General features: G+C 35.9%; 2 protein-coding genes across 2 annotated transcripts; both read left to right on the top strand.

The window, feature by feature from the left end:
* The first annotated feature begins 26,606 nt into the window (after positions 1 to 26,606).
* On the top strand, positions 26,607 to 71,372 carry UFL1 (UFM1 specific ligase 1). The gene is made up of 19 exons (XM_069489137.1): positions 26,607 to 26,756; positions 27,965 to 28,110; positions 29,211 to 29,239; positions 29,936 to 30,033; positions 30,598 to 30,712; positions 32,883 to 33,013; positions 37,225 to 37,283; positions 53,817 to 53,963; positions 55,301 to 55,476; positions 56,557 to 56,736; positions 58,471 to 58,591; positions 60,880 to 61,002; positions 63,981 to 64,098; positions 65,417 to 65,580; positions 65,658 to 65,788; positions 67,402 to 67,482; positions 67,909 to 67,994; positions 68,525 to 68,705; positions 69,368 to 71,372. The coding sequence occupies exons 1-19, from the start codon at positions 26,680 to 26,682 to the stop codon at positions 69,584 to 69,586; spliced, it is 2,382 nt and encodes a 793-aa protein (XP_069345238.1). The 5' UTR covers positions 26,607 to 26,679; the 3' UTR covers positions 69,587 to 71,372.
* Positions 71,373 to 77,287: 5,915 nt separating this feature from the next.
* On the top strand, positions 77,288 to 113,039 carry FHL5 (four and a half LIM domains 5). The gene is made up of 6 exons (XM_069488496.1): positions 77,288 to 77,330; positions 101,729 to 101,899; positions 102,674 to 102,848; positions 103,813 to 103,982; positions 107,758 to 107,944; positions 112,876 to 113,039. The coding sequence occupies exons 2-6, from the start codon at positions 101,741 to 101,743 to the stop codon at positions 113,037 to 113,039; spliced, it is 855 nt and encodes a 284-aa protein (XP_069344597.1). The 5' UTR covers positions 77,288 to 77,330; positions 101,729 to 101,740.
* The last annotated feature ends 31,140 nt before the right edge of the window (positions 113,040 to 144,179 follow it).

The raw sequence follows: 144,179 nt of genomic DNA on the forward strand, positions 1-144,179 counted from the left end.
CTCCTGGGCTCAAGTTATTCTCCTTCCTCAACCTCCTGAGTATCTAGCACTACAGGTGCATGTCACCAATGCCTGGCTAATTTTTTTTTTTATTTTATTTTTTTTTTTTGTAGAGATGGGATCTTGCTATATTTCCCAGGCTGGTCTCAAACTCCTGGGCTCAAGTGATTATCCCACCTCAGCCTCACAAAGTGCTGGGATTATAGGAGTAAGCCACCATACTCAGCCTCAAAATTCTGTAATATAAATTGACTATTTACCTATTTTATATAAAACAAATACTATCAAGCAAAAAAGTGAAAAGAATTCAAAGTAGAAATAAATAATTCTAATCATAATTAATATTTTTAAGCCAATGGTCTAATCACAGGCAGTGTACTACTGTAGTTTTAATGTGAAATAAATCCTCACTCAGAACAGAATGGGAATTTATGGAGCGGAGAACATTTTGCCTTCTGGCTCACCACTCACACCTAGGTGCTGGGGTCCCACCTGCTGAGCCCTGATAAATCACACACATATCTTCAGGAGAATAGAGAACAGATGGTGTGTGCATGGGTTATTTCTCAGAGACTAGTCTACAGGCTTTCTGTATCTCTATGTGAGTCTCTCTCTGTGTACACATTTTTGGGTAAACAATTTTTTGTGTTCGGGAGTTAAAATTACATGGTGAAGTTTGGGGCATAAATATCTAGTTAAGTTCTTTGGATACAATTAGAAATTTCATGAGAATTGGAAGAAAAGTTGAAGAAAATTGTTATTTCCACTTTATAAGAAAGAATGCTTTGCTATCACTACCCATTATTCAAAAAGAAAAATCCAACCATAAAATTTAGAAGTTTTCCACATTTTCCATTACTATATGACTAGTACATCCTTTCTAGCTTTCAAGTCTCTCTTGCTGAAATGTGGCTTTTGAAAATTATTACTGCCTTTGATTCTTGTTAAGCAATCTTAATCTTTGTTTTGGAATGTTTTCACTCATTAGTCTCTCCCTTTCCTCTGGTCCAATTTTCATTCATCTACTGACACAGAAGCACAATCATTCTACAGCCACCTATATTTGTCCAGTCTACAATGAGAATGGAATAAAACAGTCATGGAGATATTAGAAATATTTTAGGTCATTGAATAGAAAATGTCACATTTAGGAAAAACTATGAATAATTTTTCTCCCAAGCAATGATATATAGCTGCAGTCCAAAAAATACTTGAAAACTTATAAGGCTTTGGAGAATAAAAGTCAGCATGCCTTTCATTACAACACCCTGGGCCAACTGACAACTCAATTTCCCAATTATCCTCAAAAGATGTCATGGTTACTATAATGCCCCCTATTTAGCAGCTAGACTCTCATACAGTATATAATGCATTTAGAGATGAGATATAAACTTGAACCTCTATGTTCACAACAGGGTAGAATTTGATAACTCTAAAAGTCTAAATGCAACCATAATATGATTATAGATTTCAATTAGGAACAAGCATCACCAATAAGACAATATTGTGTCATATTTGTTTTGGAAGGATGGATCAAATATAGGAAAAATGCAAGTAATAAAAAATTTCTCTAATTTTTTTCTCATTATATTATCATGGTTTTCTTTTTTCCTGCTGCAGTCAAACTCAAGAATATTCCATTTTTTAAAAGAGAATAGAAATCGGGTTCTTGTTTCTCTGCAAACTCCATACCGAATTGAATATTTAAAGCTATTTTATAGTATCTTTTACTGGTAATGCTTTTGAATGCCTTTTAATCTTCTACTTCAAACAGGTAAAGAAAACATGTGAGAAAAGGATTCATAATCCATGTGAGGTTGCAAAACGGGAAAAAATAAGGCAGCACAACAAAGCATTTCTGAGATCAGAAACCCAGTCCCCACACACATGCACACACACACACACACACATAATATTATACAAGTGAAAATAATGATAGAGTCTTGCCAAAGCAAAACATCTCTAAACCACTAAAAGATGCAGACAAAAGTCAACATGTAAATAGTTGCAAATATATATACCTTCATAACATGTATAAGTGAGAAGATTTCATTTCATGGAAATTAAAAATTTGATTCATGTGAAACCTCAGAATAAGGGGAGAGGATAGCATAGAACCTGTTCTATCTCTGAATGGCCACCTTCTCCACACTCCCTAATGTTGAGTCTAGAATAATTATCCCAGAATTTATTTGTGGTGGAAATGGCCTGGTCAAGGATTTGTCCAGATTCTAGTAATGGGATAATTTTTGCAAGGGAACTTTCCTTCATTGTATTTTGTGAGTCTTCTAAAGCTATGTTCTATATAAGAGCAGGAAAATAATACAAAAGTTATGCCTTTAAAATTGCTGAACTTTATCCTGTATATACATAAAATTACTTTGTAGCCTTCAGTGACTCATTCATTTAATAGTCAGTAATTCTGAACATCTACAGCATATCCAAATTATATTGGGTTTGAATTCTGGATAATATTAAATTATCTCTTTTTTTTTTTTTTTTCATCTTATTGTTATGGCGGATACAGAATTGCAGGTTACATACGTTGCCCATGTACCGCCTTTCCCCCCAAGTTAGGGCTCCATGCATGTCTGTTCCCCAGATAGTGCGCCTTGCACCCATCATGTAGGTATGTATCCCTCCCTTCCCCACCTCCCCCTTCCCGAGTCAGTACCTTCAAGCATTACCATTCCCCAAACGGTGCGCAATGCACTCATTGTGTAGGCATACCCCCATCCCCTCCCCCACCCCCCACCTCAGTCTGATATCCGATTGGTGTCGTTCCCAGATGTGTATTTAGGTGATGATCAGGGAAACCAATTTTCTGGTGAGTACATGTGATGCTTGTTTTTCCATTCTTGGGATACTTCACTTAATATAATGGGTTCCAAATTCAGCAAAATCCTAATACAATATACAAATATGAAAAGTGAACTTAAATAAGAATTCAATGAATTGCTAGCATTTTCATCCACAATAGTACAATAAACCATACCCAGTTTAAGTATTATCAGAATTTCTCCAGAAATTTTCTAAAATGTAGTGCTGTTTTGACATAGATTGCAAAGTCATATTTCATATTGCTCCCACAAACTCCTTTGATAGATACAGCTTCCTTGATATACCAGGATGACATAGGCAAGACAGAGTTGCATTCATAGGAAATTTCATTGATTATCATGCCCACTAGCACCATGGGAACAGATTATACAATATCACCAGAAAACCTCAAAAGAATAAATTTTTCTCTAAAGCTCTTTTTCCACATTAAAATGTTTTCTCCAATTCCCCCCAATTCATCCTGCATCTCAATCCCCAGCATTTTATTTTTTAAAAAACCTGTTTTCAAGAAAAGTAGAAGGAAGAAACTTTTGATATTTCTTTTTAAGAGTTCCATCTGATGTGTTTATCTGGCAGTGTAGCATATTGCTAATTAACACTATAAAGTTTCCAGATTCCTGCAGGTGTTCTAGGTATTTTGGTACCTGAGTTACATAAATCTTTCCCAGGAATTAAGTAAAGATATTCCTCTGCTTTACCATGAAGAAGGCTGAAATAAGCTCAAAGCCAAAATGAAATGCAGAACTAAACCCTCTACCGAGGCATTATTAATTAATTTTTAATAATAAAGAAATTAGATTTTTATAGAAAGCTTCAATCTGCCTTGAACAAAGAAGAGCTAATAGAGTTGTCAATGACAGAATTTTAAATTCTGTGTGGCTTCTCCTGGGGACCCAGGGTAGTTCATTCCAAATTGACTGCTGGGCTATTAGAACTATATGACTAACTATATGACTAAAAGATCATAAGTAAGGTCACATAAATTTTCTTAAATATTCACAGATACTCAGTATGTAATTGTCTCATTGAAACAGCTCTATGATTCACAGTATAAGGATCACCTTATCTGATTTATAAAAGTGCACTACAGTAAATGTATTTGTTCTTCTATTCACATATAACTGCTTTATTCAAATCCTTCTGTGACTATACTAAAGAAAAAATAAAAGGAATTTCTTCCCTCCAACCCAAGCAATAATTTACAACCAGATTAATTTTCTTTTTTTTACTTTTTTAAATTTGTACAAATTTATGGGGTACACATAAAATGTTGTTAAATGTATATAATTTGTAGTGATTGAGTCAGGGTATTAGGGTGTCCATTACCTGAGTAAAATACATTCTTACTTATAGTCACCCTACTCTGCTATCAAGCATTGAATTATTCCTTCTATATAACTGTATGTTTGTACCCTTTAACCCAGTTCTCTTCATCCTACCCCCTCCCCGACCCTTACCTTTCCCAGTGTCTATTAGTTATCTTTCTACTACCTCCATGAGATCCAATTTTTCAGCTCTCACATATGATAGAGAACATGCAATATTTGTCTTTATCTACCTACCTTATTTCACTTAACATAATGACCTCCAATTCCATCCATGTTGCTGCAAATGACATGGGTTCATTTTTTATGGCCAAGTACTAATCCATTCAATAAACACAAGGGCTGTCCAAAAAGTAACCAGTCTCTTTATATTAACAATGGCTGGATACTTTGGAAGTACTCCAACTCCAAACTTTATCTTCCCTACCTTGAGAAGAATCTAAAGTCTCTATTCAGTTTTTCTATCCTTTCATAGCCATTACTTTATAATGGGTTTGTAGAGTATTTCCCATTCATGCATAATTCAGTGGTCAGCAAAGGATTTGAGGGAAGTTCATCCTCACATTTTGGGGCTCTCTCTGTAGATTTCTCTTTTATAGATGTCCTTAATTTTCAGTCGCTCTGGCATCCTTGAATTCTATCCTCTGATTCCTCAAGCCATTATGATTTTGGCTTTCTGTGTAAGTCTAGATGTTCTATGCCATGCAGATAGCAGAGTGGCTTGTATTTTTAAAAATCCATGTAAATATGACTCGGTATTTTTGAAAATCCATGTAAATTTAACACTTAGACTCTCAGTGATTATGGGTATTTTCTTTCAAAGGGTGAAATCTCCTTCAGCTTCTGCTTACTACTGGCCAATTTCCAGGGCCTTCAAATTATATATGCACACACACAAACAAACATACACACATGCATGTGTTATACATGTACAAACACAGATACACCCACACCCACACACATGTGTCTATATATTATACATATATACACATGTATGCATTACTCACTCACACAATACACCACACACGTGTGTATGTATTATGTACACACAAGTACACATACTGACACATGAATACACATACAAACATACACACATTAATGTATTATGCACACAGAGAAACACACCTGCACACACAAACACATATGTGTATGTGTATTATACACATACAAATACACACACACTAAAACAGAATTACAGACACACACACACGTATGTATGTGTTATAACTGTTATCTGTGAAGGGATCAGTCTAATTCTCTGCAATTTCATTCTCAGAATTCATTTTCAAGTCATTACTGAACTAAGCAGGAGCCTCTAACTAGTCCCCAAGAGCCTTTAACTCTTTTTTGACTCACAATTTTGCCCTGTTCAAATATTTTCTCCTGATAGCATCCAGGGTTATTTTATTAAAAACTCAATTTTGATCATGCCTCACTCCTTAAAACCTTTGTATGGCTCTTCATTACAACTAGAATCATATCCAGAATTCTTAATATGGCCTTGTTAAACTTGCATGGCCTTGTTAAATTTGCATAATCTGCTCCCGTCTATCTCTTCCGCTTCATCTTATCTGCTCTTTTATTTGCCCACGAGGCAACAGTCACACAAAATTCTTGAACTTAGCAAGCAACATGCCTGCTCAGGGTCTACACACATGCTCTTCCCTTACTAGACCACCACCCTTCTGTTCCTGATATGGAGCACCTGACTAACCTGCAGGTTTTAACCCAAATGTCACTTCCACAAAGACAACAGACCTGATTCCATAGATTATGTTAGTTAAGTGCTATAGTCAAGTGGTACATATGTATATCATTTAGTAAGACTCCAGTAGACTTCACAAAAATGAAGCCATTACTCTTTATGAGAGCAGATTCATTACAAGAGAAAATTATATTTATAAAATGTTGAGGGGTAAATAAGGCACTTCCATGTTCTTACACAGATATTTTATCTGAAACCCCACTAAAGAGACAGTAAATGGATAAAATTTTTATGAATTCACAAAGAAAATAAAGGAGAAAAGAAGATGACCATAACATTTTGGAACATGAAAAGCTTATGGATGAGTAGAAGATAATTTAACAGACCTGAGAAAATGGAAAAACAGCAACCTTCATTAGCAAACAATGTTTGCAGACTTGCCAAAAGGCTTAGGAGTTGGAGGGTCAAGTACCTCTTTTAGTGAAGGTATAGATGAAGTTATTCATAGGAAGACTGGATGAAAATCTGTGCAAGAAGAGTTACCCCCTTCCCACTGACCCCCATACACAGATTCCCTGAATGCTGTAGAAGACAGGGAGAATCAGGAGAGTCCAAAGTGTCTGAGCCAGAGAGGCTTGAGATTTGGGGATAACAACACAGCTGAGGGAAAGGGTAAGTGGCTGTACTTGAAACAGGAGAAACAGCAAAATTCTACACTATGAATGGTGAAACCCTAGTCCTCTTCTCCTTGGCTAAGAGAAAAGTGGCAACCTAGATCCCATACACCACCACCACACCTAAAAGCAGGAGATTGGAGGATTTCTCTCTTGGGGTTACCATCCCTAGATGAAAAACCTAACAAATCTCTTTTCACTAGTGTTCCACAGTGACACTGCCCAGCTGAATCACCCTACAGAGAAGTCCACCAGTGGACAGTCCAACCTACACATGCAGAGAGAGCTTTCAGTCAGCTTTCAGTGAGCAGATAGTCAAGGACCACCAGGCTGTTGAAGACAGGGTGTAGATGAAGAATGAAGGGCAGAGAACAATATACACTGCAAAAAGGAACTTGCAGGAAACAGAAATTCTGGATAAAAACCTTTTTTTATTAAATAGATCATTCATATCATCATAGAACTAAGCTATTGCTTTTATAACAGGGTACAATAGGAAATTTTAACTGAAACACCAAGATATGATGAATGTTAGATATTAAAATGAATTAAGGGGTAATACCTAGTAGAATTTAAACATTTTCAAAGTGGTATGATTGAGAACTAGTAGACAATCCTAAAACTTACACAAGAAAGTAGTAATGGGTTAACAGTAATGGGTTAACAGTGAGATTGGAGAAAAGATTTGGGAGGAGGATTTCTTTGGGGAGAATTGCTGGGATGCTGTGAGTTAAGGAGCAAAGAAAAAGAAGGTCTTCAATGAAAGCACCCAGATTGCTTGATAAGTGCCACAGACATAGGAGGACCCAGTGAACCTGTGTCTGACTCCTGCCCAGGATCTTGGGGAGTCAAGTGCAAGCTGGCAGGCTGCTTTGGTGGTGGTAAGAAAGAGAAATGCAGTAGCTTCCAGGGGTAAGGAGGATGTGACTAGTTGAATAGAGTATATTGGTCTAAGCCAAAAGAGCCACCCCAAGGGGGTTTGGTCTCTAAAGAATCCACTAAACTGCTAATGAAGGAGAAGAAATCAGCATTAAACTCCTTCCAGGCTCACTGAAGTGAAGTCATCTTGGGACAGGACCAGTAGTAAAATGATTGCCTAATTGCACAGAGAATGCAGACAAGGTATTCATGGAATTAATGTTGATATGGTTACTTACTGCTCTTCCTTGTCACCTAAGTTTCTCAAAAGAATGATTACAGTGGTATGTCACTTTGTGAGAAAGGATAGAAGACCAAATGCTATCTTTCACTTATTATATTCCAGATACTTTCAGTGAACTTCATATTAACTCATTTGACTTTCAGAACAACCTTTTTAAATAGGTAATGTTATAACTACCATTTCACAGATAAGAAATACGAACCCCAGGTTAAGTAATAGCTGGTAACTGGCATACGTTGGGTTTAAGCTCCTTAGTTTGACTTCAGAGTCTGTGCTCTTAACCAATGTATTTTATGATTAGTTCTCTCATTCTAGATTTTTAAATTATTCCCTAGTATATCTCTGATGATAGCAATTACTAATAACAATATTCTGGCATGTTTTAACCTCATTTTAAACCACTTTTTAATGAAATAGATCTTATTGCTTCAGTTGCTTTTATATTCGTTACCTTTCTTCAAAAATAGAAGCAAAAGAAATCTACACTACTGAAAGATTATTGCTATCATGAAATTAGCCTCCAGAGCTCTGAAACACCAGCTCCCTTGTGTCAAATTAAGCCAATAAATAGATTGTTACTTCAATCAAACTTTTTTGGTTAAGATAATATTTAGATTCAGATGCATCATAAATTAGACTTAAGTTTGATGAGGGTTGTGTTTTAAGCATGTAGGACACATTAAAAATAAGCCTGGTTTAAGAGACCAATAAAAGGATATCAATCTTCTACTTAAAGGTTACTGTTCTGAATACAGCTGAGTGTGGTTTTGATTTAGGTAGTTACCAATGTTCTCAGTTATAAATTTGACAGTTTAGGTCATTCAAGACAGAGCTGACAGATCTCAGGAAAAAAAATAGTTTCCACATATATTATCCCTAAAAGGAAACATTGTTAGCATTATGACTGATATTTTTCAGCCTTCAGAGGATATATCACACATCTGATTCATTAAGACAGATCTAGATTTCCTGATCACCCCTCATTGATTTTCATTCATATATTTGTTGAAATAAAAATATTTCTTGTGCAGCTACTATAGAGCAGGCATGTGCTGAGCACTGGAAAACCAAAATTGAATAAGATAAATATGGTATCTGCCCTCACAGAGTTTGCAGACAGGTGGATTTCTCAGGATTACCTAGATATACCTATTCCACATATAATCTGTAAGCTGGGTAAGTAGATAATCAGGCACGTAGAAATGTTCTGTAAAATACAGTAAGTAGCCTCTGGATGAGGACTTGAGTGGCTTTCCTGTAAAATGAAACCTATAGGATTAATGATGTGAAACTTAAACACTGACATGTTTATTTTCCTTTCTCTTCAGATTCTCCATTTTTATTTAATGCCACTATCATTTTGTAATAAACAGTAACTCTTGCCACATTTATAAATAAAAAAACTTCTTTTAACCACATTTAACTGAAATGCAAGAATTTCAGTTACTTACATTTTCAGTGAGTGTGTTTCTGTTGATCAGTTGCCCTGCATTAGGTGTTTCCTTTTCTAAGGCAGAAACCTAAGCAAGAGACACATGAATGCTGAAGCAGGTGCTATCAAGGGATTAGCAATTGAGTGGTTTGGATATAGTAGCTTCCTTGAGCTTCCGAAGGCTGAGTTTTGCTAATGAGTCTAAGAGACTTTTGGTAAGAAAAATCTCACCAAATTTCTTAGCCCTGATAACATTTTAATCAGGCCTAAAATATGCCTTACTCTAATTCTCACTGTCTCGAAACAAACACCATGATCATAAAATAACAGAAAGAAAATATTGGCAACCTATGAAATCCTCAGTACCAAAACTAAGTGCAGCAACTAAGTTGAACAAGCTTCTATATTATCTAATGTTGGTTTGTTTTTTTTTTTTAATAAACTTCCCCTGAGGGGTACTAAGCAGTTAGCAGCCTCCAGAGGAGTACTGCTTGCCAAAGAACTATGTGAGATGCCAAGAGCACTGGAACCAGATAAATTCCTACTTCCTTTGATTCTGGGCTCTTCTCAAGTTTAACTCCCTCACCAAACCATTTTTGGGAGATTCTCTTTCTTCTTATAGTCTCTGAATTTTACAATTTTTAAGAACTTTTTCTTATCTTGTTCACTTTTTCAACTCATTTAACTTTTTATTGTTTCAAATACTCATCATTTCTCCTTATTTTCTCTCTTATTTCAAGATCTCCTGAGCCAAAGCATTTTCTTTTTCATGCGGAACCTGCTGGGAGTGAAATCAACAAGGATCTCTCATCCATACTTAATTTTCTTCACAGCAGGGGCTGTTGGTGCAGCAGTGATTTTGGACAGAAACATAGTAAGGCTTTTGCTACAACTGCCATGCTAGTTACCAGAACATCAATAAATGATTAGAACTCCTAATACAGTGAATGATTCCAGTGGCATTGCAATGATGATAGAAGAAACCACTTAAAATTCACACATGCACTTGTTCTTTGGCTGTCCAGATTTCAAATTTAATATGCATCATATCTAACTAGTTTTTGAATATTTTGTTTAAAGTTGTTCTTTTATTGTTGCCATCCCTTACTGTGCTGTATAGATTTATAGAAGAGAAAAAATGGTGCAAACCTTTTGGCAACCAATTTAATCAGGTAAAAAGTAAGAAATTCAGTAAGAGTTCATTTGCTCAGTGTTTATCCATGTAAATGGATTTTCTGGACAGAGAATGTTTACTCTTTCTGGTATGAAAACCAAAATTTCTAATCATTTCAACTTCAACAAAAGCTTCCAAAATTCTTCTACACAATTCCATTCTTTCTTAAACTTTGAATATCAAATAAAATTTTACCTTTTTCTTAATGCAAGAATTTCAGTTACTTACTTGCTCTTGTTCTAAATGTGCCTTCAGCTGTAATTGTGGATTTTACAGCTTCTCCATCTTCCCATGGCTGGCAGAAATTGCCACAACCTCACAGAATGAACATTGTTCAAACTCTTGGGTGCATACTTGGGCTTTGAACATTGATCAGTCATCCTACTTTTTCTTGTTTATCTTCCTTAAATTTTCCACACAGAATCTAAGCTTTTACCCATGTTCTCAAGCTTCCAATCCAACTACCTATTCTCACTTTCTTCACACTTCCTCTTACATTGAGAAAATTGAGCCATTGAGTCTTTCAAGTTCTTGCCCATTCCCAATTTAACATCTCAACATCAGCTTCCCTTCCTCAGGGGATCAATGGGCCTTCTCCCTCAGTCTCTGATCCTGATCTTCCTCTCTCTTCTGGTCTGCTCCAGGATTCCCATCAACTATTCCCCCAAACTCTTCCTTAATCTGTTTTTCCTCTTTACCTATAAACATGCTAAAGTCTATTCCATTGTAAAAAACAGAACACAGTAAAACAAACAATGATGCAGTGTGGTATTTTTAATTCTACTGTTCGTTCTTGCTAATTCCCATGCATGATGGATTGTTTTATAATTGTGAATTTTGAGTTTAGTTAATCTAAATCTATGGAAATAATGAGGAGGTCTAAGATAAATGTGGATTTTTCTAAAGAGTAATTTTATTTGCTTCTGCCAGATACCTATAGTCACATTAAATTAATTTTTAGGTTTGGTAGTATACAAATCCAAATACCAATTCCATATGAGGTCAGGGTTATATTGAGGAGTTTTTAAGAAATACATTATTTTTGTCCTACCTAGAGCCAAAGCATTGTCATGTATCTTTCCTAGTAGGGAGGCTATATTTTTTCTTAATTTGTCTTTTCACTGAGAAGATATTCCTTTGAAGGAACTGACTAAATAAACCATCTTGCACAGGCACAAGATATTATTGAGCTATGAAAACACAAGTCTCCTAGTATCAGAAAACACCTTATACGTGTACATTTTGTAGTAGGTGATCTAGCCCTCCATCTTTCTGGAAACAGAAATCTCCAGGTTTCTCTATCAGTGAAGATTGTAGTCCTGTCTGTCAAGGTAATGTCAGAATGGATCACTGTGATTACAAAGAGCTCCAAAATACCAAGATTTCTGTACCTACAAAACAAGACATTTATATTTTAACTAATTTTCTGGTAGAAAAAAATTAATCCAAGGTTCTTTATCATTTACATTAAAAGAACAGGTAAAAAACACTGTTACACAGTTAACTGTGAAAATTATATTTAACACAATTTCTATTTCAAAAAGATAAGAGAAATTAAGCCCTTAAAATGTAAACAAATTGCCTACATAATAATTAAGGGATAAATCTAGCATATACACCTAAAGCTCCCTTTTTTAAAACCCACAGTAAACAATAGGATTATATCCCACGAGAATTTTTTAATAATATAATTATTGAGTAGACACTATGAAATAACTATCTTTAGAATAAAAATAGAAGACATATGAAACGACCCAAGACATAATAAAAGAAGACTGTACAGAAAGGATATGCAAATTTTAAAAAGAATAGAATAGAACTTAATAGCAATGAAAAATCTTACAATTGTTCCTGATTTCCATTTGTAGTAATTGCAAAGTAAATCAGATCAACCCTCGTACCAAGAATAACTATTAAAGCTGGTAAAATATCTTTTTAAATCTGTTTGATGCCATTTGAGGATTAAAGAGACAAGAGTGAATTACAAGACCAAAATCTTAGGGACAAAATGAGAAAGACAGAAGAGCTCTGCATTTGGTGCCATTTTTCTTCAATGTCTGTGTTCATACCAGAAGAGGCACCTGAGAGACTCAGGAGCCTAGCAGAACTCTGAACAGATGCATGTTGCCAAGGGAACAAAAATTGGAGTTCACTGCCTAGCACAGGGGTCGTGGCAAACACGTTGGGCCTTTATTTGAGACCACAAAGAAATAGACCCAAGGAATCAGTGTCTATCATTAAAAATATGGGTTTTTCTAAGAACTGAAGTCAAGATTTGATTGAATCAAAGTGATCTTGAATTTCTAGCCAACTATCAGAAAAAAATAAAAAGCCTCTCTGGTGGAAGATAATATCATCATACACCTAAATCATCTCTACTACTTTGCATAAAATGTGTGGTATACATTAAAAAATAAGCAAAATAACAAGGAAAAAGGACAATATGATCACAACCAAGAGAAAAAAGGTACAGAAACAGGCAACAGGAAATCTAAATAATAGAGTTATTAGAAACAGATTTTAATATATTCAAGGAAATAAAAGACAATTTAAAATATTGGCAGACAGCTAAAATTTGTAAAGAAGAATCAAATGAAAATTCTAGATAATAAAAAAATGCAATAAGTGAAATCAATAACTTGATATATATGTTTATAATAAATTAGTCACAGATGAAAAAAGAGTAAGTCACCTGGTATATGAGTCAGAAGAAAATATCCAGAATGAAGCATAGAGAGACAACAGGTAGGAAAAAATAGAGAAAATTACGTAGGAGAGACATAGGGGATACAGAGAAAAGTTCCAACAAATGTGTCATTGGAGTCCAAGTAGAAGAGGAGAGAAAAATGAGGCAGAAAAATAGTTGAAGAGAGTATGACAACGGATTTTCCAAAACTGACAAAAGAGATTAAGCCGCAGATTCAGGTGGCATTAGGAATCCCAAAAAGGATAAATATAAAGAAAGCTACACATAGTCATATTGTAGTGAAATCATGAAAAACAAACAAACAAAAAGAAAATCATAAAATCATTTATAGTGAAGGAAGGGAAAGTAGCTTGATGAGAATCATATTAAGAGTCATTGTTGCCTTTTCAATTAAAACAATAAGGCAGAAGACCCGGAACTGTGTTTTCACAGTACCAAAATAAAATAACTAGCAACCTAAAATTTTGTAATCAGTAAAAATGTCTTTGGGGAATAAAGTCAAATTAGGATGTTTGCAGACCCAAACAAGAGAATATGTTGTCAGTAGACCCAGACATTATTAGTAGATTCCACCAATGAAAATATTAAAAGAATAATGGTTACCTCTAGGTAGCAAGAAAGTCATAGTGAATGTGCGAGAGCATGAGGGAGCTTCTGAGTGCTAGCAAAATTTTATTTATTGACTTAGGTAGTGATTACAGGGTGTGTTTGCTTTGTAATAATTTGTCAAGATTTATCCTTGTGACTTGTGCACTTTGTGTGGATTTGTTTAAAAAAAGAGAGAATTAATGAACTGGTTATAATCTGAGCTAACTCTTCAGAGAGCAGCATAAGGAAATACACAGATGGACACGATGAATGAGAAGGTTAGGGACAGAGAGGCTAGAAATTCCAGGAACAGTTACAAAAGGAGAGAATTGAGAAAAGGGAGGAGGCACAGTGGTCCATGATAATGGCAGAGAAAATACTGGTTAAGAGAGAAGCCAGCACCCTCTCTAAAGTGCTGAAAGAAAATGACTGTCAATCTAGAATTATATGCCATGCCAATTTACTCATCAAAATAAGAGTGAAATAAATGCATTTGCATTCATTCATTCACACATTCTGTTGTGTTGTTCAACAATTATTATTGAGAACTTACATTGTCTAGACATACGGACATACCATTAATGAAAGCAAATAAAGTCCCCACTCACAGTTCTGGAAGTCAGAGTCTGAAATGAAGCTCATGAGGCTAAAATAAGTGTGTTTGCAGTGCTGGTTTCTTCTGGAGTCTCCAGGGGCAATTTGTTCCTTGACCCTTCCCACTTTTAGAGGCTGTTGCTGTTCATTGGCCTGTGGTCACATCACTCCTCACTCCACTTGCTTTCTCTCTGACTCACTCCTCCTGCATCCCTTTAAATAAACCTTTCAGATAATCAAGGATAATCTCCCCATCTCAATATTGTTAATTTAATCACACCTGCAAAATTCTTTCTTTCATATAAGGTAACATTCACAGGTTCTGAGGATTGAGACATGGACATCTTTGGGGAACAATTATTCAGCCTACCACAATATGTATGCATTTCTGTTAGATTTTACTTTGGAATGAAACTACTGGGGTATAAGATTTCATTATGTTCAGCATTAGTTGAGATACCATATAATGTTTCTAAATTGTTGTACCTGCTAGTACTTTCACCAGTAGTGTTTCACATACTTATCAATACTTGGTATTGTCAGTCTTCTTAATTTTAGCCATCCTAGTGGATTTAATGGTGGACAAATACTGTAATAGTTTTACTACCAATAGCCTTTTGCAGGAAGAACTACTAACAAGTCCAGCTCGTAATAAAGGAAACAGACCAAGAAATAGTAGATAAAAGATGAAAAGGAAAAAATATGTTAAATCTTTGATAAGGTTATGACCAATTTGGGGAATAAATATAGTAGAATGAAGTTTAAAACTCATGTAAGTGGAAAAGTTAAAGTTTTCTAAGGTTCTTATATTTTTCAAAAGGAAAGAAATGAAGGCTATTAGAGAAAAGAGGAGGGAGAAACTTACTTTGCCAGAGGTGAAAAGAGGGAAAGTGTATTTCAGAAAGGTGGACATCCTGTGCAAATATGCAGGACCCTGGAGCAATCTGGAACGTCTCTAAAGGGGCAACAATGTGACAATGTGGCGTGGGGCTGAATCCCGGCCTTCACAGGGGTGCTGAGGAAGATTAGGCTGCAGCTGAGGCATTAATCTGGGGATAAATTTGTTGGGCTATTTCAGGAGATTTTTAGGAGTGGGTACTTTTGTTTCTTCGACCAGTGAAGAGCCATTAACATTTGAAAACACACAAAACATTTTAAATGGTTTTAAAAGCACAACTGGCATCACTTAATTATGCTTTTACTACAATTATGTTTTTAATATAAATTCTTATACAAATGTAAACTGGAATCAGCAAAACACTTAAATAACTATTGCAACAATAGTTGTATAAAGTGGCAACTTAATATTTCATTTTAAGGCACTGCACTCTGTATATCTGTAAATATAAAAATTAACGACATTGTCCCTAAACCCAGGTAACTTAGAAGGCAGGTTGCTGGTGGTTGCAGAGAGAAGGGAAAGGCAGTGAAAAATGTCAGATGGTAGAGGCAAAGAATCTTTGGGGTTCAAGAATTGCTAGGAGATGCCCCTGGTGGTTTGTTCTGCATTACCTAGCCCCTCCCCAACACACACACACACACACACACACACACACACACACAATGTCCCTTTCCATTTTTTGGCATATATGTTGTTGAAAAAATATCATCAGGGAGAAAAAAATAGTTTTGGGTTTAGAACATAGTTTAATGCTGTTTGTTGAGATTATTTTTTTTTTGTTTAAAATGTCATGTCACTTCCGAAAACCAATCCCATAAATAATTAGTAATAGTTTAAGGACTTCTGAACATGTATTTTTATTTCACATTGTTTTTTCCTGCCAAATTACCCAAGAGAAAGCTATTTTAAACAGAAGTAAAATATGTCAAGCCCCAATATGGTTATTAAGACATTTCCTGGTATAATTATAGACTTCGATCTCAATCCTGCCTCTAGTGTTGGAATCACAGGCTTAAATAGAACCACCGAATATTTTTTTCTCCCATATTCCTATCTATTCTAGCGTGGATCATTTACTTGAAAAACGATTACTTCATATTGCAAGGAGCACAGATGTACCTCTCTTTCTCAGCTATAATGATGAAAAACTCCAGTAAGCAATTATTTTGTGAATGAATTTTATGAAACACCAATTCATGCTGCAAAACTAATTCGTCCTTCTGTTAAACAACAAACATCACCCAAATGTCCCCCCACCTGCCAGAATAAGTACAATGGCAAATACAAGATTTTAGAAAAACAGTGTATTTACCAAGTTCTGAAGAAGTATTCAATCACAGCAATACTACAGATTTTTATAAGGAAAGTCCATTAGACATTAATACGTTACAGTATATCACAATCTAGAATATTATGCTGTTACAGTATTTCAAAGAAGCAATCTTATAATGGAAGTTGCTTTGATCTCAAGAAAATAATTAGAAATTTCTAACTTATGAAGCATTATGAATACCTTGAGGAGCTCATTATACCATTACTGACCCTTTGTTTACTGTATGATTTGTTATTTATAACTAAACACTTAAAATGTAAAATAAGAAGGTGTACTATTTGTTGTTGTAAATGGACAAAAATTTTTTTAAAAAACTAAATGTTTTCTATTATATTTAGGATTTGGTCTGAACTCTGAGTTCTCCACCAAATAAAAAGCCATAAAAGTTCTTTGTTATTCATAAAACAAATAGTCTCTAATTACTTTAACAACTGTGTATTACCCACCACCTTCAAGATAATCAGTGTGTGAACATTCTTAGTTTTGTACCTCATATCTGAAGGGAAGAAATTCCCCTTCTGATATCTAAGTTTAGTCCATCTGCATTAGTTGTCTGTGGCTGCTGTCACAAACTACCACAAATGTGGTAGCTTAAAACAACAGAAGTTTATTCTCTCTTTATTTCTTCCAGCTTCTGGTGGCTCCAAGTGCCTTGGCTTGAGCTCACATCACATCAGCTTCCCCTCTTCAGTGTGTCTCTCCTCTGTGTTCTGTCTAAAAAACTCTACCTCTCTTGTATAAGGATACCTGTGATTGTGTTTAGGGCCCACCCAGATAATACAGGATAAACTTTTCCTCTAAAGAGCCTTAACTTTATCACATCTTTTATGGTATAAGGTAAGACTCACAGGCTCCAGGACTTTGACATGGATATCTTTGGTACTACTTTTTGGCCTACCACACCAACTCTCTGTGATTTCACCCCGTACTTTTCTGCCACCTCTGACATTTTTTCCTTCTGCTCCCTACCCCTCCCCTGCCTCCTTCTCCTTTCCCCTTGCATCTTGAATTGTCCCCCTTCAACAGCTCTTTCCCCTCATCACAGACTCATACTGTATGCATTTGCTAGGGCTGTCATAACAAAGTTCCACAGACTGGTTGGCTTGAAGAACAGAAATGTATTTTCTTATAATTCTGGAGACTAGAAGTCTGAGATCCAGGTGTTGGAAGGCTTAGTTTCTTCTGAGGCCTCTCTCCTTGGCTTGTAAATAGCCATCTTCTCTCTGTGTGTTCACGTGGTCTCCCTTCTGTGTCCTAGTCTCCTCTTTTTATAAGGGCTCCAGGCATATTAGATTATGGTCCACCCTAATGACCTAATTTTAACTTAACTACCTCTTTAAAGACTCTATCTTCCAGGGTCACATTCTGAGGTACAGAAAGTTAGGATTTCAACATAGAAATTTTAGAAAGACAGAATTCAGCCCATGATACATATAATTCTTGCTCATTCTAGAAAACACACACACACACATTTCATCTGAAGAATTACTACTTCAAAGTACCGCTGTATCAGACATTTGCTTCTCATCAAATGTCCTGTGCTCCTCCACATTTCTCAGCTCTCTTGCTACAAGTTAGAGCCTTGGGACTAACTTTCTAATGGACCAGTAGGGGATTGTACTATGAAAATTTGGATATAAAAAAAAGGAAGGTAATTTCATTTCAGAATCATATTCTCATAATATTGGCAACAAATGGATTATACTTTTCTTTTCACAAAAAAGCAGTTTATACAATATTCTCAGCTCCATTTTATTCTCATTCCCCCAACTTTCATGAATGGAGACTATAAGAAACAGCTTTACAAAGTCAATTATGGCATTTACTGTAGGAAAAGTATATCTCCAAAAATCTTTTCTTCCCCTATGGACTCTTTTAACCTTTTGGTCAATGGTAATCTTGTAATTGATATATTTGTTTAAATGGTTTTTGGTTTCATTTGTTTTGCCTAAAGCCATATTTAGGATACAAGTTTTACAACTGCAGTATAATGTAATCTCAACAAAGTTAACAACAGGGGCTATCTTAGTCATTCATATATTTCCTATGCCTAGAACAAGTGCTCAATAAATACTTACTAAAAATTGAATGAGCCAACTATGTGGGGCTATATGGCCTAAATATCTGCATTGGTTTTTTTCCCCCAAATCTTGGTTTTCTTTTCTTACTTGTATTTTTCTGCACCTGATTATTTTCTATTTGTCCTTGATGCAATAATTATTTCCATATCAATAATTTTGGGATGTATTTTCTCTAAATTATTAATTTATACATTGTCAAGAGTTCTGAAAATATCTTTAATAAATATCTAATTAGATGAAATTTCTCAGTTGATATATAGAGTTTCTGAAACTTTGTGAATGATATAATGCCAGGGACAGTCCTAACAAGAGACTTTTTGGCATTCATCTTACATCAAGTCAGCAGTCATCACAGAATGGGTTAAAGTAACAGTTTTCAAAATGTCAATCAGGAACCCCTGGTATCCTTAAAATCTTTCAGAGGGTCTATGAGATAAAATATTATTTATGTTAACAGGCATTTACTATTGTCATTTTCAATAACTATTTTAAATTTTTTCAATTTTAATTTTAACATGATAAATATTGCGTGATATATATAACCATATAAACAAAAGTTCTTTGGAAGGTCCTCAGAATGTTTAAGACTACAAATTTTCTGAGACCAAAAAGTAAGAACAAATGAATTAAAAGAAGAGGCTCCTTCCTGTTATGTTGTAGGAAAACAAAAACAAATACTTTGCCTTTCACTACTCTGTTGGATCACTAATTATAGGGAACACCCATGCCAGCACAATTAGCCACCACCTTGGAACACAAAAAAGCACTCAATAATAGAATGAGAGTAATCTGAGTGAGGGCTACCCAAATAGACAATCAATGTGTCTATGGACACAGCCCCAAAATATGTTTTCTACCATTTGATCCAGCAATCCCATTATTGAGCATATACCCAAAGGAAAAAAGGTCATTCTATAACAAAGACACATGTACCCGAATGTTTATAGCAGCACAATTCACAATTGCAAAGATGTGGAAACAACCCAAATGCCCATCAATACATGAATGGGTTAGTAAACTGTGGTATATGTATACCATGGAATATTACTCTTTTTTTGACTTTTATCCTACAACTACCCCAGGTCCAAACCAGAGTTATCCTCTCTCAATTCCTGGCTCCTGAGAAATTAGAATCTCTCTCTCTCTTTCTGATTTTCCTGGAACTATTCCCCATTCAGGAGATCCCTGACATATTTCAACAGCGACCGTTATATTTCTGATGCTACTGCCCATAGGTCTCTTTACACGAGGCTATTTCCAAGGGGTGTGGCCTTGCTCTGGAATGGCAAATGTATTTCATAGCAAGTGCCAACTCTGATATATTGTTAGTGGCTAGCTGGAATATTGTTTTAAGAAGGATTCTGAAGCTGTTTCCTGGCTTAGCAAGACAAATGCATAATTGATTAGTGGTCTACCCTGGGTACCAAAAGGAAGAGTGTTAGCTTATATGCGGTGTATTTGCTGACCCAGTGAAATCAATTGGAATCACTGTGGTCAAACAGATATAGAGCAAGGCAATAAATGTCTAGTCCATGTAAAAATTACACAGAAATTGAACTACTTTGATGTACAATAACAGGTATCAGCAATATCTCCCTTATAAACAAACTTGATCAGCTTAAATTGTAAGCATACATTTGTGCTACAAAGAAACAAATAAATGCATAAGAGCATAAAAATTGCCTTGAAAGTTTAATAATGTAGTCTGTGTATATACATATCTGAAGACACTTTAAACTTTCACATGAACTAGGACAGACACCAACTCACCTTATTTTTTTCACTTTTAGAAGCCTGGCCAGAAGTTTCTTTCAGAAACAATCTTCTCAGAATGGAATCTAGGAAGGTGAATTTTAGGGATGTCAACTGTGGCTCTTGACAGCTTCCAGATGTTGTCACTGCTGCTGCTATAGTGTGGCATCTGCTACAAGTACTTCATTTCTTCACAACATATCATCTTGTGGGCATAATTAATTATTAATGCATGGAGGAAAAAGAGGAGAAGATGGTGAAAGAGAAGGAGGAGGAGGAGGATGAAGAGGAGGAGATGGAGAACAGAGAAAGAATTAAGTGATAAAGAAGGACAACACAAGTTGTTACTGGAGATTTGAGCCAGTCTGGATTTTTCCTTGCTTGGCAGGAAGCATAGATATAACTATATATATATTTTTTAGAATATGTTCCAGTGACTAGTCTCTCTTCAGTGACACACCACTGCCTTAGCAGTGATACAAGCTGGTAATATATTCCTTTAAATCACATTTTGTTGATGAAATAGAAGAATTTTCAGCTCCTCTGAGAATGAGACCCAAGCACTGACAAGAACACTAATTCGTTCCTTTGCGAATTTGCTTTTTTGTCATTTTGCCTGAGAGTTATGCTGTAAAGAAGTATACACAGGAAAGCAAGTGATGCCTAGAGCTGATAAATCTAGCACTAAATACAGCGTTGGGAAGGAACTGAAGAAAACAGAACCAGAAAAGACTAATATAGAGTTCGTTCCCTTGGAAACAAAAGAATACTTGGTGCTTTTGGAAAAAAAAATAAATACATTTGCAGCACAATTTTCACAAAAATTTGACTCTAAAATGAAGTTCTGACAATACGTTATAACGTAATACTAATGAAGAACAATAAAAGTCTCTTTTTATATTTTTAGGTTTTGTTGGGGGGTAGGGAGCAAGATTCAGCTTATTGTGACCTTTACTTTCATCAGTAAATAACAAATAGCATTATTTCAGGTTCATATCATTTTATCATTTGTACATACTCTTTTTGTAGTCTGAGATATGGAGTCAAATGCATGTAAATACCTTGTAAACTGTAAATTTTCATATATATTTCACGGGTGGCTTTGTAGGGTTTAGATTAAGAAAACAGTGATTATTAGGAATCAGTATGAGTTTCTTAGGAGTAAGTATTGAAAAATTTACTAATTGTAAGACTGATACATTTGAATTCTGTAATTCCACAAACAAGGTGACATTTATGATCTTCTTCTTGAACAAAAGGAGAACTATGGTATTAACTCTCTTCTATGAAATAGATGAATAAGACTCTTAGAAGTCCTGTAGCTCCAAAATTTTGTAAATCTAGGATCCTAATCAATCTGGGTCCCCAGGTTATCACAGGAATATGTCCTTGATTTTCTCTTAATCAATCTTGTTATTAACTTGAATAAAGATATAATCATATTAATCAAAGTTATAGATGACATATGATGCAGAAATAAAAATGTTGAATGTCAGGTTTAATTTTTGAAATAATCTCAACTAGCTAGAAGAACTTGTTCTTTATGGTAACCCCAGGACATAGCAAAAAGATTGCCACACAGCAGACCTCAAAAGTATTTGTTGAAAGAATGAATGAAAAAAAATGGAATGAATGGTTCAAAACTATCAAGGTGAAATTTATCAAATAAAATTAATTTTTTCCGGTACAAAAGAGACTAAATCTAGTTTCATAGCAATTTAGACAAGCCAGATATAGTTCATTACTGGCTCAATTTAAACCAAGAGTCCAACTAAGAGATAAATATCTAGTAAAATTAATCTCACTGTCCCCTGCTTCAGTCAGACTATGTGTAAAATACTAAATTTCTTCTAGGCATCACTTTCTAAAACTGACTGGCAAACTAGAGCTCAACAACTTTATTCTGATTGGGTAACCAGAATATTAAAAGGTCTGGAAATCTTTTCATGAGATATAATTGAAGTATCTGGATGTTTATTTTGGAAAAAGAAAACAAGAAGGACATGCTTCAAATATTTGGAGAGCTGTCATGGGAAAGATACATTAGAGTCATTCTGTTTGCTACCCAAGAAAGCATATGGAAGCTACAGGGAAACAGATCTTGCTTTAGTAGTACAAGGAAGAGATTTTTAACAGTTAGATCTGTCCAAAAACACATTCATCTACCTTGCAAAGAAAAAAACACTTCATCACTTTAAGGGTTCAAGCAAAAACTAAATAATCTGCAGAGAAATTATTCCTGTGTTAGTAAGACATTAGAATGGACAATTTGAAGAGCCTTTCCTGACCTAATATTCTATGATTCTATGATCCCTGAGGATCTTGCCACCTTCCTCTTCAACACTATCATAATCTTTCTTTTCATTGATTTATCTTCTTCCAACTTAATACCTGATTAGGTCTACCTTTGTTCTAAGCTTCCATTATTCTTAGTTGTTCATGAGCTAGTCCTTCTGTGATGGTTTATTTTATGTGTCAGTTAGCCTGGAATAAAGGATGGCCAAATAGCTGGTAAAACATTATTTCTGGTTATGTTTGTGAAGGTGTTTCCAAAAGAGATTAGCATTTGAATTGTTAGGCTGAGTAAAGAAGATGCCCTCCCCAATGCAGGTGGACATCATCAATTCCTTAAGGCCTGAATGGAACAAAGAGGCAGAGAAAAGGTGAATTTGCTTCTGTTTGACCTGGGACACCATCTTCTGCCCTCAGACATCAGCACTCCTGGTTCTCGGGCTTTGGGACCCAGACTGGAATTTACACCATCAGCTCGCCTGGTTCTCCGGCATTCACACTCAGACTGAATTACACTACCAGCTTCTATGGTTCTTCAGCTTACAGATCATGGGTCTTTTTAGCCTCCATAATCACATGAGCCAATTACTATAAATAAGCACTCTCCCTTTCTCTCTCTCTGTGTATGCGTGTGTGTGTGTGTGTGTATGTGTGTGTATACGTGTGTGTGTGTGTGTGTGTGTATAAAATCTCCTATTCTGTTTCTCTAGAGAAGCCTGATTAATATATCTTCTTTATACTCCTACAATCTGACTTCTATGGCAACAATGACAGGAAAAAAAATCCCATCTTAAAATTCACAATCTCTTTGCTATAATAGCCAATGGTCCTACATTTATTTCATTCTCCTTGACTTTGTAGAGATATTGTTAAATATTTCTTCTTCTATACTTTCTTGCTTCTCCAATTACTTTTATCCTTTTCAATGGCCTTTTTGCTCTCTTTCCATCCCATGAATCATCATATTTTCCTAAGACAATGACATTTTGTAAGTATAGGTTTTTACTACCATTTTTGATGATGAGATTAGAGGAATTCTCAATCTTTAATTACAATAACATAATATCACTGATGGAATTAACGCTATGCCTTTGTAATTTCCCTATATAACAAATAGTAAATACTGATTTGTTTGGTAATACTCATTTTCAGTTGTTTCATATTTTCCTAGATAAGCTGGGAAAAGTACTTCAAATTCTACTAGTTTATTCTCCTAGTAGACAAGAGGAAAATGCTTCAAATTTTATTTTTTAAAAAGCTTATCTTGGAGGAACTTTACAGGATCACATTTGATATATCAGTGAAGCCATTGATACACATTACAGATGTTTAAATATTTTATTACCCTTCATATTTAAAAATGAGTCTGCAAATTGTGTCACAAATCATGTACATAGTACAGCTGAAGACACCATCAGTCCTTTTCACATCATCTACATATCAAAATTCAACTTAACTTTGTAGACACAACCATAGCTGTTAGGACATTTTGCAGAGAATGGAAGCTCTATTTCCCAAGTCTACACAAAGCTTATTCTTCAAAGGAATCTCCCATTTATTATTAAATAGACACTTGGGTTTTTTATTAATACCATTATTCTAGTCTCACACTATATTGCTTAAAGTTCCTCTACTATCTCAGATATTGGCTGACACGGGAATATCTCCCTCCCCCCAGATGCTTATTGGTCATTCAAAATAACTGAAAATGCAGTTGGAGTATGTGGTTGCTGGTGGCGATACTTAATTTAAGTCACATGATCTCAGAGTCTGAACAAATGTGCATCCTTATCAAAGGTCTAGACCAGAGCTGTACAATAAGATTTTTTGCAAAGATGAAAATATTTTTCAATACTATCCCATATGATAGCCACAAGCCACATGTGACTCTTGAGCACTTGAAATGTAGCTAGTGCAGCTGATGGACTAAATTTTCAATTTTATTTCATCTTAATTAATTTAAACTTAGCTTCATATGGCTAGTGACTACCATATTGAACAGAACAAGTCTATTCTCTAGAAAATATAACCATGAATTATTCTTACAATTTCTTTGTTTAGGAATAAATGTAAATGTTAATCACATTAGCATAGTGCTATCTTACCAAAGTATAATGCTCCACTAAGACATTTACACTGACTTATTCATATAACAAATATTCATAAAATATAGCAGGTACTATGTACCAGTTGTCACACTAAATGCTGAGGAGCTTTTAGAAACTCCTTTAGGAGCTCAGAGATTATTGACAGATGCAATAAATAACTAAATAAATTATAATTTTACTTGCTACTAGGGTCATCTGAATAAAAAATTGTGGGAATACAGCATACACAATAACTGTAGGAGTTAAAAAGGTGTATTGAATACTTCTATTCATTTCATGGGACACCATGAAAGAATAAGTTGCAAAATAATAATGAGGGAAAGGGAAGTAAGGAAGTGGACAGGCATTACAGAAAAGACACGGAGTCCTGAAAGCACTTAATGTGTCTAGGATACAGCAAACTATTCCACATGTGGTGGGCAGCAGCAGAGGACTTTCCAGGAAAGTAGGCTACAGGCTGACTGTGAGAGTCTTAAATGGTAAGCAAGAAATTTGGCTAAGTGGTCACAGAGTACCCCATACTTCCCTTATTGTTTTTGTAGTTTCCAGAAGAAAATTTGAACAAATTGTCTTTTTTTAAAAAAACCTAAATTTATTAATATTTGTTAAAATTATCCTTTTTATGATAATTAAAAAATAAACTGCCAGTGATCTTATACAACCAAAAAAATTTAAAAAAAAGAATTTTTACACTTTATTGTAAGTACTTTTATTTTTAATTCTGCTTCATTAGATTGATAAATTGCTATGCAAGACTATGTCTGCCTTATTCATGTACTCCATGGCATCTAATAGAGAATCAATAAATATTTGTTTTACAAATGAATGCTTCTGTTTGTTCTGAAGTTTGATACCCTTTGGAACACTACCTATCATCTTTCAAGTTAGCTCTAACCTTCTGGTGTTCCACCTCTTGGTCTGGTGTGAGCTTTCAGGTTGTCCTTTGGTGGCAGTCTTAGTAACAGGTTTTATGACTGAGTTCTCTGCATTTTAAATAAAACTGAGAACTTTAATAGGCAAACACATTTGTAGCATTGGATTTGAGTTACCTAGGATAATATTAATATAATTAGATGGGAAAGGAAATTAAATAACCCCCCTTTACCAACACTATCAATATGGCATATGATTATGAGGAATATTTTTTCAAAAAAGAGTGAAGTATAAAAGTAAAAGGGAAAGAAAAAGGTACTCCAGAGTAAATATCTGATTCTTCCCTGATCTCAACGCAGGGAAGAATCCGTGTTCCTCTTGCTTTCCCCACGTCATTTGTAGCCATATACACTTATTACCTTGTGTTTATATTTCATTATTTCATGGAGCTAATCTTCCCCGTAAGAGAAATAGGAAAGGCTCTCGAACACATGAAAGCAATTCCACAGCCTTTATAATGCCCGAATTTATTCATTTTGTAAAAAAGCGGGGGGGGGCGAGGGGGAAGTAATTACCTTCAGTAGTGTCCCCCACATGTCTCCCAAAAAGAACATCGTTCTGGGCCCATGTAAAAATTAACAAGATTCCCTATGGAAAAGGGACTACTCAAAGTTAATAATTGTTAGAGAAGAAAGGACGCTAGTTGCAGGCACAGGTGTATCTTGTCTCCGGCCCCGCCCCCGCCCCCAAAATAATTGACTAGAAAGTGGTTAATTTGATTATTACGCCTCGGAAACATTAGGGAATAATGCAAACAAAGGTCTGAAATAAGACTTTATTAACTCGGCACTCCCCGTCCTTCATCCTGCCCGCCCGCAGCCCCTCAAGAACCCCAGAGCCGCCCTCTCAGGAACCCCCACCCGGCTAGCCTCGCCGAGGACCAGCCCGCTGCACGAGTGGGCGGGGCTGCGGCACTTCCGGCCCGCCCCCGCCGCCTCGGGGCGCGCGCGTTTGGTATCTGTGTCGGGGGCGGAGTCTCTTGTCCCTCTGCGCTGCCCGTTCAGCCTCTCCTCTCGTCTCGCCGCCTTTGGGCTGACGTGTCTGCAGTTCCTCCGCGTCTCTGCGAATCGGGCCGTGATGGCGGACGCCTGGGAAGAGATTAGGCGGTTGGCTGCCGATTTCCAGCGGGCTCAGTTCGCCGAGGCCACGCAGAGGTGCCCAACCCGACCCTCCCTTTGTGGAGCCCAAATTAGGCCTTGGGCTGAGACGCTGGGATTCGGGACTTTAGATCCCTGGCCCTGGACTCCGGACCTTCTCGGTCCCTGTCACCGTTCCCACATCCTCCCTCTGCCCCGAACCTGGATCGCAATTCCGAGTCCAGGTCTTGGCGGGGAAGCCCGCAATCTGCGACACCCCAAAGCCCCCATCCCCGCCCCAGCTTTGTGCTGGCGCTCCCCACCCGAACCATGGTCATGCTGGTGACTCCCTCCAGGGTGTCTTAATTGATTGTATTGAGTGTTCCTGTGATCCTTCCTCACCCACCTGCCACGAAATCACTGTGGCATCTTGTCTGTTATACACTTTCTGACCTAGAATGAGCTTGAAAGGAGAAACTAACCCCGAAATACAGTACTTTGCAAATAGTATGTTGACCCTTTAAAATTTTTTGTCTTTTTATCTACCATAACAGAACCCCGTCTGTGATTTTTAGGCCTTCAGGTCACTGACATTTTTCACAAACCCACTAACCTTAGGGGGTTGTGTCTGGAGGATCCTAACTCGGCTTTTTAATATTACAGAACATATATATAATACTAATAGAAGCCTTTTTATCCGTTAACTATTTCTTACCTGCGATGTTTCATTCCTTTTGGGCCCGAAGACAGCAGTCCCTTGAGCTGTATTTTGTAGCACTGATAGCAAACTAGGGCATAGTAAGTGCGTGGGTAACTAACAGCAGCTGTTCTGATTTTACTAGGTCAGATCCCCTGCCTGCCTCCAGACTAAGTGTATGAGTGAGGCAATTATGCACTTAATTTAAAAGAAAATTCTGATTAATCTGGAAATTGAAGTAAAAGTAAAGCAGGTTTTTTTTTGTACCCAAATAATATGTCCTTAATTTTCTATTCGAATTGGAAGATTAGAAGCAGGCCTAGAAGAGACACCAAACTTGAAATTTGCAATAGAGTAATATATATATCAATTAAGTAAATGATTTAAGTGTATGCAAACCTGCTTACTCAAGATTTTTTAACTTAATAAATATTGTTATACTAATGAAAGATAAAGATTTCATAATGTAAAAGTTAGTAACTCTTTACACAAACTTTTTAAAAGTGTGTTTTCATAAGCTGTGTCAATTTTCTTGAGCACCAGTGTGTCAAGTACAGTTTTAAAACTTAACTCTTCTTCCTTCCCTCAGGTTGTCAGAGCGGAACTGCATTGAGATTGTGAATAAATTGATTGCTCAGAAACAGCTAGAAGTAGTTCACACACTTGATGGAAAGGAATATATTACTCCAGCCCAAATTAGTAAAGAAATGAGAGATGAACTACATGTCCGAGGTGGTAGGTGATGCTTTAGTATTTTTCTCTTGGATTTTTGGAAGGAGAAAAAAAAAAAAACAACACCTTAAAACCATAACTAATAAATTATTTGGAGGTTATAAGACATACTTTTAAATTGTTAATTTGATAATCAGCATTAACATTTTTACTAGGCTCATGCAAACATGGTCATATAATTAAATGAACTCAAATATTATCACTTTATAAAATAGCATTTTTATCACTTTGAGTTATGTGTGCTATATGTGAATTAATTGATTGTTTTCACAGTTTATTAATTTATTGCATGACTCAGTGAAGGGCACTCCACTGCCTGTAATCAGGTGGCAATTGTGGAGAGGGAAGAGAGATTTTAAAGGATTATAGATTTTTTGAAAATCAAGGTCGTGTAACCATGCTTTTTTAAAAGTACTTTTAAATATTTGCAAATTAGGTAATTCAATTCAATATGGTGTTACACCTATCATATTGTATGAAATACCATTACAAACAACCAAAAAAAGTTGTTTTCCTTTGCCTTTTTAAAATTTGAACAAATTGAACAAATTTGAACACTTACTCAAATACAAGCAACTATGAAAGCAACTCTTAATTAGATGTTATCAGAATATAACTTTGGTGTTTGTCTTATTTTTTTATCTTCTTGCATAGTACTAATAAAATATGAGCTATAATTTGAAATACATAACAGATTTTCTTTTGCTGATAGGTAGAAACTTACCTTTCAATTTCAAATAATTGAAAAAAGTTCATCTTAATTTTGTTGTCAATATTTGTGGTCACAATGGATAAATTCTGAGTTGTGAAGGGAAATGAATACCCTCCATAGATCTAGCCAACTTATGTGTCAGTTGATGCTCATGATTAGCCTGATGTGAGGATTGGGTGTGGGGGGAGACTTTGGAAATAAATTATTGCCGATGGCTTCAGCCATGAAGATTTACTCAGTTAATGGTTTGTATATGAAGACCTTAATTATTGTGGCTCTATATTCTTTGTAGAAGGACTTTGTCCAAAACTTAAATCTGTTAGAATTTACAGTTTTGTGTTTTTGTGCACATACAGGTTATTTAAAATAAATGAATATCTTTTCTTTAAAGGTCGAGTAAACATTGTTGATCTGCAACAGGTAAATTTTAAATTTACAAAATTTTTGTTATGATTTCTCAATTTTTTGATACTGTAAATTTGTTCAGTGCCTTAAAAGGTATACACTAATACTGGTATCATATTTTATATGATGTTTGTCAAGAAATAGTTATATCCTCACTGATACATTGAATCCATTTAATAAGCTCTGATATATTAAAATGATTTAATAAGTTCTTTCTCAGTTGACTTGCCTATTCTTTATTCCTTTCTAAATAAACACAGTTATCATTTTATATAATTGTGGGGTTTTTATAATTCAGGGAGAAAAATCATTAGGGTTTCATGTTTACATGATTTTAGTATGTGGAACAGAGAAATATAAAAAAGAGTAAAAGATATTTTCAAACAAATATAAGTGCACATGTCATTGCCAAGGTACACTGTATATAAGAAGCTGGCAAGTTTTTTGTGAAATGGTGTTCCTTATATGAATATGTAACTTATTGCTTAATATAAAGTTTCCTAGCAAGTGAAAGTGTTATTCTTCAGAACTGAAAGTAAATAAGCAATAAGCCTCTAATTTTTTATTTGACCAAGGCTTTTTACAATAGTTCTAATCAATTCAAAATTTAAGAATAAGTAATTTCTTAAATAATATAATCTTAAATGTATAATTTCAAGCTTAAGAAACAATACGAATCTATTGCTAATTGAATTTGTATGTATTTTCCAGGTAATTAATGTGGACCTGACTCATATTGAAAATAGAATTGGTGACATTGTTAAATCAGAAAAGCATGTTCAGCTAGTGTTGGGACAACTGATAGATGAGTAAGTACAATATTTAGGAGCACTTTGTTGTTGTTTTTTTAATAGTATTTAAATTTAAGCTAATATGTCCACTTAGGCATTTCATTTAGAAATTGTTTTCTATTTTTTTGTTTATTTTTTTTAATTTTTAGAGCTCTTACAGTGCTTATTTTCATTATAAGGATTATTCTACTTAAAAAGGAAGTGCTTAATTGTGAGGAATACTTAGAAAAAATATAAACTGTGATTTTTTTTCTCTGTTATCTTAAAGCAATACAAAACATTTATAATCTTTCCTATATGTTCTTAATTCTGAAAGCACATTTGTTCCAAAAATTTTAATGGAAAATTACTACAGCATTTCCACTGTTTAAAAAAAAAAATCCCAATATTTATCATTTGATTAACCTTACACTTAACTACATTGGTGGGGAAAAAATAATTTTTAGCATATGAGTAATGGTGTTTACTTACACATACCCTATTTATTTTTGGGGCCTACCTTATTTCAACAGAAATTAAACATAAAAGAGAAAAAAATTATTCCTAATTTTTTTTTTATTCTTTTCTTTTTTTCACTATTAGGAACTATTTGGATCGATTAGCAGAAGAGGTAAACGATAAATTGCAAGAAAGCGGTCAGGTAACCATATCAGAACTGTGTAAAACCTATGATCTTCCTGGAAACTTTCTGACACAGGTATTTTTTCTTAATAGTATCATTTGTCTTTTTAACAAGGAATTTTAAAAGGAGGGAAAAAAACTAGACTTTTTAATCATCAATTAATTTATTGCAAGTGTCTGACCTGATATATGTTATAGCAGTGTATTTTGGGGGTACTTCCTGTATACTGATGGTTCTGAGGAGACTGTTCAAAAATGACTATCTTCCTGAGCTGAGAGACATTCTAAAACCAATTAATAGACTAAGCTCTAGGGCTGTCTTGATGCAACAGCAAGTATACCATAAGTGCATTAATTTATTTAATGCTTTTTATTTTAGTTGTATAGAAACTAACCAGGATATCTACAGTTCTGATTGCTCAGTTATATTTTAAGAAATAACTGATAAAGATTAAAATTTAGAAGGAATACTGCTAGCTTCTTGTGGGTAAAGGTCAGGGATGCTGTTAAATATCCTCAATGCACAGGACATCCCCCTCAACAAAGAATTTTCTTGCCCAAAATGTTAGCAGTGCAAACATCTTTTGATGGAATCTTTTTTCCCTCCTTTAAACTAAAATATGATGGGGAGAAGAGCCAAGGGATCTCACATATTCTTTTAGCTTTAGATACTTATGTCAGTACTCAAGATATCTTGATTTACTGTATAATAACAATGCTGCCTGAAAATGGAGGCTATTTTCTTGTTTGGTTTTTTTTTTTTTTAAGTAGTTTTGACATTTTAGAATCATAGAGATCCATTTGGTACATTGGGAAGGGCATAAGTTTTAGAGTTAAACAGACCTGGATCTAAATCCTGTCTATACAACTTCTTATTTATTTGACATTAGGAAAATTATTTTATCTCTTCTGTGCTTCAAGTTGCATATCTGTAAAATGTATGTCTTTTCCATAGACTTCAATGAGGTATATCTGGTGAAATGTCTGACACAATGGAGGCACTCAAAAAATGATAGTTTTGTTTTTTATTTACTGAACCAAAGGAAAAACCAAATCTCTTTTTAGGTATACATCACTTTAAGAAAATACAGCTTACAAAACTTACCAAACCATAATTGTAGGAGATTCACTTATAACATGAGCAGATTAATTTACCCATATTAAGAGAATGAACCTCCCTAATTGTATTTAAAATACCATTTACAGTATAGATTTGTTTTATGTAGCTGAAATTTCAGGAGCCAATTTTATATGAACAAATACATGCTAATCACAGGTGAAAAATATATTTTTAAAAATACTTTTTAAAAATATCAGGCTCAGATCCAAATGATTTTTTATAAAACTATGTTTCTGAATATATTGTGGAAACATACACAGTTTCTTAATATTTTTCAGTTCTAGTTTTTCTGAATATCACAGGCTTTATTCTAAAAGTTCTTTAAGTTGTTTGAAAAACATATTTCTAGATCATAAAAGTATCAGCTGAGCTGGCTTAAGTAGATTTAACTTATCTTGGGATGTAAAATATGTCCAGATTTATTTCAGATGTGCCTGTCCCCAAGAATATTATAGCTATGGGGAAATACTCTCGGGTTTGAAAGCAGGTTGCCAAGAAACCAGATCATCTGCCTTTCTAGATCATCTGGACAGAGATAACTTATTAATATATGCATCAGAGAAGATAAAATTTCAGGTCTTAGGTTTCACTAGGTTGCAGAATCTTGAAAAAACATTTGTTCCTCTCCGTTAGTCTTAGATGCTCCAGATAAGGTCTTCTTTACTGTCTAGGAGATGGACACGTTTGAAGCTCTGACTCAGGGGGGTGGAGGGGCAAGGGCAATATATGTAACCTAAACTTTTGTGCCCCTACAATATGCTGAAATAAAAATAAATAAGTAAATAAATAAAGATCCATGTATATGTCTTGGTTATCCATGTGTTAGAAGCTGCCTGTATCTACAATATTAGTTAATCATTTTTATTTTACATTAGAAGTAGCTTTTATTAACAAGGGCTAATATGATAGCTAAGCCTTGTAACATATAAACAATTTGACTCATTTCTTGGCTGTTATGAGATAATGAAGTTTTCTAGGTACTGAATCTTCACTTTAAGTTTATATATCTTGTTGAAATTTTTGAATCACATAATTGATACCTCAGCATACAGCATGACTTCAATATGACTATGCAAATATATATGTATTATTTTATCCTTTCAAATTAATAAAAATTTACCCCCAGGCACTAACTCAGAGACTTGGTAGAATTATCAGTGGACATATTGATCTTGATAACAGAGGAGTAATTTTTACTGAAGCTTTTGTGGCTCGACATAAAGCACGCATCCGTGGACTGTTCAGTGCTATTACCCGGTAAGCATGTTTTAAAGTATATATGTTTATAAATGTGTTTAATCGTGATTTGCATTTTTTTCCTAGCAGCTGAATTATTTAAACAAAATCTCATTTAGGGCTCCAGTGTATTAAACAGATAAAAGGGGAGTTTCTGTGAAATAGGAGTGGGGATTTCAGAGTCCTAGAATGCAGCCTCTCTCTCTCCAACCCACATCTCCTTCCTCTCCCTGTCTTAACCACCTTCGTAACCCAGTGTACAGTTCTGCAGAATGCACTTTAAACACTGCTGCCCAGATCAGTTTATTGAAGTCACCCTGTAACCATAGAAAGAAGATTCAGTTTAAAGTCAGAAGAATGTGGGTCATGGCTTTATCACATAGTAAGCATGTGACCTTGAGCAAATAAGTCAGTCACCTAACTTCTTTGGGCCTCAGAGGGGCTAGATGATTTTATGATGAATACCAGTGTTACTTTCAAAATCACTAACTTTTCAAAATAAGAATTTCTGAAATGTTTTAGTCTGTGTGACTCCAGTATAGAATTTAGAAAAACCTACATTCTCAATTATCTGCTCTCCCCTGTGTCATCAACTTTATCTCAGTGGCTTTGTGTCCCACCAACTTTTAAATATGTCCAGATTGTTCCCATTTTAAAACAAACCTCTGAGCCCCATATTCCACTCCATCTACTATCCCGTTTGTTCTTTTTTTTAAAGTGAACTTTCTCAAGAGTTGATATCTATATTTACTGTCTCAATTTTCTTACCTCTGTCACCGCTTAACTTACCTATCCAGCTTCGACTACATATATATAGCACTAATGTCTCAATATCATTAAATATAATGGATACTGTCTATCCTTATTTGACTCAACTTTGTAGCAGCATTTGACTCCAGTTATGTCTTCCTTCTTAAAATATTCTCTGTTTTAAAAAAAATAATACTTTACTGACTTCTTTTTATGCCTTTTAACTATACCTTCTAAGTCACCTTTTCTGGCTCTTTCTCCTTTCCCTAGCCTTTAAAGTTTTGTTTCAGGCTCAGTGTTACCTATACAGCACTATAGCATCCCTACTGAAATGTTTTCCAAGTGCTTCAAATTCAACATATTTAAAATAACTGGTACTTAGGACATTAGGAAATTACTATTATTTTTGTTGGATGTTAAAATGATATTAGGGCTATTTAGGAGAATGTCCTTATACTGAAGATATACATAGACACGTGTATATACCCCTCTATATATCTATATTTCTGTATCTTTAGCTATATATATCAAAAACCATGAGTTTATACTGATAGCTCCAATTCTAGTCCAATACCATAAGTTTCGTTTTGTTCCAGTTTCCTCCTTTTTCATATTTGTAACTCCCTTCTCTAACCATGAGAAACTCAACTCCCATTATCCTTAATGTATTTACATATTTGATTAAGTAAATGTGACTGGTTTCCCATTGCTGCTCTAGCTCCTTTTCCCATATGGATACTCTCCTTACCCCATATGGGCTCTGACAGCCTGTGACAGGTCACCATCCTAACACAAGATACTGATGGTGGTTTCTGGGGAGAGGAACGGTGTAGCTGAGTGATAGGAATGGAGGAGGATTCAGTTTTGTAACTGTTTTGTACCCTTTGCATTTATTACTTTGCAAAAAAGTAAAAACTAAAAATATATTTTTCTACTAACAAATATTTACGTTTTTCTTTGACTAATTATTGTGATGATTGTAATTTTCATCAAGATTAACAACATTTTTCTCATTCATAGTAGCCCTGAGTTTCTCAATTTGGAGATACTATCAAACCATGAGAGGAAAACAAGTTCTGAGTCTCAGAAGATGTTGCTAACTATGTGGCTTCTAGACAGTTCCATTTAATGTACCATAGCTTCATATTTGCTTCTTAAAAATAAGAAACTACCCCACTTTTCTGAACTAATTTCAAATAAATCACCTGCATCTCTGGTTTTAAAAGTTTATATTTATTATTGTAGATAGCCAAAAAGAAGAACAAAAGCAATTAGTGAGAAGAACTACCTTGTATTCCAAATTGAAATAAAAATCCAGCTAAAGTTTCGTCATACCAAAAAGAGCTAGAAATTTTGTACAACTCAATTCAACATTTGTTAAGCACCCACAATAAGTTATGTACCCAAAAATTTTAAGATAAAATCCTTCAAAGAGCCCTCTATATTTTTGTAAGGTTGTGTTCAGGTAGAAAGGAATGGAAAATACAAAGAATAAAAAATGAGAAGATTGTAATAATTATTAGGTAAACAGGGGAAAACAAAATTCACAGAGAACTTGGACCTTGTTGGTTTAGAAGTTTGCTATGGTTTAGATGTGGTTTGTACCCACTAAAACTCATAATGAAATTTGATCCTTATTGTGGCAGTATGGGAAGTCAGGCCTAGTGGAAGGTATTTGAGTCATAGGGGCAGATCCCTCAATAATAGATTAATGCCCTCTTACCAGAGTGAGTTCTCACTCTAATGGGAATGAATTCCTCAGAGAGAGAGAGAGAGAGCGCGCGTGTGCGCGTGAAAGCAGATTATTATAGAGTCTGGTTTCCTTGGTTTCTTCCCCTTGCTTCCTGTCTTGCCATGTGATCTCTTTGCACATGCCCACTCCCTTTCTGCTTTCTACCATGATTTGAAGCAGCATGAGACCCTCACCAGATGTAGCTGCCCAATCTTGAACTTTCCAGCCACCAGAATCATGAGCTAAATAAACCTTTTTTCTTTAAAAATTTCTCAGCCTTGGGTATTCTGGTATAGCAGCACTAAAAGGGCTAAGGCAGGGTTCTAGATAATTTAGCCGACAATTTTGGGTAAAACAATTTAACAAAAAACAAATTGATCTACATAAGAATTTGATAAAACTAATAATTTAGTCAAAAATCCCCAAACACAAGGGTTTTAAATACTCAGCTCAACTTTAGACAACTGTTTCTGCTTTCCTAAGCTTGTTGTAGAAAGAATTTATATCATCCTAAATAATCAACAATAGAGGATTAAAAAGTTGAAATTACTTGATAGTCTTTTAATTATATGCATAGACTAACCTTAACTAGAGAGAACAGGCATACTGGCCTAAAATGAAGAGGAAAAAAATTTTGATCAGAATAAAAAGTCTATATCCTTTTTATCCTTTATTTAAAAAAAAAATTAGTTATTATAAAGGAAATATACTCATAGGAATCTACCCAAAAGAAATGGAAACATACGTTCACACAAAGACAAGAACATGAATGTTCACAGGAGCATTATTCATAATAGCCCCAAATTGGAAACAGTTCAAATGTCAGCTGATGAATGTATAAACAAATTGTTGTATATCTATACAATAGAATGCTGTTTAGCAATAAGAAGAAATAAACTCCTGATGCATGCTTCATCATGGATGAACCTCAAAAACATGCTAAGTGAAAGAAGACAGAAACGAGATCACATGTTGATTCTGTGTATTAAATGTCAAGGAAGGGAAATTTATAGGGGCAGAAAACAGATTGTTGGTCTAGGAGTTGCAGTAGGAATTAACTACAAATAGCTATCAAGGAACTTTGTGGGCGGTGGAAATGTTCTGAACTATATCGTAGTGATGAGTGTACAACTCTATAAATTCATTAAAATCATTGAATTGTACTCTTACGGTTGGGTAGATTTTATGTTACATAATTTATACCTTTTAAAAGCTGCCTAATAAAAAAAATGCATAGTCATTATAGAAAATAACTGGTAAGCAAAAAAAAGGGGGGCATTTTAAATGGATCCCTCCCAGTCACCCTAATCTAGGAGTATATCATTCTAAATTATTTTCAATGCACATAGAATCTCATTTTTCTTCAAAAATGGAGTCATATTACATTCACTTGAATATTCCCAACTTAAGGAAAGAGCCTCCCAGATAGAAATAACAGAATGAAGGAAAACAAATATACAGTAAAGGACAAGGCAAATAGTCAAGTATCAAAGAAATCTGAGGTGAAATTTGGTGGAATGGAAACATAAATTGATCAGGGATGGGAAGACAGATTGATTTTCCTGGTATTTCAGTAGCCTAATTCTGATTAAGGATCTAAGATTTGTATAATTTGGGGCATCATTTTTTTCTTTTAATTAACTGGTGTTTTTTATAAACTCTATACTAGTCATTTTATTAATTCATAAGTCTGTGTAACTCTATAATGAGTCAAAAGTTTTCTCTTTTTTTGTTTTAACTTTCTATAAAGGCCTACAGCAGTGAATTCTTTGATTTCAAAATATGGATTTCAGGAGCAGCTTCTTTATTGTAAGTTTGATTTAAACTATGTTCACTTAATTAGCTGCTGAATAGATTGTTAATGTAAAATTTATTAATTTTAATGTTTTTTCCTCTTTTAATATTAAAACTTAATGTAACTAAAATATTTCCTGGTTTGAAAAAGTTTCTATATGTCAGTTTTCATATACATATCTGTCTGTTATACCCAACAAACATTTACTATTGGTTAGCCCTAGAGGAGTAGAATGGGGAAAAAAAGTATGTATGTACAATGAAAACATACACACACACACATATATATATATACATATATACTGTTATACAATACATACAGAGAGAGATTTAAAATTGTAGGATTAAGAATAATTTTTACTTTGTTGCTTATGGTTTTTTGCTGCATTTTCTGATATGAAAGCAAATAGTATTTCACTAACAAAATTTTTACAAAGAGTTTATAGCTATAAAAATATATTCTTAGCATTCAAACATAACGTTATCTCCAAAATAACCTTGGTTCATTGTCTATTTTCTTTGTGTATTTCTGAAGCTCTTATGAGGTTTTGAGGGGTTTTTTTTATGCTCTCCTAGAATAATTTTTTGAAAACAATGACTTAATCTTTCAACTCAACATGTTCTGTGCAAATGTAAAAACTAAAATGAAGAATGGACAAGAAATTCAAATATAGAACCAAAAATTTTCATTCACTACATTTTAAAAAAAAAACAAACTTTAAATTCAAAATTTTTGTTTAAGACAGATTTAAAATTAAACTATGAGTTTTTTGGAATCTGCATAACCGGGGGTGGGTGTGATTTCATTATAATGTAAAGTTCTTTAATAATTGATAACTTCATAACTTTGGCTGGAATTTAGGATGGATTTGTGTAATACAGTCATTCCCAATTGAGAATCATGTGTTGTAGTCTATTGAGAAGTCTGGACTTTTCTGTTGTATTTTAATTTACTCAGCATTGAAATTCTGAAATTCATACACAAATTAATTTTTATTTCTGCTAAAGACTAATTTTCATTAATCTTTCTTTGTGCCAGGCATCTTTTGAATGTGTTTGCTTCTTAAAACAACAAAAATTGTTTAAATTTTATGATTTAAATAAAAAGCATAAATTTGGTATTAATGGCAGCACTATCCACTTTTTAAACTGGCATCAGTCTGATGATGGTGGTGATGGTGGTGGTGGTGGTGATAGTCATGATATTAATATTGAATTAATATTTATTGGGTGCTTATTGTATGCCAATTACTTTTCTTTTTTTTTTTTTTTTCGTTAAAGCAGGAGGTCTTTATTTTAATCATAATGTGCTATGCATAGAATAAACCTGTAGGACTAAAATAATTATAGTTAACATTTATCAAGTACTTACAATGTGGCAGTCATGGTGCTTTACATACACATTCATTTACTCTTCACTGTGAAGTAGATGCTATTATCATCCCCATTTTTACAGATAAAGAAACTGAAGACTAAAGAGGTTAAATATCTTGTCAGTTCTGGGATACTAAACTCAGCAATCTCACTTAAGAGCCAGCACACTTCCACTGTATTAGCTTCTACTTATCTCTGGGAAGCCCACAGCATTTTTATGAAAATGCTTCTTTACATAGTAGGTGTGCACATGAATGAATGCCTGAACAATGAATAAAGCTTAATGTTGTCATCAGAAATGTAGAAATAATTTTTTTGTTGTTGTTTTGTTTTTCAGCTCATTATGGGGGTACAAAAGTTCAGGTTATATATATTGCCCATGCCTCCCCATCCCCCTGAGTCTGAGCTTCAATTGTGTCCATTCCCTAGACAGTGCACATCGCACTCATCATGTAGGTATGCACCCATCCCCTCCCCCCACCCCATCCCCCCCAGTCAGAACTTCAAGCGTGTCCATTCCCCAGGCAGTGCGCATCGCACTCATCAAGTAGGTATACGTCCATCCCTTCCATGCAGCCCCGACCTCTGTCCAATACCCAATTGGTGTTATTCTCAAATGTGCACTCAGGGAAACCAGTTTGCTGGTGAGTACATGTGGTACTTATTTTTCCATTCTTGGAATACTTCACTTAATATAATGGGCTCCAACTCTATCCAGGAGAACCTTAGAGATGTCGTATCTTCGTTATTTCTTATAGCTGAGTAATATTCCATGGTATACATATACCCAGTTTACTAATCCAATCATGTATTGATGGGCATTTGAGTTGTTTCCACATCTTTGCAATTGTGAATTGTGCTGCTATAAACATTCGGGTACATGTGTCTTTGTTATAGAATGACCTTTTTTCCTTTGGGTATATGCCCAATAATGAGATTACTGGATCAAATGGTAGGTCTACTTGAATCTGTTTACGATATCTCCATAATGCTTTCCACAGGGGTTGCACTAGTTTGCAGTCCCACCAGCAGTGTATGAGTGTTCCTGTTTCTCCACATCCATGCCAACATGTGTTGTTTTGGGATTTTTTGATACAAGCGATTCTCACTGGGGTTAAGTGATATCTCATTGTGGTTTTGATTTGCATTTCCCTGATGATTAGGGATATTGAGCATTTTTTCATATGTTTGTTAGCCATTCTTATATCTTCTTTTGAGAAATTTCTATTCATGTCATTTGCCCACTTTTTGATAGGGTTGTTTGATTTTTTCTTGCTGATTTTCCTGAGTTCTAAAGAGATTCTTGTTATCAGTCCTTTATCTGATGTGTAGTATGCGAAAATTTTTTCCCATTCTGTAGGTTGTCTGTTTACTCTCGTGACTGTTTCTTTGGCTGTGCAGAAGCTTTTTAATTTGATCAGGTCCCATTTATTTATTTTTGTTGTTGCTGTGATTGCCTTAGGGGTCTTCTTCATAAATTCTTTGCCTAGGCCAATGTCTGTAAGAGTCTTTCCTACATTTTCTTCTAGAATTCTAATAGTTTCTGACCTAAGGTTTAAGTCTGTTATCCACCGTGATTTGATTTTTGTGAGAGGTGAAAGCTGTGGGTCCTGTTTCAGTCTTCTACATGTGGCTAACCAATTTTCCCAGCACCATTTATTGAATAGGGATTCTTGTCCCCAGTGTATGTTCTTTCCTGCTTTGTCAAAAATTAGGTGTCTATATAAGGATGGTTTTATATTTGGATTTTCTGTTGTGTTCCACTGGTCTGTGTCCCTGCACTTGTGCCAATACCAGGCAGTTTTAAGAACCACAGCCTTGTAGTATAGTTTGAAGTCTGGCAAATTAATACCTCCCATTTTGTTTTTGTTGCCTAAAATTGCTTTTGCTAAATGGGGTCTTCTCTGGTTCCATACAAAGCGTAAAATTATTTTTTCTATATCTGTGACAAATGAGGTTGGTAATTTAATAGGGATTGCATTGAATCTGTAGATAACTTTGGGCAGTGTAGACATTTTAACAATGTTGATTCTACCGATCCATGAGCATAGTATGGTTTTCCACCTATTTACATGTTCTGCGATTTCCTTCCTCAGTGTTTCATAGTTCTCCCTATAGAGGTCCTTTACCACCTTAGTTAAATATCTTCCTAGGTATTTTATTTTCTTTGTTGCTATTTTGTTTTTTTTTTTTTGTTTTTTTTTGTTTGTTTGTTTTTGGAAATAAATCAGGCATTTATTGATTCCAGGGAAAGCAAACAGGAAAAATGTATACGTACAACATTATAATCCTCAGGTGTGAATAGTATTTGCACAGTCATAATAATGTAATCACAGAACGTTGATTTAACCAAAAAAGCACAAAATAGTGGGAAATCTATGGTTCTGGGACATTTTGACATACAATGCAAGAGACTCCACCCTGTGCAGCAGAGCTGTTCTCAAGGTGGGGGGCCTTGTCTTCCCCACTGTGCCACAGGCTTGGAGCTGAGCAAGTGGCTTTCTGTGGTCACTGAAGGGTTTTCTCAGTTCATTTGTGGTCAGTCGAGGGTAGTTTACTGTCTTTTTTTTTTTTTTTTACATTGCACTTAGTCAATCATTTCTCTTTATTTTTTTTTTTTTAATTTCATCTTATTATGGGGGATACAGAATTTCAGGTTAGATACGTTGCCCATGTACCACCTGTCCCCCCAAGTCAAAGCTCCAGGCATGTCCGTTCTCCAGACAGTGGGCGTTGCACCCATCATGTAGGTATATATCCCTCCCCTCCCCACCCCCCCATCCCCGAGTCAGCACCTTCAAGCCGGACCATTCCCCAAACAGTGGGCAATGCACTCATTATGTAGGCATACACCCATCCCCTCCCCCTACCCCCCACCTCAGTCTGATATCCGATTGGTATCGTTCCCAGATGTGTATTTAGGTGATGATCAGGGAAACCAATTTTCTGGTGAGTACATGTGATGCTTGTTTTTCCGTTCTTGGGATACTTCACTTAATATAATGGTTCCAACTCTCTCCAGGAGAACCTTAGAGATGTCGTATCTTCGTTATTTCTTATAGCTGAGTAATATTCCATGGTATACATATACCACAGTTTACTAATCCAATCATGTATTGATGGGCATTTGGGTTGTTTCCACATCTTTGAGATTGTGAATTGTGCTGCTATAAACATTCGGGTACATGTGTCTTTGTTATAGAATGACCTTTTTTCCTTTGGGTATATGCCCAATAATGGGATTGCTGGATCAAATGGTAGGTCTACTTGAATCTGTTTAAGATATCTCCATAATGCTTTCCACAGGGGTTGCACTAGTTTGCAGTCCCACCAGCAGTGTATGAGTGTTCCTGTCTCTCCACATCCACGCCAACATGTGTTGTTTTGGGATTTTTTGATACAGGCCATTCTCACTGGGGTTAAGTGATATCTCATTGTGGTTTTGATTTGCATTTCCCTGATGATTAGAGATATTGAGCATTTTTTCATATGTTTGTTAGCCATTCTTATATCTTCTTTTGAGAAATTTCTATTCATGTCATTTGCCCACTTTTTGATAGGGTTGTTTGATTTTTTCTTGCTGATTTTCCTGAGTTCTAAAGAGATTCTTGTTATCAGTCCTTTATCTGATGTGTAGTATGCGAAAATTTTTTCCCATTCTGTAGGTTGTCTGTTTACTCTCGTGACTGTTTCTTTGGCTGTGCAGAAGCTTTTTAATTTGATCAGGTCCCATTTATTTATTTTTGTTGTTGCTGTGATTGCCTTAGGGGTCTTCTTCATAAATTCTTTGCCTAGGCCAATGTCTGTAAGAGTCTTTCCTACATTTTCTTCTAGAATTCTAATAGTTTCTGACCTAAGGTTTAAGTCTGTTATCCACCGTGATTTGATTTTTGTGAGAGGTGAAAGCTGTGGGTCCTGTTTCAGTCTTCTACATGTGGCTAACCAATTTTCCCAGCACCATTTATTGAATAGGGATTTCTTGTCCCCAGTGTATGTTCTTTCCTGCTTTGTCAAAAATTAGGTGTCTATATAAGGATGGTTTTATATTTGGATTTTCTGTTGTGTTCCACTGGTCTGTGTCCCTGCACTTGTGCCAATACCAGGCAGTTTTAAGAACCACAGCCTTGTAGTATAGTTTGAAGTCTGGCAAATTAATACCTCCCATTTTGTTTTTGTTGCCTAAAATTGCTTTTGCTAAATGGGGTCTTCTCTGGTTCCATACAAAGCGTAAAATTATTTTTTCTATATCTGTGACAAATGAGGTTGGTAATTTAATAGGGATTGCATTGAATCTGTAGAGCACTTTGGTCAGTATAGACATTTTAACAATGTTGATTCTTCCGATCCACGAGCATGGTATATTTTTCCATCTATTTGCAAGTTCTGCTATTTCTTTTCTCAGTGTTTCATAGTTTTCCTTATAGAGGTCCTTTACCTCTTTAGTTAGGTATATTCCTAGATATTTTATTTTCTTTGTTGTTATTTTGAAGGGTATTGAGTCTTTAATTTGGTTTTCCGATTGACTGTTATTGGCATATATAAATGCCTCTGATTTGTGTATATTAATTTTGTAGCCTGAGACTTTGCTATATTCGTTAATCAATTCCAGGAGTCTCATGGTTGAATCCTGGGGGTTTTCCAGATATAACATCATATCATCAGCAAAGAGTGAGAGTTTGATCTCTTCTTTTCCTATTTGGATTCCCTTGATTTTGCTCTCTTGCCTGATAGCTCTCGCAAGGACTTCCAATACTATGTTGAAAAGTAATGGGGACAGTGGGCAGCCCTGTCTGGTTCCAGTTCTAAGTGGGAATGCTTTTAGTTTTTCCCCATTCAGAATGATGTTGGCTGTGGGTTTGTCATATATGGCTTGTATCATTTTTAGGTAGGTTCCATCTATGCCTATTTTGTTAACCGTTCTTATCATAAAAGGGTGTTGAATTTTGTCAAATGCTTTTTCTGCATCTATTGAGAGGATCATAATGGTTTTTGTTTTTGCTTCTGTTTATGTGGTGAATTACATTTATAGATTTACATATGTTGAACCACCCCTGCATCTCTGGGATGAAGCCCACTTGGTCATGGTGGATTATTTTTTTCATAAGCACTTGGATTCGATTTGCTAGTATTTTATTGAGAATTTTTGCATCTATATTCATGAGAGAAATTGGTCTGTAGTTCTCTATTTTTGTTGCATCCTTTCCTGGTTTTGGTATCAATGTTATATTGGCTTGGTAGAACGTGTTGGGGAGAATTCCATCCTTCTCAATATTGGAGAATAGTTTATGTAGGATGGGCACCAGTTCTTCTTTGTATGTATGGTAAAATTCGGGTATAAACCCATCTGGACCAGGAATTTTCTTTTTGGGAAGCTCTTTTATTGCTGTTTTGATTTCAGTTCTTGATATTGGTCTGTTCAGGTAGTCTATTTCTTCCTGGTTGAGCCTGGGAAGGCTATGTGTTTCTAAAAATTTGTCCATTTCCTCTGCATTCTCCAGTTTGTGTGCATAAAGATTTTTGTAGAATTCATAGATGATATCATGTATCTCTGTGGCATCGGTTGTGATTTCTCCTTTCATGTTCCTAATGGAGGTTATTAGAGTTTTTACTTTTGTGCTCTTGGTTAGTCTAGCCAGAGGTATGTCTATTTTGTTTATCTTTTCAAAGAACCAACTTTTTGTTTTATTAATTTCCCTTATAGTTTCTTTGTTGTCCTTTTCATTTAATTCTGATTTGATCTTAGTAATTTCTCACCTTCAGCTGGGTTTGGGATCATTATGTTCTTCTTTCTCCAGCTCTTTGTGTCTATTCATTAGGTTGTCTATTTGCAAGTTTTCTGTCTTTTTGATATAGGCATTTATGGATATGAATTTTCCTCTCAGGACTGCTTTAACTGTGTCCCATAGATTTTGACAAGTTGTATCTCCATTGTCATTTAATTCAAAGAAAGTTTTGATTTCCGTCTTGATTTCTTCCTTTATAGAATAATTGTTCAGGAGAAAGTTGTTTAGCTTCCATGACTTTGAGTAGGAATGATGGTTTCTCTTTGGGTTCATTGTTACTTTTATTCTGCTGTGATCTGAGAAGATGCATGGTATAATTTCTATTTTTTTGAATTTTAAGACATGCTTTATGTCCTAGGATATGGTCAATCTTAGAGAATGTCCCGTGAGCTGATGAGAAGAATGTATATTCTGTGGACTTTGGGTAGAATGTCCTGTAGATGTCAGTCATGCCCATTTGTTCTAGCATTCTATTTAAGTCCATTATGTCTTTGTTTATTTTCCATTTAGAGGATCTCTCCTGTACTGTCAGTGGGGTGTTATAGTCTCCAGCTAGTACAGTATTGTTATCTATCATTTGGTTCAGATCAAGTAGGGTTTGCTTTATGAATGTGGGTGCACTTAGGTTGGGTGCATATATATTGAGTATAGTTATGTCTTCTTGTTGAATTGTGCCTTTAACCAGTATATAGTAACCATCTTTGTCTTTTATTGCCTTTGTTGGTTTGAAAGCTAAGTTATTGGAAATTAAGACTGCCACACCAGCTTTCTTTTGGCTACCGTTTGCTTGAAATATCGATTTCCATCCTTTTATTTTCAGTCTAAATGCATCTTTGCAGGTTAGGTGAGTTTCTTGAAGACAGCAGATACTTGGATTGTGTTTTTTTATTCATTGGGCCAGTCTATGTCTCTTGAGCGGGGAATTCAAGCCATTGACATTTATTGAGAAAACTGATAAGTGGGACAGTTTTCTGTTCAGCTTGTTGGTTAGAACTTCATTGCTGTGTTTTCTCTCTTGAGCCATTGTGGTATCTGGGATTTGATCTTTAGCTCTTGAGTAGTTTTACATTCGTGGGTCTTTCTTGTGCTGATCCGTGTGTCACTTTCTTTTGAGTATTTCTTGGAGGGCTGGTTTTGTCTTGGTGAATTCCCTCAACCTTTGTTTATCTGAGAATGTCTTAATTTCTCCTTCGTATAGAAAACTTAGCTTAGCTGGGTACAAGATTCTAGGCTGGGCATTATTCTGTTTCAGAAGAGTGAAAATGGGGCCCCAACCTCTTCTTGCTTGTAAGGTTTCAGTTGCGAAATCTGGCGTAATTCTGATGGGCTTTCCTTTGTATGTTACTTGTTTCTTTCTCCTTACAGCTCGAAGAAGGGACTCTTTAGTGGATATTTTGGTCGGCCTGATGACTATGTGGCGTGGTGTTTTCCTATTTGGTATGAATCTCCCAGGGGTCCTTTGAGCTTCTTGAATCTGTATGTCTAGAGTTTTAGCAAGGCCTGGAAAATTTTCCTCAATTATGTCTTCAAATAGCTTGTCCAACCCTTGATTATTATCTTCTTCACCCTCAGGAATGCCAATAACTCTCACGTTAGGTTTCTTCACATAATCCCACATTTCTTGAAGACTCTGATCATTTCTCTTATTTTTTTGATCTATCTCTGTGACTGACTTATTTAGTTGGAAAGAGTTATCTTCAATCTCTGAGATTCTTTCCTCTGTTTGATCTACCCTGCTCTTGAGACTTTCCACATTGTTTTGTAGCTCTCTGAGTGAATTCTTCATTTCTAGGAGTTCAGTTTGGTTTTTCTTCAATATTTCAATTTCTTTAGTGAATTTTTCCTCCAAATCCTCTATTTTTTGTGTGGTTTCTTTGTGTTGGTTATCCATTGTTTCTTGTATATTATTCATCTAGTTTATAATCCATAATTGAAATTCATCCTAACATGTTGGTATTTTGAGTCTGGTTTGTGTCAAATGGTTGAGAGCTGGTATTTCTCTTTGGGGGTGAGATTTCCATTTGATTCTTTGTGCTCCCCGTGTTTTTTCGCTGGGCCCTTCCCATCTAGATTTATCCTTGGATCTTTTCTTACAGATTTAGTCTGGTTAACAGCACTCTTTGTACTCTGTTCTTAGGCTGTGAAGCAGTCTAGGTATGTTGCTTCCTTTGTCAAGAGGGCGAGACTGTTGTGTATTGTTTAGAGTTTTTTCTATTTTAGTTGGGGGGCTGCTTCTGGAGGGTCCAACCCTAGAGGAATGGAGTGATCCAAGACCACTTTGTCGAGTTAGGACACTGTGTTGTGGTCTTTCAGTAGGCAGGCAGGGTCCACACTGGTAACAGACCGAAATTCTCTTTGTTTGTTTGTTTGTTTCCCTTTGGTTCTTCCTCTGTAGGGGTGGATTCTGTCTCTTTCCGCAGGAAAGATACTAGCTATGGGGAGTGGATGGTGCCCTCGCTCACTCAGTGCCCCAGCTGCCGCAGCTCCCACGGGCAAAAGTCTGCCCTGGCCCAATGTCCCCAAGGACCAGGCTCCACACTCTCGCGTCTGGAGAAGTACTCAGCGTTTACATAAGGGCGGGGCCCCTATAGAATCCACGGACCAGGGGAGGGAGCCGCCCGGGGAGCCTCTTGGCACCCTATGGCTCCGCAGCGACTTGACTGTGGGCCCCAAGATGGCGATCACGCGCCCGCAGATCACCGACACTGGGGGTGACTGCTCAGGTTCCAGTAGGTACCAGAGCCAGGGGCCTGGTGAGTTCCGAAGCCCACTGTGGCTCCCCAGCTAGAAGACAAAAAGAGAGAAGAAAGAAAGAAAAAAAAAAAAAAAGCAGGGTAGGGTAGAGTAGGGCAGAGCAGGGCAAGGCAAGGCAAAAAAGAAAAAAAAAATATATCAAATCTGTAGTTCAGCGATCCTTTGTTTTTTTACACCTTAGCTCAGCTCCGCCCCTCCACGCCTAGCGCGGCCCTGGCTGAGATTCCCCCAGGGTCCAAGCTGTTTTCCCGGTAGTGTCTCTTGCCCACCGTGTTTATGTATATCCCGTGCTCTTGGCGTGGGTTCAGAGAATAGCAGAGGGAGCCCCCCAGGGAGCCGCCCGGCACCTTGTGGCTCCCCAGCAGTTCCGCTGTATATTTCAAGATGGCACCCGCGTGCCCGCAGAACTCCAGGATTGGAGGGGATTAACGTTCCAGGTTTGGCAACCACCGGAGCCGGGGGCCTGACGGGCAAAGATGCCTGCTGAGGCTGTCCGGCTAGTGAACCGCCGGAAAAAAAAAACAGAAAAATACACAAAAATAAAATACATAGTTCGGCGACCCTTTTTTTTTTTTTACGCCTTAGCGCAGCTCCACCCCTCCACACCGAGCGCAGCCCTGGCTGAGATTCCCCCAGGGTCCAAGCTGTTTTCCCGGTATTGTCTCTTGCCCACCGTGTTTATGTATATCTTGCACTCTTGGCGTGGGTTCAGAGAATAGCGGAGGGAGCTGCCCAGGGAGCCACTCGGCACCTTGTGGCTCCCCAGCGGTTTCGTTGTGGATTTCAAGATGGCACTCGCATGCCCGCAGAGCTCCGGGGCTGGAGGGGATTAACGTTCCACATTCGGCAAACACCGGAGCCGGGGACCTGGTGGGCAAAGACGCTCACTGGGGGCCACCGGCTGGAGAACCGCCAAAAAAAGAAGCAGGGAGATACAAAGAAATCCGTTGTTCGGGGACCCTTTGCAGTTTTCCGCCTTGGCGCAGTTCTGCAGTTCCGTCTCTCCTCGCTAAGCGCGGTCTCAGCTGAGATCCCCCAGGGTCTAAGCTGTTTTCCCAAAAAAGCCTCCTGTCTGCAAAGCCCCACATCTCCCTCGGTGATTCTGCACTGGCTTGAGGCAGGTCTCTAAATAAGTGAGTGTGGAGGTCAGTGGGGAGAACAAGCCGCTTTCCTAGGTGGCTGCCCCCGCCCAACTCGATGGTGGGGCGGGTGTAGCCGACCTGCGCTCCACTGTCTATTGTCCGTCCCGCGCGCTCTCCAGAATTTCGCAATCTTATTTCCCATTCACCTCAGACTTTTCTCGCTCTGTTTGTCCCACGTTGATTCTCCGTGGATTCACAGTGCTGTTCTTGTGGCGGAGTGGTCCTCTAGCGTTGTGGTAGGTCCGGATCCATGCCTTCCTCTCCGGGAGCATGAATCCAGGTAGTCACCACCACTCCGCCATCATGGAGTCTCCTCTTTGTTGCTATTTTGAAGGGTACTGAGTCCTTAATTTGGTTCTCCGTTTGACTGTTATTGGCATATATGAATGCCTCTGATTTGTGTATATTGATTTTGTATCCTGAGACTTTACTGCATTCATTGATCAATTCCAGGAGTCTCTTGGTTGAAACCTTGGGGTTTTCTAGATATAACATCATATCATCAGCAAAGAGTGAGAGTTTGATCTCTTCTGTCCCTATTTGGACTCCCTTGATTCTGCTCTCTTGCCTGATAGCTCTTGCAAGGACTTCCAATACTATGTTGAAAAGTAATGGGGACAGTGGGCAGCCTTGTCTGGTTCCAGTTCTAAGTGGGAATGCTTTCAGTTTTTCCCCATTCGGTATGATGTTGGCTGTGGGTTTGTCATATATGGCTTGTATCATTTTTAGATAGGCCTCGTCTATGCCTATTTTGTTAAGTGTTCTTATCATAAAAGGGTGTTGAATTTTGTCAAATGCTTTTTCTGCATCTGTTGAGAGGATCATATGATCTTTATTTTTGCTTCTATTTATGTGGTGAATTACATTTATAGATCTGCGTATGTTAAACCATCCCTGCATCTCTGGGATGAAGCCCACTTGGTCGTGATGGATTATTTTTTTGATAAGCACTTGGATTCAATTTGCTAGGATTTTATTGAGAATTTTTGCATCTATATTCATAAGAGAAATTGGTTTGTAGTTCTCTGTTTTTGTTGCATCCTTTCCTGGTTTTGGTATCAGGATTATGTTGGCTTGGTAAAAAGTGTTGGGGAGAATCCCATCCTTCTCGATATTGGAGAATAGTTTATGTAGGATGGGCACCAGTTCTTCTTTGTAGGTATGGTAAAATTCAGATGTGAACCCACCTGGTCCGGGGCTTTTCTTTTTGGGAAGGTTTTTTATTGCTGTTTCGATTTCAGATCTAGATATCGGTCTATTCAGAAATCCTATTTCTTCCTGGTTGAGCCTGGGAAGGCTGCGTGTTTCTAAGAATTTGTCCATTTCCTCTAGGTTTTCTAATTTGTGTGCATAAAGATTTTTGTAGAATTCATAGATGATATCATGTATCTCTGTGGCATCAGTTGTGATTTCTCCTTTCATGTTCCTGATGGAGGTTATAAGAGTTTTTTCTTTTCTGCTCTTGGTTAGTCTAGCCAGAGGTGTGTCAATTTTGTTTATTTTTTCAAAGAACCAACTTTTTGTTTTATTAATCTCCCTTATGGTTTGATTGTTGTCCTTTTCATTTAGTTCTAATTTAATCTTAATTATTTCTCTCCTTCTGCTGGGTTTGGGGTCGGTCTGTTCTTCCTTCTCCAGCTCTTTGAGTCTATTCATTAGATTGTCTATTTGTAAGTTTTCTGTCTTTTTGGTATAGGCATTTATGGAAATAAATTTTCCTCTCAGGACTGCTTTAGCTGTGTCCCACAGATTTTGATAAGTTGTATCTCCTTTGTCGTTGAATCCAAAGAATCTTTTGATTTCTGACTTGATTTCTTCATTTATAAAATGATTGTTCAAGAGAAGGTTATTTAGCTTCCATGACTTTGAGTAGAAATGAGAATTTCTGTTAGGGTTCATTGTTACTTTTATTCCACTGTGATCTGAGAAGATGCATGGTATAATTTCTATATTTTTAAATTTTTTAAGACATGCTTTATGTCCTAGGATATGGTCAATCTTGGAGAATGTCCCATGAGCTGATGAAAGAAAGTATATTCAGTGGTTTTTGGGTAGAATGTCCTGTAGATGTTAGTCAGACCCATTTGTTCTTGCATTCTATTTAAGTCCATTATTTCTTTGTTTATTTTTTGTTTGGAGGATCTGTCCTGAACTGTCAGCGGCGTGTTAAAATCTCCGGCTACTAAAGTGTTGTTATCTATCATTTGGTTCAGGTCAAGTAGGGTTTGCTTTATGAATCTGGGTGCACCTAGGTTGGGTGCATATATATTAAGTATAGTTATGTCTTCTTGTTGTATTGTACCCTTCACCAGTATATAGTAACCATCTTTGTCTTTCATTACTTTTGTTGATTTAAAAACTAAGTTATCAGAGATTAAAACTGCCACACCAGCTTTCTTTTGGGTTCCATTTGCTTGAAATATTGATTTCCACCCTTTTATTTTCAGTCTAAATGCATCCTTGCAGGTTAGATGAGTTTCCTGAAGACAGCAGATACTTGGCTTATATTTTTTTATCCATTGGGCTAGTCTGTGTCTCTTGAGTGGGGAATTCAATCCATTCACATTTAATGAGATAACTGATAAGTGAGACAGATTGCTGTTCCTCATGTTGAGTTGAATTTCATTGATATGTTTTCTCTCTTGAGCCACTGTGATAACTGGGTTTTTATCTTTATCTCTTGATTAGTTTTACATTCATGGGTCTTTCTTGTGCTGGACCACATGTAACTCTGTTTTGAGTACTTCTTGGAGAGCTGGTCTTGTCTTGGTGAATTCTCTGAGTTTTTGTTTATCTGAGAATGTCTTAATTTCACCTTCATATATAAAACTGAGCTTAGCTGGGTACAGTATTCTAGGCTGGACATTATTCTGTTTCAGAAGAGTGAGAATGGGGCCCCAATCTCTTCTTGCTTGTAAGGTTTCAGTTGAGAAATCTGGCGTGATTCAGATGGACTTTCCTTTGTATGTTACTTGTTTCTTTCTCCTTACAGCTCGAAGAAGGGCCTCTTTAGTGGATATTTTGGTCAGTCTGATAACTGCATGACATGGTGTCTTCCTATTTGCTATGAATCTCCCAGGGGTTCTTTGAGCTTCTTGAACCTGTATATCTAGACTATATCTAGGCAAGGCCTGGGAAATTTTCCTCAGTTATATCTTCGTATAGTTTATCCAACCCTTGCTTATTATCTTCTTCACCCTCAGGAATGCCGATAACTCTCACGTTAGGCTTCTTCACATAATCCCACATTTCTTGTAGACTCTGGTCTTTTCTCTTGTTTCTTTGCTCTGTCTCTGTGTCTGACTTATTTAGTTGGAATGTGTTATCTTCGATCTCTGAGATTCTTTCTTCTGTTTGATCTATCCTGCTCTTGAGATTTTCCACTGTGTTTTGTAGCTCCCTGAATAAATTCTTCATTTCCAGGAGTTCAGTTTGATTTTTCTTCAATATTTCAATTTCTTTGGTGAATTTTTCTTCCAAGTCCTGGATCTTTTTTGTGGTTTCTTTGTGTTGGTTATCCATTTTTTCTTGCATGATGTTCAGCTTATTTATGATCCATGTTTGAAATTCTTCCTGTGACATGTTGCTATTTTGAATCTGGTTTGTGTCAATTGGTGGAGAACTAGTAATCCTCTTTAAGGGCAAGGTTTCAGCTTGATTCTTTATACTCTCAGAGTTCTTTAGCTGAGCCCTTCCCATCTGGATGAATCCTTAAGATCCTTTCTTTCAGCTTTAGTCTGGATAGAGGCAGGCAGTGTGCACCAGGTAAGCTGCCTCCTCTGTCACTAGGGGGAGCCCTTCGCGTGTTGTTCAGGATTTTGGTACCTCCGCTGGGGGGAGCTGCTCCTCTTCCTCTCCCAAGGTGGTTTCCGCCTCTCTCTGCGCAAAAGACAGTGGCTAAGGGGAGGGGGGCGGCGCCCTTGTTTGCCCAGTGCCCAGCTGCTGCAGCTCCCGTGGGTGATGGTCCGCCCCGCCCCAATGTCCGCAAGGTCCCGCTCCACTGTCTCGGGACTGGGGAAGCACTCAGTGTTCACACAAAGGCGGAGCTCCTAGTGGGGGTCCACGGACTAGGAGAGGGAGCCAATCACTCCGCAGCGTTTAGGCTGTGGACCCCGACAATGGCAGCCACCTGTCTGCAGATCACTGGCGCTGGGGTTGAATGCTCTGGGTCCGGCAGGGGCCGGAGGAGCCAGGAGGAGAGAGTCCAGCCGCCCGCGTATAGGAGACAGTTTGGTGTGTGCTAGAGCCGGGACCGAGGCAGCCCCACCACCCGCATAAGGGAGACAGTTGGGCGTCTGCTAGGCACCTGTCTCTGCGGTCTTTCGCAGGCCGCGCACAGCGCTCCAGGGTCCAAAATGCCTCCTGCTAATGTCTCCTCTCCGCAGAGCCCCACGTCTCCCAGGGTGATTCTGCACGACTTCAGGCAGATCCCCAATTGAGTGGGTGTGGAGGTCAGTGGGGGAACAAGCCGCTTTCCTGTGGGGCTGAACCCACCCCACTCTCTGGTGAGGTGGATACAGCCGTCCCATGCTCCCCTCTCTATTGTCCATCTCGCACTCTCCAGATTTTCGCGATTTATTTCCTGATCACCTCAGTCTTTTCTTGCTCTCTGTGTCCCACGCTGATTCTCCGTGGATTCACATCGCCGTTCTTGTGGGGGAGCGAACCTCTAGCGTTGTGGTAGGCCGAGATCCATGCCTTCCTCTCCGGGAGCACGAATCCAGGAGGTCACCACCACTCTGCCATCTTTTTTCTCCCGCCAGTTACTTTTCTAAGCACTTTACTTGAATACAACAACCCTGTGAGATAGGTATTATTATTATCCCCATTTCACAGGTAAGAAAATGAAGGGATAAGGAAAATTACTTGCCCAGTGTTTCCTAGCTAGTAGGTAGCAGTTGAGATTTAAACTTAAGCAGTCTGGCTCCAGACTCCATCCTCTTAACCACAGCATTATACTTCTCTTATAGATAGGGTTGAAATAAATTGCTTCAGTTTAAACAGTGGAAATGCAGTAACTTATGAAAATGTTCATAGTTTTATTTCACACTACTGATTCTAATATGGTTCAGGTGTCTTGATTTTTCTAAATATTAGAAAATTGAACTTGTTAACGCTATTGATTGCATATTATCTATTCTCAAAGTGTTTTATCATCCACTTTTAAACAAATCATGAGATAAATAATGGCATGCTGGATTTTTTTTTCCAAAATTACCAAACTAAAAAATTCAATTTGTTAATATTAACTAGTTTGAGTTACAAGTTCAACACCTTCAGCTGGTTGCTAAATTTCCCTGAACTTACGACCTGAGTATTCTCATAAATGGCAGGAAAGTTGTATTTAAAATATAATACCTTCCTTTATGCTATTTAAACTTTAAATTGGTTTTTAACAGGATAAGAATAGATAAATTATGAAATAATAAAGTATTTTACTCTTTAAGATTTGTATCTGCTCTGATTTATTTGTATTTGTATGGGTTTGTTTTAAGCTGTACTTGAGGAACTTGTTAATAGTGGACGCTTACGAGGCACTGTGGTTGGTGGGAGACAGGATAAAGCAGTGTTTGTCCCTGACATCTACTCCAGGACACAGAGCACTTGGGTTGATTCCTTTTTCAGACAGAATGGCTACCTAGGTAACTATTTTTTTCTCTTGAAACTAAAATTTCTTTCTAATACTAAACACATTCTTAAAAAGTATTGTACTAACCCTGGAGTCCATGTGTACTTTCCTATTGTTAATCAGGAGATTATAAAGGTTCTCTTTGAGTATAAAAGTAATCACAGTGCATCTTGGGACTGGAACTGAGTTTAATTCCATAGTTACTGAACAATTTTAATGTAGAAAGACCAAAATCTGTTATTTTTAACAATCTTCCAGTTATATTAAGGTGATACTACTAAACTTCAAGTATTTTTAATTTATAAAAGTAATTACATTTATTATATCTTGTATTTTATGAAGTTGCCCAGTTTTTTGGATACATCATCTTAGAAATTTTTGTTTGCTATCAGCTTTACAGTGCTTATTTCTATTAGTTATCTAGTACTTCAGAAACATTAAAATTATTCTTAATTCTGTTTCTGATGTTCTACTGTCATTTGGATAAAGTAGATTGACTGAATTCAGTTATTAAAACAATTAGCAAATATTTATATAGTTCAGTTATATATAGTAGTGTGTATATATATATATATATAGCTCACTTAGTTTGAGCAATTTTATAATCCAAGTTAAACCATTAAAAGATTACTTAGTAATAATCCTATAAATTATTGGTATTTAAATAATTTAAATATTTACTAGGACATTGGGTTTTGCTTGTGTTTTCTTGACTTCTTATGATGCACTTTTCAATTTCTTGAACCATAGGCTTGGATTACAAATTTGTCATAACTAGTTTCCTTAAGTATGATTATTTGGTGTAGGGGCAGGGGAGTTAGGAAGATCTCTCCAATAACTTTATTGGCTATAAATTTAAGTTTTTATTTCTTACTTTTGTTTTATACTCTAAATCTTTTTCTAGTTTAAATTAGAGAATTACTTTGTTCTATATTGTCTGATGAAACATTTTAAAAAATAAGTTTCATTCTTTTAATTAACTATAATCAAAATAAATTCCAGGTTTTGCTTCTTGAACCATGACCTTCTCCTTCATCCCCATTTCTGATTATATTACTCTGTACTCCTCATGTTTCCCTTTGGCCCTTCAATTGGAGAGGGAGTGACATAGCTGATATTGAGGAAGTACTTGAACTACTTTTTCTATAAATATCTTTAGTAATACAAATTTGGAAAGGTAAGATAACCAGAAAATAGGCTGGGATACATTCCTATGCTTTATTCCTAAAATATATTACAATACAGCGTGTTCACAATCAAATAGGTTTTGGTAGCACTTAAGTTTTTCTAAGATTTCTAAAAGGTGTGAATGATTGATAATTCTATTCCAACTTTGTGATGTCTTTCTAGAATTTGATTCTTTGTCCAGACTTGGAATACCAGATGCTGTAAGCTACGTAAAGAAGAGATTTAAGACTACACAACTCTTGTTTCTGAAAGCAGCTTGTGTTGGTCAAGGACTTGTAGATCAGGTGGAAGCATCGGTAGAGGAAGCCATCAGCTCTGGAACATGGGTTGATATTGCAGTATGTTTTATCACTTTCTTCTCAACTTTTCTTTAAACCAGTGACCATTGATATATTACTAATATAAGGCCATTTAAACAATTACATAAAGGCAATGTTGGCTATAGAAATTCCAGTAGTCATTGTTATAATAAAAATCTTTATTTTATTCATAAAATCTTTCTGGCTTTTGAAGTACAGAGTGACCTTCTACATGTGGATAGTTCAACATCAAGAATTCTATAAATCTCAAACAAGCAAACAATATAACACCCATATCAGTCCTGATACAGAAATTGATGAGAATTCTCACTGTCTTGTATTTACAACTGTACTGGCATCAGGCATCGGGTAGCATTTGTTTATCCCCTATCCTTTAATCTCTGCTAATGTATTAACACAAGCTGCTTTGGCACTGATAGTGTTTTACTTCAGTGTTCAATGCTGACCTGCCCTTCATTATGCCACAGAGGTAAGTGTACGTAAAGAAAAATAAACAAGAAGACAATCCATTATTTTTTAATCAGGGCTCAAATGCTCTTTATAAAGCAGAAAATTCCCTATTTTGGATACACAAGTTCCCAAAGATTCCAGATTTAAGTGTTTTTTAATTCATTTACAAATTTTATTAAATACCTTCTCTGTGCACCATTCTACTTGTTGGGGATGTGGCAGCCAGACAAGTTTCCTTCACTCAAGAAGGGCACTTTCACTGTGGAGAGAGAGTTTATGAAAATAAGATAATTTCAGAGTAGAAAGAGCCAAGACAAAATAGATTTTGGAGTTGGTTATCAGGACGTGCTGGTGGATTGTTTGAGGGTTTGTGAGAGAAAGGGTCTGAGTGTGCATGTAGGTTTCAGTGTTGTCTTGCAGAATTAAAGATGCCTATTAGGCATACAAGTGGGGAAAGGATATACAATTTCAGAGCTGAGAGTGGTAATGAAATAAGAAATACAATTTGGGAAGTTAACATAATTCCATGATTCCAAAAGCCAATGGACTGAATGAGATCACTTAGGGAAAGCATATATATAGATAACAAATGGTTTATCTGTATTATATTGCATTTATACTTCATTTTCTCTTTGTTTGTAATTCTAGCCTCTGCTGCCCAGTTCTTTATCGGTTGAAGATGCTGCCATATTGCTTCAACAGGTGATGAGAGCGTTCAGCAAACAGGCTTCAGCTGTAGTCTTTAGTGACACTGTTGTAGTCAGTGAAAAATTTATAAATGACTGTACAGAACTCTTCAATGAACTGATGCACCAGAAAGCTGAAAAGGTATGCCAGATTTCCTTTCATCTGCTATGCAGTATTCTCACATTAGAATCATCTGATGTGTTTTGGAAAATGGGGTAAGCAGTCTACCCAAAAATGAATACTTTGTATCACATATCATTTTCCTTTAATGTAGCATTCCTTTTTATTTCCTCTCCCAGATTTGTTTTTTCTCTTATTCCCATCAGAACATATAAACTAGAACTTGGGGAACTGATTTCATAAATTGAAATCACATAAATGAAATCATACATTTCACAGTCAAGTTGCCTGAGGATATTGGTCCAACTGTAAAACATTAGAATGTACACAAACATCATTTGTATGAATGTATATTAGGAATAAATATATGATATGAATAAATACACAGTTTATTTTTCAATCAGTATACAATATATTTACTAAATCTAGCAGAGCCTCACCAATTTTACCTTTTTGGGGTACACAAACATGATTAACTTACTGAGAAAGGAAATTTTGTTACCCCTCACAATTGATTAGTTCCTCAGAGCAACTGCTCTCAAAGTATTTTGAAATAGAGGTGAAGCTAGGTCTTTAACAACTATTCTGTTCATGTTTCTAGTTAGCAGTACCATCTCCTTATAAAGCCTGCTCTCAAATAGGTAAAACAAGTCTGTTTTTCTTAAACTATTAACAAATACATGAGAGCTTATTAAATATGTAAATAATTTGTATTTAGCTATACTCCTTTTAAGCTCTTTGATAGTCTAAAAATGAGATAATTTTCTGCATTTAGCCTGATAAGCAGCAGAGGAGATTAAAAAGTATATAGATTTGATACCAGTAAACCTGAGTTTAAACTTGCTTACTCTCTGTGTGACTTTAGACAAACAAACCTCCAGTTTCCTTATCTTCAAAGAAAGGATGATGATATCTACTCTGGAAAAGATGATAAATAAGGGATATGTATAAAATGTCTGGTACATGTTAACTACTGGTTACTAAATGACTACTATTTGTATTTGTGGTCTTTTGCTAAAGTAAAATTTAACATAGTCATTACTTGTCTTTTTTCCTTGGGCTCTAACCTTCTAACTGCAAAAATAAGTTCAGAAAAAGATGATTCTATTACTTGAACTATCAACATTCTAAGCATTTTTCTTCAGAAAATCAAAAAAGAAACAATAGCACTTTTACCATGAAAATGTACTTTTATCACTAGAGATAGCAGGACCCTTTCCCATGAGAAAGAACCTATAACTGAACATAGAAGTAGTTCATTGTTGTTAACATAAACTGTTAAAAAACAAAGATCATCAAGAATGGGCCCGGGAAAAAAATTGTATATATGACTAAGTATGCAACTTACATATGGTCATTTGGGTGGGGGATGGAGGGTTCTTTATCTTTCCAGTAACCTCAAGTATCCAGGTGGCATTGCACTTGGGAATCTCAAAAAGGGAAACATGGGACATCTATTCAGCAGTGGTAAAACTGGTCAATAACAGCTGAAGAGGATTGCATCTGATGCTGTGTGATAAGTTGTTTAGTGACCAGATACAATTTCTCATTACCTAGAGAAAAGCCACGAACAGCAAGGAGAAAGACTGATTTTTGGCAAGGAAAAACTTCCTTAGAGTGGCTGCTCTGAGGCAAAGCTCTATAGTCCTTAACAATCAAACCAAACAAGAATAATTAGTATATAAACCACTTTTATTTTATGCTTTTTGAAATGCTGTATATTTTTCCTAACAGAAAAAGCATGTTTTATTTCAGGAAATGAAAAATAATCCTGTGCATTTAGTCACTGAAGAAGATCTGAAACAAGTCTCCATTTTAGAAAGCATTAGTACAAGTAAAAAGGATAAAAAAGATGAGCGAAGAAGGAAAGCAACAGGTAACAAATTAACAAAAAATGTTTAAAGATGAGTTTTGTATTTGTTGTAGTGAACTTTGTATTTGTTACATTTATTAGGCCCATTGAAAGGTCTTTTAGTTGATTCATCTTTAATTTTAATCACTAGTATTAACCAAATCTTTTGCTAATGAATTAAATTTTAATTATGAAAATGGAAATATTGGTAATTATTCTATGTTTTCTTTTGTGAAAACTAACTTTGATTTCATGATGTTTCATGATCATGCTCATCTCCTGTTTTCCCCAGCCCAGTAGCCTTTTTATTATTAGTAGATTATCAAATTTACCAAGTTCGTGTTTACCTCGGAGCTTTTGCACACACTATTCTCTCTACCTGGAATGTCCTCTCTTGAACATCAAATAACTGGTTCCTTCTTTTCATTCAGAGCTCACCTTCAAATGTCACTTCCTTAGAGAGATTTCCATAACCCCTCGGAATAGTAACCACAGTCTCTATCACCTTATCTTGCCAGTTTTTTTGTTGCATTACTTTATTACTATAATGTATTTTATTGTAGAAGAACCTCGTCTATCTCGTTTATTGTTGTACTTCTAGTACATACCCAGAACACTACTTTTGTTATATTTTAGGTGCTCTATATATATTTAGTGAATGAATTTCCCAATAAAATATTATTTTTTAATTTCTTTTAATCACTGGAAATTATTCTAGATATCACTGGTATATTCATAACTTGCACTGGAAAAGTAGCATCTATATTCCATACTTTTTATAGTAGGAATAATGTTATCAGTGCTTTATCAGGGTTAAAGAAATTTAATATAGTCACCATTTTTCATTAATAAATATAGCTACATTGAACATATATATAAAAACTTAATTTTTGCTATGGGAATTTACTTTTATTTCTTTAAGATAATTTCTTTCCTCTTCCAAGATCTTTGTCTGCAAAATCTATCAATTGTATTTTGAAACTTTTTTCTATTCTTCTAGGAAAACCATAGTAAATTACTCCAATAAGTCAGAGTAATATTCACAAGCCATGCATATTTTATCACATTATATGAAGCTATAATTATAAATTTGCCTTAATCAATTGGTTTCTTATGTCAGTATAACTAGTCTATTTTATTTCTTGTTAAAAGTTAAAGATCATCTGATATTTTGTTCTCAGTGATACTGCTATTTTATTGAAATAGTTTAATTACAGTGTGTGGATCATATCAAGCATGAATGTCCTCCCTATAAGAAACTTACTACCAAATTGTATAAAATACATTCACTTTAGACTTGTGCTTTTGAAAATAGTATTTTTCCATTGTAAAAGCAAGAGAAAAAGAAATTATCAGAAGCTTTAATTCTAGGATATAATGAAATCTAAGGGTCATACTTAGAATTTAAAAAAATATCTTTAGTTTATATAAACCACTTTATTGGAAAAGTCTTTTATGAAGAAATATAGTTGCAATATTTTCCAGTGTTTTCAGTATTTTTCAGTTGCAATATTTTTCACCTATTGTAAGTAAGTGTTCTATTTTGTAGAATAAATATTTTAAATACCTCAATATTTTTTACTTTTATTTACAATTTGAGTTTGTTCATAATTTGTATTTTTTAGTCTATATTTAGCCAATAGTTGATTGATAATGGCTTTTTTTTACTTAGCCAATTTAATGTTCATGATCAACATTTATTGAGCCCCTGTTAAATTTCAAGCATTGCAATAACCCCTGAAATACAAACATTATTGAGATATGCTCCTTGCTCTCAAGATGTCTGTAATCTGATTGGGTGGTGGGTGAGTCAAGATTTCTCCTCTAAACATGGATAATCTTTCAACCAAGAAGGCAAAACCAAGTATAATTAAATTTGTGAAGTATTATAATAGAGGGTTATTGGTGAGGCTGTGGTAACAGAGATGCGTAAATGAGGGCACATTTCTTCTGAGGAAGGTAGAAGAGATAAAGGAATGGGTTTGGCCAAGAAAAGATTCAGAGCTACAGAAAAGTGGTGACATTAGAGAAGGAGGAAGAGACTGCATTTAGAGCAGGGAGGCCATCAAAATAGGTTGCTTAAATTCAAGAGATTCCCTATTTTATTCTTTATTGATTTTTTTTTATTGATTGGATTTACTAGGCTTTTATTTCAATAAGGAAACTCCAAGTTTAAAAAGAGTCTAAAAGTTTCTTTATTTTGCCTTTTTCTGCTGTACAGTTAAATATGACAATTAGTGTCATCATTTCTAAAAATAGTGATTTAGTTAGATAATACTAACTAATACTAACTAATGTTGTTTTCCCACCAGAGGGCAGTGGAAGTGTGAGGGGAGGAGGTGGGGGCAATGCCAGAGAGTACAAGATTAAAAAAGTCAAGAAGAAAGGAAGAAAAGATGATGATAGTGATGATGAATCTCAGTTATCTCATGCCGGTATGTGACTTTATTTTACTTTTCTTTTGTCTATGCATGGTTTTTTAAACATTTTTTTAAGATGTATGTAATTAGGCACAGGAAGTCCGTGTTTTGCACAAATTTCAGTTACCACAGTTTAGTTAAATGGCATCAGTCTACCAACAACACAGTTTAAATATCAGTTACCAAGATACCTTGGTATATTAATTGAATAATTGCATGAAGTGCAGACTTTACTGCCAGTTCTTCAGTCTACAAATCAGTATATAAATAACAGATGAATATCATGATCCATGACAATTATGTCACTTATTTTCTAGTTTGCCAGTGATTGATCACTGTACATCTGTTACTCTTTGTTCACAAATAACAAAGCATGTAGCTGTGTTGCCTCATTGTCTCCCAGTGGTAAACCCAGTGACATTTTACAAAAATGAATAGTCAAAAGGGGAATTGGCCAACAAAAATAAAAGTGCAGCAAAGAAATGAAAAGTGATAACACTGGAAATAAAATTGGAATCAAGCATAAATGGAGTTATAGAAGGAATGGCTGACTGTGGGAATGTTGACACTGCCATTGTTCAAGAGACTCTAGCTCACAGAAGGACTTCGTAAAGGCACACTTATTGACATAAATGAGAAAAGTAGCTGTGACAAAAAGGATGAAAACATCTTAAAGGATGTGAAGTTGGCAAAAAAACTTCACATTAAAGGAACTCTTGGAGATATTCCAAGACATTGAAAGGGCAAAGAATAAAATGTTGGAAGCTGATCCAGAGTTAGAAAGTGGTATGACAATTTGTAAGGCATAGTAAAGATACTTGCTCCACACTGCAAGTTATATAATAATAAGAAAGCAAGCACTGTTCAAACAATTATCGATTAAGTTTTTGTACAAAGAAATAAAAAACTTTTATTCTCCATGTTTCTAATATATTACAGTACACTGTACGGAATTATAAATATTTTATTTTTCATTTCTCTATACCAATGTTTTCACAAAAGTTTTTAAAAGGCCACAAAATAGTTGTGATTCATCCTATTGATTATTAAGAACACTTTGCAGAGTTTCAGCTTGGATGGTCATTTTTATGATCTTCCACTGCCATGCAAAACAAGTATTAGCAAATGTGTGAAAGGTAGGCCTCTGCAAATTTAAGTGGGAAACATTAATTTTATGCATGTTTAATTTTTGTAATAATATCTTAACTATTCAGTTATGTATATCTAAGGGGGAGAATTAATTATATGTATCTTTCTTTTCTTAGACTTGTTAGTGGTTGGCAAGGTTAAGTCTGCAAGAGACATCTTATTTTATTTTTCTAAATAAGACTATGATTTTTTAATTTTTCTGTTTAAAAAAAGTTAATAAAACCATGATATTGTGCTCATCCTTATCCCCAGCAAAAAGAAAATAGAAAAACAAACTTCAAATGATAATAATTTGAGATTTATATTTCCCCTGTTTCATGGAGTTCATTACATATTGGCTACAGCTGGAAGATGCAAATATCAAGTGACATGGCCCTAGCTATTAATGTGCTGCTTACTGTTTGTAATAGCACAGTTGCTTAAGATCTATCTTTAAAGTGTTCTAAGATAGCTTAGAAATAGCTACTGTCCTTGATGTGTGTAAAACAATGTTCATTAAAGGAAAGGTATCTTTGTAGAAACTACTAGCTCTACTCTTATTTTAAATATTTGATAGTATTAAGACTATCTATGTGGATTTAAATTTTTCACTGGTAAGTGAATTTCCCTATTTCCCAGATGTACTACAGATGGAGGTAAAGAGGCCTTTAAAAAAAAAATACTTTTTTAATTTCTGTAATCTTAAATAATTGTTAAATGAGGCGTGTGATATTCCTTTTGTGCGTAGATTATTGAGAGGAACTATAAAAGTAGTAAAACCATTCTACCTAAAAAAATGTAATTTCAGTGTTTTTGAAAAAGGGTCGTGTTATAATCTCTGAAGTGGAGGATGAAATTAGGTTCTCAGCTAAAATGTAGAACCATACTCAGTATGAAAGATTACTAGAGGGAAATATAATTTAATGACTTGTAAAATGCATGCAGGAAGGAAACAGGGAAATCACAGACCATTTAGTGTGAACATCAGGAAAGGACAGCAGATCTCAGAGAAGAAGAATAGTACTTGGCTGTCTACTCTAAATTTGTGATTTCAACAACTTAGATCTTCATTCATAGTGAAAATTGATTTTTTGAGCTATTTTATTTTTATTTCTAAAGTTTTGCTTGTAGAATCAATAACCTAATTTAGGTAGAGATAATCATTTTTATACCTTTACAATTTGGAATGGAAATATTGTTAGCTTTCTTTGTCTACAACCCATACTTTTCCAAGTAAGTGGGTAGACATGACATTTCCACAGTTAACAATTATTTCCATTACAGTAGCTGCATACAAATTTTACTCAATATAGAGTTATTTTTGTAAGAGCAGAAATAAATTATAGGTATAAAGTTATGACATATTTTTGCATCTATGTCTTTCCAAAAAGAAAATTTTAAACAGCTCTACTGAATTGTGGTTCACAGGATTATAAAGACTTTCCAAAGATCTTACTGCCCAGTAGCCATTGTTCAACAAAGAGAAATTATCCTTCCCTAAAGGATTTTTTTGATCTACTTGATTGTTTTAACATATAGCTGTTTGTATCATCCAACTTTGATAAGGGGGGAAATCATCTTTATTGTTTTCTGATTAACTTACAGAAAATAGTTATTTATAAATTAAGTTAGCAAATGATCACTTAAAGGAAATTTCCCTGTATATCCTAATTTTAAAAGTGTTTTCATTAGTTATTGCTATTTGACATTAATAATTTTATTGATATAGAAATTAATATCAGAGTCTCAATGGTAGGCAGTGAATGAATTGCTATCATGTTAAGTATGTTAATGACACCTTATTTGCTATTTGATTGCTTGTTTGTTGTTGTGGTTTTTTTTTCCATTATTCATGTCTGCTATAGGAAAGAAGAAGCCAGAGATCACTTTTATGTTCCAGGATGAGATTGAAGATTTTTTAAGAAAACACATACAAGATGCCCCTGAAGAGTTTATTTCTGAACTTGCTGAATACTTAATAAAGCAAGTATAAGACTTTTTTGTTTTATGATAGAAATTCAATGGGTTATCATATAAAATTTTTACCAAGATCATAGAAAAATATTTATTTTAGGTGTTTTCTTTTCAAAGCTTAGAATTTAATTTAGCCACCAAATTCAGATTTTATTTGCCTGTAGAGGCAGTTTAATTCAACAAATATCTGTTAAGTGCTTTGGGGAGGGTGGTATGGAAAATACAAGGCAAGAACTTGAAAGTGTCCTCATACACTGATCTTACAGTTTTAAGTCTCAGCTGAGGAGAAAAACACTGCATTGAGGAGAAAATTAACCAGTGTTAATCACTGGCTGGTCTCTTTCATAGCATGAAAAATAACATCCAAAAAAAAGAAGCTTTCATTTTCTATTTTGATTTGACAGAAAGTAAACAGTGTGTACTTATCGGAAGAAAATAAAGTAACAAACTGACCTCAAAAAGAATAAATTTAGACACTACTACCTTATGAATGAACCAGGCTCAATTTTTTTTCTTTTTTTTTCTTTTTTTTTTTTTTTTTTGGTAGAGACAGAGTCTCGCTGTTGCTCAGGCTGGTCTCAAGCTATCCTACTTGCCTTGGCCTCCCATATTGCTAGGATTATAGGCGTGGAGCCACAGCACCCAGCCAAGCCAGGCTAAACTTATTTTTATACGAAAATAAAGGAAAGTGTGTATAACTTGACCGTTACTAACTAACCTAGCCATCCCTTAAGTTAGTCCCAATATGTAAGCTTCCATAAATATAATCCAGGAATTCAGCGCATCTAACTTTGATAAAATCAAAGTGCACCTTTTGTAGTGAGAATTTTTAACAATGTAAGTAAATTTTTTGTAAATATATTACAGAACCATGTTTTTCACCTGTAAAAAAAATGGTTACTAGTAATCATTTACCATTGCTTTTTTAAATAATCTATTTTAACTTGAGCATAAAAAAGTTTTTTTTGAATGCATTACCTTTTAGTACTTTAGAAATTGAGAATTTAAGTTTTAATTCCTGTGGATGGACAACAGGTTTAGAGTCTACTGTTCTCCAGATTAACTTTATAAAGCTATGTAGATTTGTGGAGTGTTTGTTATTGTTGTCTGTAGTGCAAAACCTTGAGTACTTTAAAACTGAAAAAATAATCCACTTAAATTATCATTCCTGGCATTGAGGGACAAATTCTTAGTTAATTATTCTCCAAATTAATTTAGTTTGAAAAACAGATCTTTTTTAAGCCTGATTTCCATAGAAGTAAAATTTCTTATCTACATAAATCCTCAGTACATGCTAATAATCTAAATATATTTGTCTTGTCCACAGACCTCTTAATAAAACTTACCTCGAGGTGGTCCGTTCAGTATTCATGTCTTCAACTTCTGCTTCTGGAACTGGCAGAAAACGCACAATCAAGGACTTGCAAGAAGAGGTTTCAAACCTCTACAGTAATATTAGATTATTTGAAAGAGGGATGAAGTTTTTTGCAGGTATAATTACTACTTTTTTTATTGATTCTTAAAAGTTAAGGGAGAAGGTATTTCTAATAAGCACCTTTGTTTTCCAGATGATACACAGGCTGCTCTCACCAAGCACTTGCTGAAGACAGTGTGTACTGATATCACTAACCTCATTTTCAACTTCTTAGCTTCGGATTTAATGATGGCAGTGGATGATCCTGCAGCCATTACAAGTGAAGTATGTTAGTGATTTGCTTGCTACTCTTGAAGTGTTTTGTTTTGAATCTGAGTACATTTTATTTTCTTTTATTTGAAATAGTTTAAAAAAGAAAATAAAATACAATAAAATGAGAGTTGTTAGGGGAAAAAAAGATTTTTCATTCAAGTTTAGTATAATGTATATGCAGTTGCTAGTTGGATTGGTAATAAAACCAGTCTATTAAAAGTGACAATGCTTAATTACTTTAGAATAAACAAAGTTTTTTTTTTTCTAATTATTATATCACATCCCTTTTTCCTGATGATTTGTAAGTCCCTTAACTTTCTGGCCAGTTTTCATAACTTTTGCAGTCAGTTTTCATTTAATGACATCATCTCATTTCAATATTTAGACTAATTGCAGTTCACTTTTTAAAAATTCTAATCTCAAACTAAATTCAAAAGCTTGTCTCTTCCCTTCTTGCCATATAAGGTAGAGCAGTGGCTCCCAGTTGCCTAGAGGAGGAAAGGTGTGGTCTGTCCCTAAGGTAATGATGATGACAACTCCTCTCCCTCCTCCCCATTCTCTTCTCCTCCTCCTCGTTGTCCTTCTAGGTCCACTTAAGATTAGAGATTTAGGAAAAAAGAGGGAGGTAAAAGTGTGTTCATGTGACTGACTACATATCACTACTTTGATCTAGGTCAAACCAAATCAGTCTGATGTGGCTTCTGGTCATGGTGGTCATTGCCACATGGGTAACATAGGTTGTTTTCTTGGAATGTTGTTTAGTTTTATGTGACTTCCTCTCATTGTAAGAAAAAAAACCCAAACAGAGGTTTATTATTTCTTCTTCCTACCCCAGCAAGATCCTGGCCCCTGGCCTATCCCTTCTTCAGCTTGGCAGTAAATACCCATCTGTCTACATAGTTCCATGTCTTCTGTTCTTGTACCAGTCTTGGCTGCGGGAAATAGAGGAGGTCTTGTTCTATGCCCTTCAAGGGACACAGAAGGATTGGGGTGGGGTGGGGGCAGAGAGGCAGTAAGTGGTCCCTGTCTTCCCAGATAGGCTGTGCCCTTCAGAACCTGCTGTCTACTCATTCCAGCAAACCTCCTTCCTAAATTTTACACTGGAAGAAACTAAAAGACTATGGTCAAGAATGCCACCAACCTTCACTGGACACATATATTTGGAGAGAGGTGTTTGAAAAGGTTCTTCACACCAAACAGCATAACAAGTATCCAGCCATGAAACAAGATTGCAGTCCCCCATCTTATAGGCATTCCTAGTTGTTATGAGTGGGGCCTTCACAGCTGGCACTGGGGAGGGAAAAACACTCTTCCTCCTTTAGTGGAAAAGAGAGAATAAACTCTTACCCTAAATAATCTACTTCACACAAAGTCAGAGACTCTCTCTTTCTAGTCTTCCTCTTATATTGCTGGAGCAGGTGGGAGGAGTAAGGCTGTATCTACCTAGCCTCTTTGGCTGACTGGTGTTTGACTAGCTCTGTGTTTTTACCATATTTTTATCCCTAGTTTAAAATCTAAAATTCACTCAGCAATTTGTTATAATAATAAATATACTTTTTTTTCCCCACTTGATCCACTGTATGTCAAAACCACAATGCTGAAAGAATTTTTATTTTCCCCTACAGGTAAGAAAAAAAATTTTAAGTAAACTGTCAGAAGAAACCAAAGTAGCTCTCACAAAACTCCATAACTCTCTGAATGAAAAAGTAAGTAAAGTTTGATTCTATTTAGATATCAGGGCTATAAGTTTGTGTTATAAAGATCTTTGAGTATATTTTTATCAGAATAATCATAAACCCAATCTTAAACTAGTGTATTGCTCTCAGTTACCTCTTTAGGTGGTAAAAAGGGGAACCATGCTGGGGGCATTTTACCCTTTTTAGTCCTAAAGCACAATTTCTAGTTTAATGACAAAGAGACCCTTTTAAAAATTGTATTGTGTGTGTAAATTACAAAACAGTATTAAATGGCCATATTTCTCCCATTCAAGTGCTAACCAGAGCTGACCCTGATTGTCTTCCGAGATCAGACGAGATCGGATACCTTCAGGGTGGTATGACCGTAGACAAATGGCTATATTTCTTTAGGCATCTGTATATAAAAGTAAATTATGGTGTTAAATACCTTTTCAGAGCGTAGAAGATTTTCTTTCTTGTCTGGATTCTGCAGCAGAAGCTTGTGATATTATGGTGAAAAGGGGAGACAAAAAAAGGGAAAGGTAACATTAAATTAATCTATATTATTAATATTCTTAAATGTGGGACTTTCCATATCTGAAATTTGAATTTGACTCCTACATAGAGAACTGTATCTAAATGGCTGTAGATCTCAAGCATATTCAACGTCTTTATATAGTTAGATATTCCTCTCTGACCCTTTTGATAAGGTAGCAGAGTTCCTTATCCCATAGTTAATCAAACCCAGGAACTTTCTATTAGCTTTGGGACCTTCCTTATAGGAAACCTCATCCAAATCAGTGTACTTTTGTTTGATCTCCAACAACTCAAAACAAAAAGCATACTTTGAGTATCCCTGCTATTTAGCTTTTTCATTAATTTTCTAGATGCTAGTCTATCCATGCCATTTAGGGCTGTCTGTGTATATATCCCATATTTAAAAGTTATCTTGCTCATGGAATTAGATAATTTAAACTAGAGAAGCTAAAAATGAATACAGACGAATGGACTGAAATGGGCGAGAACTTGTTAAATTATGTTAATGCATTTGTGTGATTTTATTTTTGTTTAGGCAGATACTGTTTCAACATCGACAAGCACTAGCTGAACAGCTAAAAGTCACAGAAGACCCTGCTCTTATTCTGCACCTCACATCAGTGCTGTTGTTTCAGTTCACAACCCACAGCATGCTCCATGCACCTGGAAGATGTGTCCCGCAGATCATTGCTTTTCTTAATACTAAAATACCAGAGGTATTACATTTTGAATGCACTTGAAACTTTTCAAGATTTTAGTTTCTGAATATTTTGAGTGAATAGATATGAATCATTGTCAATACTCAGGCACAAAACATTTTAACATCATTTGTCCACTCCCAAGAATGTGAACAGTGAATCAGGGGGTTGATTTTAAAAATTCAGCATAGCTCAAGAATCTTTCAGGATCCTATAAGATCCATAGTACAGAATATTCTGAATTTGGAAATTAAACTTTCAGAAGAGATACAAGAATGTCAAATCTGACATTTCGACTTCTCTAGGTTTAACTTGTCCTTCAGGGACCAGCTCAAAAGTCTTATCCTGTATAACTTCTTTTGAAAACCTCCTCAGCTAAAAGTAATTTGGCTTCTTTGAACTTCCCTATCATTTTGAATATATATGTATGTGTGTCTATGTATGTATATACATGGTATAACCCAGCAAAGTCAACTTATAGTAAAGTGATCTGCATCCATATTTTATTTCCCCTAAACTGTAAACTCCTCAAGAGCAGGGACCCTGCTGAATTTGGCTTTCTACTTACATGACCAGTGTTGTATAAAGATGAGAACCTTCAATATGTACTAGTTGAATATACTCTATCTGTTCCACAGAAAATTAAATTATGTTGTTAACTTTCCTTTCCCTTTTCACAGGATCAGCATGCTCTTTTGGTAAAGTATCAAGGTTTGGTTGTAAAGCAGTTAGTCAGTCAAAATAAGAAGACTGGGCAGGGAGGTGATTCCTTGAGTGATGAATTAGACAAAGAACAAGAAAATGTCACCAATACTACTCGTAAAGAGCTTCAAGAACTTTCTTCATCCATTAAAGACCTCGTTCTCAAATCCAGGAAATCATCTGTGACAGAAGAGTAATGATCTTAATTTACATTTGTCATATCATAAGCACTTTCCCCAAAAGTTATAGGTGAATGGTCACAAAAAAAAAATAGTCACGTCACAGTTCCCCACTCCCTGCTAAAACCCTCTCCTACACACACAATTCAGTTAAAATGGTAGTGTTGTATTAAATGTAAATTTTATAAAGATGAGAATTTTTGTAAATTGGGTTCTTCATGGAAATTTTCTTTTTCACATTATTTTCACATAAATTCTATGTGAAATTTTTCACATAAATATTATTTTCATGTAATTATAAAAATTATACATTTCAGGTTTATATTCTTTCCAGATGCTGAATGAAAAATAAATTTTCTGATATCTTTCATCTCTAGGAAAGAACTCATTTGTTTTGCTATTAGATTTCAAGTGACATTGTATTTATACACATTTAAGCAGAAATTTGAAATGTGGTCATGTTTTTAAAAAAGAAAGAAACACCTCTGGTGTCAGAAATGAAAATAAGTCACGTGTTTTATTTTAAAATAGAGAATGTGTCAAAACTAAAATACAGAAATTTTCATAATATACATATTTTTTATTATTAAGCCCTTGCTCTTATTTCTGGCAGAATAAACTTTTATGTGGTTGGGGCTACAGGACTTCCTTTACAGGAGCACAAGAAGACTAGAGGAGCCCATGCATTGCTGTGCTCTGTTCCAAAACAAGCCATTAAAAAGAGTGAGAGAAAACATGCAATTTATTGCTAGTATGTATAAGTCACAGTTAACATTGGAATAAATAAAAATTTAATACAAAGATTTTTCTTTGACCCAGTTTGCATTTCTAAATTTCATTTCTTTATTTCAGTAATTGCTCTATCATCTAATACTATAAATACCAATGTGACAAATAGGCTGCTTTTTCCAGTAGAAGGGTCTATAAGTACATTTAAATAATTGGAAACTTTTTTCTATAAATGGAAGCCCTTATAAAAAAAATAAGGTATTTTTGTTTTCTAAAGATCAGTTAAAAATGACTAAAATAGTTCCTTGGGGTAATCATTTCAACCAAATGAATTTCAAGCAACAGTTTATTATTTATCAAAAAGGCATTTAATTATTTTGAATATAATAGTAATTGAAATCTCAAATATTTAAAAAATACTATTTTATATAATTCCTTACATGGCATTTAAAACTTTATATTTTGAAATGTTTGAATACAAAAATCAGTCTACCTCTACTCCATTCTAGGCAAAATATTAATCCTAAGTGAAGATAATTAATATAATTACTGACTAAGCATTATTATTAAAGTTGAGAGGAATAGAACATTAAATTTAAAAATGTTTTCCCATGGGTAATTTTCTATTATATATTTTCATATGAGCAAAGGAAGAAAAATGACAAATCTTCTATGATCACAAATTCCAATTTAGTTTTACTTGTTTATTCAGCTTCCAAAATTTTGAACACCCAATCTATTAATATTTTTTATTAAATCTTTAAGAACCTTATCACTTACGTTTCAGCAGTTACCAAAGTAACCCATGTTTGTGTCAAACTAGATCATAGAAAATAAATAGAAGAGACAATGGAGCAAAAAAAAGAAAACCATTGTCTTTGTTTGCATGTTTTTTTCATTTACCAAAACAATTCTGATTTTTCCACAGTAAATAGAGTTTTTATTGTTTTTGTTAATAAAATTACATAGCTGATTTTGTATGTAAAGGTCTAATTTCATTAATAAAATAAAAATTGTTAAATGTTTACTGTAATCTTAATCAGCGGGGTTAAAAATGTTATTTAAAATAAAGTTATGTATCAGATTTTATGCTACTTTGAAACTTCCATTATTTTAATTAATGCTAAAATTAATTGTTGTGTATGTTATATGTAATGTATTTATATTTGAATTCTTATTCTGAACATTATTAAAGTATTTTTTTTACACAAAAATAGTTCTCAGTGTCTTTCATTCCTTGAAAGTTTGCCATTTATGAACCATTTCATCTTAGTAATTTCCCAATTAGCTAGATTCCAGCAAACGTGTAGCTATATTTTTGTATCTGTTAATTCCTATTGTTGCAGTTACAATAGAGATAATTGGAAAACGTACTCAGGTATTCATGTTCAGGTGTTCCATCTCCAGACTCTTATGTTTTTTTTTTTTTTTTTTTGAGACAGAGTCTCACTCTGTTGCCCAGGCTAGAGTGAGTGCCGTGGCGTCAGCCTAGCTCACAGCAACCTCAAACTCCTGAGCTCAAGCGATCCTCCTGTCTCAGCCTCCCGAGTAGCTGGGACTACAGGCATGCGCCACCATGCCCGGCTAATTTTTTCTATATATATTTTTAGCTGTCCATATAATTTCTTTCTATTTTTAGTAGAGATGGGGTCTCGCTCTTGCTCAGGCTGGTCTCGAACTCCTGAGCTCAAACGATCCGCCCACCTCGGCCTCCCAGAGTGCTAGGATTACAGGCGTGAGCCACCACGCCCGGCCCAGACTCTTATGTTTTTAAAAAGTCAAAGAAAACTCACTTCTAGCCATCAGAAAGATCCAGAGAAGAGTGGCATAATATCAAATCACAGTATATTTTGAGAAAAGACCTTAATGCTAAGAACAATGAATGTAGCAGTTGCTTAACCTGAATGTAGAGCCATCCTGAACTTTTTAGAGAATATGTTTTAGTCAGAAAAAAAGCACCAAGGATGAGGTCAAGGTGCCGCAGTGATCTGGAGTATAGTACAGCCTATAGATTGAGAAGGAACAGTTTCTTCGTTCCTCAGAAATGCCTCTTGACCCAGGGCCAAATGGGATTTTTTTTTCTATCAAGAAGGTGCTTACTCGGGAAGGGGGGGTGGGGAAGGGAGGGATACATACCTACATGATGGGTGCAACGCGCACTATCTGGGGAACAGACACGCCTGGAGCTCTGACTTGGGGGGAAAGGTACATGGGCAACGTATGTAACCTGCAATTCTGTATCCCCCATAACAATAAGATGAAAAAACAAAAACAAAAACAAATAAAATAAATAAATAAAAAATAAAAAAAATAAAGAAGTAACTTGTGGGAGTTTGAGAATGGGAGGTTTGCTTTCTTTCACTAAGACCCAGTGAAGCCTTCACCTCAGTGTACATGGGAGACGAGATAAAAAACACATAAAACTCTCTGGGATGTACATTTTCCACATAAATCTGGGAGCACTATTGAGGTGGCTATTAAAATGACCTACAGATTCACAGGTTGATTTACCTTGAGGACCACACTAAGCAAACAGACTAAATAGAAGCCAGAAGAGATTTCTTCCAAGCCATCTAAGAAAGAAATCCTGACTTTGAGGCTTTCAGAAAAAGGTACTCCATTTACATCACAAAAAGAAGAAATAACTACTTTAAACATGTACTAAATGTTTGTAGGTTCCCGGTGTTGTATTATTTGTTTCACCACACTTGCCCCTAATTGCTCTGTCCCTTAAAGTGATTAATAGTAAGGCAACCTGGGTGTTTGTTTTGAGGAACAAGAAGAACAGAATTACATTGATAGTGTGATGGAAGAAAGGGAAGACGATGAATTTACAGTGTTGGCCCAATTATTTCCTGTATCTTGTTTGACAGCTAAAGACTAGGAATGCAAATGCAAATTTTTAAAATATGCCTTACTTTCAAGGAAATGACAAGAATCAACAATTATAGTTCAAGATAGTGTTTTGATAGAAGTAAACAGGTCCTATGATAGAAGAAATGAAATTTAGACAGTCTTGCACAGCAGGGAGGCTGGACATAACCACGCCTGAACTGAGTCCTAAAAGAAAAAGTAAGATTAGCCTTAGTGGAAGTGGGAGATGGGAAGGAGGGCATTTCTGGTCGGAGAAAAAGAGGTGCAGAACTATGAATTAGTAAGACATTTGGGAAGCTGTAACATATGCAAAATATGAAAAGTAATCTGGGGAAGTAGTATAAAATGAAATAGACCAGAGGGGGATGATGAAATGCCTTATGCACTAAGCTAAAAAGTTTAACCACTGTCCTGAAAACACAAAGAGGCTTTAAAAGATTAAATTAACCAGGGAAATAAACTGATAGATTTGTCTCTCAGAAAGACCATTTTCATTCTGGAAAGCAATTTGACAATTTACCAAAATCCTATAAAATGTACATATTATTTGTGAAATTAATGTCTTCCTTTTCTGAGAAGTAAAACATGGACTAAAACATGTTTACCAGTCCTTTTTCCCAGCCTCTAGTAGAAAGGAACATGGACAACATCTTGCACAGAAAGAAGGCAATCTTCTTGGCTCTGTAATACTTCGTTTATTCAGAAACTAGTCTGTAAGGCTGGTGGCAGGCACCCCTCCCCTCCCTAATGGAAAAAAAAGAAGCCCAGGAGACCTGTCAAGGACAGTGCCTGCAAGGCTCAGCTAAGTTAAAGGACGACCACATCTGGATGGTTACCCTGATAAGAGTCTTGGTTCCTGGAGTCCACACATACCACCGGCCCCTCCTATTTCTCAATACCCCCCTAAAACTGCAACAAAGAAATTCCTCACTCTTCATGCCAAAATCTTCCCGCCGAAGAAACCCCCATCCCCCAGCCCTAAAAACATATATAAGCCCACTCAAAACTTCTGGGTGATGCGACTTCCCGGGTCTCTCTCTCAGGGCCCGTGAACCTTGCCTGGGAGCACCCCAATAAAGCCTTGTTGCTTACCCCTTTCAACTCTGCTCATCTTTCTCTGGCGCCGGCCAATCCAAAAAACTTACATAGTCCACCAAAGAAAAACCCTTTATCTAGCTAGTCAGGCTAAGACAAAAATCCCAAAGATTGTCTCTTAAGTTTCTTGTTATTCAATTTACATTGAGTAAAAGTGCTTTGTCAAATGGTTTTCTACTGAGCCTATCTTTAACTCATCTAAAATATAGTCTTAATCCTAACTTTATTATATAGACTTCAAGATTAGAAAAGTGTTTGAAGGCATCAAAAATGATTAGTACAGAAAATACAGTTGTTTAAATAGTACCTAATAAATGTAAAGGAACTTAAAGTGAGTGTTCTAGATTTTTCTCCTTCCCTTTTCCCAAACTAAACTTAGTCCTTGTAATTCATGTTATAAATGCTCAGTGTATCTTTTGGTGTTGAGGAAAGAGAGCGAGAAAAAGAGAACTATTCCATTATAAATTTAATTATATTGCAACCATTATTGACAACTACTTTAAAAATATTTTATTTATTTGGAAAATCACAATATATTAAGTGAAAAAAGAATACAGAAGTATACTAGGGTTTGTAGAACAGGAAGGAGAGCAGGAGTGACTCCATGACAGGCTGAACCTCCCGGAATAGGCCTCAGTTTCGGTTTCCCGATGGGGGTCCTCCCCTTCCCCGAAATACCACTGATAACAACTAAAGGTCCCGGGACTTGGAACCAACCAATCAGAAGCCAACATGACCTTGGAGCCAACCAATCAGTAGCCAACACGATCAGCCACTTTTGAAGGAGCAAATGAACTAAGGGAGGGAGGGGGATGGTGTGCCCAGTGCATGAAACCTACTGAAAAGTATAAAAGCTTAGTTTTTACCCTAGGGCGGGGTCCTAGTTCATGGAGAGACCACTGCGTTGGTGCTCTGGGACTTGGACCCTAGCTCGAGCTAGCCAATAAACTCCTTTGTCTTTTGCAGCTTTGGTGACTCTGCCTCTCTGTTCCTGGGGCCGAGGGGGAACCGGTTCTAACAGGTTCAGGACATGCTACACCAAAATATGGCACCTTGACATTTGAGAAAACCACAGAAGCAGGAAGGTCACTCTCACCTTCCCTTTGCCCTTCGCCCCTTCATTCAAGAGGTGAACTCCCTATACTTGGAGGAAAGGAAGACAGAGAAAAATCGGGACAAACAGGCTTTGCTAAGTTCACCCAGTTTATTATCATTAGATTAACTCACTTTATCCAATCATACTTCTCCATGACTATCCACTCTTCATCAAACTGAAGCATAAAAATACACAAGTTTATCTGTTTCTTTGGATCTTCATTTCTGAAGGCTCACATGTCATGGAGCACATTAAAAACATTTGTATGGCTTATAAGGAAACTCAATGGAATTGAAGAGAAAATAGAAACCCAACACAAAGAAACCACGAGAACAATACAGGAAATGAATGAAAAATTCTCTAAAGAAATTGAAACATTATGCAAAAACCAAACAGAAATCCTGGAAATGAAGGAGGCATTCAAGGAACTTCAAAACACAGTGGAAAGACTTAAAAATAGAATGGATCATGCACAGGAGAGAATCTCAGAGCTTGAAGATAATGCCTGTGTGTAGATTACCCTCTCGGGAAGCACAGGTGTGACAAAGAGGGTGACACCCATAACTGGATGAGGACTCAGATGCTCTCACATCTCCAAGAGGCTGCTTTTTGCCTATGAAAGGAGGAAAATACACGTAATGCCTATTTAGTAGTGGTGTCATGAGGTTTAAAATCTAGTACTAATGAAATGTACTTGTGTCGTTTCACTGAATCAAAATTTGTTTTTGCTAATCACCATGTTTTCATTTTCATGATGTCTTCATCATTCAAGTCAGGCGAATAACAAAAGCATAGAATTGACTATGTATTTCTCTCGATCAAGTTCTTTGATTGTATATACCTGAGTTTGACCTTAGAAAATACTAACTTATCATTCCTTTAGCACTTAGAACAAGGACAGTTTAAGTTTGGTCTGGGAATAAATGGAGTTAAGGCAGAATATTTCTTCTCTCACCCCACCTTCCAAACTGAAGGAATGGCCTCAAATGGAGATTCTAGGAGAAAATGTCACTTGCTTTATGGATCAGTGTGACCCACTGAGAATTCCTGCTGTAGATTAGTTCAATACCCAAACATTACTTCCGATACAACTCTTGACATCTCCAGCTATTTTCATGCTTTGAATTGAAGATTTCAAAAGACCTGGTGAGTCTGTGCTTACACGAAGTCCTCCACCGTGGGTGTGACATAACAATGGTTGCCAGCTCACAAAGAAGTAGGCAGCAGCAGGAAAGGCTGAGTTCACACTGCAGGTGCAGAAAGCAGGGAACTACCTTGAGTTATTCTAGTCAAATCCAAGGCTCAAAGTTCCCAAATTTCCCAAGAAGGTATGATAGAGGCCACAACCCAAGAACTCCTCAGGTGAGAACATGGGGCTTTATCTCTTTCCAGATAGTTCAACAGAAAAAAGCTCAGCAGTTCAGCCACTTCTAACCTCAAAGGAGGGTTCTAATAACCACCATGAAACAAAGAAAACCAAAAACAGATTAATCGTGGAAACAGAAAATACATCATCCTTTTAGGAAATTGTTTTTCTAAATATGCCCTTAATTTAGCCTAGTCAGTGGAAATTTCTCAAGTGTATGTCTGTATGAATGCTGTGTATTTTAAACTTTTTGGATCTTATCCAGATATTTCAAATACTAACCCTGGTAGAATTTCCCTTTAAGGATGTCCTGCGGAGAATTTATTACTCATAATTTTAAGTAAAAATTGACAAGGACTGCTTTCTCAGCCCAGTAGGAGGCAGCTATGTGCACGTCACAAGACTTGGAGGAAACACAGGGACCCTCTTATTTTCTCCTACAAAGTTGAAAAAGCTGCAGTTGGGAGGAATCCTCAGATAGCACTGCTGACCCATTCTGTTCCTTTTGCAGTTGATACACGTATGTATCGGAGGAAAACTAGCCATCACGTGTTCTCCTTTCATACTGTTTAAATCACAGGAAGAAGCAGCTTTAAGAAAAAGTGAGTTCTCTCCCCTTAATGTTTCCTTTGTGTTTTGTTTATGTGGTATTTTGGCTTCTTTAATTTTTCGTTTTAAGGATGAGAGTTTTTATAAACTTTCCAGTAAGTGCTTAAAAGAAAACTTTTGCTTGGCAAAAGTATATACCTTGAAGATTCTTGGCCATTTGAGCCAACGGTTTTATGTTCGTGGAGGCAACATAACCAGATAACTCTTTGGAATTGGCTCCTGAGTTTTCTTAATAGTCTTAATACGTGGGGCATAGCTTCATCATTGTAAAAAGGGGGAGAAGAGGAAGGATTCTGGAATTTTATTTGGCTTAATTTATTTAAATGAATTACATTGTCATCAGGGATATTTTGTGACTCGAGTTATATTTCCAGAACACATTTTGAAGTCACTTACAGATTTTAAGTAAAAGGAGTTAATGAGATTCCTGCTATTTTCAAGAAAAATCTGCCTACTTTCCAGAAACAGACATACAAAAATTCATAATCTTAGATTTCCTAAGATTGAATTAAAATGTCTGTATGTCCAGCCCATACAGATATCTAATACACTACATCAATCTAAAGTGCTACTTCTTAAAACTGAGATAGTGTTTCTTAGGCAAAAAGCGTGCATACCATAGGCGTTAATGCTTTCTCTCTCACTAGTTTAGTCATACACTCTTTGGTGTCTGTCATCCATTTGAAACCCCAATGCAGCTCCTTAGTTTGGAACTTTAGAAATGTGAGAACTAAACAGAATTATTAATAAAATGTGTAGCTCTTATACATATAATGTAAAAAAATCCTTGAGCCATTTTAGCTATTATTTTGTAGCCACGGTATTGTTGTATAAATTCCAGTGTTAGCAAAGCATATGGGTTAAAATTTCACACAAATATTGCAAACATAGGTATCATACAAAATATTTCTTAACATATGTGTTATATATGTAAAGCCCTAATCCAAATTGCCTGTGGGGAAGGTAAACTCTGATGTCTGTTTTCTATACTCGTTCTGTTTATTCCCACATTATCATTAGTTGCCAATTCTGGGACTGTTCCACCTAAACAAGAGTAGCAGATTTGTGTTTTAACATCATATCACCTCACTGACAAATTTACCTTTAATTTTGTTATACTTGCTAACAACATTTTGAGTAAAGCTGGATTAATTTGGGTTTATTAGGCAAGGCTAGAAACTTTTCTACTATATTAAAAATAGGTGTTTAGGATATTTTAGAAAAGATTTAATTTGTTTTTTTGTTTGTTTGTTTTTATGCTTTCAATCTGGCAAACATGATTTCTTTGGAAATAAAAACTGAATACTTGTATTCACAAGGGAAGTTCTGAAATCAGATGTCAATTAAACAAGCTTGCATTTCCATGTTCTTATAATTATCTTTTTCCTCTCTGATTGTCATCATTTTTCTTGGTTACCTTTTGGTACCCTGGAAACTCTTGGGGGATGAGAAGGAGGTGAAGGAGGAGGAGGAGAACTGCTTCTCATCAAAACACCTCAAATCAGTGCAAAATAATCAGCTTGAGTGTTTATCTATCTCCTACATCAGACTAGTTTTGAGATCACAGATCTCCTTAAGAATCTAATAGGATCGATAGGCCCTCTTCTCAGAAAAAATTAAAAACGCCAGTAAATACAATGGGGTGTGGGGAGAATGACGAAGGCAAGCCAATTAAAAAACAAATTTGACATAGAATCTGCCCTGGAATTCCTTTTTAAATGCCCAAGTGATTGATTTATATGGTTTCTCTGCCCCGTCAGTTTGGCCCTGGCTAAACAGCTGTCTTTGGCTGTCCCACAGTCATCTCAAACCTCGTCATTTCCCTCTCCTGTTCCCCACCTTACTTCTGCCAGGTACACTCTCAGGCAGTAAATGGCACCATCATCCAACCGGCTGCTCAAGCGAGAAACTGGCGATGAACTACCTCCTCCACCTCTCTCAGTTCACATACTCAAAGAAACTCCAAGTTCTGCCAATGCTACCTCTGAAGATCACCCACTTCCTTCCTTTGTCACTGCCACTGCCCCATTTCATGCTGCCATTTTCTTTCCCTTGGTTAGCAGTGGCCCTTGAACTGGTCTTCCTGCCTCTAAGATTTGTCCTCTTCCACTGTACTCTCCCTACTGAAGCAAGAGTGATTAGCCTGAAATAGTTGGCTGAAAAACAAATTTAACTTTGCCTATCCCTTACTTCAAACCTTTCCCTGACTCTCCGCTCATCTTACGATAATGTCCAGATTTCTTCTCAGGGAATTTCTTCTCAGAGAAGCAGTTGAGTATAGTGGATTAGAGCAAGTCTCAAACCTCAAGGTGCTCAGAACCACTTTGGTGTTGTTGTTAAAATGTCGATTCTGGTTCTGTAGGTCTGGGTTGGTGCCCGAGTTTTTATGTTTCTAACAAGCTCCCAGGTGATTCTAATACTGCTGGTCCATGGACCACACCGAGGAGCAAGGATTGGAATGTGCTTTCTCGTGCCAGACCGGCTGGAGCTCAAATCCCAGTGTGCCACTCACTAATTCTGTGAATTTAGAAAGTCATTCAGCCTCTGTCTCATTTTCTTTGTCTATAAAATGAAGATCATAATGGCACATCTTTTTCTTAGTTTTGATGTGAGAAATAAATGCGTTGCTATATTAAAATTACTTGCAGCAATGCCTGTCACAGAGTGCTATTTAAATGCTAGTTACTATTATTACAAGTTAAGACCCTGAATAATTTAGCCTCTGCATTCTTTTATAAATCAGCTTTTACTACTGCACTGATACACACACACACACACACACACACACACGCACGATTGCTCAGCCACACTGAATGATCTTCAACCAGTTAAGAACAGGACAAATTCCTCTTTTCTGTCAGGCCTCCTTAGGTACTTTTCTGCAAAGCACTCTGCCTACAGACCTAATCCACCTCAACCACCCTCATCTTTCAGGTCTCAGCTCTCGCGCTGCATTCCCTGGGAAGTACTGACCAACCATCCACCTCCCAAGTCCATATTTGGTTCCACTTTTGTGTTTCCTATGCTACCAATGTACCCTGTTGGGCACACATTATAATCTTACTTACTTATCTGTGTGTCCTAAAGACTAAATGCTCCATTAGAACAAGGAACTCTGGCGAATTTCTAGCATCCTGCATATTCCTTTGCAGGTGGCAGGTGACCAGTAAAGAATTAATGCATTTTATAGACACATTTCCAAAGACCTATAAGATGAGAAATAGAGATAGGGCAAAGAAAGCCTTTATCTGGTTAGAGAAAGGGAAAATATTGTTTATAATAGGGTGAGCTTCTCTCCAAATGTTGCCTCTAGGTTGGATTGTGAACCCACTGGAAAGAAACATATATATACATATATATTTTCATACTTGTTCTACCCTAACCTAGACATCATCATTTGTTCATTTAGCTAATACTAGGATAGTGAAAGAGACTGAAAACAATGTGTGTGGCACTTCAATGGCTATTCGCTGAATCTAAGTCGGGTCTCTTGTTCTAATCAGGATTTGTCTGCCTGTGTGAAAGTTTAGACAGATGGGGAGGATAAGGTGAATCCAAACCCATAAGAATTCCTTACTAGTTCACATAAGATACTGGGGTATCTCAACAACAAGACGTTTTAAATTCATTAAATAAATAAACGAAGCTAGGCTGTCTTTGTTGAGGGGATAAGCACTAGGGCTTCCAGTTGGCTGCCTTGCTGATGTCTCTCTGACCCCTGATACTTTTTGAAAGAGCATGAACTGTTCTCCTGATCAAGGTATCAAACTATCTACCATTTTTTTTTTGATGGAGCCAAAAAGTCATAGATATATGTAATCATCCATTCATATATTCATTCACTTATTCATCAATTGATCAAGCCACTATAGATCTACAGAAAAAAATCAGTCAAGGTGTTCAATTTTCTTTCTATCACAAAACTCTACATTGTGCTAATGGACCACCCATGAGGCCCCTTTGGACAAGGAGTTGTCTGGCATCAGTTTTGACCAAATGCCTCTCGGTATAGAATGAACACAATGCTTCCAGTTTTGTGTAAGATTTTTTCTTCACATAAAGATCAACACTTCTTTAGTCAATTCATGGGTGTAATTTGCATTTGGAAAAAAATAGCATCTGACACCAAACTGTCATGCTGTCTAAATTAAGATTTCATTTATAAAAATGATTTCCATTTTGTAATTATATTCAATCTATTCATTTGTTCCCTCGAACATTTTGATAGTTATACTATTACAGAAGATTCTAATCTGTGATCTATACTCTTCTCAAAAATTGAGCAATTATACTCTCCTTTGTTAAAATTTTTCTTACTTTTTCTTATTATCAAAGTGATACATTACAGTGTACAATTTGAAAAGTACTGAAGAGTAAAATTTTAAACACTCCTTAACCTTAGAGGCTTAACATTTAAGCATATTTTTTTCTAAGCTTGTTTTCTACTTTTTAAAAATATTTATGTAATTGACATCACAATGATTATTCTGTTTCATAGTTTTTTTACTTAAAGTAATAACATAAGCATTATTTTACCTTGCCATTAACTACTTTTCCAAACACCATGTTAATGACTTCTAGTATTCTTTTAAAAGTCATTTAGTAAATAATCATATATTATTTTAAGCAGTATGTAGAAAGTCCTTTTCAAATTCAAATTAAACTTAAGCATACTTTAACAATGCAGCAAAGTACAATTAAAAGCACAAAATATACTTTGAAACTTGAGAATCAGGGGTCAGCAAATGTTTTTTGTAAAGAGTCAGATAAATATTTTAGGCTTCAAAACTATTCAACTCTACTGTTGTAGCTGGAAAGCAGTCATAGACAGTATGTTAATGAATGAGTGTGTGGCTGTGTTCTAGTAAAACTTTATTTATGGACACTGAAATTTGAATTTCATATAGTTTCATGTGTTAAAAATATTATTGCTCTTTTGGTATTTTTTCGTCATTTAAAAATGTAAAAGCTGTGCTTAGGTCTCAAGACACACAAAAACAGGCAGTGGCTACGTTTGGTCCCTGAGTCCTACGTAGTTGCAAACCTCTGCATTAGAGACTGGTTCCAAGAAGCCTACCTTCCCAGGATTTTAGAAACTTCTGTGAGCCCATGCATATGTACATATTTTTAATAAGAGTTAAATAGCTTTTGTTAGATGCTAAGGAATTCTTAAACTAAAAATGATTAAGAATCATTATTCTAGATAATTACATAAAATTACTTTGTAAACCATAAATCCTTATTAAAATACATATTTATACTTCACTTATTATTCACTTAGATACAAAATGATCTGAAAAAGATTGATTAATAAAAATAAATGTATATCATTATCAGAATTCCATCTGGGAAACTGATACTTGAAACCCCAAATCTAATAAATTGTACTTTAAAGAGAAAACAGGTAACAAGTTAAATTTTCAAAAACATTTAAAATAAGAATCAATGATTATTTCCAATCGAGGTAATTGGAATATTTATGTTTTTGGCTTTTTTACTAAGTCAAGAGATTATAAATAATGCTATTCATTTATTCATTTTGTTTTTGTTAAGTTGCTTTTTAAACTACAATAACTAGCATAATAGGAAAATAGGTCATGCTGCCTACTTTAACATTCTGGTTAATAAAAGCTAATATATATATATACATATACATGTATGTTTCTCTCTCCCTCTCCCATACACATACACATACAGTACATTGTGACATATGTGTAGATTTGAAAGTTCTACTTAATTATGGATGTGTCCTTTCAGAGTTCTAAAACAATTGAGAAATAGACACAGGTATTATATAGGGATCAATTTATTATCCATTTTATTATTTATTATCAATTTTGTTTTCCAGCTAGAGTGGAAAACAAAACTTACATGAGAGACCAAGCCCTGCCCCTCCCAGCCAGAACTGAGCTTATTCCCAGTGGGCGGGGAGTGCTGGGGTCCTGCAAAGCTCCTCCGCCAGCTGGGACCGGGCAGTTGCAGTGAGCTCACTGCACAGAGGGGAGCACAGTTAGGCCCGTGCATGGGCAATTCCCAGGGAGTAAGGGAGAGAACGTGGGGTCCATGTGAAACTCCTCTTAGCCTAATTACTTACCAGTTAAGTCACTCCTCTAATGGAGTAGAATGAATGAGCAAAGGGACATTTTATTCTCAATACTTTCAAAACAGATAAATTTCTTTAAAGGACAAAAAAATCATCAACTCAAAAAAGCATTCTTGGTCTGTTTTACATTTAAGTCTTCAATGAAAATTGTTTAAATGCCAAGCAATTGGGGTTTTTAGTTAATAGAATATGTTATAGATCTGCCTTTACAGTGTGGTCTTCGGTGAGGCCAAGAAGAAAACAGTGGGCTCACTATATTCATAACGGTACGCGCGGGCTTGCGGTCCACACCCCTGGCCGTGCTACTTCACCACCTACACACTGCGTGGGCTGTCCTTGGCTTAGCGAACGTCTCCCACTTCTTCTTAGAGACTACCTTTTATTCAATCTTCAAGGCACAGCTTAGAAGAAGGTTTACTTGAAGTTTTCTAGAAATTTCCTGAAATTCCAGAGCACCCTGTGCATACCTCCAAGAATTCCCACACAACCTCTCTTCTTTTCTCACTCCCTTCCATCCATGACTATTTACCGGGTTCTCAGCTTATTTTGGTCGTAAGTATGATAGACACCAGGAGTCTCTTGTTGAGTATAGTATATGCCCTGCCTTTTCAGTCGAGCAGGAAAGATAATTAACCAGAGAGAAAGCATACTGTGTATGGTAGAGTACCAAGAGGTAGGAGAACATACATCCAGGGTCCTCATCTGGTAGAAGAGAGATGGAGTAAAGAGATTATTTGGGTGTCTCTCTCCCATGCAACCACATCAGCTTTTCATAGGTAGAGATCTGGTCTTACATTGACTGCCAAGCACCACCGATGGAAAGAGTTGATGCTCAAGAACTTTTTACAAAACCTATGGAACATATATTCAGAGAGCTGTTTCATACTGTTGAGTTTCAAAGTGAAAGAGACAGACAGAGCCAGATGCCAGATTGTGAAAGGTTTTCAATGCTACGCTAAAGATCTTGGATTATGAAGATCACTGAAAGCAGTGTGATTTGAAGACAAGTCATTTAAAGACTCTGTGTTGGCCTCTTTATTTATAAAACACAAGGGGCGTGGCTGTTTAGCTAAAAAACTTTTAAGATTCTCTGGCCAAACATCTGACTTCCTTCTCCCTACATTCATTTAACACATATTTGTGCCAGGCTCTCTTTTAGGTGCCAGGGACAGGGCCCTAAACAAGACAGGAAAGGTCTCTGCTCTGTGTGACACGTTGGAATGTCATAAGAATTCACACATTAAGCGATGTTTAGGATAAAACCTAAAATAACACTAAATCGTAACCAATGTTTATCAACTAATACTGTGAACATTTGGTTTCCAAGGGAATAATAAGAGATTCCCCCCTTCCTTATATACAGAGTTAGCATAAAAACCTGAGATCAACATGTTGTGTTTCCAAAGCTGTAAACACACAACTGCTGAGTGAAGGCTGCAAGTATTTTGGCTACAATCATTTTCCTTTGATGGATGCTGAGAACCAACATTGCCTAAATCTCTGAGACTAAGAACAGATAAAAACTAAATTAAATTAAAGCTGGCTTTAAATTCCAATTGATCACCACCCCCCACCAACAACAACAAATTTTAAAATGTCAAAAAAGTAGCTGGTAATTATTGATGAGTGTTATCACCAAAGCACAGGATATAGTTCTGCCTTGTACTTTTTAAAATGACATTCTGGTAGGATGTAGATTATTTTGCTTCAAGCATAAATACTGGAAAAACTAGTTAACATCAACCTCCACCCACCAACCTCAACCCAAACACCTCCTATACATACACTACACAGCACACATTGTCACTAATACTCACACACACACAAACACACACACCACACATGTACACACATCACTAACTCATTGTTTTAGGCGAGGATCCAGAAAATAAACCCAAATGTGTTTGGGGGCTTTTTTCCCCAACCTCCATAGTAATCCAATAATAACTATAATAAACAAAAGCAAATAGAAATTGAGTCACCTTGAATGTTGGAGGGAATTTATACATCCTTTTGAAGATAACTATTTCATTTTGTACAGCTAGAGGCAGCCAGGCTTCAGGCATGGACTGAACCTCTGTGTTTGTGAATATGAGGCTATTACCTGGTCAGCAATTAAAACCTAGAGGGACAGATACAAAGGAGGGTTTTCATCTTTTTCTATTTTTGAAAAATTGCAGCAGTAACCAAAGCTGTCATTTCCAACACATGGAAAAACAAAACAAAAGAAAACAAATGGCTTCTATTAGGAGACTAGAAACCTGAATTCTGGTTGAAGCTCTTTTGCTAACTACTATGTCAGCTTTTTTAAAAAAAAAATAAATAAAAAGAAAGAAAGAAAGACAATTTCCCTTTCTGAACTTAGTTTTTCTCATTCGTTAGATGAGAATAACAAACCAAACTAGAAAATTTCTAAAGTCCCTCCCAGCTCCTAGATTTAGTGGCTCTATAAAAATGGGCTTGGATTAGAAGTGTGCTTTTATAGGGAAGGAAATATAACAAAGTGACTGTGGCACTAAGAGGCTTTATCTCTAAATACCTTATACCGTATCCAGGGGGGATTTCTTTTTTCTGAGTTTCCCTTGAATTCTCCTCTCTGGTCTTCCCTCTTCTACCCTCCTTTCTCTTTCTCTGTCTCCTCCTCCTCCTTGTTCCAACAACTGAGATTTGATTTTTAGGAAACCATTACAGAAAAGACTAGTTGGTTGTACAGCTAATTTATTTCAAAGTAGAAGTTAATTGTTTCTTTCTTCTTGAGAAGACGAGGTCATAAAGAACAAAGCTGAGAAACAAATTGTGCAAAATGCTCAAAATGGTAATAAATGGAAGTTGACTTTAAACGAGGCACTAAACTGGCATCTAATTTTGTCTGATCTTAAAGAAAATTTCTTTCACTTCTGTTTAACAACTTGGTCCTAAATAGGTCACTCATTGAAAACTTGTAATCTAGTTTAAAAAGAAGCTTTTTAAAATTCATGTTTTTTTTCAAGTTGTAATAATAATTTCTTCATTGTATACACTGAAGTGTAATGAAGAAATTTTTTTTTGTCTTTTTTAAATTTTTTTATTTTTATTTTTTTATTTCAGGAAATTATGGGGTACAAACATTTAGGTTACATGTTATGACTTTGTCACATCGCAACTATGATTTGAGGCATACCCTTTTCCCCCTACAATGCTCCCCGAGTCCATTAGTTGTGAGTTTACCCACCTCCAACTCCCCTACCCCCAAAGAATATTACTACCGTGTGAGCACCTTAGTGTTGATCAGTCAGTGCCAATTTGATGGCAAATACACATGGTGTCTATTCTTCCATTCTTGTGATAATCTGACTTCGGAGGATGGGCGTTATTTTGTCAAGACAACTAGCAGAAGTGTTACTTGCAATAACGTGGGACATAGAAAATGTACTTAATGAACTTGTGTTTTTCACTAAGAAGTTTTCTAGTCAGAATGTTGTAAAAGCTTCTTCTAATGAAATAGGAGAGGCGCAAGACAAATGAGAAAAAAGAAACTGTTCAATTTTCAAGCAGAATTTACAGTTAATATAAAAGAGTCAAGACTAGATTGGTTTATGAATAAAACTATTTCTCTTCAGACCAAACAAAAAAAAATCATGTTTATTAGAAATGTGGGTATTTGCTATTATTTGCAAATTTTTATTTGGAAAATTATTTCATTTTTTTTTTTAATTTTTCTGAGAAGAAAGGCTAGCTGTATAGATATTGTCTTTGGAACTTAGTTTTCATATCTGCAAAATGAGGACTTGAAACTGATCTCTCCTCTCTCTTCCAGTTCTTGCATTCCATGATTAAAAAAAAAAAAAAAAAAAAAAAACCTCAAGCAATTCAAGTGAAATAAGTTCATTCTTTTTATGTGTATGATTTCATATAAAATTTGAAATAGACAACTCATACATTTGGCACAAAATTCCAAAGGTACACAAAAGGCTATACAGTGAAAAGTAAACCTTGCTACCTTCCCTGTCTTTTAATTACACCCTTTCTTGTGGTTTCCTCAAGAATGACTCTACATATTTTTACATTAAATGTCAGTTGATGGGAAGCCAAGTTTGATTTTGATCAGTACCAAATGTTACAGCACCATTGGGATAAGAAATTCTTATATTATTATATTTTTGTCATTTTTCATCCAATACACTTTCTTCATCAGCAATGTTTATATTTGTCTAACTCCTAATAGTTCTTAAGGTGTTTCAATATGTATTATCTCATTTGCTCTAAAGCACCATGTATGAATATAATTTCCAATGTTCTACCTTGCTAGGCAAATTATAAATGTCATGGTGGATGTATTTACATGTAACCTATATGTTACATAAATGTATTTAGATATTGTCAAAATGCCTAAGAGGATGCAAATAATGGAATGGTTTTATAAAATGTTACTGTGACCTATCCCCAAAAAATCATAGAAATTGTCAACTAGGAGTTAATAGTTGGGAGATAGATTTGAAACTTCATGCATATGACAAGGAGCACATATGCCCTATGACCAGCCAGCCCTTGGCGACATGCTTCTGGGCTTCAAAGAAGTGCCTGCAGTCAGAACCTCCCCAGTTCTGTGAAGGGCTAGAGAGAGCTCCTGTCATCAAAGGTCTAACCCTACCCTTCCCAGCCCTCTGCAGACTCAATAAGAGTCTAGAGATTACAGTAACCACTATTTTTTGAAAACAGAACAAAAAGGACTAAAGAGACAGTGGATCCCTACTCCACACCTACATCATTCAGCAAAACTGCTGGTAGACTTGCAAAGAGATAGGATACTTGTATCCTTTGAATTGGCCTACTGGGTCAGGGGAAAAGAAACAATGTATCCGGAGACTTTCCAGAAGTCAAGGAAAGGGTGCTCACTACACTCTTACCTAGAGTGCTTTTAGTCACTATGGAACCATAACAACATCTCCCAACAGAACACTCCAAGACTGGAAGTGGTACAGCATATTTTCTTGGCTCTGAAGCATTGTCATTTTCAATTAAGTAGAAATCGTTTAAAAATTACCACCAGTTTTATCCAAGACATTTTCAAACATGCCCCAGTGTGTGTTGGGTGCTGCTTGGCTGCAAGTGGAGTCCAGAAATGAGTGCGACATACTGGTTGCTCTCAATGAGCTTACATTTCAGTTATAAGGGATATCATAAGCCTCACAACATTTATAGTACAAGGTAGAATATGAGAAAAATCTAAGGGAAACACAAGGGGCTTTCATGAAGCATATCATAATAATACGTTTTATAAATGTGACCTTACAAACCTTAAGATTGAAAAAGGTCTAAGCCAAAAGGGACACTGAACATGTCGACAGGCCCCTCTTCTTTAGAAGGCCCAGAAATGAGCTCTTCTTTTTATCATTATAGTTTATGAATTTTAAGGAGGTCATAAACCAGCAGAATCTATAACACACATTAATACCAGGATAAATGAAAGCCAATATATTATAAGACTTGGCATAATCTCAGGAAAGAATGATGTGATTGATTGTGAAATCTTATTTATTACTCTTAGTTGAATAGCTGAGAGCTTTTCCTAATTTGTTTAACTGGGGCTGTCATTTAGGTAAATCATAGATTTTAAAAAACTGCTTTATAGGCTCTATTAGATAAAGCAGACATAACCTGATCTATCATTTTATATTGGCCACCTTCCATATAAGGTACATTCTTCATTTAATTGGACAGTTTCCAATACTACTCGATGTGTTACTAGAAAAGAAACTGTTTATTTCTTATATATGAAAACACTGTCTTAAAAAAATCATAGAAAATAATTTTATTTGATTCTCCTACATTGTGGGGAATATATATTTTTAGTTTTTCAAGATTAATAGGGTTGGGATGAATGGATTGGAGTGTGGTGATTGGAACACTCTGCATAGTTCCTCTAAATTCCTGGATCCAGGGTTGCTAATCAAACCTTCTCTCAAGCCACTGTTTAAATTGAATATATTTGTCATCCATTTAAGGTGAATTAGCTGAGTGACGATTGATTCTTCTCATTCCTCATTATTTTTTTTTGTTTGTTTCTCTTTCCTATCTTTTATTTGGTTTTTCAGTTTACCCTAAAGATGAACAATATTTTTCTCTCATTAATATCACATACAAATGTTGTTTAAAAGACAAAATAAAAAACACTTTTATCAATATGCTATTAATATGAAAGCTAATTTTAATAAAACATTATAAACAAGTCCGTGCAGTCTTAGTCATTCCTCATTATTAAAGGACATTAAAGTTTATTTTTAAAAACCCAGAAAAATAAAATAACCTTCTTGGTTTTATAGTAACCAATTCATAATGTCTTTATAAATCATGATATTGAACTCAAGAATAGAAAGAGAAAGACGCAAGAAGCAATGTCCTTCCTCTCTGATAAAGCACATTCTTCCAGGCCATGGCAAATTTTTTATGTGATGTTATACCCCCCAAATACCTGGCCCTGTGGAAGCTCTTCAGCTGATTAGCACATATTACAGATGGAACCTGGGTTACAGGTTTAGTCCTTCCTCATAGACTTAGTTTCCACAATGGTAGATCATATTTCTTGTGAGATAAACTTGCATATATCATCAGATGCAAAGGCGAAGCAGGTAGAAATAGTATGAAGTAGATGAACCAGTGGAGCTCCCTCCTCACTGCTGAAAACAGCTACCAGTGTTCAGATACTGATAGTAGTTAATGGACATGATGAAGAGGGTGATCTCCAAATAGAAAAGAAGAAAAAAAAAAATCTGACACAATTAAAACCCTTAAGGAATTTTACAGAGTACTTATAGAATTTTCCAAGAAGCATAGAGAGGAGGAGGGGAATACTTGTAAATTTATATTAATATTAAATCTGTAGTGTCCATTCTTAGACTCCATCTCTAGGAAATAGGGTTGACGGTTGATCTGTGGACTTATGTACTAGGAATATTTACCCTGTTTCTACCATGTGCTGAGCCTACGCTATGTACTTTTAGGTAAATTATCTTTTTTAGTTCAGTCTTTGTCTATACTAAAGTTTGTCACTAAATCAGACCCTCAAAAAAGCCTTTGCAGAGACCCAAAGGCAACACAGGAGCTGAATTTGCTCTTCCAGAACACCTTTTGCAGGAATAACAGAGCAAGTTTTCAGGGAGTAGAAGGGCAGACTCAACTTATATCTACTGAAATAGTTGTGGTTTCTTTGGATAAAAATTGTGGGGACAAGCCTAATGATGGATTTAAAAGCATAAAGTTGAGATCTGAATAGACAGAGATATAGAGAGATAACTCAATTTAATTTTTAAGGGCAATACTCTTTGTTTTGACAATTTTCTTATATTTCAGTGAGGGGGGGAATCAAAGATGGTATTAAACCTATGTATTTTTAAAGAGTCCTACACTTTTATTTTTTAAAGAATAAAATGTTTGATAAAATACTGTTATATTTATGTATTATGATGAACTGCATTTTATCTATATTTCAGTAATACCTGCTATAGTTATGTGATTCTGAATGTAATCTCCAAGAAAATCATATGAAGTACTGTTTTTCTTTGCTTTGTTAATATCCACAGAACAAATTAACCAGATGGAAAGCTCTGGTCAGCTGTTTTGTTTCATGGGAGAGTAGTTCATCAGCTCTCAGGAGAATTTGTGTTTGACCCCTCCACACAAGACATTCAGCTTCCAACAAACTGGGCTTGCAAATATGTCCCTAGAGACTAATATCAAACATTCCACAACAATCCTATGATGCTTGTTTTAGGTTATTTTTGATTGATGGTCTGAAGTTATGGCTTTAGTTATTTTTAAGATTGTTTGTTGAGTTTTTTAAAAGTAACATTTGAGGGAAGGGGAAATGGCCTCCTTCTTCAGAATGTGAACTACAGTATTAATTGCACATTTTCCATCAAGCCAACTACACCTATAGCCGACTTACCCATGACTTTGCCATTCTTACATCTCATTTGATCCTTAAGTGGGATCATAAGCAGCTAATATGTTTCTCATTTCAGAGTTAAAGACAGGAAGGGCCACAAAAGTTAAATGGCTTCCATAACAGTGGACAAATTATATGCTGGTGCAAAAGCAACCAGCATAGGAACCTGCAGCTTCCGATTTTTAACCCAATACTCTTCTACATATGTCTTTTGTTTCAAGCAAAAAATAAATAAGGAAGTACACACAGGTCTGCTCAACCTCACCCTCAGAACCCGGGAAAAAAAAGGAAAGAGAAACCTAAAAGTAGAACCGATTTACTAGCTATCCTAATTCCTTCATAGTTTTAAAATATGTGAATTTTAAATTTTTTGGCTGTAGAACATCCACTTATCCCATCTGACCTAGTTTACGCAGACTAATTATGAATTTGGAGGATTTATTTTTCTCATGTATCTCATTTAACTCCCCTAAATTTTGTCAAATTCAGTCACTCATTACACCAAAAGCATTTCAGCTAACCTCGTAGATGTCAGCAGACAATGACCTTGCAATCCTGGTAGACATGGTAGTCTCCAAAGTCATATGCATAGACTCAGAATGGTCCCAACAGAGAATTGAGTGTCTAATCAAACAGTTTAAAAACTGTTCAGTGGAAGTTATTTGGTGCCTCAAGTTTAGAGAAAAAGGCTTTAATAATGTCAACAGATTATCTACCTATTTTTTCTGATTCTTTGGTATTTCCTTAGCTGGTATTCCAAGGGCACTTTAGCTGTCTTGCAGAGAAAGTAAAAGAACTCTCCCTGCCGTTGTGGGCTCTTAAGGCTTTACCTTCTATTCCTTGATGTTTATTCTCAGTCTTTTGACTTATGTGCTACACAGATGGTAAGAATGAATTCACTATTCAAGTCAATATACAGCATGAAAATTCTTAACTCTTTATCCCTTATGATATTGATAGAATCCTTTTTGCATATGTGTTTTCATTAGTACCGGTTTTGGACTCTAGGTTCTTAGAGAACAGTAAACTTCCATTCATTCTTTTATTCCACCATAAAACATTTACTGAGATCCTGCTATGCCTCCTGAGATACACACATGAAGTAAGCAACATCCTTACCCTTGAGGAGCTAACAGTGCAGTGAGAGAGACACACATAGGACAAAGCAACTGCTATAAAATGTGGCAACAGAAAGATAGACATAAGTATGAGCTATGAGAGCAACTACTCTGTCCTGGGAGATATGAGAGTGCTATGAAGAGAAGGATTTTTACCTGGACCTTGATTGATGAGGAGAATCATCAGATTGGGCAAGGTAGATGAGTAACAAGGAGAAATGTATAGACATAAAAGAAAAATCATGTGTGAAGCTCAAAAGCATAAAAAGACAAAGTGTATTTGAAGAATAGGGATCACCGGAAGTGGCTAAAGCGTAGGAGGGTACGTGTGTGTTGGAGAAAGGGCTGGGAAAGAGCTGGAGGTAGACAAGTAGAGACGAGAAGGTAGTAAATGGTCTCTATGCTAAGTAATTGAGCTTGGACTTTATTTTATAGTCAAAGAAGAGCTGTTAGAAGTTTTTCACCAGAGAAAGAAAACAATCAGATAAGTCTGAGAAAGATTTTTTTGGAGGATGTTCTGGAACTTCTCAGGGAAATTGAGCTTGTCAGTTGAGAAGCTCAACAAAGTTATGTAATAGAAATGTGCATGGCTCCATTCAATAGAGTAAGAAATCCTTAAAATATCTTCAGTTCAATGTAAACCACTAGGGTCCATCAGAGATAGGAGGAGGGCCTAAACTAAGATTTAAAGAATGCTTCTAAGGTGAAATCGATAGGATGTGGTAAACCATAAATATATGTATGGGGTACAGGAAGGAAAAATGGTTGAAATATCTGCCTTAGAAGACTAGGTATATTGTATAAATATGTACTGTAGACGTTTTGATAACCCTTTATAGAGTATAGAGCAGAATACCTTGCTCAATAAGGCTTCAAAAATGCCCTTGACTGCCTGTCAGCCATCTCCTGCCCTTAGAGAAACAGTTCAAATTTAGATCCTAAATGAGAAAATGACCAAAGATAAATCCAGTTAATTAGAATTCAAATTAAGATTCTTCATCCAGCCTCTGTCTCTGTTCAAGTTTTGTATATCAGTCAAACAAGTTTCAAAGACTTCAACATTTTGCATTAACATTTCCCAAGAGCATTTTAATATTCTTTATACCATTTAGATTTAAAGTCTTCCAAGTTCTTCCCTAAAGAAAAGCAGAAACAAATCTACTTTAAAAAATCAATGAAAGACCTGAACGGGCAATTGAAATAGTTGTGCAGCAGTCCCAGATGAGCATAGATGTATTTATACAGGTGAAACTACTTTGAATAACTTGATGAAAGTTAAGCCAGAAAGCCCAGCAGACTCTGAATTAAAGAACAGTACATTTTTACATATAGGCAAAAGTAATGGTTATGGCATTATTTGCATCTATTTAGTAAAACTTAAAGATCATGTATTAGAGATAAAAGAACCTGAAACACCATCTACTATATATCCTATATTTTAAGACATATAATCAATGTGATTATTTTATATAGCATTACCTATCTCCATGGAAAACAAAAAGCCATAATCAAATCAACGTAGTAATTTGTAATTGGTATTTAGAATAAGAATATATGGTAATTCAACTCTCAAGTTAAGTATTAATACAAAGAAGTAAAATTCCTCAAAAACACAACAACATAGAGCCATTATTGGAAACCAGAAGGCAAAAATTATATCCTAGTACACTTCCACTCCACCATAAGAAAATAAAAACCCTCTTACTTTAAAAACTTGTAATTTATGATAGGAAAGTAATAAGACATATACAGGTAGTCCTTCATTTGCATGATGCTACGTTAACTGAAACTTACGTATATTGGAACCATGTCCTTATTTTGCACAGTTCCACTGTAGCTGAGTATTGAGGGAAAAAAAGAGAAAAGAAAAGGGAGAGGGGAGAGGTGATTTATTGTCTTCCTTTCCTCTCTCTTGCATCCGCAATGGTCTCCCTTAGCAGTCCACTCTTCTATTGATGCCCCTCTAGTCTAGTTCCTCAAATTCAGCACATCTAAATCTGAATTAATCTTGTCTTCCAACTAGTTTCTCTTCCTGTGTCCCCATCTTCTATTAGTGGCACGCTAATTCTACCGGGAACCCATATGTGAAATCCCAGGATGACTTTCTGCCTCCCAAATACAATCACTTTTTAAGTCCTACCGCATCTTGATTCCCACACATAATCTTGAGACATTTCACATAATCCTCTTTTCTAAATCAAGCCACCATTACCTCCAACTTGAACACCTCAAAAGCTTCCATCCTTCCCTGATTCCTAACTTCCTTCTCAACCCTCAAACCGGAATCAATCCTTGGCTTCTCAGAATGCCAAGAGTACATACATCGTTGTCTTCTTCTATTACTTTCTCTCACAGTCTGGGCAACTCTCTCTCTCAATATATAGGTATTAAAAATATATAATTATATATAATTTAATATATGTATACACAATTATTATAATATATGCATACATATATTATAATATATTAAGTTAATATGTATACACATATTATATGTATACATGTTCAATATATATTATATATATAATTACTTGTTAAAGTAGATTTATTCATACATTTTATTCTTATGGTTTCTTTCTTTAATGGATTTTCCTTTAAGGGAAATATCTCATTGAATCTCCTTCATATTCCCCCAAACACATAAGAGAACACTTTTTATATAGAAGTCATAATATTTGTTGATTAAATGGAATATTGAAAAATGAACTTCTAATTAATTTTCCTATCTATGGTATATCTACCTTTAATCTCTTTTATCACTATTTCTAAATTAATTTTCATAACTCTCAGCTCAAAACATGACACTTACCTACTCTAAATCATCAATGCTTATTTTTTTTATAGAAAAAGTTCAATTCTAGCCTGAAACTTAAGCCATTCTTGACATTTGTCCCCCTCAGTAAGTCTTTCCAAACTTGTCTTCCAATATTTAACTTCTCATGCTCTGCAAGCCACTTAGAATAAATTACTGACTGTTTTCCATGGATGCCTCACATACATAAGTATAAGTGCCTTTCCCAATTCTGTGGCTCCATCTCAAAGGCCCTTCCCCACATCTTCAAGAAAGGAGAGGTTTACACTGGCTGTGATTTTGGGCTTCAGTTCTGACAGGTGTAGAACCCTAGATCCAGCATTTTGATCAGCCAAGTGATCTTGGCCTCTCTAAGTTCTGGTTTGATCATCTGTCAAATGAGGAAAATAATAATAGACCTCCTCAGGAGATCACTGCAAAGATTAAATAAGACAATCCATACTCAGTAGTTGACACAGTACCCAGCACTCAGGAAACATACAGGTGTACTAAATATAATTGTTAGTATTTCTTATATTCCTCCAAGGATGGTGGAAACTACCATTTGCCCGCTCCCACGTTCATTTTGCCTTTTGGTCTAGATGTCAGGAACTTACTGCCGCTGCCACCAATACTACCACCACAACTGTCTCTCACAGCCAAAATGCTAGTTGCTGGACACTGGAAAACCAATTTCAGGCATTCTGAATGGATAGAAGCCACTCACATCTCTACAACCCAGCTTGCCAGCATCAACAACAACAAGGATGTGTCTTTCATTTCACACTCACCTTCAGATTTTAGCAGAGCCAAATTTGCATCCTGAACTCTTGGTGTAAGGTCCAGGAAATGCTTTTAGATCTCTGACCTCTCAAACTAGAAGGAGGATAGAACCAAGACTGGGAAAGCCAATCCCTAATATCTACCACGTGATTCATTTAAATACCACGTCTTTAAGTTGGTCCTGAATTTTTCCCAGCTGAAAGTAACTGTCCTTCCTCTTTAAACTGGTGGTTTTCAACCCTCACCGGACATTAGGACCACCTGAGAACTGAAAAACACTTATCTGGAGTCTCCACCACCAGAAATTCTGATTTAATTGATTTGGGGGAGTGGTGAACCTTGAAAATTTTTAAAATTCTAAAGTGTACCCAGTGTTCAGAACTGCTGCTCTAAATGCTTATAACCTTTCATTTCTCCTTATCACTTTCTAACTTTTGTTTAATGATTTATAAGATGTCCTTACTCTTCCTACTAGATTATAAGCTCTCTGCAGATGGGATATAAGTATAATCTATTTTTGCCTTTTACAACTGTTAGCAAATTACTTTGCAAATAACATATACTTTATATGTTTATCAAATGCATGAATAAATGAATGGTGTGTGATGCCTTGCAAACAAGAACATAGTAAAGATATAAGACACAGCATCTAGTTCTTGTCTCTCTTCCCCTTGACATGTTCTCAAGTATACTTCTTGTGAATCTCTTTATTTTGCTCAGGATAGTAAAAATGTAAGTGGATATATTGCTCACAGCATTAGCCTTCTCATCAATAACTCACCATAAAATATAACTTGACACACAAGTATTCCTGGTTTAAAAAATAACATCTAAGAAACAGCCTTCTCAGCTATGGAAACTATTACCAATAAACTTTCCTTTTAGGTAGAAATCTAAAATCTAAAGGACAGAACTGGAAAAGCAAAGCCAAGTCCATTCATGCCACTGAATTTCTGAGCTACTTATTTATCTTCATATGCTCTTTGATATATCAGTGCATCTCTAAATCAATCTTCCAAAATCCCAATATGCAATGATAAAAATTCTGAGCATAAATGTATCAATTGCAGAATGACCTCAAAAGAAGTTCGACAAGAATGTCTAAGTGATATATTCCAAGTTGAATGACTAGTATTTCTGAGTTCACACTTAGAAAACATGAATGCTATCCAATTGGGGTACACTGTTAATATGAATAGTTCTTATGAGGTGGGCGTGGTGACTTTCACCAGTAGTCCCAGCACTTTGAGAGGCCAAGGTGGAAGGATTGCTTGTGGCCAGGAGTTTGAGACCAGCCTGGACTCACCTCCACAAAAAATAAAATAAATTAGCTGGGCATGATGCCATGTGCCTGTCGGCCCAGCTACTTGGAAGGCTGAGACAGGAAGATCATCTGAGCCTAGGAGTTCAGGGTTACAGTGAGCTAAGATGTCGCCACTACACTCCAGCCTGGGTGAAAGAGCAAGACCCTGTCTCTGGAAAAAAAAAAAAAAAGTCTTATAGATGATAGTTATAAATTGGCTTTGCTCAAGGATTTTAAATCTTTGAAATCAAAAATTTCCCAATAACTTTGACAAACTAACACTCAAATGGGGATTCCTGAGGCAACAATTACATAGTCCTCTTTCTATTAATATTTCCTACAGTTTTACCTGTTAGGGAATGATTTTAAAAAAGCCATTTGACCTGCTCCTCTGGACACAGAGTTATTCCCTGAGCATTTAAAATTACTAATGTTAGGGACAAAGAAAAGTATAGAATGATGTTTATAAAAGAATAAGGTGGTAAAAAGTGATCTGATTGGAAAAATTCATACTCTTACCTATTCTGCCTGCCCCCTCCTTATTTAGAACTACTTGCATTAGAGGTTAAACAGCTTTAACACATTAACTGCTATGTGAGTTGTATTTAATTCGTGCTAATTTTGAGCCCAGAGCCTCCTGAAGCATATGTAACTCACACATCTCTTCACCTCGGGAGCTGCAAGAACTATGTTTCAAGTTGCATATAACTCACACACAGAAAACAATTTTAAAAAAACAAAGTCTTTATTAAATTAGAAAGGATCATTTTGTTTTCAAAGTTTTTATTCTATTTTCATAATAAAACACCATGGCCCCAAGGGGGAAAGAATGTTTTTCTAGTGTGGCAGGCAATGTGTTAAAAAGCTTTAAGTTTCAAGGTCTCTATCCTGAGTGTACCCAAGTGAAAATCTATTCTCAAGACTCATCATTTCCTAACTTCAGATGAGCTCCTGTGCCACTCTCTCACTTGTCTTTTCCCCTTCCTCAATAAATCAAGATAGATCTTTCTCTCCTTCCTTCCTTCCTTCCTTCCTTCCTTCCTTCCTTCCTTCCTTCCTTCCTAACAGATTTCCAACAGCTTAATTTCCTTAAAGTCTTCCTAGAAAAGTCTCTCCTCCCTCTTCTTTCTATTAATTTCCTACGAATTCTACATGGTTCTAACAGAATGTGGTATCATTTATATGATTATAACACCTCCATTTTTAAGAAACTCTATCTGGACATATTCAAAGCTCAATAGTTAAATAGACTTCTTGAAAATGCGGACTGAATGTCTTAGTGTATTTTTTCCAACCAAGAAGAGAGTAAATATTCAGTTTGTTCTCTTACCTCAAATTATATTCACTGTTACTACAGTAGGACCTAAGCTAAGAGAATTCAGACTTCTTGAGGGTAGGGAGTTCAAATATCAGTGAGTAAATATTCAATAAATGTTGACCTGGACCAAATGCCTGCTCTCACTATATAGTTCCATAAGTGCAAAATCACGAGGTTTTAAGATGTTGGACTAAGTCTGTTCTTACACTACCTAACTCCCTGATGTTGCTTTTTCAAAACAGGATGGAATAAGAAGTGACTTTCTTTTAAAAAATGAAGAAATATGGTTTATTTTTTAAAGAATTTTCTATGGAGCAAGGCCTATTGTGTAGTTAGGATGGGGATGGGAATGGGGAAGGACCATCTTATCTTGTCTTATATTATATTTAGACTTCTGACCCAATCACCCAATGAGATACAGGTATTTTAACATTATTATATTTAATGTGCTGTTTAAAATAAACAATTAAAATATTACCAATTTTGTAATCCCTTTTGTTGTTTCTTCATTTTAGAACATACCGAAAGCCTCACAAAATGGAAATAGCCTGGCAGTTCCTAACCCCTAATAGGCCATGCTTCATGGTGCTATTATATACATATAAAACTAAATAAATATTAATAGTGAAAATGACATTTTCCATATTAATGATGAAAGTTAAAGGTACATACCTTATTTCTATTAAGTGATAAACACTTTGTGAACAAACTTTCATTTTTAAACTTTTGAAGGGAATCAAATCTATTTTCCTGCTGTCTCCAAGCCCTTAGTAACCCTCTGAGTGTGTTTGTATTCACTAGGAAGGCACATTTCTGCAGAATTAATCAAACAGAGAATTCAATGTTCCTTGCAGATAATTTGGGCCATGTTCCATTACGAACTTTCTAGTCTGAATTTTCGTTTTTTCCTGGGAAAAGACCCATGTGTTCCAAATCCTCAGTCTTTCCTCTACTTATTAGTGAAGAACAAATATTGCTGTATGCAGAATTAAGAGCAATGTGTATTTAGCAAGGCACTGTGCCGGGAACTTCATCACTAAAATAAGAGAAGGAAAAATGTGTGAGAATAACAGTTCAAATGTAGTAAATACAAACTAGCATCAAAAATATTATAAAAACCATCATAAGGCCGGGCGCGGTGGCTCACGCCTGTAATCCTAGCACTCTGGGAGGCCGAGGCGGGTGGATCGCTCGAGGTCAGGAGTTCGAGATCAGCCTGAGCAAGAGCGAGACCCCGTCTCTACTAAAAATAGAAAGAAATTATATGGACAACTAAAATATATATATACAAAAAATTAGCCGGGCATGGTGGCGCATGCCTGTAGTCCCAGCTACTCGGGAGGCTGAGGCAGTAGGATCACTTAAGCCCAGGAGTTTGAGGTTGCTGTGAGCTAGACTGACGCCACGGCACTCACTCTAGCCCAGGCAACAGAGCGAGACTCTGTCTCAAAAAAAAAAAAAAAACAAAAACCATCATAATAATTAACTAATCTTCTGGTTTTCCTAAAATTAAAATAAATGTGGAGGAAGAGAATTAGAAAATATTCAAAGTTCCTAATACATTCCAGTAAATCCAGAGATGGCAAATCTCATTTCCCGAGGAAAATCAGTGCTACTAATTTTGGTAACAATTAAAAATTCATATTCAATGCCTAATTAAAACCTTTTGAATCTATCTGTTTTATTCCTTAATAGTTTTCCTAAATTTACAACATGATCAGAATCCTTATCCTGTCATTGGCTTTATGTTTTATACTAACTTTTCTTTCATATTATAGAATGAAATTAATCTGGCAAATAAATTCTAGCTATCTTATTAATAGCTATAATGAAATAGTAGATGCTATTATTTATGCCATATACATGGTACTTTGGCTCTAGAGCCTGAAAGCACTTAATGTTGTTTTCTACCACTGATGATTTTATCTGTACTTCCACGTCTGGACAATTGCTCTACAGTAGTCACAAAGACCTAGCACTTGGTGGAATCCTACCTGCTGAGGAGTTTATTTGGCCAACTTTGGGTAGGATATTTAAATGAAGATGTTGGCCAGGCACTGTTGCTCATGCCTGTAGTCCCAGCACTTTGTGAGAACAAGGCAAGAGTATTGCCTGAGGCCAGGAGTTCATGAGACCAGCCAGGGCAACACAGCAAGACCCCATCTGTACAAAAAATAAGAACAATTAGCCAGGTGTGGTGGCGTGTGCCTATAGTTTCCGCTACTTAGGAGGCTGAGGCAGGGATTACTTGAGTCCCAGAGAGCTGTGATCATACCACTGTACTTCAGCCTGGGCAATAGAGCAAGACAATGTCTCTAAAAACATAATAAAAACAATAAAAATTTGTTAAAAATAAATGGAGATGTCCAGGACACTAAAACTAGCAAGAAAAAGAGATTTTGGAGTCATTAGCATATTTGGAGTGGTTGAAGCCACAGGTAAGAAGAATGTGGGGATTGTGTATAGTTCAGGAAGACTTTAGGATTAATGTGCAGAGCAGATATTAAGTACCCATTAAGATTTGAGGAATAAAACAATAAATTAGAAAATGACAATGTACTTGATTATTAATTTCTATTTACGTTTGAGTAAAAAAGACTGTTGTTATTTCCAACTCTGCCTCCAGACTCTATAGCAAAATAGTAAGCGATGACAGTTAGTAAAAGCCCTAGCAACCATTCATGTTTATATCCTTGAGGTGAAACCATCCCATTTCAACACGTGTCATATTCTCATTGAATTCCACATTAGCTCACGATGAATACAAGATGTTTTTCACAATCTGGCTGCTGGTTTGATGCTTTTTTTTTTTTTTTTTTTTTTTTAGCAAAATACACAGGAACTGCCAAGATGGGAGAGTAACCTTTCCTAAATCACACCAAGTGTCACCATGGCTACAAGTATATTTTCCTAAATTTGGAAATTATGGATTTTTACTTAAGAAAATATAAATTCATTCAAGTGCTTCACTCACACTGAATTGAGGCTTTATCATTTATCTTATAAACAAGATTCTGCTTTTATATACATGAATGATTTTCTTATTCACAGGTTCAAACCAAAATGACAACTGTTCAATTTGATTGCCAATACTGTACAGCGTCGCTTCTTGGGAAGAAGTACATACTGAAGGATGACAATCCATACTGTGTTTCCTGTTATGATCATATCTTTTCTAACTATTGTGAGGAGTGCAAAGAACCAATTGAGTCAGATTCCAAGGTAGGTCTAATCTCAGTTCACAGAATTCCTGCATAATAACAGCAAATAAATGCTTTGGAATGCCTCCTTTCAATTAGTGTTGACTTTTAACACTATTTCCTTGCTACCGGATATAAGGATCTTGAAAGTCACCATTAATCAGTCATTACGCTTAGCACTATGAAATATAACATATGCTTTTTAATCCTCACATAATCTTATGAGGTAGTTTAAGATGCTAAAGATTAAAGAGGTTAAGTTATTTGCACAAAGTTACATAGCTAGAATATTAAGTCGTTTCTAGAATGACAAGAGTATAAATAAATACATAAATAATGAGAGGGATAAGGATTCAAAATCTATGTTTTCTGACTTAAAAATTAGCCTCATTTCTACTAAACCCCATTGTGCCCATTACTCCTACAATACTCATTATTTTTTTCCTTTCTTCCTTTCTTCTTCTTATTTCTTTTTTGCCTTTACTTTAGTAGGGTGGTGTTATTTTTTGTTTGTTTATAGTTCATAAAAGGAACATAGGGAAAATTTGAAGAAATAGCAAAGAATTTCATTTATTTTCCAGCTGCCTTTAGTGACCCTTCAAGAAAGCCCCAGGCTCTGGCTTTTAATTACCCCAGAGAATCTCCTCTCTACGGGTATCAGTATCAATAACAACTTTCCCTCAAGCTACTAGCATAACCTACTGGCACTGGAGGCCCAGGAGTGTTTAATTTTGTCATAAAAATGGGCTGTTTTGTCACAAACACATTTAATTAACTTTTATTTACTGTCCCAAAGGATCTCTGTTACAAAGACCGGCACTGGCACGAAGGATGCTTCAAGTGCACTAAATGCAATCACTCTTTGGTGGAAAAGCCCTTTGCCGCCAAGGACGAGCGCCTGCTGTGCACGGACTGCTACTCTAACGAGTGCTCCTCCAGGTGCTTCCACTGCAAGAAGACCATCATGCCCGGTAAGATCTCCAGGGAGCTCTGGTCTCTCCGTGAAGCCGCGAGGCAGTTCAGCAAGTGCCAGCACGTGAGGCGTGCAGCGGCTCACAATACCCTGGTTTCCAGAAAGTCCTCCTTTTCATTCTATCTTGAGCTCCTTTAGTGTACTTTAGAAATAAAAAGATCGTTCATCATTATTCTTGAATAGGTAAATTACAGTGTTCTGTGTATTTTCATAAAACCTAACTTACAGAAACATTTCAAACCAGAACCTGAGCCATAGAATGATAAAATTCAGACCCATAACACCACATTAAACACCCTCCCCTAAGCATAACCAATGACAGCAGAAAGAATGATTCATGATAGGAGATGGGGGCCAACTGTCATTTTGTAGTTCAATGCAAACTGGTTTGAGGGTCAGTCATTGTTATTCTCTCTTAGGGAAGGCAAGGATCCATGGGAATCATTTCACTTTTAGCAAGCACTAATTCTCTATATTTTGATTCTCTTCTCAATCCCTATGGACAGCTGCATAAGAACATAATTCATTCTCTCTCTCTCTCTCTCATTTTCTTATTATGGATTCAAAGAATTTTTAGGAGACCATAACTGTGCAATATAAATCTCAGGAGTTGTGACCTGGGCATTTCTAATATCCCTGTAATGATGATTATGGCTTAATTTATCTAAACCACATGCAGCCATTCAATGTCTCTACTTAAAGCACTTTCACATCTCCAAAGTGCAGCTTATGCAGGGCTTGAAAGCGCTTTCAGTGAAAGAATGATTTGCCACCATCACAGCTGAGCTCTAGTAACCTCTATTTTCCCAGATGATATTTCTGAAACTGACTAAATACTTTTTCTAAAAGAACTATTTATCACCTAACTTTAAAAAACTATTTTTTAATTAATTTGATCTATGTGTGCTTAAAATAAAATTATGCTTGACGTGTACTAATAGGTTCTTACTTTCGGAGTACAGGTTCCCGCAAAATGGAATTTAAGGGAAACTACTGGCATGAAACCTGCTTTGTGTGTGAGCATTGCCGACAGCCAATAGGAACAAAGCCTTTGATCTCCAAAGAGAGCGGCAATTATTGTGTGATGTGTTTTGAGAAGCAGTTTGCTCACTACTGCAACTTTTGTAAGAAGGTAATTATCTAAAGAGGATGAAGCCTGTGGAAACTTCCAGCTCATTGCTTTTTAGCTGCACCATATATAACCATCACGTTATATCTGTATTTACACATTCATGTTAGTTTTTAATTCCAACAAGGTCCACAACCACTATCTGTCATAAGATGAAGATGACTATCTTTTTTTTTTCAGCCATAAAATTCCATCCACATGCATTTAATATTCCAAACAGCTCAAGTGACTTGATATTCCAGTTTCATTTACTGCTTTTATACAAGATTTCACATATTCTGGGAGAGGGCACACATCTATCTTTGACTTTTAAATACAGAATGTTTCTTGGAAAATAATTTTTGATCTATTCAATATTAACTATTTTGGAGAAATATGGATTTGCCTCACAGAATGACTGAGGCAACTGATTTAACAGTGTTTAACTCCTCACGTTATGTCTCAGCAATGCAAATGTCTCCTTGTCTTGACACTTCAGTATTTCCAAGAGTAGATGGGTAGGCTCAAGAGAGCGCCAAGATCATGAGGGAAATTTAGTGGATGCAAAGACAGAAGGAAGACTAAGATCTGCAAGTGCCTTCACTTCCAGTTCTAGAGCATCATGTAGGGCCTTCTGACTTGGTTTCCCATTCAAAATCCATTTTCTAATAGGATAAAAAGTCATTTTTTTTTTAAGTAAACTTTGTCCAATTCTTCTTTATCTTCTAAACTTTAATGTGAAAAAGTAGCTCGTGTCTATCATTTTGATGAAGCTGTCTGTGTTCCATAAAATACATATGGATGTTCTGGAAGGAATCCTTGACCTGTGAGGAATCATAAGTTTGAAATGACACTATGAATTGTGATGAGAAAGCTGAATCATGAAAATACACTGAATTAGTATAGTGGTTTCTAAGTATTTTTGATCCATGGGCTACTCTGGCAGATCTCTTAAGACCATTTGTATACGTGTGTCTGGACAGCTGGAAGTCTCACGACTACTCTCTACAGGTACATATACACATACACACACAGCTACAGTAGTTTTCTATACTTATTAACAATGCCAGTACTGTATTTACAGAGACATCAGTACACTATCCTAAGTTATAATTATTAAATTACACCATAGTGATGACTGAGAATTACAATAGCTAATAACATGAGATGAAATCATCTTATACCCAGAGACCTCCATTACTCTACCAGAAACACTGACTTAGAAAATGACTTTACAAGCAGCTGTCAACCCCCATGACCCTGTAACAAATGAAGCTCCAAAGAATTACCAGAGTCAATGACGTGCACTTAAAAACATGCTGGAAATAAAATGAATAGTTTCATCTCACTGTTTTGAGAAACAACTAAGTGGGCCAATTTTAGGCTTCATTTCTTAAAGACTTAAGCTAAAATTAATGAGACTTATGAGAATTATCTTAAAATCATTTATTGGACACAATATAAAGTCTCTTTTAATGCTATAAAAGTTTAAGAAAGTAACTCCTCTAGTACATCACTGCTGAACACTCTCTGGGCCAAAGTGCTGGCATTTCCCAGGTTATAGGAGCTTGACTATATTTAGGATATGATCTGAAGTCATCAAAAATTTGTGAAATATTTATATTGGGTAGCAGACAGATCGTGACATGCCAGATTATTTTCTATTTCATTTTTAAAACCACAAGTCTTTTAAGGAAAGCTGGATATAAATGGTTTTGATCAAGATGATCCAAGCTAAACAATTTTTTTCAACCCAAAGCAAAGAACAAACAATGAAAAATAAAAAAGCAAAAGCTAATTGACAACCAGGTCCTTAGAACCTTTTCCCATAGATTTTGTTACACTAAAATTTATTTTCTACTAAAAAACAAGTGACATCAAACTACAAGTGATTTCAATTCAAACTCCTCAGGGTTCAAAAAGAATTAAATGTATTATTCTCTGATTCTTTGTCTGTCACCTATGAGCGCAAAATCCTAATTGCCTCCACTTTATCAGGGAAGAAACTTGTTCTAAATCCTGGGATAAATCAGTGGCAAAAACCGAGCTTAGATATTAGACTTCATCCTAAGCTTCCTACCTCTTCAAAAGGAATATAATCACAAGCCAACTATTTTTAATGTTCCAGAGTTTCTTCTCCCTAATTAAACAGTCTTTGGTGTATATATCAAGTTTGATTTTGCTGTGAGTACATTTTTTAAGTTTCAAATCTTTTAAGCATTGCCTGCTAATCATTAGACCAAACAAATCAAAGGAATCACGAATTCTCCTGTGCCTGCTATAAAGCATTTGAAGTCAGTAGGGGGTATTTTAAATTGCTTTCCTTGACACACACCATCATGTTTCCCATTTGCTTATGCAGAATAGTACGCTTTTTTCCTCTAGGGAAAAATAACTTTTATATCAAATATTTTTAATTTCTACGGTATTTGTTATAAGATTAAAAATATCTTTACAATAGTTTTTTCAAACATTTATATCACAAACAACACTTCTGAGTTTGTAAATAATAAGATGGCTTAAAATAGGCTCTGCATTTTCACTAACTAGTTAATTTGAATATAAATTTATAGGAACCATCTCAGATATCCCATTGCTTTAGTAATTATAAGGCATTTATATGAATGCATTCCAGGTTCCACAGCAACTCCAGGAGCTCAATAGCCATGGGTTTGAAAGATAATATGACTTAAAGCTAGCTTCACAAGAAGATTTGCCCAATATTTATCCATCTGAATAATAATAAAGATCTTCATAAAATCTTAATAAAGATTTCTGACCTTTTTAAAAAGTAGAATCCCTTGATTAAACTGATTTAGAAAAAGGTATATTATCTTATGGAAAACTAATAACCATCTCTGGCAAAACCTTATCACGCCATACCTTAAGGCTCAATGTACAACCAAGTTTCCTTACTTCGAGTCCTGAATCCAGTAGCACCCCATTGCTAGATGCAATATGGAATTGCTTTCCAGAGACTTTTTGTCCTTTGGTATTTATTAATTCATTCAATGAGGACTTATCAACTGCTTATCTGTGCAAAGTAACCTTGGCCAGTATTATATTAATTGTTAAGCACACAGACTGTGGAGTCAGACTGTGTAGGTTTGAATCCTAACTCTCTGAGGCCATGGCAAGTAACTTAATGACTCTCACCCTCAGTAGTTGCTCACCTGTACAGGGGGAAGGATTATAGTCTCTACAGTTAAGAGGTGCTGAGAATATTCAAAAGAGGTCATCCCTTAGCACAATGAGTGATTACTAGCCAGTGATGGTGCTTACCAATTCCATTGGGGGATGCTACTGCTGGATATTGTCAGACCCAGAGTAAAGCTTTCATGAAGAAGTAGAATTTTTTAGCATCCTGGAAAGCTAGATATGGACATAGAAAATAGCTCTAATGGCAGATCTTTGAAGACCAAAATAAGAAAAGTCAGGGAAGTATGAGGAAGTGAATCAGGGACTTGATTTTCTTTCCCTAAGTCTAATATGGTCCTACCTTTTTTCCACTCCACTGTAGGAAAAAAATTAGACTAATTTTCATTTCTTGCCTGTTCTAGGTAATTTCTTTCCAATTTTAGCATATGTGCTACCGAAGTGAGCACAGTTTTAGGTAATTTCTATAGCCTTTGGCTTCTCACATTGATTCAGAAAACAGAAGTTTTTAAGGAAAAGAACATCCTAACACAAGATGATACAGTAGCCCAAAGCATCAGCTGCGGACATAGAAGAGAATCATGAAATGATCTCAATTGTAATGGCTGCCATGGTCATTGCCTTTTTTGTGATCCTTCCATAGGTGATAACTTCAGGTGGGATAACATTTCATGACCAGCTATGGCATAAAGAGTGTTTTCTGTGTAGTGGCTGTAGGAAAGAGCTCTGCGAAGAAGAGTTTATGTCCAGAGATGACTATCCATTCTGCTTGGACTGCTACCACCATCTTTTTGCCAAAAAGTGTGCAGCCTGTTCCAAATCTATCACTGGTGAGTTCTTCAGTTCAATATGATCACACCATGAGACACTTAGGACTATGTACAATGCTGTCTAGATAATTTAGGAAATGCAAGTCAAAATGGAAATCTTTCGTTTATGTTTCCTTTTGAGATAAACATAACTGGGTGCTCATGTATAAGTATAAATATAACATGGACCCCCTCAAGGAAAGCACAGGGTATAATTTTGGTGGCTATACTCTGTAAAGGGTAATTACATTCTAAACCTAATGGCACTGGACTCTTCAGTAAAGTAACAGATTGAGAAAGAAGGAGAACAGAAAGAGCAGAGATCAGAGAAGATCTTCACAAGGAGACCTGCTCTCAGCTTCATTAAGGATTTGAGTGAGAGGAAGGGTTACTAATAAATCAGAATCCTCCCTAATTCCAAAATAGGGCCAATCATCCTTAAGATAGAAAAGGTTTTAATTAAATGCAACTACTGTACAGAACATCTGAAGCTGTAATTCAGGTAGCATAGGTCAGGCATTAATTAAACTTCATTTTAAGATGCTTCTAACAAATGTATTATTCTCTTTTCTCTCTATTCACTTGCAATTACAAAGCACATTTATGTATAGATGAAAAAAACAAGATAGAATTTTACTGAAGAAAAATACATGTGACATGGTTTGAAAATCACACAATGATAAATTGATCCATGTTAAATAGGTTTTCAAGGTAAAAAAAAAAAATACATATATTCCTCAGAGACATTTCTAAAATCCTATAATAAAGGAACTGGAGCTAGCATGACACTTGAGAAACCCAGCAACTATTCTTTTTGGCAGTTTATAGTCATTGAAGGTGGCAGAACTGTATTTTTACTCTCTATCCCTGGTATTCTTAATTATATTTCATTTTCTAATTCATTTTACATAACATAGAATTAAAGATTATTTTATTCATTTCCTCCTCCTTCATCTTCAAATATATAAGAAAATAAAAAGTGAAACTTCATGCATCTTCCAACCAAAGGAAAGAGTTTCACTGCAAACCCCAATTTGGCAGGATTCCTCTGACTTGCAAAGGGAGTCACCTGGACAAACAGCACAGTGCTGTTTGTCTATCCAGGGGCACCATGTTTGTCAGAATCTCACACTGGCCCATGGGCTACATCTGGCCAGCAGGCGGGTTATGTTTGGCCTGCAATGTTTGGAAACAAATAATGTAAAATCCATCTCTGTAGCCAAAAGTAAATGAAGAACCTGCCATGGGTGAGCAGACTGCCTCCACATTCTCCAGCAGGGTTGCTGTCACATGGTGCTGGGTGGCTACCCCATTGCATGGGGTATGCCCTCTCTGTTCCTCACACCCTGTCTCTTTTGCTCAGTTACGTCACCTCCTGGTGGGGGTAGGTCTTGCAAGGGCTTGGATTAGGAATTCCAGCCCACTGGGCTCCAGAACCCATACTCTAAACCACTCTGCCTCCTGCCTTCTACGCCTTAGGCAACTCCTACAGCCAAGAGAACAAACCACCATCTCCGCTGAATTTAGTTAGAAAATGGGACTTCCAGGTATGCAACAGTTCCTGGGGCTCCAGAATCACCTTAGTGAAATCTGCAATCACAGTCAATCTATTCCGACAACAACACTTTTCTTGAATTGGATCAGAACAAAAAGGGGCTTTAATGAGGAAATGAGAAAGTTAAACAACTCAAAGTGTGTTTCAAAGTTCTCTGGGGACCCAAGTAACTAATACCAATCTTCAAAACGCCTACACAAGCTCTGAACTTGAGTTTCAATTCTGATCCATTGCAGATTCATGTCTCTAAGTGAATTTTCTGATAGATTGTTCCAGATTCAATCACTGAGCTCAGCTTTTTAAAGTTTAAACGAAAAAATAACTTTGTTCTGCACAAAAACATGAGGATGATCAAGAACAAAAGATCTGACCCAAAAGTAACCCAAATGCAGTATTACATTTTAACTTAGAATAGTCAGTCTAAAGGGAACGTCTCATAATTATCTTAATCCTCTTTTGGCTTTGTGATTGAGACCCCAGAGACTGAAATGTTTGCAAAGCCTTCCAACTCACTTTAATATATCTTGATTCGATTGTTAGATATCTATAGGCCATGCAATAGTGCTTCTTTAAAATTGAGCTATCTGAGCTAATGTACCATAGGAAATTCTGATACTGCCATATATTTACATTCAGAAAGTTGAGCATTCATGCAAACATTACATCACCTTAAGAAGCTTTGTATTGTTGGATACAAAATTTCAGTTAGGAGGAATAAGTTCAAGAGATCTATCCTGCAACATGGTGACTATAGTTATTAAATAGTAACTATGTATCATAAATACTTGAAAACTGCTAAGAGAGAAGATTTTGAATGTTCTCACCACAAAAAAATGATAAGCATGTGAGGTAATGAACACATTAATTGGCTTGATTTAGCCATTCCACGATGTATATATATATATGTCAAAACATCATGCTATATCTATACTTCATATATATATTTGCCAATTAAAAATGAATTTTAAAAAGAAGGTATCTGTGTTAGAATGTTTTCAAAATACTATTTTGTATTAACTAAATCTGTCTGTAAATCATCAGGTGTAATTTTTTTAAACCCATCACAATGAACTTGCTTCATTTGAACAACCTCCAGGTATAATTTTTCCAGGTATAAATTTTTTCTCCTCCTTTAAGATAGGATTAACCTCTCAAACTATCAGGGATAATTGAAACAGGTTGATTAGTGAAAAGCATTCTGGACTGGGGGAGTAAAAGACTTGGGTCTTCCTGTGCCCCTCACTTCTGTGTCACCCTGGGTACATAGCTCACCTAAAGATCCTCATTTGCCTCATTTGCAAAAAGAGGAGTTGTACAGGATCACATATTAGCTTTCTTCCATATCTGTTTATTTTGAGGAAAAGGAGTTTCAAATGTTGTAGTTTCTTCAGAGAGAGATGCTAAGGTTCCTGATTATATATTTTACAAAAGATGAAGTCAAACATAATTCTATGAGGTTAAAAGCAGAGGCTCTAAAGGCAGACAGCCTGGGCTTGGATCCCAGATCTGCCACTTACTAGCTGGGCAACATTGGGCAAGTGGTTAAACTTCTTTGTTCCTCAGTTTTTGTCTGCACAGTGGGAGATGATGTTAATGTCTACCCCATGAAGGTAAGGTGAGGGCTATATAAGGCAATGCATACACAGGGCTTGGACCAGCGACTGGCACATATTCAAGCACTCAACAAATGCTACCTCTTATTCTACTGACTTGTCAGAAACCTATGCAAACGGATAAAATAGGCACCAGAGACCTGTTTTCTGGATAGCTTTCTTATTGCAAACTCTCATGACCTAAGAGAGTAAACATATCCAAATTTGGAACAATTTACAAACATCTCACATGTTCAGTCAGTCCTTTCTTAAAGTCTTGCTGCCAGATGCTTCTATTTTTTTCTTCTTTGCAAAATTCTAGAAGAATTACATTTGCCACTTATACAAGTTTTACTAATAAAATAAAAAAAACTGAGCATCAAAATGCTAGGCGTGAAATAATTGGTTTTATGAACAGATATGATTTATATATATATATAGAACATTACTCTTGCAGTCAGCTTATTAATGTTTTGAATAACATTAAGGGAATTAATTGGTACATAATTGATTTACACTTATTAGAAAATAATGATGATAGCATCATAGATAAGCAAGCTATAAATTTAATCAAGGAAAGTAGAGGAATTTGATGCAAATTTCTCCATGAACCACTAAATTATATATAAAGGTATCAAATAAAGTTTTCAGGATGGAAATAAGAGGTTATTATCATATATAAGAAGTTTATCTGAAATAGAATGATTATTCACCCTTTTGCTTCACTGTTTCAAATGGAGTATTTGGAAATTATATGCTAATCAGCAGGTGAACTATTTTAGCTTCACTCTGTGGATGATAAGCAAATCAGAGGAAGTCCATAGCACTGAGATCACTTGGAGAATACGTCAAATAAATAAAGATCCAAGCCTAGGGCATCTCAACCTCTTCCCAATCCCTAGACCTTTTCTCTGTTTCTAAAACTTCTCAAAATCAGTTTCTTGAACTGCACTCTGGAGTCAGAGAGACAGAGATCAGAGCCTCACTGAAGATTCAAATTCTACTACTTTTTAAAGAAACAGTATGGTTCAGGTGAGGCTCAAGTTAAAGTGGTAAGGGCTGACGAAGTACTTAGAAACTAATCACTGGACAGTGTGGCCTCAGTGGCTAGAGTGATTGGATTCACAGATCTTTGTTGCAACCCTAAGCTGAAGTTGTCTCTGAGCAGGGTAATAAGGGCATTGTATTAAGATGGTTGTATGACAGTCTGGATGAAATCCTCTGTTTGGGCTTTCTGGCAATCGTGTTCCAAACCCTATGATCAGGGGACTCAGTCTATGTAAAATTAAGCATGAAAAATGAAGGAAGCTCAGAAGAGAACTAAAAGTCATTAAAACATCAGACACCAGGTTAGGAAGTGTACATTTATTTCATCTTATCTTTATTTTTCAGCTAAGAAAACTTAAGGTCACACAGAGAGAAAAAGCAACAATATTCATACTTAGATATCTCTGACTTGAAAACCTATGCCCTCTTCCCACTACACTACATTGTATTTCCTTATCTATCTTATATAATCCTTATCTGTTTCCAAAAATATGTGGTTTTTATATCCAGATTCTACCTACTTCTGTAGATTATGGCAGAGTTTGCCTGGGAATCTGCTTGGGTGGCGTAGGTGGAACTTGCCTAGGACTGACATTCCCAGTTGGACACAGTGATGGGGGCAGCATTCTTTGCGGGGTTATTCGCCTCTAGGTGGTCTTGCTCATGGCTATATCTCCAGTTTCTAGAGAATTACCTGATAGAATGTTCAATCTATTCCTGAAAGGATAGCTTACTCTTTTTCTCCAATTTCTTTACAGGTCTCAGAGGTGCCAAGTTTATCTGCTTTCAAGACCGCCAGTGGCATAGCGAATGCTTTAACTGTGGGAAGTGCTCTGTCTCCTTGGTGGGCGAAGGCTTCCTGACCCAGAACGATGAAATCTTCTGCCGCAAATGTGGCTCCGAGGCAGACACTGACATCTAGAAGGAGACGGTGTTTCTTCACCTGTACTCCACTTGTCCTTTATTGTCACTAAATCTAAAACTCAGTTGATGTCATATTTTTGACTTAAATTTTAGAAAACAGTAGTGTAAAGTTTATAGTAGAAGAGTTTTGCACACATTCTGATAGAACTGTATGCTAAGGGCACGAAAAAGCACAGTCCAACATAAATTAATATATGCTAAATCACAAAGGGACCTCTCCTTGCAAAATACTGCACTCTGCTGTTAGAAACATAGGAAATTATCTCTTCATAATCAAGTATATGACTTATACCTAGGAGTTGTGAATGTAATTACTGAAAATGATGTTTTTCAAACCTGCAGAGTAAAAGAAAAACTAGGAGACCAAATTGAGAGTTATACGTGAGACTAATGTTTGCATTCTTAGCTAGCTAGTTATATATAATGCAATAGATTGGCTAAATGGTAGAAGTGAATTGATCAGGGAAGTGATTAGCAATCATCACATTTAAGACTTGTGTCACCTTTTAATCATTCTTTTGTTGTTCACACATACTGACTTTAGAATTGAAAAACAAAGCTGCAATTTGCCTGCATACACATTGTTTCCACAGCTGGTTGGTTCCTGTGTTTAATCAATGGAATTCGAAAAGTGTGGAGCCTATGGCTCTCATACTCTGCATAAGTATAAGGGGATCATTTCTACCTATGGGTAGCCAAAGCATGGGTTTCAACACATTTTGTATTAAATGTATTTTCAAAGCCCACAATGATTTTTCTAAACGCTTACAGATTCCGTGAAATAAAAGTCTATTCTTTCAAGTGGAGCTAACCAGGATAATCCTTGTCCCCAGAGGCAAACCTTTAAAGTAAATAGATCATTAAATCATCACTTGTGGAAATGAGTTTTAGGGAAGGGATTGAGTGTTGGAACATGACTTTCATCCAGATATCTAAAGACATAATAGAATGCATAATTAGCTCTGTGCCTCATGCATTTTGCCTTCTAAAATTACATAGATGATTAATGGGCAGACATAAAAGTGGGCTTTAAAGAAATCTAATAATAATAAGAACTGAAAAAGAAGAATTCACTGCTGATAATTCAGGACCTGCAAAGCAGCACAATAGAGAAATGTGGGCTGCAAAGGAGCCCTCCCCGCTGCTCCCCCACACCTGTGCCGCCCACCTTACCCCCAGCCAACCACGCCCCAGATGCAATCTGCTGCAACAGCCATCCAACCAATCCGTCAGCGCTTATTGTCACAAAGGAAGTAACAACCTTAGTGAAAAGTCTATCACCCTATCTTTATCTAACTTAGACCAGACTTCAACTGGTGATGACCCTACCTAGCTGCCCCTGGACGATATTTTCCACATAATTTGGGACAAATGGAAAGCAACCTCTGGTCTCCATGGTCAGTTATCACACTTGGTTAGAGCGTCTCTTAGGTGGGGTAGAGGGAGGTCAGGAGAAGAAACCCACATAGATATAACATATTTATAAGTGTCTACTCTCACATTATTGCAAAGAGTAAAGGTTTTGATTGAAATTGAATTATAGGGTACAGTTAATTACAATGACTAAACTAGCATCACAGGAGATTCAGTTAAAATTGTTATGGAAAAAATTTTTGAAGTAGTTTAAAAGCAAAGGTATTCAGGGATGTTAACAATTTAGAGATACTAATAAAAGTTCAAGCTACGTAGACTTTTTGAAAACTATAATTGTATTTTTGGATTAACAATGCCAAGGTATTTTCTCATATTCACATTGTGAAATGCAAGCAAAACTATCAATATTTTCCCTGCATTATGTGAAATTGCACAGATAGAACTAAATATACCAATTGTTTTATGATCTAGAAAATAACAGTGCATTACACATATATCAAACCTAGTCATTTGAAGTCTCGATAGATATATAACATGTAACATTTTCTTTGTTAACCAATTATAGGTAAAAATGCATACAACATGTTTTGTTTTCTTAAACAAATGGTAATGCTTTGGAATTTTTCTCTTTGGGGGGGTGAGTGTGCACATGATCAGTCTTGTATTCAATCTTTACAATTAAAATTCACAGAATCATTTCCTAGATAGAGATTTTACTATTTTTTGATAGATATAATTAAGTGTACATACTTTCATATATAAATAGTTCTGTGTTTAGAAGGCAGTGTAGACATCCAACATGTATTAAGCATGTGCTATGCCCAAAGTTACAGCTCACACTGTTGTGGTACCGGGTGGTGGGAGGGTGTATCACGCATGAAAATGTAGAAGTGCCAGGTGCAGAGATCTTTCCCTACAACTTAAACAAAGCACCACTGTAGACATAACCACACACATGCAAAACAACTGAGAAAGAAGACCTCCTTAGACTGACATGCAAACAAAGAGAAGTGTAAAAATCCCATAGCTGATTTATATAGTAAAGAGAAAAGCTCTCCTAATGAACCTATCCAAAGACGGACAGGCTGCGTCAGGAAGCAGTGGGCTCCCAGTAATTCAAAGGTGACATCTGCACAGGCAGGAAAGTAGTTAAAAGCAAATACCATGTGCTAGTAACAACCAGATGGCTTGGAAGTAGCTGAGAGACTGTGCCAAGGAGCAGGAGGAATGAGATTGCTAAGAGGGAAAGGGTCAGAGGAAGGAAGAATATTAACTGTTAGCATAAAAATTGTATACACAACATGCCATAGAATTTTACCAACTGTTCTTAAATAAAGGAGAAAAAGAATTATGACAGTGTTTGAGGAAAATTATGCCAATGAATCTGTGTGGAATAGAACCAAGGAAGGCAAGGTTCCCAGGGTTAGGTTTCTTACTACAGTAATATTAGTATGTTTGGTTAATGGCTACAGAAGTGAAAAGAAAGAAGCAGCAAAAGACAATGTAGGCCAAGAACTATATTTGCTGATCTAGGTAAGTATACACATTAACAAATATTTTGTGTTGTCATGTTGACAATATGCAAAAAAGGGAAAAAATAAAAAAAGGATTTCTGCTCCAATGATAATGCGTATGATTTCCAAGGGTTCAATTTTTACTTAATAAAATCATTAAAATGTTATATTGGTACAAACTAGCTGCATTGGTTAAGTGAAATGTGATCATGCTTCAATCATGGGTTCAAAACTTTCATAATTACTATAACTTTAATAAAAGAAACATTATGTTGTACATTGTAGTGAAAGATTAGCCAGCCTTTGTGAAATATGCATAATACCAATCACAGATGGTTAAAAATCACTGCAAAATTTAATACCACAAACAAAAAAGTAGTCCAAAAACATGTGTGATGCTAGTAATGCCATTTTTTAACTTAAGAGAAAAAGTAGCTTTTAATCTACTTGGCATATTATTAATAGTTCTTTTTTAAATAACAAAGTGATTGTCACAATATGTTTTACATATATTTGAGCACATAAATTGTTCTTCAATATACTTATAAATACGTCTTTATTATTACAATAATACAGTTTTTTGCTTGTTTTATGAAGTGTGGTTTTGAGAAGTCTCTTACAGTGGATAATTTTGCATGTTACTTAGTATATATTAATAGTTCTCAAATTGTTTTAGAGATTTATTTTTTACATTAACTGTGCAGTAAACAGAATAGGTGTGGAATAATTTCTGTACTGTTTCTATTTCTATTACCTAAAAGAACATGATAACTTTTACTTCCTTATTCCATCCATTTTGATAATACCCAAATTAACTATATATTCAGATATCCTTTCAGGACATTAATAGAAAAAAAAATAATTGAATTCTGTCTGACCCAAAGAGAATCCCTCTCCTGTTAAACTAGAAGAACCATGTCTGTACTCTTTCTTACAGTTATTAAATTTTAAAATGTTCTAAACTAAAAAGAATTATTTAATTTCTAATTATTTCTGTGATTCTGAAAATAATTTATGAGAAATAGTCCACTTTAATTGGATTTTTCTGCTTTGATTCAGATAGTCTTTTGCTAATTTCTTATTTCTGTACTCTAGGAATTGTTAAAACTGTTGGTGGTTTTAAACTCTTTGTTTTTTTTTTTTTTTTTTTTGAGATAGAGTCTCACTGTGTTGCCCAGACTAGAGTGTCATGGCGTCAGCCTATCTCACAGCAACCTCAAACTCCTGGGCTAAAGCAATCCTACTGCCTCAGGCTCCCAGTAGCTGGGACTACAGGCACACACCACCATGCCCGGCTAACTTTTTCTATATATTTTTAGTTGTCCAGCTAATTTCTTTCTATTTTTAGTAGAGTCGGGGGGGTCTCGCTCTTGCTCAGGCTGGTCTTGAACTCCTGAGCTCAAATGATCCGCCCGCCTCGGCCTCCCAGATTGCTAGGATTACAGGTGTGAGCCACTGCGTCTGGCCTGCTTTTAAACTATTGTTTACTCTATCTAAAGAAAAATTTGTGTCTATAATGCAAACCTTCATGAAATTTTGGCTAATCCACACTGTAAGCATCAGTTGGTTTCTCACCAAAATTACCTTCGATACTGAATTCCTTTAGTGTCAGAACATGTTCCACAAAGAAGCACCGTCTGGGGGATGGACACGCTTGTAGCTCTGACTCGGGAGGAGCAAAGGCAGCATTTGTACCCCTGTAATATTCTGAAATAAAAAAAGAAACAAATTATAATAATAAAATTATTTTTATCAAAAAAAAGAAGAGAAATATTTGGAAGAACATCTCTCACCAAATATTTTGGTTCATTTTTTAAAATCACATGATTTTGAAAGGTAATGAAATTCTTGTGGACACTCAAAAATAAACTTTATGTCTTGGAGTAATGTTTCGTCAATGAAAGAGTCAGAATATCACTAGGAATTATAGTTGCTGTGATATTACCTTTATTCTGAACCTCTTCTCCCAGGAGCATTAAATCTTTACATCTTCACTATTCTACCAGAAACATTCCAAGAGTTAGACGGTATCACCATAAAAAATATATGGGAACTTTAAACGTCCTCTTTTCAGGGAGAAGTAGAGAAAACCTATCAAGACTTAGGGAAATATGTCACCAGGATCGATTTGGCCTTAGCACTTATCAGAAATTACTGAATCTAGATCATGTTATGTTAATATAACAAAAGGATACCAAGGAAAAGAGGATATCAAGGGTCTTCATTTGAACCATCCAACTCAAGAAAATTTAGAAATGAGTCCATCCACTCAAGTCATCTATGTGGATTCTTAAGTGGTCCCAAAAATGCATCATCCAAAGAGAATTAGAGAAGTTCTTTACCAGAATTATAATCATTCTGAATTTTTCCGGCTGGTTAGCTTTAGGACTAAATACTCTGTTCAATATAGAGGCAAGGAAGTTATTTCTAAAATTGGAAGTCAAAAAAGAGGGAAAAGAAATAAAAGAGATTCAGGCTCAAAGTTGAAGTCTATAAAAGAAATAACAGTGTTTATGTATATTTGGAATGATTGGATATCTCTGTGGTTGAGAAAGGGAGCAGCTCACTGTGACAGAATTATGACCCATGTCACAGAAGAGCAAAGAGTATTTGGGTCAAATATTTTCCCACGCATGGTAACAAACTTATGGAATGGATGTCCATAAAGGGTTCTCTAAATGAGGAACATTAATGAGCTCAACAGACATTCATTCAATGACTCAAATAGTGACATTAAACGCTATTCCCACTACACACAAAAACAAAAATCAAGTTTGATATTTATGGGAGTCCACACAATGAATCCCCAGGGCTTATTTTTTCTTTAAACACATGACAGCCTATCCCTGATTTGTCTCTGTAGCATTACTGACAAGACTCTTTATCTAAGAGCTCCAACCCAAGCTCTCAAGCAGAAAATGAATGAAGAAGTATGGATAGAGGAGAAATGGAGAAAAAAGAGAGTAGTGATAAAAAAAAAAAAGTCCAAAAAACAAATAGAAACTTAAATTGAATCTTTAAAACTTTTGCTTTCCATATATAATAAAACATTTCCAAAACTACAATGTATTCACAGGAAACAAAATATATGAACAAATAACAAGTCTGGTAAAATTTTGGACTTGAGAAATTCAATTTAGTATCTCCTCCCCTCTATGGAAATTACTCCATCAGTCATAAACAACTGATATGTAGCCACAAAAGGCAATGATCTCTTCTTATTTTTTAACTTTCTGTGCTGCTGTGAGGTATTTGCTAATGTTAACTTCCTCTTGTTCCTTCAGAATCTTTCTTCCAATAGCATCCGTGACACTAGTCTCTCCTATGTGTCATAAATCTCTGCCTCCCTCACTGGTACACCATTCTCTATTAATTTCTTAAAAATAAATATTTCTAAATATTCTAGAGCTTCTTGCTTTATTTTTTCTCTGTTGGTGGACTCATCTAATCTTGATTTTTAACTGCTTGCTCTGTGTAGCTGAGTCCCAAATATATGTCTCCTGCCTTGAATTCTCTTCTGAGTTCCAGACCCAAGTTTCTTAACTGCTGTTTGAACATCTCAAACTCAGTAGTATGCAGACAGCCAACAATAACTTTATTAGCCTTCCTATGAATCCACTTATCTTCCTATATTCCTCATATTAGTTAATACATTATCCAAACAGAACTCTTAGAATTCAAGTCTTGGGCACATGAAAATTAGTCATTAGGGGAATGCAAATTAAAACCAAAATGAGATACCATTTCACACAGGCTAGAATGGCTATAATAAGTAAGGCATACAATAGCAAATACTGTTAAGAATTTAAAGAAATAGAACCTTCATATATTGCAAACAGGAATGCAAGATGGTACAGCAACTTTGGAAAGTAGCTTGGCAGTTTCTCAAAAAGCTAAACATAAAGCTACCATAAATCGCAGAAATTCCACTTCCAGATATCTACCCAAGAGAAATGAAAATGTATGTCCACACAAATGTTCATAGTATTATTCATAATAGCCAGAAACTGGAACAACTCAGGCATTCAATTGTTATTAATAAATAAAGTATGGTATAGTCATATAATGGAATATTATCCAGTCATAAAAGGGAATGAAATACATGGTTATCAATACATGCTACAACATAAATGAATCTTGAAAATATTATGCTAAGTAAAAGAAATCAGACAAAAAAGTCACATATTGTATGATTCCATGTATATGACACATGCCCAGAAAGGGCAAATTTATAGAGAAAGAAAGTAATGCAGAAGAATGGCCAAAAAACATATGAAAAAATGCTCAACATCTCTAATCATCAGGGAAATGCAAATCAAAACCACAATGAGATATCACTTAACTCCAGTGAGAATGGCCTTTATCAAAAAGTCCCATAACAACAAACATTGGCGTGGATGCAGAGAGACAGGAACACTCATACACTGTTTGTGGGACTGCAAACTAGTGCAACCTCTGTGGAAAGCAATATGGAGATACCTTAAACAGATACAAGTAGACCTACCATTTGATCCAGCAATCCCATTATTGGGCATCTACCCAAAAGAACAAAAGACATTCTATAACAAAGACATCTGCACCCGAATGTTTATAGCTGCACAATACACAATTGCAAAGATGTGGAAACAACCCAAGTGCCCATCAATACATGAGTGGATTAATAAAATGTGGTATATGTATACCATGGAGTACTACTCAGCTATAAGAAACAATGGTGATATAGCACCTCTTGTATTTTCCTGGAAAGAGTTGGAACCCAGTCTACTAAGTGAAGTATCCCAAGAATGGAAAAATAAGCACCACATGTACTCACCATCAAATTGGTTTCATTGATCATCACCTAAGAGCACATTTAGGAATAACATTGATCGGGTGTTGGGCAGATGTGGGTGGGGGAGGGGATGGGTGTATACATACATAATGAGTGTGATGCACACTGTCTAGGGGATGGACACGTTTGAAGCTATGACTCGGGGTGAGTGAGGGGGCAAGGGCAATATACGTAACCTAAACTTTTGTACCCCCACAATATGCTGAAATAAGAATTAAAAAAAAAAAAAAAGTAGTGGTTTTCTGGGGCTGGAGGTGCGAATGGCAATTAACTGTAAACAGATATAAAGGATCTTTGAGGGGGCAGATACTGATTTATGGTGATGGTTGTACCACTTGGTAAAATTACCAAAAATCATTAAATCGTATACTTGAAATGAGCCTCTGGTAACCATAATTCTATTCTGTCTCCATGAGATCAATTGTTTTAACTCCCACATATAAGTGAGAACATGTGAGATTTGTCTTTCTGTGCTTGGCATATTTCACTTAACATAATGTTCTTCAGCTCCATCCATGTTGTTGCAAATGGCAGGATTTCATTCTTTTTTGTGGCTATAATTAGGCTCTTAAGTATGAAATGTCTGATTTCCTTAAGTTCTTTTTTTTTTTTTTTTTTTTTCATTATTTTATTTTTACTGAGAGATAATTCAAATGTCAAAACATTTATCCTTTTAAAATGCACAAGTTACAGGTTATTAACATGTTCACAAAGTTGTGCAACCATCATCACTATCTAATTCCAGAAGATTTTTATCATCTCCAAAAGAAGCCTCATAACCATGAGAAGTCACTCCTTATGTTCCCCTCCCTCCAGGTTCTGGCAACTACTAATCTACTTTCAATATCTATGAATCTGCCTACACTGTACATTTCATATTACTGGAATCACACAGTATGTGCCCTTTTATGTCTGGCTTCTTCTTCCACTTTGCCTAAGGTTTTCAAGTTTCATGCATGTTTTAGCATGTATCAGTACATCACTCGTTTTTGTGGATGAATCATATTCCATTGCAGGAATATTCTCATTTTGTCCATTCATTAGTTGATTGACATTTGGCTTATTTCCACTTTTTGGCCAGTATGAATGAAGCTTCTATGACATTTGTGAACATGTTTTTGTGGGAATGTATGTTTTCTGTATCTAACTGTGGAATTGTTCAATCATATGGTGACTCTGTGTTTAACTTTTTGTGGAATTGTCAAAATGTTTTCTTAATTTACGTACCATGTTACGTTCCCATAAGCAAAGTATGAGGGTTCCAGTTTCTCCCCATTTTCACCAATATTTGTTATTTTTTGTGTTTTTTATTATAGCCATTCTGATTTCTGGGGATGATTTCCTTAAGTTCTAAGTTTGACAGTTGATATCTCTGACATTTCACTTGACACTTCTTTTATTTTTATTGCGAAGGTACAAGATCATTCTTTCAAATGCATGGTTTGGCTTGTGATTATCTTTCGAAGTGTTTTTAGAGCAATTTTTGTGAAACCATGGATAAGTCAAGCATTCATGTTATTTTCGAATATGTTTTGTCATGGAACCAATGCTGCACAGACAGTACAAAATATCAACCAAGTGTCTGGGAAGGATATGGCTAATGAATGCACAGTATGTTGATTGTTTGAGTTCTACTGTGGTGATTTTAATCTTGAAAATGAGCCACATGGGCGACCTGAGACCAACGTAGATAATGATGAAATGAAAGCTGTAGTGGAAGTGAATTAGCATCAAGCTTTGACATTACTATTCCAAAAATATTGGATCATTTGAAACAAATTGGCAAGGTAAAGAAGCTGGATAGATGGGTACCACACGAACAAAACAAGCATCAGAAGAGAAATCGTCTCAGAGCTTGCCTTTCTTTGCTGTCACGACATAAAGGCAAACCATTTCTACACCGTATTGTTACATGTAATGAAAAATGGATTCTTTTTGAAAATTACAAGCATTCAGCACAATGGCTGGGTAAAGATGAAGTGCTGGAACGCAGTCCAGAACCGAATATTCATCAAAAAAAGCTAATGGTGTCTGTTTGGTGGTCAAGTGCTGGTATTATCCACTACAGCTTCATGAAACCTGGTCAGTTGATTACAGCAGATGCCTACTGCAACCAGTTGAATGAAATGATGAGAATGCTTGTGATTAAGCAGCTGATATTTGTCAATAGAGGCAGCCCAACCCTCTTGCAAGACAACGCTTGACCACATGCTGCACAAACAATGCTGCTCAAACTACAGAGGCTGGACTTGGAAACTCTGTGATCCACCGTATTCACCAGACCTTGCACCAGCTGACTACCACTTGTTCCAGGCTTTCTCAACAAGGTGTGGAAAATGCCTTTTGCAATTTCATCACCACTCACTCTTTAGGCATCTTCGCTGCTAGTGTAAACAAGCTACCATTAAGATGGCAAAACTGTATCGATAGTTCAGGCACATACTTTGATTAATTGTACTGCTTCTTGTTTCCGATATAATGATCTAAACTTTTGATTTGAAATTGGACATTTCATATTTAATTACCTAATAATATTCCATTGTGTATATGTACCACAATTTCTTTATCCATTCATCTATTGATGGACACTTAGGTTGATTCCATATCTTGGCTACTGTGAATAGTGCTCCAATAAACATGGGAGTGGAGATACCTTTTCAATATACTGAATTCCCTTCCTTTGGATATAAACCCAACAGTGGGATTGCTGAGTCATATGATAGCTCTATTTTCAGCTTTTTGAGGAACCTCCATACTGTTCTCCATAGTGGTTGCACTAATTTACATTTTCACCAACAATGTATGATGGTTCCCCTTTCTCCATATCCTTGCCAGCATTCATTATTGTCTTTTTGATAAAAGTCATTTTAACTGGGGAGAAAGGATATCTCATTGTAGTTTTGATTTGCATTTCTCTGATGATTCGTGATGTTGAGCATTTTTTCATATATCTGTTGGCCATTTGTATGTCTTCTTTTGAGAAATGTTTATTCAGATCCTTTGCCCATTTTTTAATTGGATCATTTGATTTTTTCCTATCAAGTTGTTAGAGTTCCTTATATATTCCAGTTATTAATCTTTTGTCATATGGGTAGTTCGAAAATATTTTCTCCCATTCTGTGGGTTGTCTCTTCACTTTGTTGATTATTTCCTTTGCTGTGCAGAAGTTTTTAGCTTGATGTGATCCCATTTGTCCAATTTTGTTTTGATTGCCTGTGCTTTGGTGATATTACCCAAGAAATCCTTGTCCAGACCAGTCCTGAAATGTTTCCCCAATGTTTTATTTTAGTAGTTGCATAGTTTCAGCTCTTAGATTTAAGTCTTTAATCCATTTTGAGTTGATTTTTTTTATGGTGAGAGATAAGGGTCTACTTTCATTCTTCTGCATGTGGATTTCCAGTTTTCTCAGCACCATTTATTGAAGAGACTGTCCTTTCCCCCACTGAATGTGCTCCACACCTTTGTCAAAGATAAGTTCACTATAGATGTGTGGATTTATTTCTGAGTTCTCTGTTCTGTTCCATTGGTCTACGTATCTGTTTTTATGCTAGTACCATGCTGTTTTGGTTACTGCAGCTCTTTAGTGTAATTTGAAGTCAGGTAACATGATTCCTTTAGTTTTGTCCTTTTTGCTCAGGATGACTTTGGCTATTCTGGGTCTTTTGTGGTTCCATATAAATTATAAGACTAGTTTTTGTCTATTCTTGTAAAGAATGTCATTGGTATTTTGATGGTGATTGCACTGAATCTGTATATTGCTTTGGGTAGTATGGGCATTTTAACAATATTGATTTGTCCAATGCTTGTTGATTTTTAAAATTGAATAGAGTACAAGCCACTTCTGAACTTCTTCCTCCTAATTGTAAATATTGATACACATGTAAACAACAACAATGGTAACAACATTAACAACATTGAACACTAAATGCTTTGCATGGATTTAATCTTTCTACCAGCCCTATGAGGTAGGTACTATCATTAGGTAGGGAAATTGAAGCACAAAGAGGTTAATTTCTCCAAGATCCCACAATTGGTATAAGAAAAAGCCAGAGTTTTAAGTAGAGGGGTTGGCTTTAGGGCTCATACTCTTTAACTTAGATATTAATATTTCCAAAATTAGAAAGGAGAAATTTTAGAAAGAGCCAAATATAAACACATTTATTTATATCACAGGATGCTTAGTATGCAAACATTTGAAATTGGACATATTGGATTTATATTTTGTGTGTCCACAATTTTTAGCAACATTAAGAGAAGAGGGCATAACAATTTTTTTACATTAAAGGAATAAATCAATAAAATCATTGGAAGAATAAATTTGAGGCACAGTTTGTGGAAACATAGTTGTTTTGCTAACACAAAAACATTTCCTTCTAGTGGCAAGACGCTTAGAAGTCATAGCTATGTGATAGTACAGATTTTTAAAAAATAAAGGCATGGTTTATTCTTTAAATTATCCACTAGATGGCAGAAAATTGTTACTGTCCAAAGCATTATTGCTGGATTAGTCCAGGCTCCTTTCTAAGCTTCAGAAGTTATGCAAATTGCTTTCACCTCTACCCCAGGCAACACTGGCCTTTTCACAAGTGGTATTTTAAAACAAACCACTTTTGAAGATGGGAAAGAAAAATCAGAGGTTTTCACAGTTATAAATATTGGGTATGAGCTTGCTAATTATATGTATGTGTTGCTCTGCTTTAACATAGCGGGAACAGATGCATAGCCATGTTGGAGAAGGGCTGAGAGAGCACACAGAGAATGATCTATCCAGAGGCCAGATATGAGAGTTAAGCTGAAAAGCCTCCACCAAGTTTTCTATAACTTTTAAGTCACAATTCTCATCCCTGTTAGCACATTAGACTCACCTGGGCGCCCTACCCCAGGCCCAATTTTCTGATGATGCAACCTGGACGTTGGTATTTTTTAAAGCTTCCTCTACATTAAAATAAGAGAATTAGACTAACTAAACACATTTTAGTCTTTTTTCTAGCTCTAACATTCTAGGATTGATGTCTAACAGCATATCTATTACTATAAGCTTCATGAGTGCAAGAGCTCATTCTGTTCTAGATCCTTTATGAATATTAATTAATACACAACATGATGAAAGACCTGGAGGGGAAATGAGACACTGAAAGGTTTCATAACTTGTCCAAGGCTACCCAGTAAGAGGGAAAATTGAAATTTTACCCAGCAGAGCCTGAGTATATAACACCATGCCAAAATTCCCTCATACATAGCTGATTAATGAACTATATCCATCTCTCTATCCATATCTAAAATTTTATCAATTGTATCGGCGATAACCATAAGGTCCTTACCTTGTTATTTAAAGTATAGCTGCTGATCTACTTGGAAAATTGGCTTTTAACGTATCTGGAAACAGAGATGTGGTGAAGACCAACTCTTTAAAAAGTCAGTACATTTGGGAGTGCTATTGTTTTTCTTGGTGAAATTGTATTTGAACTCAGTAAACCCTGGTATTTTGCAAAAAAAGAAGAGCATGAGAAATGCACTTACTAGAATCTTTTCACCTAGATTTGACTCCAAGACTCATAGAGACTAATAAAACTGAATTCTGTCCATAACCTCTCCTCTCTTTTTAGAGCCTCACTTTTTTTTCCTGCCATCTGAACATGCAGACCTTTGATCCAACAGGAAGGGTTTCCGTAGAAACAAGGATGGATGTAGTGGAGATTCTTCTACACTCAGCTTATCAAGCTGAATTCACAGCGGCTTCTCCTTGAAAAGTCATTAATACTTTTTGCCAACACTGCTTGCTAAAGGAAGACCTAGGGGGCAGAAGTAAGTAGTAAGTATAATGTACAGTTGCTATGTCCTTTTGGATGATCTGTCTTTGAGGAGAGTAATAAGGGTCACAAGAACTGATCGGCTCTAAGGGTGACCATCATGTGATATTATTTTTAAACTTTTTATGATGGAAAATTTCAAACATATTCAAAAGTAGAGGGAATGGTATAATAAACATTCAAGTACCCATCATCCAAATTCCATAATTATTAACTCCCAGCCAATCTTTTATCTATACCTCTACCTATTCCCTCCTACACACACGTGGATTATTTTGAAGCAAATCCCATGCATCATATTATTTCCATTTAAAAATATTTTGGCAAAGTAAAGGGCTCTTTTAAAGAAGACATAACCATTATATGATATTTACAGTAATAATTACATTTTTAGAACGCATTTTACTCAGGTCCCATTCATTATTGAATGCCCTGACCCTGGGGAGTGTGGATTAGCATTGAGGAATTAAATTTTATTTCCAGAAAGTAACTTATCAGGCAAATCTCAATCAAGAGGAGTATAAAATGTAAAGGTCCTCAGTACTGCACCAAAGTTTACCCCATTTTCTCCTAACGCTTTTTCCAAAATTCAAACTATGTTTCATTCTTGTCAAATAGTTATAATCTCCTTAGTTACAATGTACTTTTAGAAAACAACTATTTCTTCTGATTAAATGTCAGTAGGATATACTGTATGAAATAATGGAATATGGTGATTTAACAAGCTGCAGAAGTTTACTGTAAGTAAACTGTAGACTGTAGATGGGGTGGTAACTTTTAATCTGTGGGGAAACTTCCATTGCAACTAGAGACAATGCAATGAGGGAGGCTAACTTTGGAGGAAGGGCACTCAGTAAGACTTTCCCTCTTAAAGATAACTGGATTAACATGGAGGCTGTCTCTCTAGACATAATTTTTTTATGTGCAGCCTCTTGGTCCATGAAGTCCCAGAGGTATGAGCCACAACAAGGAGTATTTCATCTGTAGTATATACAGACTCCCTGAAATCAATGAGAGAGGGTTTTCTTCTAAACCATTGTCCCAGCTAGGTCTGGCAGCCACCCAGCAATCATCTGGGACAGCCAGGCAGAAATTCTGGCCTCACCAAGTGCAGGGGTGCAGGAAGGAAAGGAGACAATTTAAAATTGAAGATGTTCTATGTTTGAGATTCCCCCAAAGCCATAATGGTTAATTTTAGAATTAGGATGGGGCTAGGAACTTGGTTATAGCTCTGGTCCCCTGAGTGTACCTTCAACAGCAGAAATTCATTGATTTTGTAACCTGAGACTTTGCTGAATTTGTTTATCGATTCCAGTAGTCTCATGGTAGAATCTTTGGGGTTTTCTAGATATAAGATCATATTGTCAGCAAAGAGCAATAGTTTGACCTCTTATTTTGACAGGTTGTGTAATGATATCTTATTATGATTTTTATTTGCAATTCTCTAATGGCTAATGATGTTGAATAAATTTTCATGTGTTTCTTTTCCATCTGAATATACTCTATGGTATATAGATTATACTCCGTGTCTTTTTCCCATTTTCTATTTGGATTGTTTGTTTTGTTTTACAGTTGAGTTTTAAGAGTTCTTTATGTATTTCAGATACGAGTCTTTTGTTGGATACATGGTTTGCAAACATTTTCTTTCAGTCTGTAGCTTCTCTTTTCATCCTGTAACAAAGTCTTTCAAAAAGTAAATTTTAAAATTTTGACTAAGTTTAATTTATCCCCCAGTGTGGATCAAAGTCCAGACTTCCTACTTGGTGTAAGTTCCCTGACACCACTCTGGCACTAGGGGTGGGAGAGGTGGTGGGGGGCGGGGGAGGGCGACCAAGAAGTCTAGTTCCCTACTCAGCCTTTGCTCATATGGTTGGGAGTAGGGCCATAGTTTTTTTCAGTGGTATTTGGCTAGAGGATTTTGTCTAAAAGTTTTCTTTCATCTTAACCTGCCCAATTCTTGGTCCTTTAGCCAAAGAGAACAGAGTTTTGCTGAGTGTTTTTTGTCTGCTTTCATTGATATTTCCAAGTAGCCAGCATATTTAGCAACAAATCTGAAATATATGAGGCAGAAAGAAAACCCAGGGCACTCACTACCACGTGTTTCTTGGGTCTTGAAGTTCCTCGCTGGCCTGCCACCTTCTCTCCATTTTTCAGAGTCTTCTGACTTTTTGTTTTGGTTTGTTTTTGTCTTTTACATATATAGTGTTCAGGATTTTTATTTTGTACTTAGGGAGAGGTATAGGGAAAATTACATCTACTTTACCTTCCTAGAAAGTGTACCCTGTCTTTCACTTAAATATTTTTTTGTTGTTGTTGTTGAGACAGAGTCTCACTTTGTTGCCCAGGCTAGAGTGAGTGCCGTGGCGTCAGCTTAGCTCACAGCAACCTCAGACTCCTGGGCTTAAGCGATCCTACTGCCTCAGCCTTCCAAGTAGCTGGGACTACAGGCATGCGCCACTATGCCCGGCTAATTTTTTCTATATAGATTTTTAGTTGTCCATATAATGTCTTTCTATTTTTAGTAGAGACGGGGTCTCGCTCAGGCTGGTCTCGAACTCCTGACCTTGAGCAATCCACCCGCCTCGGCCTCCCAGAGTGCTAGGATTACAGGCGTGAGCCACCGCGCCCGGCCTTTCACTTAAATATTAAAAGCTACCTGTGCCAGTGTATAGAGACTGTCTCATTTTCACAACTGCACAGTATTCCATCGCATGGTTGTCCTATAATTCACTTGGCCAGTCTCCTGTTTTTGGACATCGAAACAATTACATGCAATTATTAACAATTCTACAAGTAAAAAGATTATGCATATGTCAGTTTGTCTACATGCAGAATATCCATTGGACAAGTTCCCCAAAAGTGGGATTACTTGATCAAAAGATGTATGCATTTGTAATTTGGTTAACTGGTGCCAAACTACCCTCCATAGGAATGATAACAATTTATACTTCAACAAGTTAAGTGTGAGAGTGCCTGTTTTCCTATACAATGTGTTTGTTATCAACTATTTTCCCCAAATTTATAGATGAAAAAAGTATCTCATGTTATTTTAATTTGCATTTTCTTCATTTTGAGAGAAATCTAGCATCAGAAGATATTGTTCAGGGCCATTTATATTTTCTGTGAATTGATCACTCATATTTTTTAAACAATAGTCTATTAGTTAGTTGGCTTTACATTCATTTCTAGGTTTGCCTTATAAATTAAACATAAGGTATAATTTAAATATATTAAAATCCATCCATTTAAAATATATAATTTGATGTGTTTTGACAAATGTGTTTACTCATGTGGCCACCAGCACAATCAACATATAGGACATTTATATCACCCAAAAACATCCCTTGGGCCTACTTCTAATAAATTGCCCCTCCCCAAAATATTCTCAGATATCATCTACTTAACAAAAAGCTGACTTAATTAAGAATGACTAGGCAAGATACTCTTTCATTCACAGCCTAATTGCTCCTCTCCTTTGGGTCCAATTTGCAAGTTAGGCAGCGGGTGAATATATGACTATCTTATCATCTTAGGTTATGAGCTGTTAGAGGACAAGAAACATGGCTTTAATATGTTTTATACTGCATTTAGCATTTTCAAGGATTTAATAAGCATTATTGTGAATCAACATTTGATTCCAACTTGAAACTAAGTCATTCATCGGTCATAAAAATGAAGAAATAATTAACTCATAGTTTATGATATAAAAACAGTCCCTTCTTACCTGATGCTTTATTCCTGACTAACCAATTGTGAGTAAATACCTATATCCTTCTAAAGAAAAAGGATGACAGCAATAGTACATAGGCCTTATCAAGAAAACGGCAGTGAGCAATGCATCCGTATATTGAAATGCTCTGCTGCAGAGCTGATGTGTAATCACGGAGCCCCAGCCAGCTTTGCAGGACCGAACAGGAAAGCCATTATGCACCCACAGACCAGAGTGGCAGCTTTCAAATGCTGCAATTTGACTTATTTTTCAGGTTGTTTTTATCAGTATGGGGAGAATGAAGGCCATAGAATCTGGAGATAGTTGGAGGTCATCTGAATTTATTTTCTCCTCGCCATACCGTAGGTAGCATGGAGATGTTTAACCTTTCATATCAGCCATTCTGGGAAACAAATGTGAATTTACTATGGAATGCCGAGTTTCCACCACCAATAACATTTCAGACAGGTTGAATGAGGTCATTGCTAAGTGAATAGCATTCCTCTAAAATTAAAACAAACAAAAACTCTCTTCCATTAGAAGTATCTAAATATTAGTAAGACTAGGTGCTGCTTCAGATCACATGTATAATGAAGTTCTACATCAGTATGGCTTCCACCATTTAAAATAGCAACTTGCATACTCAACCTCCTTCTAATAGTCAAGGCTATTTTCTAAAAATATCACAGAACAAAATAAGAACTTAGAGTATTTTAGAGAAAATACTTCCCCAAGCAACAAAATACTTTACTTGGACTAGCCACAAAACTAACATAAGCCCTAAATAACACAATAAATGGATAGCTTAGTCCGATTTCAATGACTCTCACGCCAGTAGACTCTTTTGAATCCAAATAACCTTTTTTCTTAAGTCCAAGAAGAGGCCTACTGAAAAAGGTACTTCATACATGTTTTATATATTTATGAACTAAATTTGAAGTCCTTCTAAAGTCTAATTTTTCTCCAGGTCAGGTAATTTTTCCTAGGAAGTTCCAAAATTATTAAAATCCTTGTTATTCAGTCTCTAAACAACAGTACATATAGTTGTCTCAGGACAATATCAGTGTAACCTTTCCAAGCCATCCTTGTTCAAGGGTGATATGAGAAGCAATAGTAATCAATTGGTTCACACTTAAGTTTATGGCCACAGTTCCACTTTGAGGTACAAATTTATTGATATGCAAATAAGATCCAATTTAAAAAATATTACAATATGAGGTTTTCAAAGAGAGACAGACCATACCAGAAGATACCCCAAACAAAACACTTATGAAGAATCCAGATGAATAATATCTGCTGAACTAAACTACATACAAAAAAAATGCATCAATAATTACTAATTAGAAGTAACTTATTATTAACATATATTTTAATCCATTCTTGACCCCTCAGGTTCTTCCTTTAGGTCAAGAGGGTGTGTGAACAGAGAAAACAAATAAACCTTAGAGAAGGTGAGACTAATGTGACTATACCAGAACCTAGAATCTAAGAGAGAAAACCATCCTGTGGATGGCAGTGAACTTTATATAATATTAACAATCAAAAATAAACATTAGTAGATTGTTTAAGAAATTGTACACTGATTATAGCAAAGCTACCACTCTTAAAAATCATTAATATTTCATGTTTTTGTAAATATTCAGTAAAGTCAAATTCCATGCCAGGAGAATATATTTATTATTTTAAATCAGCCAGAAGTTATCAAATCCAAGGTGTGTGACTCAAGTGGCTGACAAAGCTGGTTAATGCCCTTTTTTAAATTAAAAAAAAAAATGCAATATTCAATTTGGCATCAAAATAAATAATAATAGTGAAATATTACAACCTACTGAATAAAATAAAATCCATGAGTCAACTGATATAACATACATGCTACCTAATACATACTTACAAAATGAGGTTGAAGAGAAAGTTCTTCATTGTGGTGGAATGTTAGTTAATAGCTGCAGAAGAAAAGAGTTAAAAAATAACAATTTTGTAACATCATGGTAATAATTGATTTAGGCAAGAGTCATCAGTGAATGTGCTACAGATTATTTATTGATTACAAAGAGAAAAATGGTAACTTTACAGAGGAGAAGCAGTAGACACCACCTTCACTGAGTCATGAAAGTTGAGATCATCATTAATGGAGCTAATTGAATCTGAAGCAACTGCTATGAAGCATGAAGAAGGATACAATATCATTTGTTTGGTATTTGTAAAAATGCACAATCTAATTTCTTTTTTTTTTTTTTTTTTTTTTTTTTTTTGAGGCAGAGTCTTGCTCTGTTACCCAGCCTAGAGTGCCATGGCATCAGTCTAGCTCACAGCAACCTCAAACTCCTGGGCTCAAGCAATCCTCCTGCCTCAGCCTCCCGAGTAGCTGGGACTACAGGCATGCGCCACCATGCCCAGCTAATTTTTTCTATATATTTTTAGTTGTTCAGCCAATTTCTTTGTATTTTTAGTAGAGACGGGGTCTCGCTGTTGCTCAGGCTGGTCTTGAACTCCTGAGCTCAAACGATCTGCCCGTCTCAGCTTCCCAGAGTGCTAGGATTACAGGTGTGAGCCACCTCGCCCGGCCACACAATCTAATTTCAAATCATGAGTTAACATCAAATAAATCCTCACTGAGGGACCTTCCACCAAATAACTACCCTGTACCTTTTTAAAATGTCAAGATATGCATGTCATTACCTCAGCCTTCGCATGGTAAAATCTCTGGAGATTTACATATTTCAAATGCTTTGTTGCAGGCCTGTATCCTATTTTGGGATCTCATAGGCCCATTCCCTTTTCTTAGGTGTATGCTTCTCATTTTCATGGTAAAGAGTTATGTAAAAATGCTCATATAAAAAAATAGAATGGATATAGGTATAACATGTCGTAGAAATGTGAATACAGTTAGCCTTGGTTCTGAGCAATTTAAGTACATGCCCTAAATAAAAGGCTTTGTCATGAAAATAAAATAAAATAAAATGTCAAGATATGAATGACAAAGACAGACCGAGGAAACAGTTCCAGATTAAAGAAACATGATAACTAAATGCAATACATAATCCTAAAATGGATCCTGGACTGAGAAAAAAAATAACTCTAAAGAACATTGTTGGGACAATGAATAAAATTTGAGTATGGACCATGGATTAGATAATAGTAATGTATCAATGTTAAATTTCCTGATTTTATATTGCATTGTACTTATGTAGAATATCCTTATTCCTGGGAAATATACACTGATGTCTTTAGGAAAAATAGACAATATGTCTAAAATTTACTCTCAAGTCTTTCAGAAAAAAATACAAATATATATTTAGAAAGAGTAAGAGAAAAAGATAGAGTAAATGGAGCAAAATGTGAGCAATTGGTGTATGTGGGTAAGAGTACATATAACAGAAGTTCTGTATACTATTCTTGCCTCTTTTCTGTAAGTTTGAAATAATACAAAAGTAACAAGTACAAAATATGGGAGAATATAGTAATTAAATTTTCTTAGGAGACCATAGGAAACTTACAAAAATATTCTTTAAAAGATCTGAAGCCATGGAAACATAGCAGAAATTATACAAATCTATGTTAGATAACCCATAGAAAGAAGTGTACATGAAGTTGCATGCCTCTGGGCTGTAAGCGCCTTAGGCACAGTCTGGATTCATCCTCTTGGCCAGAGCGTGGTGCCATCTCTAGTGGCTACTATGTGCCATGGTACTCTATTTAGTTGATATCTTAGCCATGTGGTTTGAAGCACTAATGTTCCTATTTGTATAGCTAGCTAAATACAAGTGTGCTTATTTGGGAAATAATCATTTATACTCTTTGTTAATATAAAATTCTTCTTTATCCATTATTTACATCAATGCCCCCTTTCAAATAGAGCTGTAGACAGTTAGCAAAAAAAAAATATTGGCCCAAAACTTTTGAGGAATACAATTTCAGAAAATGAGAGACCCTGAAGAGTAAAATAGATTTTAGTTGGATGGCATAAATGAACACATGGATGCAAATACAACCAGAATAGCAGTACTTTGCTGAATTTTTCAGACAAGAGGAAAAATTTTTAGACATAAGAAGTCTCTTTTAACAAATCACTAGTGCTCCTAAATACTTTCTTCATATCTTAGGTTTTTTTGTCCAAATATATAACTCAGTTTCAAAGTGGTAGGTAGACTGGTCTCTCCACTGTTAGCTTTTAATTCCACATACAAAATATCAAAACAAAGGAAAATCATTTAACTGAGTCTCAGTTATTTCTCTGCTAGATGGGGAAATAATGCTAGTGTCTATGGTGTAGAATTGCAATTATTTGAAATGTTAAATGTTTATTAAAGCACATAGCATAGTGCCTGGCACATAATCAGAATTCAAACAAGGAACATGGAGCATAGTACTTTAGCCTAGATGGACGTATGCTTGGTAATCACCAGGGTCATTGCTATTTCTTAAGTTGATGCATAATAGTTGTATATATTTATGGATCATATGAGGTTTTTTGATACATGTATACAATGTATAATGATCAAATCAGGGTAATTGGTGATATCCATCACCTCAAACATTTATCATTTCATTGTGTTGGGAACATTCCAAATCTTCTCTTCTAGCTATTTTGAAATATACTATAAATTCTTATTAACTATAGTCACCCTATTTTGCAACACCAGAATTTAATCCATCTAACCATGTTTTTATTCCTATTAACCAACCTCTCTTTATCCCTCTGTTGCCACTATCTTTCCCAGCCTCTGGTAACCACCATTCTAATCTCTATCTCCATGAGATCAAATTTTTTAGCTCTCACATATGAGTGAGAACATGAAATATCTGTCTTTCTGTTCTGGCTTATTCCACTTAGCATAACGTCCTCCAGTTCCACCCATGTTGCTGCAAATTTCTTATTGAGCTTTTCTTCAGTTCTTTCAAAGTGGCATGTAAATAACCTTTCCATTACATGTGAAGCAATATATGCATTCAAAATAATTAAAAAATAATCATTCGGTTCTTATGCTCAGCTTTAATGGCAGATCATTTCCTGGAGCAGTCAGATGTTGATGTAGGAAAGCACATTGTTTCTCCTATGTGCACCGTTTCTATTTATAGTGGCTGCAAAATAAGGCTGCCGGAGCAGAGGCCACAGCACGGGAGCCACCTTCCCCTGGCTGTATGCATTTACTTCTTGCCATAACAAATGCCTTTTGTCATGCCCTGAGATCAAAAACCACATTTTATTCTGGGTTTTTTTGGTGATTGTTTTTATTGAAAGTTCAGAAAATATCTAATCATATAAAGAATTTTATTTCAATCTCCAGGAGTCTTTTAAACACACACACACACACACACAAATGCACACATACACACACACATACACCTACCTTCATAGACAGGTGAAATCACTCAATTACGTTTTTAGAGAAGTTAAAATAAGAAAAAAAATTTCTGACTGTGAAGCATAGCACTTTCCTATTCTTCCTAGAAGTGGTATGTTAGTGGTAAAAGCTATCAAAAAGAGTTATTTCTGTTTGGGCTTAAAAAGTAATCCCTAGACATGTGATGTCATTTCAGATTGATTTATCTCTTAGTGCTCCTTTACATATGTTGTTATTACTTTTAAGAAAGCTACAGAAAAAGGATATACAACAGGACAAAACACTCTCCCATGAGGGCTTTAAAACAGATCTTACATAAGTAAGTGCCAAGAATAATAATTCATCTTTTGGGATTCACAAATCCTACTTATCTTAGAAGGCAAAAGAGGAAAATCAAAAGAGAACAGATCCTCAGGGAGCCTGCTCTCTCATTATGCTATTTGTCTTATGTTTTTTTTTTTTTCCTTCCTCTCTGAAGTCTTATTTGTTTACATGTATAAACATTCTCAGATCTCTCCCAGTTCTCTAATTCTCAGATAAGCTTCTAGAAAGAGCAGTCCACGTCCAGTGGCTCAGTTTGCTTTCCTCCTGTTTGGCAGTCCCTCTGCTTTCTGCCCTCTGGCTCCCAAGTTCCTTGGGCCACCAAGATTGCCATCGCCCCTTTGATTGCTAAAGCCGATGGACATGTCTACATCTTTATCATGTTTGGGCATGCTGAAACACTGCCTGAAAGTGTTACTTCTCAATGTTCCTCACTAGTCCTTTTCCCAAATCTTTGATTCCTCATTCTTAATTTCCTTGGAAGCCTCTTTTTCTCTTAAAGATTGGTCTTCCTGCTTTTTTCCCCCTCTCTCCTCATTCTACATACACTTCTTAGATGGAGAACTAATTCATTCCCCTAGCTTCAAATTCTACATGGATCTCAATAACTCCTATTCGTAGCCCAACTTCCATGCTATAAATCTTCTTTATTGGCCAAATCCACTTGGATTGCCAGCACCTCAAACTACTCTTTCCAGAATAGAGTTTAATATCTTCCCACTCCCCAGTTTACACCTGTTCCTGTACTTCTCTATGAATGTAGCAATCTCTAGTAATAAGAGCAGCTAACACATATTCAGTACTTACTCTGCACCAGGCAGTTTGTTACATTTCTCAATATGAGCTCTTGCATGTAATGTTCACCACTACTCTAAAAAGGAAGTATTATCATTATTCCCATTTTACAAATGAAGAATGGGAAGCACAGCATGATTACAGAAACTTGCCAAAGGCACACATGGACAAACTCAGTCCAAGGGACTCCAGAGACAGGGTCTTAACCATGTTGTTGCACTGTCTCTCTTCCATCTCCTGCTCTCTTCCTCTGGTTGATACCACAGCTCTGTCAGTTCTACTCTATAATACTATTTGTTTCTTAACCTGATCTTCTTTGCAGTATCCTTGGTTTAGTCTTCATTATCTGTTGCTTGATTACTATAAAAGCCTCTTTTTTATTATTTAGTAAAGTTAAATGTATTTTCCAATTTACTGTAGGAGTTATTTCCAAAACACCAAATCTGATCACATTAAACCACAGACCCTACCATGACATAAAAGGTCCTCAAGGTTAGGTTCCTGTCTGTTTACCCAGTCTCAGCTTTCTTTTTTTGCATTTACAAATGTTTTGATCATACCAATACATCCACCTGATTAAAAAAAAAACTATTAGATTGAACCATATGAAATCACTGGTATTCGATCAATTTCAGTCTACAAAAGCAGCAATTTCATATACAACTTATTATTGCTGAAGCTTATAATGGAAAGCAGTAGCTCCTTTCTTTGTCCCCACTTGGCGCCAAGTGTAGTCTCCAGAGATAACCACATTTTATCATTTCAGTTGGTTCCTCTGGATGTTACCCCCATGTTTCTCATAATATGCAGAAACAGTTTAGATTTGGCTCTGACGAGCTCAAAGCCATGCCTCAAATAAGAGAAAGAGGGCTTTAGTTTTTTTTCTCTTACATAAAAATTTACATATAAAGAGCCAGACTTCTCCCAGTTCACAGTATGCTGTTACTAGAATGTGGCCCCTGTCCTCATGGTCTCAAGTAAAATCCATGTTTTGATGTCAAGATGGAGAAAAAGCCAAAGAAGAAGGAGCAAAGGGCACATGAGCATACTGTCCCTTAAGAAAGATTCTGGGTGCTGTCACTAGAAATGTGTGCATTTATCTCATTAGCCAAAACTTCAACCCAGGCTCAAAGGTGGAGAAATGTTGCTTGTACCTGCCAGTCATGTGCCAAGGCCTCCCTGTTGGACAAGGGGAGACAGCTACAGAGGGACCACTAGAAGTCTCTGCTGCATAGGTTTAAACTTCTCTATCTAGATTTATCAATACTTCAGACATTATCTATTGATTTCTATTGATGACACACATGCTGTTATACTCCCACCTCACCTCTCCTATTCTTTGAATATAGTTAAAAGCTACTTTTAGTTGAATCCATATATATTAATATGATTCAGGAAATATAATTCACTGCACAGAAAAAGTTATCAAGACAATATTTCTTATTTGTAGAGTTTTTTACTATTGTGTCAATAGAAACCATTTTTGCATATGTAATTTCCATGTAAGTATTTTCAATACTGCCCTTCATCTCTAAGTTACCACCTGGGATCTCATGCATTCCATCAAGTCTCCTTTTTTCCCGGAGCTCTCCATCACGGAAACTTCGTTCTCCTGCTCCAAACGAGGATGGCTGCTCCTGAGGCCTGATGAACAGTTTTCAGCTGGGCACTTCTCTTTGCTGCTCTCCTTTGTTGGAGACATGGTTTCCTAGATTCCATATTTTCCTTTTCAATGATTTATTCCCTTATTTGGCTGGAACACATCTTCCATTAATTGCTTAAAAAAAGTGATATGGAAGGTAAATCTTCTGAGTAGGTCTTCATCTGTTCTTACTCTTCATTGGCAGTTTGAGTATAAAGTTCACAGTAAGATACATAGAGATAGATGATAGATAATAGATAGATGGAGATAGATAGATACATAGATGACAGACAGATAAATGATGGGTGGATAGACAGATAGGCTTTTCTTCAGAATTTTGAAAACCATCTTCTGCTGTATCATTGTTCCTAGACTTACTTTGAAATGTCTGATATTATTCTGATTCCTAGTCCTTTATATGTGGCCTTGTCTAACACTAAGAAGGAATTAATACCTGTGTTCTGAAATTTTCTTTATGTCTGTGAGCTAAAATTGCACTATGAGGTGTCGAAGTGTGGGTCACTTTTATTATGGGCACTGGCAACTTGGTAAGGCTTCCACATCTGGATATTTATGTCCTTCAATTCTAAAATATTGTATTATATTTCATCTCATCATTTCTTTCTTCCATTTGCAATATTCCTTTTTGCTGTCTTTCTGAAGCTTAGTCAGATGTGGAATTTCTTATATTTATCCACTAAGTATCTTTGCTAATATTTTCCACCTCTGTTTTTATTGTATTTTGGGAAATTTCCTTGACTTTATGTTCCAAACCTTCATTTTTTTAATCTGGCTACAAAACTTTTCACTTACAAGACCTCTTGCCTGTTTGTTGATTTTTAAAGTAGTTTTATGGGTTTTCTTAATAGTTAAAACATGTTCTCACTAATCTTAAAATATTAACTGGAGCTGTAAAATTTTTATTTGGAAAGGGTTAATTCTATTTTATGCATTATTTTTGTTTCCTCTGGGTATGTCTATGTATGTTTATTTTGTTTCCCTTTTTAACTTAGGGGGATTTACTATTATGCCTAAAGATATTTAATTGTTAATACATATTAAAAATGAAAACTTAAAAAGCTAACAGGCAGCTTTCTGTGTATGGATGAGGTGTTTCAACTGGCATGTTTTATTTTGGGGTGACTGGGTGGGAGCTATATTTTCACTGGGGGATTCCTAAACATCAATACATGAAGGACTTTTCCCTGAAGCCATTCTATTTTCCAGAGAAGAATTCTCCAGTCTCCTGCCTGGAATATGTGCAATGAAGGCTGGATAGGGATAAGGGAACAGAGATCAACCATCCTTGAATGTAGCTTTTTAATCAATAGCCCTGCATTTTCCCTTAATCTCAAGTATTTCCTGTTCAATTCTTGCAAAGAAATAACCTACACTCCCTTATCTGAAGGCTAAACATCTAGTCATTGATTCAATGTACATAGCGATAGAATTAAGAGTTGAGATTCCAGTTCCATATACAGACAGCCAATCAATTCCTTTATTTGTACCATTTCCTGTTCTGGATTTTACTTTTTACATTCTGAAATATATACCATCCTGACGCTTTGTGCTTTTGAGGGGGCAAAATTTCTTTCCTTTCCTGTATCTTTGTTCTGATAAATATTATAGGTAATCTTTTTCCTATCCAGTACTGATACTTTAACGTTCACTAGTTTAGCCATGACAGCTCTTGAGATAGAAATACTCTTGTACTTGTTTTGTTATCTGGTTGCCAAATGCCTTATGTATCCACTTGACACCATATCCTCTCCCTGGGAACCTCCCTTCCCACATGTGCGCGTGCGCGCACGCGCACGCGCGCACACACGCAAACACACACACACACACACACACACACACATCTCTCACAGGAAACACAGGGTGCACAGAAAACAGGATCATTGAAGAGTTTAATGAAGAGACTATTTACAGAGCTATGAAGACGGTTAAGGGAAACCAACAAGGGATGGCGCAGGACCCCATAATCATCAAGATTAGAAAGAAAGCTATTACCTGCTCTAGGCCTGAAGAGGCAAGAAAGTGAATAGAAGAGGATCACCCTACGGAAGCGATGGTCTTAGGAAGAAGACAGCAGCCCCTGCCAAACCTTGGCTCATCAGGGAAGGAAGCAGCAGAATAATGACCCTGACACCTCCTGATGCCTCCCTTTAGCTGAACCAACAGTAAGTTAAAGAGCAAGGGAGTCCTCTAACCCTAAGTGTTGGGCCTCTGGAGAGGCCAACGGGTGACAGGAACTATGCAGCACACAACTGGTTCAGCAAAGTGTTCCCAGGAATCTGCTCCCACGTGACAGCTGGCAGCTCTTTTTGATTGCTTGGACCCTGCGTCATACTTATTTTTAACTATCATCCCTGCTCCTATTAACTTCTTAAATTCACAAACTGTAATGAACTTTCATCCCCTAATATCCCCTCTCTCACTGTCCTCTGTGGGTTTATACTTGTTGTGCCTGGAAGCTGGGCAGAGGGGAATGTTTTACTCCATTTTAATGGAGTCTCAGAAGAAAGGAGCAATAAATGCCTATGGACAAACTGCCATCTTATCCAATCAAAATACTACTGTTTCCCTTAATCAAACCTCCTGATCCATTTGTAGAACTTTATAAGTGCTATGCCAGCTGAGACCTCCAAGACTTTATTCATCTACCTGGAATGACTTCCATTCACCTGGATTATTCCAAATCTTTCTTCAAATCAGCTCAAAAACCCCCTTCCCTTAGGAAGCCCTGCCTTGCCCTGCCCTAGCCTGTCTTAAGTGCCCTTCCTGTGCTATAAATATTATAAATCAGCATTCTGTGCTAAAAAATTATTCAACAAAATGTCCTCAGTATAGTATAAGAGAACAATAAAAGGAAATTATTTATAATAAATAAGACTAACTCCTTGAACAAGACAAAACTTGAATTAGTCAGATATTTGCAACTATGTAAAGAATGACATTGAATGTAGTAGCTCCTAATGGAATTATAGGTATATGGTGTGAGACTCAAATATTATACCACAAATAGATTTTCCATCAATGACTTGACTTTCCAGAATGATAAAATAAGTTCTGAACAAAATAAAGGATAATTTCATTGTGGTTTACAAAGTATTTGCATTCTTAGAAAAGTCAACATACATGATAAATCTTTCACCTATTGTCTCTTGACACATTTTGTCCCATATTTCAACCTCTTTAAAATTAGGAAATTCATCTTATAGTCAATGGCTTCTTACAGTCTCTTTCAACCAGAAGGCAGTCAAGGTGAGCAAACTTGGGCATCTGTTCACAGTATCAGAACTTCACTGAGTTATCTGCTTTAGGTATTACATGTGTTGAGTTTAATTGCTATATAAAATGTCATTTAAAGAGATTATTCTATGATGCAGCATTGAAACAAATAGTTATTCACTGGCTTGAAAGCAGGGAAGTGGAACATCATTTTCAAATTAAAAAATATTTATCATTGGAAGAATGACCATCATGCAATATTTTTTCCAAAGAAACATCTAATTGCTTTATAGAGCACATTCCTTCATTAAAACAAAGAAGTCTGGCAAATTAATACCTCCCATTTTGTTTTTGTTGCTTAAGATTGCTTTTGCTAAACGGGGTCTTCTCTGGTTCCATACAAAGCGTAAAATTATTTTTTCTTTATCTGTGAAAAATGATGTTGGTAATTTAATACGGATTGCATTGAATCTGTAGGTAACTTTGGGCAGTATAGACATTTTAACAATGTTGATTCTACCGATCCATGAGCATGGTATGGTTTTCCACCTATTTACATGTTCTGAGATTTCCTTCCTCAGTGTTTCATAGTTCTCCCTATAGAGGTCCCTTACCTCCTTAGTTAAATATATTCCTAGGTATTTTATTTTCTTTGTTGCTATTTTGAAGGGTATTGAGTCCTTAATTTGGTTCTCCGTTTGACTGTTATTGGCATATATGAATGCCTCTGATTTGTGTGTATTGATTTTGTATCCTTGAGACTTTACTGCATTCATTGATCAATTCTAGGAGTCTCTTGGTTGAAACCTTGGGGTTTTCTAGATATAACATCATATCATCAGCAAAGAGTGAGAGTTTGATCTCTTCTGTCCCTGTTTGGACTCCCTTGATTCTGCTCTCTTGCCTGATAGCTCTTGCAAGGACTTCCAATACTATGTTAAAAAGTAATGGGGACAGTGGGCAGCTTTGTCTGGTTCCAGTTCAAAGTGGGAATGCTTTCAGTTTTTCCCCATTCAGTATGATGTTGGCTGTGGGTTTGTCATATATGGCTTGTATCATTTTTAGATAGGCCTCGTCTATGCCTATTTTGTTAAGTGTTCTTATCATAAAAGGGTGTTGAATTTTGTCAAATGCTTTTTCTGCATCTATTGAAAGGATCATATGATCTTTATTTTTGCTTCTATTTATGTGGTGAATTACATTTATAAATTTGCATATGTTAAACCATCCCTGCATCTCTGGGATGAAGCCCACTTGGTCATGATGGATTGTTTTTTTGATAAGCACTTGGATTCGATTTGCTAGAATTTTATTGAGAATTTTTGCATCTATATTCATAAGAGAAATTGGTCTATAGTTCTCTGTTTTAGTTGCATCCTTTCCTGATTTTGGTATCAGGATTATGTTGGCTTGGTAAAAAGTGTTGGGGAGAATCCCATCCTTCATTAATTTGCCAGACTTCAAACTATACTACAAGGCTGTGGTTCTTAAAACTGCCTGGTATTGGCACAAGTGCAGGGACACAGACCAGTGGAACAGAACAGAAAATCCAAATATAAAACCATCCTCATATGGCCATCTAATCTTTGACAAAGCAGACAAAAACATATTCTGGGGAAAAGATTCGTTATTTAATAAATGGTGCTGGGAAAACTGGATAGCCACATGTAGAAGACAAAAACAGGACACACAGCTCTCACCCCTCACAAAAATCAAATCACGGTGGTTAACAGACTTAAACCTTAGGTCAGAAACGATTAGATTCTAGAAGAAAACGTAGGAAAGACTCTTACAGACATTGGTCTAGGCAAAGAATTTATGAAGAAGACCCCTAAGGCAATCACAGCAACAACAAAAATAAATAAATGGGACCTGATCAAATTAAAAAGCTTCTGCACAACCAAAGAAACAGTCACGAGAATAAACAGACCACCTACAAAATGGGAAAAAATTTTCACATATTACACATCAGATAAAGGACTGATAACAAGAATCTATTTAGAACTCAGGAAAATCAGTAAGAAAAAATCAAACAACACTATCAAAAAGTGGGCAAAGGACATGAATAGAAATTTTTCAAAAGAAGATATAAAAATGACTAACAAACATATGAAAAAGTGTTCAACATCTCTAATCATCAGGGAAATGCAAATCAAAACCACAATGAGATATCACTTTACTCCAGTGAGAATGGCCTTTATCAAAAAGTCCCAAAACTATACATGTTGGCATGGATGTGGAGAGACAGGTACACTCATACACTGCTGGTGGGACTGTAAACTAGTGCAACCCCTGTGGAAAGCAATGCGGAGATACCTTAAACAGATTCAAGTCGACCTACCATTCGATCCAGCAATCCCATTATTGGGCATCTACCCAGAAGAACAAAAGTCATTCTATAAAAAAGACACCTGCACCCGAATGTTTATAGCAGCACAATTCACAATCGCAAAGATGTGGAAACAACCCAAATGCCCATCAATTCATGAATGGATTAGCAAAATGTGGTATATGTATACCATGGAATATTAGCTATTAGAAATAATGGTGATATGGCATCTCT

This window comes from Eulemur rufifrons, chromosome 15, assembly GCF_041146395.1.
Source record: "Eulemur rufifrons isolate Redbay chromosome 15, OSU_ERuf_1, whole genome shotgun sequence".
NCBI lineage: Eukaryota > Metazoa > Chordata > Mammalia > Primates > Lemuridae > Eulemur > Eulemur rufifrons.

Coding starts and splice junctions, on each gene's coding strand:
- UFL1 (XM_069489137.1), top strand. CDS start 26,680: ATGGCGGACGCCTGGGAAGAGATTAGGCGGTTGGCTGCCGATTTCCAG. Junction 64,099..65,416: donor CTTGCTGAATACTTAATAAA/GCAAGTATAAGA, acceptor TCTTGTCCACAG/ACCTCTTAATAAAACTTACC. Junction 67,483..67,908: donor ATAACTCTCTGAATGAAAAA/GTAAGTAAAGTT, acceptor ATACCTTTTCAG/AGCGTAGAAGATTTTCTTTC.
- FHL5 (XM_069488496.1), top strand. CDS start 101,741: ATGACAACTGTTCAATTTGATTGCCAATACTGTACAGCGTCGCTTCTT. Junction 101,900..102,673: donor CAATTGAGTCAGATTCCAAG/GTAGGTCTAATC, acceptor ACTGTCCCAAAG/GATCTCTGTTACAAAGACCG. Junction 103,983..107,757: donor ACTGCAACTTTTGTAAGAAG/GTAATTATCTAA, acceptor ATCCTTCCATAG/GTGATAACTTCAGGTGGGAT.